The sequence below is a fragment of the Hypanus sabinus genome, chromosome 2 (assembly GCF_030144855.1).
Source record: "Hypanus sabinus isolate sHypSab1 chromosome 2, sHypSab1.hap1, whole genome shotgun sequence".
NCBI lineage: Eukaryota > Metazoa > Chordata > Chondrichthyes > Myliobatiformes > Dasyatidae > Hypanus > Hypanus sabinus.
The window spans coordinates 159,662,740-159,784,635 of record NC_082707.1 but is presented as its reverse complement, the minus strand read 5'-3'; the positions used below and the strand labels follow the sequence as shown (position 1 = coordinate 159,784,635).

Below are 121,896 nucleotides of genomic sequence, written 5' to 3'. Positions count from 1 at the left end.
AAATATCATATAAACAGGACAAAATAGATATATCATATATAAAAAAAACAGAAAAGAGAAAAAGAAAAAAAGAAAAAAAATTAACCCTAAGAAAAACTAATCTAACAATCTAACAACCTAACACTAATAAAGAGAAAAAGAGAATGTAACGTTCTCCTTCGGGTGTACTAATAACGCCGAATTCAACGTCGAGATAAACCACAGTCAATGAAACCAGATCGCAGTAAGATTAACCATTTACTGTTCACTCTTCACATTAACATATGGTGAAAACTGTTGATAAAACAATACAAGATTGATACAGTATTTGTTCCTTCCTTAATATCACATTTCAATTGTAAATACTTGTAAAGGTGACTATAACTACATTACACTAAGGTGCAGTATACAGGCAGAGTTTACCTGCGCCATTGACTACTTTAAATACACTTCAATGCAAACTATCCGCAACTCTTTAACTAACGAAAACAAACACTATCGACCGTCGTTACTTTTAACAGGATCGGCGTTAACATCTTAGTTCAATATATCGATTATCTATTAACTTACAGCGTTGCTCTCACTGTGATTTCTAATGCCTGCAAAACAACTTCTGCTCAGGTGTGCCTCGTGGTGAGCCCCCACCCTCGCGTTAATTTCAAACCGGTGTTTTCCCACAAGACGCGGCGAAACCGGATGTGACGTCATCGCATGCCGATATATTTTACATGCAATGAATATACTTTAAACACTTCTAATTCTAACTAGAAAATACTAACAAATGAATTACTAAGCAAAAATATTATAAACTAAATAACTGTCGTAAAGACAGCACAGAGAAAAAAAAGAAAAGGAAAAATCATCGGTGTCGCCAACTCCGATCCTCTCAACACATGTATAATCAAAACCGAAAAAACGAATAGGATTGGAACAGGGTCAAATTATATCATATGAAAGCTAACTTTTTAAGCTTAAGCTCCAACCTACACCTGTTCTTGTTTAAGCCTGTTGAGCCCAAAGCTTGGCCACTCCAACACTGTCCACTCAAATAATAGCCACTCCTCTTACACCACTTCTTTTTATTGGCCACTGCCAAATCCCTAAGAGGTCATTAGAATTGCAGCCTGCCAAAAAGCAAAAGGCCCGAGCTTTTTTTAAACCTCATGCTGACTCAACAACAAATGACTTCTTGTGATGATCACAGCCCACAGAAAAGAAGATCAGTATCATCCCAATACTTAAAGAAAAAAAAAATCATCTTTGGAGCATCTGTACAGTAAAAACACCCATGTAGAACTATTGCTTATTGATCATAGCTTTGCCTTCAATACTATAATTCCAAGCAAATTCATTACCAAAATCCAGACCCTGGGAGACAATGCCTCCCTCTAGGGTTGGATCCTTGACTTCCTGACCAACAGACTGCACTAACGATAGGCAAAGCACCTCCATCACTATTATTCTAAACACTGAGGCTTCACAAGGTTGCATCCTCAGCCCCTACTCTACTACCTAAAGACTCATTAATATTTGACCAGGTTTTGCTCTAACTCCATTGCAAGTTTGCAGATGATACGAATGTAGTGGGCTGTATCTCAAATAATGACGTGTCTGATGCACCATCAATAACTCACACTGAGACGTAAGGCGAGATATCGGCTTTTATTGACTGGAAGAAGGAACCAGGAGTGAGTGTCCATCATACTATGTCCTAGAGACTGAGGCCGAGCGTCAGGCCTCAGATCGCCTTTATACAGGGGTCTGTGGGAGGAGCCACAGGAGCAGTCAGCAGGGGGCGTGTCCAGACAGGCACATAGTTCACCACAGTGTCAGAGTACAGAAAGGAGATAGGGAGTGTGGTGCCATGACAACCCTCAATCTTTGCAAAACAAAAGAGCTGCTCATTCACCTCAAGAGGGGGTGGTGCACTTGCTCCTGCCTTCATCAATGATGCTGGGGTCGGAAGGGCTGAGAGTTCCAAATGAGTGAACATTACCAATAGCCTGTCTTGGTCCAACCACATAGATGCCACAGTTAAAGAAGTTACTAGTACTTCTACTTCCTCTCTAGGTGAAAGAATTTTGGCATATACACTTTGACCTTCACCATAATTTTTGATGCACTATAGAAAGCAGCATATCTGGATGCATAATAGTTTGGTATGGCAACTGCTCTGCAGAGAGTTGTGGACACAACCTAGCACATGATGCGAAACAGCCTCCCCTCCATGGACTCTGTCTACATTTCTTAATGCCTCAGCAAAGCAGCCAGCACAATCAACGACCCATACACCTTGGACATTCCCCCTTCACCTCTTGTCCATTGAGCGGCTTATACAAACAGGCTCAAGGATAGTTTCTACCCACTGTTTTAAGACTATTGAATGTTTCCCTGGCATGATAAGATGGACAATTGACCTCATCATCTTCCTCATTATGATCTTGCACCTTTTTTTAAACCTGCATTGCACTCTCTCTGTATTTGTTACACTTTATTCTGAATTTGTTATTGCTTAACCTCATTCTACCTTATAAATTTTATGCATGACAGGCTTTTGAATGCATCCTGAAACATGTGAAAATAATAAACCAATTGAAATATCCTTTACAAATCATACAAATGGCATTGAAATGCAATGCTAGCCAATCATTAGCTTTCATGAGGTGAAGATATAGAAAACAAACTAGGATTTTTAAAAATATTTCTTCCATAGGAAAATCTTAAAGAGCAAATAACCAAATTTCAGAAAATATTTATTTTTGAAAACAAAAAGCGTCTTGTTTCCTTGATGACTTCTGATGAACGGAATCCAAGATTTTTTTTTGTTTTCATTATTGGATCTTGTTTACAGAGATGCAAGCCATCATTGGCTTTAGTTATACATGTACATTTGGTATTGAAAGGAACTTGTTTCTACACAAGACTTTTGCCAGATACAAGTCTTCATTTTCTGCTGGAGATGGTCCAAAATTTCTTTGCGTCGTCATGAAAATTGGTAGTTTTCCTGTGAGTATACTGGCAATCTTGAAAATGCCTTATGAAGCATATTGAATGTCGAAGCCAAATTGGAACAGGTCAAAAAGTAGAATATTTAGAATATTTTCACTCTAATTTAAAACAATTCTGTTTGATTTTAAATAAATTTTTCAAAGTGACAAAACATAATAGACCTTTTGACTTCCTTAACATTCTTCTGTTTTTGAAGCTAACAAACTCCTAATGCAAACCTTAAAGAAACAAAACCTATGGTTTCTATGAAGAGATATTGTTTTGCTGAGTCCTACTTATCTTGTGCAGAAAAACATGCTGAACTGTGGAACAAGTATGTGCCATATCCAGCTGTTTAAACAGTGATTAATTAAAGCGATTCAGTTTGGAAAGTAATATCCCCTGACAGACTGCAACTATTTCTTCTGCACATCCAAGAACAGATACAGCAATTTTGTGGTATACTGTGCCCAAGAGGTAAGGAAATGGCATGCTGCTGGGATACCTGGGATTTTGCACAAAACCACTTGCTGCACCATTTGTGAATGGGGAAATGATTGTGGAGAGAACGAGAATTTAAAATGGTCAGATTTCAAGTCCAAGCATCAGAGCAGAACTGCACTCAGTTCATCCTTCATTATGCAAGGAGCAATTCATAGAAAGGTTTAAATTCACCCAGGGACAGAGAAATTCCTGGAGATTTTAATATGTAACAGAATCAGAGTTTTTTTTAGTACAAAGGAAGACATTCAGCCCTTTTTTCTGCTGGTTCTCTGAAAGTTTTCTGATATCAAAGTTCAAAGTAAATTCATTTTCAAAGTATATACGGCACATGTCATCAAATTTGTGTTCTATTGTGAATGCCTGCAAGAAAAAAGAATTATATTGAAGTCAATGAAAAACTACACACAAAGCCTGACAAATTGTAACTGCAAAAGAACTAAATAACAAGTAATTAATTAAACCAATAACATGAGTTGTAGAGTTCACTGATCAGTTCAGTGTTGTGGTGACTTGCTCAGGAGACTGATGGTTGAATGGCAATAATAGATCCTGAACCTGATGGTACGTGACCTGCACCTTCTTCCTGATGGTAGTGAGCATGGCCAGGAGGGTGGGTGTCCTTGATTTATTTCTACAATCCGTTCATTTCATTGAACTGAGAGACGGCATGGTATAGGCCATTCTGACCCTTTCAGCCACACTGAGACTAATCACAGGACAATTTACAATAAGCAAATAGCCTACTAACCGGTATGTCTTTGGACTGTAGTTTGACTGGAGGAAACCCAGTTGGTCACGGGGAGAATGTACAAACTCCTTACAGGCAGCAGCAGGAATCAAACCCAGGTCACCTGTACTGCAAAGTGTTGTGCTAACCTCTACACTACCATACCACCCAGTTTTCCCCCACAATCCTGCAAGCTAATGATATTCAAGTAGATGTCCAAATTCCTTTTGAAAGTTCCAATGGAATCTGCTGCCTCTACTAAAAATATTATTTAAATCCATACTGACCATTCCATTTGTACGTTATTTTGAGGTTTTATGAAATGATAAAAATTAATTTCATTAATACAACATCTGTTCATAAATCACTAACCCTACTAGAAATTAGAAATGTATTGAGACAAAGTCAGTTCCAGTGGGAATGTTTTCAAAGGATTTAAATAGTAGCTAAGGCAGGCAGTCAAGTTATTACAATTTTTATATGACCCAGAACTATTTTAAATAGAGGAAAAACCTAATTTAATAACTTTTAATAAATAATAGGAAGAGGTGCAGACAGGTACGATTTAAATTTTATAGCATGAGCATGACACATTTCAGCAAATTTTTGAAAATACAGTAATGACATTTTTCTTTTAACAATAAAGAGTCTCAAAATCACTCAGGCGGAACTGACCATCGTAACATCCATACATTGATAGCAGGGTCAGTCAGTAACACCCAGGGATAATATTATTGGAGTTATAAAGTTATGCAGCAAGAATGAACATTAAAAAGTGATTTTAGAAATAACCAAATATACAATTATCACTAAGAGTTGTGACTTAGGAGCTGTTGAAGAATTCAGAAGAATGCTGGATGTGTAAATTTCTTCAAAATGGGTGTAGATCTTTAACTTCCCAAAGTTACCAATCAAGTCTTCGCTGAAAATTGGAGGTTAAACTATATATCATTTTAATCATCTTTGGTACATTAGTATCTATGAGGATAGTGTGACACAGGGAAAAGCATGCAATTACAGGATTTTGATGATAGATAGCAAATAAATATGCCAGAATGACTTAGGATTGATTATTCTACTGCAAGTAAGTTTTTAATTGTGATAATTTTAACTACTATACAAACAATTATTCTAGTTTTCACCATTAACATTTTCAGAAGTATCATCCTTCAGAATTTAGAAATTGCAGATTGTTATATTAAACATGGATTGCTTTTAATGCATATTTGCTGCATTGAAAAGTATCTGGTATGGAGGGGCCGCTACACAGGATCAGAATAAGCTGTGGAGAGCTGCAACCTCAGCCACTCAATCATGGAATCTTGCCTCCCCAGCATAGAGGATATCTTCACATCCAACATTAAGGATCCCCACCACACAGGATACACCCACTTCTCATTGCGACCATCAGGGAGGAGGTACAGGAGCTTGAAGACACACACTCAATGTTTTAGGAATGGCTTCTTCCCCTCCACTATCAGAATTCTGAATGGGCATTGAACCCATGAACACCATCTCACTATTATTCCCCTCTGTTGTTTGCTCTACTTATTTAAAAAATATACATATTGATTGTAATTTATACTTTGTTATGTATTGCATGTACAGTTGCCACAAACCATATTTCATGACATATGCCAATGATATTAAACCCGATTCTGAAAATTAAAAGGGAAGAAGTTAAATATATAATTATATATTCAATTAGCATTTCCTGTATGACTCTTTAAACTCTCCCTGCTGGTAATGCAGTCTTGCTGGTGGTAGTAGCCCTTGGATCTTGGTCTGTACAGAGCTATACTGTACTTTCTACATGCTTGTTCCAGATGGGAAGTTTATTGTGAACATTTAAATGAGGCCCCAATGGTTAAAATTGCCATTGACTCCGGCTGTGCCTAGCAAAAGAAAAATTAACTCGCAAGTGTGGTTTTCTATTGGAAACTTGATCCAAGTTAAAATCTGCTTCATTATCTACACCAATGTAGATTAATTACAACAAGCTTGGATTTGTTCAGATATCAGGGGTTAAACCACACCCAGAGATTCATTGGCCCATTTAAAACAAGAGCAACAAGTTGCATTAATGTACCTGTAACTTTAAATAAATCAAGGTATTACATCCACAGAAGTATGACCAAATAAACTTAAAAACTGAGAAGCAACAAGAAATACGTTGTAATTTTCATAATATATGCAATTAAACATACAATCTCCCCTGAAATGACTTCTGACTTTAAATACCTGTTCAAACTCTTTCTAATAAGAATATAGTCTAGGTTTCACTACATTCTCTTATTGAACATCTTCACCTTTTAAGGGAAAAGAGAAAATACTAGAAGTATTCAACAGGTTTGACAGTAGAAAGATAAATAGAGTTAAGGTTTCAGGTCAAAGAACCTTTATTGTTTCTGGCTTAACTTTGTTTCTCCTTTTGCGGATGCTGTTAGACCTACTGTGTGTTCCCAGCATTTTCTCTTTCTATTTTACATTTCCAGCATTTGCAATTTTTTTTGTAATGTCCATATTTTAGGAAATTTGCTCTGCCTGGAAAATTAAAACTTCCATTTTACCATACCATCGCCAAGAACATAGTGATGGAACTATGGGATATGGCCAACAGGTTTAGTCTACTAGAGGTCAGCATTTGACAAATGGCCTTCTTTGTATTATTGTAAATGATATTCAATGAAAGGATAGAACAAGAAAACAAAAAAAAAGAGGAACAGGAGTAGGTGACTAAGGTCACTCAGACCTACCTTAATATGATTGCAAATAGCCTGTGCTGGATTCAACTCCTCTTCTGTGCCAGCTGCCCATAATTGTTAACCTTATAAAATCTTATTTATCTCTACCTCTAACAATCTGGCTTCCACCACCCTCGGGGCAAAGCATTCCAGAGATTAACTAGCCAGAGAAAAGACATTCCTAATCAGCTCAGTTTTAAAAGAGCAGCCCCTCATTTTATGCCCTTGCTTCAATTCTCCCACCAGTGGAACATCTCACCATCTACCCTTTCAAGCCCCATTAGGAGCTTATACGCATTTGAATAAGGTTACCTGTCATTCATCTAAACTCCAAGGAGTACCAAACAAATGATTTAGTGAAACTTGGAAAGACAATCCTCTCATCACAGGAATTAGCTTCATGAATCTCTCTTGGACTCCCTCCAAAGCTCCTAGATCCCTAAATCCTTTTTTTCTTTGTAGGTCAATAATAACAATGGATCCTCAATCCTTTGAGTTTACCTGAATAAAGAATAAATGTAGCATCCCTACTCACCAAAAATAATTTGGAAAGGTAAGCATTACAGTTACCAATCCCTCATTTTTTTCCTCAAGAATCTCCCAATGGCCATTAAAGGAGTTCAGGAGAAATTGGCTGTTGGTGGTTTGCTCACACACATAATCAGCCAATTAGTGGGCCATTTGTCCCACACATCAGGGTATGGTGTGTGCAGAAGTCCAGCAAAAGGATTGGTCAAAGAGGATGCACACCTGGATGTATTAACAACTCATTTAAAGAGAGAAAAGGGTATTGGCCTTTACATATGCTGATGATAGATACAATTATGATGTGATTATTTATCACTGGGAAAAGATTTCTTATAAAAACTAAGAAATTAATAATTAAGGTTATAATATTAAGATTTTAATTTGTTTGTTCCAAAGTGCTAATATTCTGTGTTAATACCTACCGCAGAAAACCAGTAAGAGAGAACTACAAAATTATTTTTGTCAAGGAAACAAGGTATTTTGTGAAGAATATTTGGAAGACATTCGACAATTGAACCATCATACAATAGGAATTAAAAAGGAGTGGGCAATCACAAACAGTTGCAGCAAAGAAACCTAATTAAGCTTAAAATGAGGCTAGGACTTACATACAAGAAAAAGTCAAGAAGGACAGATGAATGACCAGAGGCTTATGACAACCTAAAACAATGAGTGAAATGGAGAAATATAAATGACAATGAAATGGGAAGAATGTATGAATTATTCACCCAACATTGCTGAATTACAACTCTGGGCATCGTTTTCTTTTAAGTATCTAATTAATACAACAACCCATTCTCTTGTTCTTCTGTACTTGCTATTTCTATTCTCACCATTCTCTCCTCCAGCTGTTTATGGAGAAGCCTTCATGAAAAAAGAGTTAATCTATGTGAAATAATGCTTTTATGAATGGGTTGAATAATATTTGTAAACTGTATTATTGGGTATCAGGAGATTTTGAGTTAGATGATTTGATGTTTTGTGACCTCCAGCTCAGGTTTATAGTCCTACTTGTAGTAGAACTGCCAAAATTTAATGTTATTTTAATTTTACATTTTAAGCTGCAATTGCAATTTGCTGAGCTTTGGTTGAGGTTATTTTGTGTGAATGTTTAAGATAAGTTTTGGGTGCCCTATTGTAAAAAACGTTGAGAGATCTGAACAAAAAAATACCTTTGCGCTATAATAGTGATACTGAAAACTCATGGCTCAGTGCTAACATTGCCTCGTCCAATAGTGAATGGATAGAACTACCAGTTATTCTGGATGAAAACTAACACAGAAATAGCGCATTTCTTGTGTAAATTGAAGTGTGAAACAGATTCTTATTGATCAAAAGGGTGAAGGTGTTGACAGGACCACACTGAAGCAAAGCATGAGCAATTAGAGTATTGTTATCCCTTAACTCCAATGTCTTTGGATTCATCCATAGATAGCCATTGTTATTCCAAAGAAAAAAAATTAAATATTGTACAACTAAAAAAATTACTATCACATTTTATTTCTATTACTTAACTTGAATTTTTTTGGAGTGAAGCCCGTTTTAAGATGAATTGAACTGCTGAATGAATGCAGCTGCATTCAGAACTTTTAATAACTTTAGGCAACAGGCCTGCATGTGTATTGCTGGGATTAAGTGTCCGTTTTGACTAACATGACATGTTTAAAATTTTTTGCAGCTTTACTTAATGGAATTTTAATTTGCAGGGAGGTCAATGACAATGCCATCTGAAGCATCTATATGTCTGGCAGACCGAACCCAGGTTGACCTCAGTTCATCTTCTTCATGCATTTATAAGACAAAAACAGACGTGTCTGAAAGAAGAAAAGAATGGCATTATGTCCGTATACTAATTTTTCCCGAATTTTCTTCTGGGGTTTCCCAAGTCCCAGCGTCTTACACCAGCACACCTGCTACACAGCCACTAGAGGTACTGCGAAACATCCTTCTAACTGTAAGGGGCCAAACTTCCAACTTATTGTACTGTCCCCCGGGCTGCTCACATTCCACATTTTGGTTCTAGCATGAAGGATGTTGTTTTAAATCATAATAGTAACCAGGCTGTAATCACATTATAGCACACATGGAGAACTTGCAAAGATCATGTGTTTCAGATTTGACATTCTGATTTATGGTTGTGTGCTGCAGTTACACAGCTGCAATCTCATTTCTGAACAAAGATGGTTTTTATTTTTCTATTACTTTTTTTCTAACCCATTCCATCCAGTGGTGGGGGTGGGGGGGGGACTGCTCACCACCAGTTAAAGTCACAACACAGGCACAATCATGCTTATTCTTTCCACTTGGCAATAACGTTGTGTACCCTGTAGAACCGTGATAGTACCTCTTAATAGGCAGATACTTACCAATAATCATTCAAATCTTTCCAAAAGAAAATTTTACACAAGTTAATCTTTCACAGTTGTTTATAACTGTGACTGATCGCAACAAAAATAAAACCTTTCTATTTTTACAGTTTTCATTAAATTTACTTTACCTCAGTAATAATTAGAAGATTGGCCTAGGCTAAGCAAACTTAACTTGATTTAATATTGAACTAATCCTAAAAGGTGCTGGCTTTTAATTAAACCGACAGGAATATTAACTACAACATTTTTCAGGGACTGTTCCAAAAGCAAGAAGGAAGGATCAGAGCCAAAATCAGTTGCTTAAAAATGGTTCATTTGCATTCAATAAATGAAAACACTTAGAGAACAGGGAGAGTATGACAATTTCTGGACCTTATACACTTTGGGGCATGCTGTAACACCTGTGGCAAAGCACTTTTACTTAAGAACGATTTCCTAGTCCTCAGACATCCTTTGATGGCAGCTGGAAATTTTATTTGGGCCAACAATAATCAGCCAACTCACCAGCAGCTTGGAGAGATAGCAGCCTCTGACAGCACGCATTACAGGAGGCAATATTTGTATTTGCCCCTGGGGTTAATTTGGTTCAGTCAATACAGGAAAGAAATAGTTTCAGAGATGGATGTCCATAGTACACTGCTGGCCTTGGAGTGGGTTGCCCCTGGTAGGTTGCAATTAGAAGCAAGGCATAATGTGTCCGCCAGTTTATGATTCCATATATTTCATTCTGATTGAGAATTCTATACACCCATGCCAATTCCTCTCCTTAACTCAATATGCATGGTCAAGTGACCTGATCTGTGAACAACTAATAGGATGAATCCCATCCATCGTATGTCCATAGAACAAGGCATCCAAGAGCTACTGTATGTGTGGATATTGAGTTAGGGCTGGGGAAAATGTAAAGCCAAACAGTGGGTGAACATCGTGAGAAGCTGCTATGCTAAATTGACTGAGGTTAACTGAGCCCATTGAAACACTTCGAAGCACAAATTGTGGAATACGGTTAGACATGCAATGCTAAATTTAGTCTATCAAGGAACTCACTTGTCTCACTGGACTTTGCTGGTGCACGGTTACAGAAGCAACCTGTGGGGAAGGAGGAGTTGTTTGTATGAGGAATGGGTATCACTACCCCCTAGGGAACGAAGGTGCTCTGCAGTAGACTCAGGGCCCGCGGTCATTTCTTTAGATAAATATTGTATTGCTTGGGTTCCCTCGACTACTGACCAAACTGGCTACTGCTTTAAAGTTATTGTGCACCTTCCCCAGATCCTGAATTAAACACAACAGGAATTGCTATTTTTCTGCATAAATTGCCCTCATGCTTTAGGGAAGAGACGATTAGATATCACTGACAACTATATATCTTATTTAATCCTCAGATATTGTACATCAAATAAAACACAGTAGAATGGCCACCTGGTACCATCTAAAGCAGGGGAAGGAGGATATGCTCTCCAGAAGGTGGATGGTGTGAGAATTATGTACAGTATTACCATTTTCTTCAGCAGTATCAACAAATCAATAACTAAGAAGTTCTGCCATGATGTTACGAGATAGATTTAAAACTACAAAGCTATTGACAAATCTGTTTTCCCATAAAGTTCCTTGGGAAATTGTTTATTTCAATGTCTCACGTTTCGATATGGAAACCTCTGCCTGCACTGCACTGATGTCAAGTGATGTTAAATGCATGATTAACAACACTGTCAAAATTTTCCAGTGTATACAAAATACACCTTTCAGGCAGCATTGATAGAGTGGTGCAGTCAGCAGAGGTGCTGTCTCACAGTGCCAGAGAACTGAGTTCAATCGGGTGCTCTATGTGAGAGAAGATCGCATAATCACCCCATTTGTTTGGAGTTTGGCAGTAAGAAAAAGTCTACCAGCAGAGAAAGCTGAGTTGAAGTCAATCATCTCCCCTCCCAGTCTTTCATTCTTGGTGAGTGACGCACCATCAATAACTCACACTGAGACGTAAGGCGAGATATCGGCTTTTATTGACTGGAAGAAGGAACCAGGAGTGAGTGTCCATCATACTATGTCCTGGAGACTGAGGCCGAGCGTCAGGCCTCAGATCGCCTTTATACAGGGGCATGTGGGAGGAGCCACAGGAGCAGTCAGCAGGGGGCGTGTCCAGACAGGCACGTAGTTCACCACAGTGAGCGCTTTGACCACCATGATTTGACAATGGCAAAGCTGCCCCAAAGTGAGTTCCTGTTTTGTATGCAGCTCTAGAAACAATATTCTCTACAGAATCACAGAGACTCTTTGGATTTCTGTGTCATGTGACACATTGCACGCTGTGTACGTTAGAATATCACTTTCTTCCATAAATACCTTCACAAAGGGCATGCCAAAGACCCTCCAAATGCCACAGTTAGTTACTGGTAGAATCATTAAACACGTTTCAGCATTCATATTGTACAAAACAATGATTCTCTGCTTAGGACAAAAGTAAATGGTAATGTCAAATATAAATTCTCTGGAATCAGAATACTAGCAGCAAATTGGAGACCAGTTATACAAAATTATGAGAGGAAATAGGGCAAATGCCAGCAGGCTTTTTTTCATTGAGGTTCGGTGAGCCTACAACTAGGGGTCATGGGTTCAGGGTGAAAGGTGAAACATTTAAGAGAAACATGAAGGGAAACTTATTCAGTCAGAGGGTCATGCTGATTTGGAGAGTTTGAGAATGGCTTTTTTGGCAGAAGAATCCAGGTCCGAAGTGAATCGGCTGGAGCAATGTGCCACAGCAAGGCCTAAATACCTATTGTGAGGTACATTACGCTCTTTGGACAATCTAAACACTGGCCCAGATAGACCGGAAAGGCAGTGTGTCGAGGGCCGGGTAAGGTTGGATCACTCTAAGTGCTAAGCTGATTTGGAAAGGTTTAGAATGGCTTCTCCAGTAGGCCCAGAATGATTTGTTGTGGTTCCTAGTGCAAGGTTCAGACTATTTAAACGCCAGCCCAGTTGGTTTGGGGGCTCCTCTCTCCGCAATGCTAAGGCTGTGAGACCCATGCTAAGGCCCCAGCTACTGTGCTTTGTGTCTGTGAACTTTACAGTGACTTGCCCTGCTAAAGTGATGAACTGAATATCGAGGCTTCGGGCCTACTCCGAACTGTCTGGGGATTTGGACCTAAGGACTCAAATTGGTTTGTAATGCTGTTGTTGCTCATTTCTATTGTTTGCATGATTTCTCTGTGGGCTCTGGGGGGTTGGTTTTATTAACTTTGCAACTGCCTGTTAAGTAAAGGAGACTTAAGGCTGTGTAATTTATACATGCTTTGATAATAAATGCACATTGAATCTTTAAATCTTTGAATGAGAGTGTGGAGCAAGCTGCCAGCACAACTGGTGCATGTGAGTTCGATTTCAATATTTAAGAGAAGTTTGGATAGGAACATGGATGGTAGGGGTATGGAGGGGGATGGCGTAGATCGATGGAACTAGGGAGTTTAAATGTTTTGGCATGGACTAAATGGGCCAAACAGCCTGTTTCTGTGATTTCTTTTCTATGACTCTAAATATGGAGTGGCATTGTAATGCAACTGTTAGAGAATCAGTGTACAGTGCCAGCTCTCACTAATCAGGGTTCTCTTTCGTCTGCTGCCTGTAAGGAGTTTGCACATTCTCCCCGTGAACAGATGGGTTTCCTCTGGGTGCTCCGGTTTCCAAAGACAGTTAGGGTTAAAGAGTTGTGGGCAGTTTAAGTTGGCACTGGAAGCATGGTGATTCTTGCAGGATGCCCCACACAATCCTTGCTGATTTGATCTAACGTAAACGATGCATTTACATGAGACAAATAAAGCTAATCTTTTAATGTAGCTGCAGGACCTCACACACCAACGGTTCTAAAAGGGTGTTTATGTCAGATTTCTATGGAAGCTGCCTGCCTGCGAGGAGTTAATAAGTACCTTGGGCCATTCAGCATTGCCCCAGATCAAAATTATGATGTGATGCCTTCAATGCTCATTCCTGATCAGAATCAGGTTTATTATCACCGGCATGTGTCGTGGAATTTGTTAACTTAGCAGCAGCAGTTCAATGCAATACATAATCTAGCAGAGAAAAAAGATTAATAATAAATAAAATAAAACTAATAATAATAATGATAAATAAACAAGTAAATCAAATACGTATATTGAATAGATTTTAAAAAATGCAAAAACAGAAATATTGTATATTGAAAAAATAATAAGGTAGTGTCCAAAGATTCAATGTCCATTTAGGAATCGGATGGCAGAGAGGAAGAAGCTGTTCCTGAATCGCTGAGTGTGTGCTTTCAGGCTTTTGTATATCCTACCTGATGGTAACAGTGAGAAAAGGGCATGCCCTGGGTGCTGGAGGTCTTTAATAATGGACGCTGCCTTTCTGAGACACCACTCCCTAAAGATGTCCTGGGTACTTTGTAGGCTCATACCCAAGATGGAGCTGACTAGATTTACAACCTTCTGCAGCTTCTTTTGGTCATGTGCAGTAGCCCCACCCCATACCAGACAGTGATGCAGCCTGTCAGAATGTTCTCCACGGTACAACTATAGAAGTTTTTGAGTGTATTTGTTAACATGCCAAATCTTTTCAAACTCCTAATAAAGTATAGCCGCTGTCTTGCCTTCTTTATAACTACATCGATATGTTGGGACCAGATTAGATCCTCAGAGATCTTGACACTGAGGAACTTGAAGCTGCTCACTCTCTCCACTTCTGATCCCTCTATGGTGATTGGTATGGGTTCCTTCGTCTTATTCTTCCTGGTCCACAATCATCTCTTTCATCTTACTGACATTGAGTGCCAGGTTGTTGCTGTGGCACCATTCCACTAGTTGGCATATCTCACTCCTGTACCCCCTCTTATCGCCACCTGAAATTCTACCAACAATGGTTGTATCATCAGCCAATTTATAGATGGCACTTGACCTATGCCTAGTCACACAGTTGTGTATATAGAGAGTAGAGCGGTGGGCTAAGCACACACCCCTGAGGTGCGCCAATTTTGATCGTCAGCAAGGAGGATATGTAATCACCAGTTCACACAAATTGTGGTCTTCTGGTTAAGACATCGAGGATCTAATTGCAGAGGGAGGTACAGAGGCCCAGGTTTTGCAACTTCTCAATCAGGACTGTGAGAACGATGGTATTAAATACTGAGCTATAGTCGATGAACAGCCTCCTGACATAGGTGTTTGTGTTGTCCAGGTGGTCTAAAGCCATGTGGAGAGCTGTTGAGATTGCGCCTGCTGTTGACCTATTATGGCACTAGGCAAATTGCAGTGGGTCCAGGTCCTTGCTGAGGCAAGAGTTCAGTCCTAGTACAGGCCTAGGTTGTCAGACTTGAATGCCCACCGATCAGGCCTTCAGCAGACAATATATCTCCTGGTTCATCCATGGCTTTTGGTTTGGAAATATGGGCACACACTCATCTACACACATTTTAATGAAGTTGGCAACAACTGCAGATACTCATGCAGGTTCGACGATGAATCCCTGAATACAGTCCAGTCCACCAATTCAAAGCAGTCCTGTAGGCGCTCCTGTGCTTCCCTTGTCCAAACCTTCTTGTCCTCACTGTTGGTGCTGCAGTCTTCAGTCTCTGCCTATACTCAGGGAGTAGAAGTACAGCCAGGTGATCAGACAGAGTGAGGGCATGGAATAGCATGGTAGGCAGTCTTGATGGTGGTGTAGCAATGGTCCAATATGTCCATAGCATAGACTTGTTCAACATTTCAGAGATTGGGCCAGTCCTAAAAACTGTCTCAAATTTGGCAGGGCTCAAATCCTTAATGAAAGTGTTGTTCACGACTGAGCTGGTTGAGAGCCACTGAAATGGGCAACACACAACACACCTGTGCATACTAGTTAATCTAAAAAATGACAATTATCAGAACTAGGGAACGCTCGAAGAATTTGGCCAACATATTGTGAGATTTCAAATGGCTAAAATATTATGTTGAACTTGGATAGCTGAATAAGTAAAAACAACTGCCTTACAAAATAGATTCAAATGAAAAGCTTGTTTGAGGGTAGCATTCTTACTTCAGTCATTTTTCTGACAACTTCTCTAAACCTGCAGTTACAATGTTTAAGGTGTCACCTTATGACAAAACCAGAAACTCAAAATCAATTCTGGAGCATCATACACTACTCCCATTGCAACATCCCATCACTTTTCTATAGTTTTAGGATTTTTTTGCCACCAGCACTACAGTTGGACTCTCACTCTGCCAGTGACCCATCGGGAGATCAGAAGCTGGAGAGGAGGGAAATTCACTCAAGTCCGTCGACCGAGTGTAAAAGGCAGCAACTCGCAGCCTCTAACTCCTTTAACTCCAGCTCCAGTTTGGAGCTCTCACCAGCAACCGATCAGCATTAGCAAGAACAAATTAAAAGAAGGCAGGGGCAAGTGCAATGGCCATCATTAGAGTGTGCAGAGCTAGAGTGGCCATTTTGAGGGTCTAGCTCGTGGAGGCTTCATTTCTGAGAAAGCAAAAAAGAAAAGCTCTAAGTAAAGTATTTTTCTCAGTTCGGACATTAGAGATGCCAGGGAGGATAGTTGAACGCTCCTCTCACGGATTCGCGGGAAGGCAGGGAGACCTCCCATGTCCCTGATGACTACAACTGTGGGAAGCGCATTCAGTTGCAGCTTCTAACAATCCGTGTTAAGGAATTGGAGCTGGAGCTGGATGAACTCGGATCATTCGGGAGGCTGAAGATGGATAGGGCATATGGAGAGGTAATTACACCCAAGGTGCAGGACACAGGAAATAGGTGACAGTTAGGAAGGGGACAGGGATTAAAGAGCCAGTGCAGAGTACCCTAATGGCTATCCTCCTTAACAACAGATTATATCACTTTTGATACTGTTGGGGGAATTGAACTAGCAAAGGAAAGTCACAGCAGGTCAGGTCCCTGGCACTGAGTCTAGCTTTGTGTCTCCGATGGGAAGCAGGGAGAAGAGATGTGCTGTGGTGATAGTAGGGGTCCAGGACATTTCAGACCAAGTCCTCAGCATTCTCAAGTGGGAGGGCGAAGAGCTAGAGGTCAAGGTCTACATAGGTACCAATGACGTGAAAAGGACGAGAGACGAGTGAGTTCAGGGAGTTAGGTGTTAAGTTAAATGGCAGGACCTCTAGGGTTGCGATCTCAGGATTGCTACCCATGTTGTGTGCTAATGAGGCCTGAGGTAGGAAGATTATACAGTTTAACATGTAGCTAAGGAATTGGTGTAGGAGAGAGGGCATAAGATTTTTGGACCATTGGGCTCTCTTCCAGGGAAGGTGGGACCTGTACAGAAGGAATGGTTTGCACCTGAACTGGAGGGAAACTAATATTCTAACAGGAAGGTTTTCTAATGCTGCATGGTGTGGTTTAAACTAGAGTTACAGAACAATTAGTGGAGAGCTTGTGAAGACAGATGTTGATAAGACACCAAACAAAGTCAGGAATCAAAAGGTTGAGCATGGTTTGACTAGTGTCCTGAGCTGTGTATATTTCAATACGAAGAATTGTAAGAAAGGCAGATGAGCTCAGGTCATGGATCAACACCTGGAATTATGACTTTGCAGCCATTAGTGATGCATGGTTGTAGGAGGGGCAGAACTGGCAGCTCAGCATTCCGAGGCTCTGTTATTTTTGGATGTGGCAGAATAGGAGGGATGGAAGGAGGAGGGGTGGCATTACTAGTCAGGAAAAATATCATGACCGTCTCTATCAGGACAGACTGGAGAACTTCTCTAGTGAGGTGTTATGGGTGGGAATGAGAAAGACGAAGGGTATGATCACATTAATGGGGCTATATTACAGACTACCCAACAGTCCAAGGGATTTAGAGAAACAAATCTGTAAAGAGATTGCAGACTGTTTCAGTAGGTGATTTTAACTTTCACATATTGACTGGGTCCTGCATGGAACGTTGGTCAAGAAGGTTCAGTCGCTCGGCGTTCAAGATGAGGTGATAAATTGGATTAGATGTTGGCTTTGTGGTAGAAGCCTGAGAGTGGTAGTAGATGGTTGTCTCTCTAACTGTAAGACTGTGACTATTGGTGTGCCGCAGGGATTGATGCTGGGTCCTTCATTGCTTGTCATCTATAGCAATGATCTGGATGATAATGTGGTTAACTGGATCAACAAATTTGCAGATGACACCAAGATTGGGGGTGTAGTGGACAGTGAGGAAGGCTATCATGTCTTGCAGAGGGATCTGCATCAACTGGAAAAATGGCTGAAAAATGGCAGATGGAATTTAATGCAGAGCAGTGTGAGGTTTTGCACTTTGAGAGAACTAGCCAGGGTAGATCTCAGACAGTGAACAGGAGTCTAATAGAGCTAAGGATTTGGGAATACAGGTCCATAATTCATTGAATTTGGTATCACATGTTGAAAGAGTCGTAAAGAAAGCTTTTGGCACATTGGCCTTCATAGATCAATGTATTGAGTACAGGACATGTGAAGTTATGTTATATAAGTTGTATAAAACTCTGACAAAGGCCTAATTTGGAGTATTGTATGCAGTTTTGGCCACTAACCTACAAGAAATATGTAAATAAGTTTGAAATAGTACAGAGAAACTTTGCAAGGATGTTGCCAGGTCTGGAGGACCTGAGTTATAAGGAAAAATTGAATAGGTTAGAACTGTATTCTTTAAGATGTAGAAGATTGAGATAAGGTTTGATAGAGGTGTACAAAATTATGAGGAGTATAGGTAGGGTAAATGCAAGCAGGCTTTTTCCACTGAGGTTGGGTGGGAATACAAACAGAGGTCATAGGTTAAGGGTGAAAGGTGAAAAGTTTAAGGGTAACATGAGGGGAGACTTCTTCACACAGAGGGTGAATATGGAATGAGCTGCCAGCGCAAGTGGTGCATGTGGGCTTGATTTCAACATCTAAGAGAAAGTTGGATAGGTGCATGGATGGTAGGGGTATAGAGCTTATGGTCCCAATGTAGTTCGATGTGAGTTGGCATTTAAGTAGTTTTGGCATGAACTAGATGGGCCAAAAGGACTGTTTCCTGCTGTACTTCTCCAATTGTTAGTCATTGAGTGTGAGGAAAAATATATTGTTAATTAATTAAAATCACTGATCCTTTGGTACTAATTATTTGCTTGTAGTAGCAACTTTTCCTTTGCTCTTTTATTTATGAAAGATGTACCATAGTTGCCTTGGCTTAGAATTCTAAGTCTGTGTGTCTAATATTCCATAAGAATTTCAATAACAACAGCTTTTTAAAGCAACTTCAACATAGTTATATTTTTTCCAGTTTTTCACTCTCTTTATTTCTTTGCAACTGATCTAATCCATTCATCTTGTCTCTCTTTTATCCTCCATAAGAGCATCAGTTTGCCTATTTCTGGACTTCATGTAATTTGCCATGTCATTGATCACTTAATCTATATTCCACTTCACTCTGATGATTGGTATTATCCTCCTCAGTATTTACTTTATTTCCAGCTTATCTCACCTTTGCAAACTTTGTGATAATGTCCTGCATATCCGAGTCAATGATCAATATTCAAGACTCAAATTTATTTATGGCAGACAGTGAAATGCATCATTTGTGTCAACAACCAACACACCAAAGGATGTGTTGGGGCAGCCTGCAAGTGACGCCACACATTCCAGTGCCAAAAGTCAAAGCGTTATAAAACCTCAAAAGAGTTCTTGTTCCAGGAACAACACTTGGGAGACACAAATCCATATTCCCTCCAATTCAAAAAGTGGCTTTCTGATTTCCAATTCTTGACCAGATTTGCATCCATGCTGTTACTGAGCCTTCAATCAATTTCATTTTGTTAAAAGATTTTGATGAAGGATTATCAACTTGAAACATTACATTGGTTTTTTTCATAGATACTGTTTGACTTGCTAAGTCTTTTCAGCATTTTCCATATTTTTTAATTTGTGGCCTGATGCAGTACCTGACAGGTGTAGTGGACAGCAGTAGAATTAGATTGAAGAATAAGACAGCATGTAATGATTCTATGCTGCATCATATTAATATTGAGTCCTGCAGTCATGTTCCAGCAGAGGGGTGATGGATAAGTTCATGCCATCTGTTCAAATCAATAAGCCCCAAACCCTGGGCTTCTGCACCTCTCTATGCATCTGGATCTTGGACTTCCTCTTCTGGAGACTACAGTCTGTACAGATTGGAAATAACATCTCCTCATCTCTGACAATCAAACTAACGCACTTTCCCTACATTCACGTTTGTGTAGCTAGGCATAGCTCAAATGCCATCTATAAATTTTCTGGTGACACAACTATTGTTGGCAGAATTTCGGATGGTGACGAAGAGTGAACTAGATCAGCTTGGTGAGCTGTGTCGCAGCAACAACTTTGCACTCAACAGCAGTAAGACCAAGGAATTGGCTGTGGACTTCAGGAAGGGGAGGTCAAGGAAACACACACCAGTCCTCACTGAGGGATCACCAGTGGAAAAGGTGAGCACTTTCAAGTTCCTGGGTGTCAACATCTCTGAGGATCTAGCCTAGGCGCAACGTATCGATGCAATTACAAAGAAGGCATGACTGTGGCTATATTTTATTAGGAGTTTGAGGAACTCGCAAAGACACTCACAAATTTCTGTGGAGAGCATTCTAACTGGTCGCATCACTGGCTGGTATGGAGGGACCACTGCACAGGGTCAGAAAAAGCTACAGAAAGTTATAAACTCAGTCAGCTTCATCATGGGCATTAGCAACACCCCCCCCCCCCCCCAACCCAGCATCAAGGGCACCTTCAAAAGATGATGTTTCAAAAAGGTGGCATAGTTATTAAGGACCCCCATCACCCAAGACATACCCTCTTCTCATTTCTATCATCAGGTAGGAGATACAGGAGCTTGAAGACACACACTCAATGTTTTCAGGTACAGCTTCTTCCTTGACAATATTGTACTGCCACAAAACAACCTACTTCATGACATAGCTCAGTGATATTAAACTTAATTTTGATTCTGAAATACTCTGCTCATCCCAAGCAAGGAGCTACAATTGAATTGTAAAAAAATACCTTCACCAGGACATCAGATCAGCATGCCTCTAAATTCCTTGAAAGAAAGATACATTTTTCAATAAATTACATTTCAACAGCTTGTCATATAAAAATTTTCTGGGGAAAACTAGTAAACAAAATCACCTGTAACCTTGATTCTTAGAAACTATAAACTTATGTTAAACAATTTCTACTTCAATGTTATACATAATCTACAATGTGAAAAAGATAGTCTTTCAACCTTCAATTCTTTCAATTGAATACATTAGTTTTGATAGCATCCAGCTCTAATTAAACTGGAAAACACAGAACTCCTTGCCACATAGATTATTTGAAAGGAATAGAAGAGAGATCGCTATGAGAGAGAGAGAGAGAGAGAGAAGAATATTACACAAAAATGGAGTGTGATGAAACAAGATAGGAGATGCCTTGGAGTGAGCATGAATATCATGTTGACGTGAGTGACCTTTTCTATTCTGAAATTCTATAAGTTGTGCAACTTTTTAAAATACTTTTCCATATTGTATTTATTTTAATCTGCCATGGTACTATCTAATAACATAATTTATCAAATTTACTATGCTTTTGTCAACTATTCCTTCACAGTCTACCGTACCTCCTGGTAGAGACATAACAGAAGCAATTTAACTTTGCACTCCGGGTGATATATAGTACACAGCTGATCCCAGTTTACTCTTCCGTGAAAACTTCCCCCACATGTAATAAGGTGAATAACATTTACAGTTTGAAAGAAAACTACTGTGGATGCTGGGGCATCAAACAAAATCAAACGCCAAGGTAAACTTGGTGAGTCAGGCAGTGTCAGTAGAAGGAGGGAAACAAAGTTAACATTTCTAGTTCATAATCTTTCAGCCGATAGCCCAGTTGCCTATCATTTTCCCATTTAATAGTTCAACAAGGTTTCTTTCAAATTCCTACTTTACAAGAATTATCTTACACAGAATACATACAGAACATATTATATAGTTTCAATAAGCAATGGTACAGAATTGGCTAAATATACCATGCATATATTCTTAACAAGCTTCCAGATCATGTGTAGTGCACATCACTTTCTGCATAGCCTATAGCCTGCAAAGAGAGCTGAAATTAGGTCTGGCTCCTCATTTGCCCTGATTTATTTGCGTACTTAGTGGTTAAGCCTTGTGAGTGTCATTGCCTTGCTACTTGCTATTTACTTCAGATACCTGCTGTACTAAAATAGGATGCATGGAAGGACTTCTGCCCATTCAACGTTCCTGACTAGGAGTACCAATCGGCCACCTGTTAATGTCATCTGGATTGCAAACTGTACGGTCTACTGTGCACTAATAACATGTAGACTGCGTTTAAAAATCTGCCTAAGTGACTTCCTCTGTCAGCTCCTCAGAAAACCTAAGCTATCAGTCAGGCATGAAAAGTTGATTTGGCTGGTATGTAATTGATATCTTGATTCAAATGTTAATAGTCATTTAAGATGTTAATCATTCCCAATGAATTTTCGTATATTTGCAGGTTATTTTTAAGCATTGCTTACTATTTATTTTTGGCACTCAGCAGACTGCAGGAGCTAAGGTCCCCACCTGATGCATTTTCCCTGCTAGTTGGACAAGTAAAACAGGTCAAGAGTGCAATCACGTGAGAAGTTATTTCACATATTGCTCCTTTTCATTCTCAGATAGGCACTAGCACCTCCTCATGTTATATTGACCTGTCCACGTCACAGGACAGAGCACAGCACCAAATTCCTTCTGAAGCCGTTTGTGAGGAAGGAAATGAATCAGGAAAAATAGAGCCACAGCTAAGTTCTGTTTCCGACACAAAGGTGGAGGCCAGATATTATAAACCTCTGCCCCTTTTCATTTTCTTTGGTGATTCTCTGGGAATTTCAAAGGTAAATTACTTCTTTTATCTGCTTCAGAATATTTTTGCTCCTTCTGCAAGCATAGTAATTTTTTACTTAATCATGGTGAATGGATCAAGAGGGTTGTGGCACTGAATGAATTTAGGGTAAGATTCTTTAGGAAGGTTCTGCTTTTAATAACATCTGCGGCAACCTCATCTTCATCTCTTTTTTCCCTTTTAGCTCTTTCCTGATCAACTTTATGACATAAGGAACGCTAGAAACAAGTTCAGTGAATGTTAGCTTTAGGCCAGAAACCTAACAGAAGTATGTCTCGTTTCAGATTCCAGACTCATATTTGGTAGCACATTGATTTACGATGGAAACACATAAAAAGAATGGTAAGTACATTTGAGGCTAGCATCTTAAGCAATAAAACTGTTTGCAATTGGTCTATTGCCTTTAAAGTTTTACTGCCTGTTAAAATGGACCTTTGCATTTACACGTCATCACTATGCTCTGATGATGTGTAATTATTAAAATAAAGCAGAAACATTAACATCAATTGAATGCAAATGTTTCCTGTTTGACCATGTGGTTCCTTGTTGTACACCAAACTTTCTTTACGATTTGAACATTTTTGTTTTACTTTTATTTGTAGATGAAATTTCTGTTGGACCGAAGTGCAAGTTTTGTAAAAAGTCTTTAAATTCATTTTATATCAATACTGAACTCATCACAGAAGAGTAATCAAAGAGTTAAATAATTCTGTTGATTCATAGGTAATAATTTGTAAAGTACCAACTTTAATAGGTGTTTTCTCTATTTTACACTCCATCCTCCCTGCTCCCTTTAAGTGCCAATTCATTTTAATAAAGGCATCGAAGCCTGTGTTTTTGAACGGAAGCATTAACTTGAAATGCCAAAGGCGGTTAGTTTGAGAAAAGGCAATATTGTTTAGCTTAAACAGCATAGAATTTTTTTTATGGCACAAAGACTACCCTTATTATATACAGATGCCAGTTGAACGCCATTGTCATTGACGGGGTTTGCAATTCTTCTGCAGTAATGAGCTCCAGAATGGCCCATTATGTGGGTCAAACACAAGCCTGCAGCAGGATAGTTTTCAAGGTCTGGATAGAGGTTAATGCATAATGTTCCTATTAAATTATTTTCCCTTCTTCTAACTCTCCCTGTGCTAATTTCTATGAAAGATTCATTCCTTACTTCATAATTTTATAATAAAAGGTTGAATTTTTTTCTGCGGGCTGCAAATACGCATGACAGTGAGACAATTCAGATGAATATTTAATAAAGCTACGTTGGAACTGCTGTCAGTGAAATTTAGTTTTGAAGTGATTTCACTTTGGCGAAGGTAACTGGAGTAGAAATAAAGAGCAGTCCAGTATGGTCATCATTCATTTACCCTCAATTTTTCACAGCTGCCAGATCAAAATCATGGAATTTCCTATGCCACAGTACCTTTGGAGTATCTTTCATAAACTGCAGCAGTTCTAGGAAGCTCTCTCCATCCTTCTCAAACTCAAGAATAAAACATTATACTTAATGCTATGGAGCCATTCACACTGAGACATGGATTTCCGCAGGTGAATCCCTTCATTACAACTGGAATTTGAATTGCTTTATTGTTGTCAATTCATTATACAGTGCATTGTGGTAGAACAAGGTAACATAATAACAATATAAACTAAAGTGTAATGACTCCAGAGAAAGTGCAGTGCAGGTAAGCAAGAAAGTACAAGTCCATATTGAGGTAGATTGTGAGGTCAAGAATCCATCTTATCATACCAGGGAACTGTCAATAGTCCTTTTACAGTGGGCAGAAGCTGTGGTAGCTCCTTTCAGGCTTTTGTATCTTCTGCCCAATGGAAGAGGGGAAAAAAGAGAATGTTTGAGATGGGAGGAACCTTGATTTTGTTGGCTGCTTTACTGACGCAGCAAGAAGTTCAGAAGAGTACATAGAGGGGAGGCTGGTTTGCATGATGTGCTGAGCTGTGCCCACAATCCTTTGCAGTTTCCTGCAGAGCAATTGCCATACCAAGCTATTATTCATCCTGATATCATGCTGCATCAATAAAAATAGGTTAGGGTAATGGGGACATGCTGTATTTATTTAGCCTCTTGAGGAAGTAGAGGTCTTGGTGAGCTTTCCTGGTCTTGGTTTTTATGTGGTTGGTGAACTTCATTTCTAGCAACTTGAAGCTCTCAACCCCCTCAACTTCCACACTGTTTGTTGTAGACACGAGCATGTGCATCACTCCCCTTCCTGAAGTCAATGGTTGTTGTCATAACTCCATGTTACTAAGCTCTTTATCTCCTCCTGTACAATGCATAAAGGAGAAGTGAATAAGCAGCTGCAAGATGCTAGTATAAGTGCTGTTCATATGTTAGACATACAATAAACATCTCAGATTGAAGTCATAGCTTCGAATGCTTGTGTTCTCTCTCTGCCACAAACAATTAAGTAGCCATATGAACTTTGCGTGTTCCCAAAGAGCAATACCAGCAAGTTCACTCGAGTCTGAAGTTTCTTTGCTGGTATGTCATTCCATGAAGTATCAGTGAATCTTTGTCTACTTAACCTCTAGCAGAACACCATTATCTAAGTACTGGTTTTACATGCTGGAACTCCACATTTCTCTCTCAGGGAACCAGATAACAAGAGAGATATCCAATTCAAAACATCAGTAAGTACATTGGATATGAGAAGCAATTAGTGCACATGACACTCACAGCCTTGTACCAGACTACACATTTCATGACACAGAAAGGAATAATTCATTTAATATCAGAAGATTCTTGAAATGTAATGGCAATCATTTTGCCCTATATATGAATCTCCATTATCTAGTAAGATTCATAGCTTTTCATAGTGTAAAACCCAAGTTGTACATCTTGTGTTTCTATATGATTCTTTCAAAGCAAAAGAATAGGGCCCAAGACTGTTTTACCATTAAGCAAGATCTTGGTAGATCTGTGAACTAACTCTATATATCTTCCTTTTTCCTCTATACTGTATCTTAATGAAATATTCCTGTTATCATTAACTGATTTATCTTCAACAATTCTCTGCACATCCACCATTTTAAATTCTAACTTTTCTTGTCGAAATATTTAACTTAATTTCTGGTCTTGTTCTTGTTCCCAATTATCTGATTTTCAAACACGTTGATGACACAGTGCCTAAAACATCATTGGTACAGCCTTACAGTGTACCCAATGTTGAACCTGATCTTCACAATTGTCCCAAGCCTAACTGTCCAATCAGCAGTCTCTAGAGTCCTTGTTCGCACCCTTGTCCACCAGCCCACAGCTGACTCAGTCCCATGATTTTTGACCAACCTTTTCATGAAAATGACTTCTCATCCCAGTCCATTTCCCCATCCAGTTTGGTCCAGGATGGGGACTGTTGCTTGGCACTCAGCAACATATTGTGGAAGAAATGCAATGTTGGGTTATTTGAACACCTCAGTCTACCTACATTTGTGACAGTTAATACAGAACTGAAGGCGTTGTCAATTCAACATGAAATGACCACAAAGCAGCCTACAAAGATACAATGACTTCTAGGCCTCAGTTTGTATTTAAAAATTCCCTTTAATATTTCACTAAACAAGCTTATTCTGATACATTTCTGATATATAATCTTTTCTCATAATTAATTGTTAGGTATTTTTATGTATTTTAACTTTAGGATCTGTGGATCATTGTGAAAATCAGCATAACTGCCTACCACTAATTGCCCTAAGTATATGGTGGTGTGCCACCTTCACAAACTGCTGCAGTCTTTCTGGTGAAGGTAGTCCAGCAATGCCTTCAATTATGCAGTCCAAGGCTTCTGACCAAGTGACCGTGAAGGATCAGCAGCATTTTTCTAAGATGTTATTTGATTTGGAGGGGGAATCTGCAGTTGATGTATTCCCATGTGCCCCCATCCTTGTCCTCTTTTAGTTGTAGAGATTTGATTTGGTTCGACACTGCATTCCTTTCAAAACCAATAACACCACCATTTGTTACGATTTCCATTACTGAACACAATACACCAGGTATAATTTTATTAATGGACTAATCAAATTTCATATAAGCTAGCATTAATTAAAACGTTTTGATTATTTTCTGTAGCTGTCCAGTCATATTATTATTTTCTGTACATGGACCCCAAACTCCTTTGGCATATGTTTTGCCTGTCTTTTTAATATTTGGAAAGTACTTTGATTCCAAGCTGGAATTAATTGCAAACTTTAGGGCTAAAAGTGCAGGTGATAATGGTGGAGAAGCCAAATGGGTGGGGCAAGATTATCAAAGGGTTTTCAGATGGGATAAGGAAATGTGAGGTATAAAGTTATGAATATATTGAATAATAATACGAGGCTGCGAGGAATTAAGTTTAAAGACGAGCATCCGATCATCTACCTGGACAAAATGCTACAAGCAGTTCTACCTTTCCTAAAAAGGAATCTTCTTTATGCAACAATTAGACATTTAAATCTCCTTACGACACTTTCCCTAGATGCACTGAATCTTTCTGAGAAAGTTCAGACCCAAGATGTGCACATTCCTCCAAGTGTGGTCTGATCAAGGTTTTATATGTTCAGCATAACTTCCCTATTTCTAAGTTCCCTCTCTTTAGAAAGAAGGTGTGCACTGTTTATGTTTTTAACATTTTATATAGCTTTATTAACTAAGCAATATATATGAATGTAAACTCAGCGGCCACTTTATTAGGTACCTTCTCAACTGAATAAAGTGGCCACTCTGTGTACGTCCATCGTTTGCTGCAGCTGTAGCTCATCCACCTCTGAATTTTATGTGTTGTGCCTTTGTAGATGCTCTTCTGCACATCACTGTTATAACATGGCTGTCTGAGTTGCGGTCAGCTTGAAGCAGTTTGGCCATTCTCCCCTTTAACAAGGCACTTTCGCCTACAGAACTGTCACTCGCTGAATGTTCTTTGCACCACTCTCTGTAAACTCTGGAGACTGTTGTGCATGAAATCCCCAGGAGATCAGCATTTTCTGAGACACTCAAACCACCCCATCTGGCAAGAACAATCATTCTATGGTCAAAATCACTTAGATCTCATTTCTGCCCCATTCTGATTTTTGGTCTGAAAACTTACTAAACCTTTTGTCATGTCTGCATGTTTTTTTATACAATGTGTTGTTGTCACATGTTTGGCTGATGAGATATTTGCATTAATGAGCAAGTGTACCCAATGGAGTGGCCAACAAATGTACATTCAGATACTGCATTCCTCTACCCACTTAGCTATTTTTCTCCTAAAGACCTTTCAACTAATTCTGCCAACCTGTGTGCACTGCCTTACATGGAAGCCTATTTGGTTAACATGGCGGAAGAATAAATACATTATAAAAAGTTAAAATTATCCTGGATTTTGCATTGATAACATTCTGGAAATAAGTTTCTATGAAGCCAAAGTAAACACTAAGTAGACTATTGCAGGAAGTGCTGATTTTGTTCAGTCGGCAAATAAGGAATCCATGTCAAGGTTTATTCAAATGTTTATGTGTTCTAAATAATTGCATTTATTGGGTCCATTCCAAAATAATCATGGGATGGGTGTTCTTATGTCCAGTCGGGTTGAGTGTGCTGCCATATGCACAAGTACCTTGAGGTGTAAGTACAATGGAAGTCTGGCTTGTAGCAGCATCATAGACATGTAGATTCAGAAAACACACACACTGTAAGTTGTACATAAATTATACAAGAAAGTGAAGAAAATCTATAGTGCATACATAGTATAGTCCAGCCAAAATAAAGAATAAGCAGTTATTTCTGGTAATGTTGACAGAATTGCAATACAGTAATTGTTGGATTTTTTACCTGACCCAACAACTTCACTTTTCTTGAGATTTGTGTAATGTCGTAATTGATATCTGGCATCACACATTCTTCATTCTTCCCCCAATAACCTATCAAACAGTTCTCAACCAGTTTTGTTCCGGTGACTGGAACCTGCTTGAAATTTTAAAGCAAATAAGACCACGAACAGTCAATTTTAAAATGGAAGTTTGTGAAGAGGATATGGAGCGAGTAAGGTTATGAAAGTGAACTTCAGCATACTCTTCTATAAAATATCTTCTCTATGAACAGAATCCAGAGAATAGTTCAAATAGTGGGGCAGCACAATAGCATAATGGTTAGCCCAGTGCTTTAAAGTACAGGTGATTCAAGTTCAATTCCCACCGCTGCTTGTAAAGGAGTTTGCACTTTCTCTCTGCAACCACATAGGTTTCCTCCTGGTGCTCCAGCTTCCTCCCACAGTCCAAAAACATACTGCTTGGTAGGTTAATTGGTCATTGTAAATTGTTCTGTGCTTAGGTTAAGAATAAATTGGGGGATTGCTGGGTGGCACAGTTTGAAGGGCCAGAAAGGCTTATGCCGCATTGTATCTCAATAAATAAATAAATAAACAAACAAACAAACAAGCAAACAAACAAACAAATAAATAAATAAGATGTGAAAGCAGGCTTAATAGAATCCTACCATTGATAACTTTCAAAATGGAGTTATATCCTGCTGCAGCTATATTATCACAATTTATTACATTCATTTTATACATCAACATAAAAAAGTTGAGTTAGACCTTTAACTTTGCAGGCTCAGGAAGATTACTTTTGATGACATTACTAATACAGTAATTTTACTGCCAGGCCTATCTACCCTGTTTATTCACTTCACAACCTGGTTCATTTCTGGTTGCTACTTTGCTGGTGACATAATGTAATTAAAGAATGAGTTTACAATATATTTATTTACCCCTAGTGCTAATCCCCAATGTTTTAAACTTGGAAGGCTGGCTTCAATAGGAAAGTCCACAATAATTAAAATGTACCTGTTTTAATCAGTGGTTATTAGACAATTGGTGTATTGGGAGGTAGTAGTGGGGGTGGGGTTTCATGATTGGGGTGGTGTTGAAGAACATCAAATCTCTCTGAATAACTACAAATACAAGATGGCAATTGCAGACATTTTCAACTACCCAGGACAGGAAGTGACAAGTGAAGAAAGCAAAATACATGATATATGTTCAAGAGAACATTCAAACTGGTACATGGCAAACTCAACAAAATCAGAAACAGTAGTAGAATTAGCTTTGAGGAATATATCTGGGCACTTAGCCAGGGTGGTTAGCAGAGAGCATTTTGGAGGCAGAGATTATAAATCTGTTAGATTTAGCATAACTAGACGTTAAGCTATTGCAACAATGAACAGAGACCTATATTATCAATCCTGGGTGTACCATTTGTTTTAATTTCTTCCCATCACTCATGAGTGCACTATATTAGATGTAAAAAAGACAGCAGCAAATGGCCTGTAGCTTGAAAACAAACACTTTGTATGCCATAGATTAAGTGCGCCTTAAGAAACTAAACTGTGGGAATAACAAGTGGTAAAATAATGTCAACAGTCCAGTGAGTTATATTCCAACCCACATAAACAACATGAATGTTAAAGTTGACTCAAAAAGAGACGCAATTAAAAAAAACATCCTTTAGCTACATTGAATAAATAGTGTAGATAGGTTTGGCGGTAAAAATACTGAATTAGTAGTGACCTTAAAAGTAACCTCCCAGGGTGATCAAATAATCTGAGTGTGTGAAATGTGGATGTGATGATATCACAGACTCCACTAGAGTGAACTGGTATGTCAATGACGTTTAAACATACAAAAAAAACTAATGAGAAAAGTAAACTAACGTTCAACAGTTTACTGGAAGACCGAGTGATGATGGGAAGGTCAAGCATACATTTTTGTGAATGAGAGAGAAAAACATTGCATCTTTTTGGCTGTCATGTCAGAACCTTGATAAAGTATTAAGAAAAGTCATCATACACTTCAACAGACCCACAGATGTCTGTTGCCAGAGATAGGAACTAGGCAACCCTGTTGGCATTTTCCTTAAAAGACTAGAAGCTCATTTGGTAAATGGAACTTTAAGGAAACAAGAGGAAGGTTAAAGAACCAAAATATTTTGGTGCACAGCATACCCAAGTATCAGGGAAGCTTTGATGGTAAGGAGGAATTTACTATGTCACAGACTATAGAACAGCAACAGCATAAGAAGCTCCAAGAAGACAGACAAATCTGCTGCCTGCTCATACAGCTAACTTCCAGATTGGTCTTGGGACAGGGAGCAGAGAGTCAACAAATGTAATAGGAAGCAGATATTATGGGTATGTAACGTCGACAGTTTATTCCTCTCCGAAGATGCTGCCTGACCCGGCTGTGTTCCACCAGCATCTCGTCTGTGTTGTTCTGGATATCCAGCATCTGCAGAGTCTTTTGTGTCAATGTAGAAGTCGGACCTACTGAGTATTCCCAGCGTTTTATTTTTATTTTCAGCTTCCAGCATCTACAGCTTTTTTTAATTCACTAGACTGGAAAAGTGCACTGGAAACAGCTGTTTGCAGGTAAATCAATGTCAGAGTGGTGAAAAGCATTAAAGGAGGAGGTAGTAAGAGCTCAGACCAGTGATGTTCTCTTGAAAGAGAAAGGGGAACTTCCAATTCTATACCTCAAGAGCACCAAGCAACAACCTTGGCCCTAAAGAGGAAAACTTGGCAAATACCACAAGTTCAGCATTGCAGAAAGCCTGGAGAGTGTAGAAAGTGCCAGGTCAGATCCAGAGAAGCCCTTACATGTTTCATAAATATGTTAAGGGAATCGCAAAACACTAAAGAGAGATGGTCTCATCATGCCTGTAATGCTGCTGCTAGCAAGTTTCTCATTGTATCTGAACCTCACTGTAATTCTGCTTGAGGCAATCTTCTCAACTTAACATTCGAGACCAAATCTATGCAGAGATCAAACGTCTTCACAGAAGATAAGGTGTGCATTCATGTGAAGGAGAGAGTATTGGAAATGATAATCAAGCAGAGGGAGAACACATTAAGGGCTCTAGCATCTTTATATATGACTAAATATCCAAGCTGGATAAAAGATGTGCCAGGTACTTATGATGAGCAAGGAAGGAAACGGTGCAGGCTCTGACAGTCATTTTCCAATCGCCTTTAGGTACAGGCATGGTGCCAAAGAGCTGGAAGATTGATGATGCAGTACTGTTGTTCAAAAAGCAAGAAAGGGATTGAAAGAGTTATCACAGCCAGCAGTGGGTAAACTGTAGGAAAGTATTCTGAGGTTTAAACCAGCTTTCAGAGAGGTGCCAATTAATCAGGGACAGTCAGCTTGAATTTGTTAAGTAAGAGATTGCCCAACAAACTTAATTGAATTATGAGGAGGTAGGAAAAGAAATTGTGTGGATTGTCAAGGTGGAGCTCAATGAAGTCTTTGTGAAATTTTATCAAGGTATCGGACAAGGTCTCATGAAGAAAATGAAAGCCCATGGCAAAACTAAGGGAAAGTAACAAGTTGAATTAAAAATTAACTCAGTAGGTGCATGGAAAGAATAAGAAAGCACGGCAATGCCTCTACTTCAGAGGTTGCAAAGATTGGACATGACATCTAAACCTTTGACAACCTCTATAGAGGTGTGGCGAAAAGTATATTGACTGGTTGTATCTCAGCCTCGTATGGAAACGCCAATACCCTGGAATGGAAAATCTTACAAAAGTAGTGGATATGGCCCAGTCCATCACGGGTAAAGCCCTCCCCACCATTGAGCACATCTACACGAAACACTGTCACAGGAAGGCAACAACCATAATCAGGGACCTCCACCACCCCGGGCATGCTCCTTTAACACTGCTACTATTAGGAAGAGGGTACAGAAGCCTCAGGACTTACACCACCAGATTCAGGAACAGGGAATCAGCCATCAACCATCAGGGATAACTTTACTCAACTTCACCTGCCCCATCATTGAAATTTTCCCACATACTGTGGACTCACTTTCAAGGATTATTCATCTCACGTTCTTGATATTTATTGCTTATTTATTTATTTATTATTATTATTATTTCTTTCTTTTTGTATTTGCACAGTTTGTTGTCTTTTGCACATTGGTTGAACACCCAAGTTGATTCTGTTATGGTTATTATTCTATGGATTTACTGAGTATGCCCACAAGGAAATTAATCTCAGGGTTGCATTTGGTGACTTACTGTATATGCACTTTGATAATAAATTTACTTTGAACATTGAATTGTTAATGAGAGTTTTACTGATCGGAGAACAGTGGAAATAAGTTTCTTCAGGGCTCATTCCTATGCCTGGATTTAAATTTAGGCCAGGAACAAGGAGATATAGGGATCTTGGAATGAGTGTCCACAGATTCTGAGTGGTAGGACATTTAAATAACGAGATCAAGAATTGTTCAGGGCAGAGAATATGTAAGTAAAGTTCATCCTAGAATTATATACAACACTAGATAAGTTACTTTGAGAGTACAGTGCCCAGAACTTTTCACCAGGGGACAGGAAGGATGTGGCATAGCAGAATGATGCAGAGGAGATTTACAAAAATGTTGCCAAATTTGGAAATTTATGTGAAGAGGCCTTCTGGACTGGGCATGTTTTTGTTGGAACAGGGGAGACTGTGTTGAGCTTTGATTCATATGTATAAAATGATAAGAGGCTTAGTACAGAAAGAACATATTTCCTTTAGCAGAGAGAACAATATCCAGAGGAAAGTGGTTAAAGAGTAGGGGAGAGTTGGGGATTTTTCTAGAATTCATCAGCTGAAAGGATGGAGGAGGCAGAAACCCATGGCATATTTGACAAATGCCTGGATGACTACTGAAATTATTGTGACTTCAGGGCTATTGACCAAAAAAGGAGAATCACGATTACCAAAGGCCCATATCAAGCTGGAGTATGCTATCATTTGCTCATTTTATCAAATAATAGAACATCCACCCCACCTAACATACTGTGGTACTCCTTCTCCATATGCACTTCAGGATGTTGCTTCTCAACATCTTCTGAGGGGCAATTAGGGATGGCTAGTAAATGCTAGTTGTAGCAGTCATGCCATGGCCCTTGAAAAAACAAGTTCAGTTCTTTTGCCTGTAAGTACTTTGTGGTTGGTTCAGTTCAGTTTCTGATCTAAGTGAACCACTGGGTTGTTGGCAGAAAAAAACTTCAGCACTGACACAGCCATTGAATATAATGCTAGACAGATACTTGCTGTTTTATTGGCGATGGTCATCACTTGGAATCTGACACAAAAATATGACTTGCTATTTATCAGCCCCAAGTATGAATATTACTCAAGGCTCTCTGTGCTTGGGCAGAGGTCCCCTGCGTTATTGACATTTCTGATTAATCATGGACGCACAACAGAAAATACTACTGCATTACTGCAAGATTGCAATAAATTTGCAAATATATTTCCAGGTTGGAGATATCATAGTGCACAGTTTACTTGTCCTGAGCTCTCACTGACCTGTGTCATCCCCATCTTGGAAAGGGTAATTAAAATATTATAATTACCATAATGTATGAACAAACATAAAACACAAATAAATGTTTTAATATTTCTACTACTATTATGTAGGCTGTTCATTTATCATTTCACTCTACCTAATTTCTGGGTTAAAAAAATCAAGGAGATTTGTGGTTTGATAATAACAGAAATACATTCTTGTGCAAGACAGTTCATGATATCACACAGGTGCAGATGACAAAAATGCAACCATGCTGGAAATGCAGATCTGTGAGGAACTATCATTAAAAAAGGAGTCAAATAACCACTGTGCTAAGAAAATAGTGTGAGTATACATTTACATTATCTTACTGTGGGTAGATACATATTTTCTCTAAGTTTCTATTATAACACACTTGAGTTTATTCCCTATAAAACTGGCTTGGGCCTTGCTAACCTGGGTGCTGAAAAAAACAACACCGCAGCCAAATTAAATCCGTGTGGCCATGCAACTTTAAAGATTCAGCCATTCTCATTGCCTTGCTTGTCGCAACGGGCAGAGAGGGCCATCATTAATAACTAGGCTGCAGTCATTAGAAAGAAAGCCCCTACAAATGGGGCACTCTGTCAGCTCATATTATAAAAGAACCTAAAAAAAATTAGAGTGATACACACAAAATTTATGTAAATTTAAATAATCAAGATGCAGTGAAAAAATGAAAAGTGAACAAAAAAACTTCCCTTTTTAATGAAGGTTGGAAACACTGTTCAAGAAAATGGGTCTTCTTTTTATGGCACTATCACAAACAATCACAACAAGAGAAAATCTGCAGATGCTGGAAATCCCAGCAACACACACAAAATCCTGGAGGAACTCAGCAGGCCAGCAGCAGCTATGGGAAAGAGTACAGTCAACGTTTCTGGCCGAGACCCTTTAGCAGGACTGGAGAAAAAATGATGAGGAGTAGATTTAAAAGTGGAGGGGGAGGGGAGGGAGAAACACCAGGAGGAGTGAAAGAGCTGGGAAGTTGATTGGTGAAGGGATACGGGTCGGGAGAAAGAGGAATCTAATAGAAGAGAGAAGGCACCATGGAAGAAAGAAGTGGGGTGAGGAGCACCAGAAGGAGGTGATGGGCAGGCAAGGAGATAGGTGAGAGAGGGAAAAGGGGATGTGGAATGGTGAAGGGAGGGGCCATTACTGGAAGTTTGAGAAATTGATGTTCATGTCATCAGGTTGGAGGCTACCCAGACGGTTTATAAGGTGTTGTTCCTCCACCCTGAGTGTGGCCTCATCACAAGAGTGGAGGAGGCCATGGAAAGACATATCAGAATGAGAAGTGGAATTAAAATGGGTGGCCACTGGGAGATCCTGCTTTTTCTGGCGGACAGAGCGTAGGTGCTCGGCAAAGTGGTCTCCCAATCTATGAAGGGTCCCACCGATATACAGGAGAGCATGGGACACTGTATATGACTCCAACAGACTCACAGGTGAAGTGTCGCCTCACCTGGAAGGACTGTTGGGGGCCCAGAATGGCAGTGAGGGAGGAAGTGTAGCGCTTGTTCTACACGTAAGGATAAGTACTGGGAGGGAGATCAGTGGTGATGGATGAGGGAGTCGCGTAGGAAGCGATCCCTGTAGAAAGCAGAAATTGTGGGGGGGAGGGAAAGATGTGCTTGGTAGTAGGATCCCATTGAAGATGGTGGAAGTTATGGAGAATTATGTCAGGCTGGTAGTGCGGTAGGTGAGGACAAGAGGAACCTTATCCCTAGTATGGTGGAGGGAGGATAGGGTAAGAGAAGACATGAAATGTAAGAGATGCAGTTGTGGGCAGTGCTGATGGTGGAGGAAAGGAGAACATCTCCTTCATTCTAGAATGAAAAGCCTTATCCTGAGAGCAGATGCCATGGAGACAGAGGAACTGAGAGAAGGGGATAGCTTTTTAACAAGTAACAGGGTGGGAAGAGGTATAGTCCAGGTAGCTGTGAGAGTCTGTGGTTTATATATAGACATCAGTAGATAAGCTGTCTCCAGCAATAGAGACAAGGAGATTGAGAAAGGGGAGGAAGCTGTCAGAAATGGGTCAGGTAAATGTGAGGGTAGGGTGGAAGATGGAGGCAACATTGATGAAGTTGACGAGCTCTGCATGGGTGCAGGAAGCAGCACCAATGCAGTCGTTGATGTAATGTAGGAAAAGTGGGGGTGGACACCAGTGTAGGCTTGGAACATAGACTGTTCCATGTAGCCAACGAAAAGGCAGGCATAGCTGTGACCCCCTGTGAGTACCCATGGCTACATCTTTTGTTTGAAGGAAGTGGGAGGATCCAAAGGAGTAATTATTAAGATAAGGATCAGTTCCGCCAGAGGAGTGGTGGTGGAGGGGAACTGGTTAGGTCTTTTGTCCAGAAAGAAACAGAGACTTTCCTGGTGGGGGGAGGAGGTGTATAGGTACTGGACATCCATGGTGAAAATAAGATGATGGGGGCCAGAGAACTTGAAGTCCTTGAAAAGATCCAGAGCATGTGAATTGTCACAGGTGTAGGAAGGGACCAAACTAGGGGGATAAAACAGAGTTAAGATTGCAGATATGTTCAGTGGGGCAGGAGCAAGCTGAAACAATGGGTCTACCTGGACAAGCAGGTTTGTGGATCTTGGGTAGGAGGTAGAAATGGGAGGTGCAGGGCATGGGAACTATGAGGTTGGTGGCAGTGAATGGGAGATCCACTGTTGTAAAGTTGAGAAGGTGGATCTAATATTCATCTAACCCTTTGGTTCTGGAATACTGGTCATAAGATAGATCTGGGTGTGTTTGATCCCAGCACATTCCTAACTTATGTACTGTGTTCTCCACAGACTCTCCAGTTAATTGTTGGTGTAAAATGCAGGTGTTCTCCTGCAGACAATTTGTAAGTCTTAAAAGTAATTGCAAGAAAACTTTGATGGAAATTATAATTATATTCTAATTAGACTGTCATAAACTATTTTATCATTTCCTGTCAGAGTCACCCTATGTTTAGACACCCTTCTGCTCAGCATCACCTTATGGACATACAATTAATGTGTGTATATAATCTGACATGTATTTTTGTTGATTGTGTTTTTTTTATTTTGTGTTCTCAATTTTATTGTGTTTTTTGTGCTGCATCAGATCCAGAGTAATAATTATTTTGATCTCCTTTACACTTGTGTACTGGAAATGACATTAAACTATCTTGAGTAAAAAAATAATGCCACAAATTCTCTGGGGATTTAGGAAAATCTAGATAATGTTTTCCTTAATATCTTCTGAAAAATGAAAATATTATATAAGATATTTTATTGTCATCTCTTTAGAGTTAAATTTCCTGTTCACAAATTAACATCTCCTTTTCCCCACTTGTGATTCTCTAAGAATACCTGTTATTTGATCAGCCATTTTTTATCAGTTTTGCCCAGCTTCTTGTCTAATGTTCCTTTGCCTTCAAGAGATCTCTGATCATTAAATGCAAACATGATAAATGTTCCACAATGATAATCTGATGACCTGATAGGGTTGTACATTCTTTGAAAGAATGATTTCGCAGTCAGATCACACACAGTTGCTATCTACTGCTCCTAAAAGTCTAAATGATCCTTGACTATCAGTAACTCAGTAACTCATTAAAACACAGAACAGTTACAGCTATTGTTGGGCTATAGTAGCCACCTGTTGATTTCAGCCTTCCACAGGAAAATAAGGATTTATCTCACAGACCAGTTAATATGATCAATGCTTACACAGAGTAACTGTTGTTACGTATCCCGTAACTGGAGAACTTACCAGCAAAGATAGAGAGGTCTGTTGAAGTCTGATGCCACTATTTTCAAACATTTTTATTGATAAAGGGACACAAAAGTAAGGTTAGTACAAACATTCAGATAATGCACATCGTCAACACTCAATCTAAAGCGCGGGTATATTAATAATCATCATTAAGAAGTGAGCTCTGCTGGTGTCTAGGGGTTAATAGATTGTCCGTTGGAAATATAAAAGTCACTCAAAGTCTGCAGGCCTCAGCCCGTTGGAAATCGCTGGGTTTTCCGTGGGGCGACCGAGAGAGAGAGATTGGGGGAGAAGAGAAAATACTTGCCGAGTCTCGATGAACCTTCCGTGAAATCGGGGGAGCATTGGTTTCCTCTCCCCGATGTTAGTTAAAAGCGGTTTTCTGTGATTCCAGCCAGCTTCCAATCCCGGAATCTGACGCACGTGGCTTCCTTCAGAATGGCTTCCCGCTGCTGCGGGATCACTCTCTCGTGTCTTCTTGGTGCGTCTCAGGGGCTGTCCCCCTGAGACTCTCCTTTATACTTCCTCACGGGGTCGCAGGTGTCAATCAGGTTGGGATGATGCAATCTCTCTCTCAACCAGCCCACCTTGCCCAAGGGCTTTTCACGTGGTCTCCATGAGACAATAGTCGTTGTTGTCTTTATTCTGTATCCCTGGTGGGACCTGCAATTTGGCACGTTTCTCTCTCTCTCTCTCCTACTGGGTCTACTGACCCCTCCCCTTTCGACGGGTGCTCTTGCGATTCTCACAAAGGAGGGGGCTGGGATCATAACATCTCCCCTCTTAAAAAAAACGTTTTTACCAGTGGTTAAAATGGAGTCGTCCACAGTCTTACAGGAGTTTTGAATCTAACACAATACACAAGTTTTTCTTTTCACAAAATACTACCGTTATACATTCGTCAGTATCTAAATAGTTAACGATTACAGTGTCCCTTTCTTCAATATCTTAACATGGCGAATTGTACATCAGACTTCAATTCAATAACCACCTATTTATTTTTTCCCTAAGCAACAAAACTAAGGAGGTGTGACCTTAGCTTAGGTGCATTTACAAAAGTTTATGTGAATACTAATTGTTTCAGTCATTTAACTTAACCGGCAGGTCTCCAAAGGGCTGCCTTTAGTATTCACAGGCTTTGGCGCAAACCCGTTCAACCTGCCTGGCTGTCTAACAATGGCATCCCCATTAACCGTCGCCTCTTTTTCGGCGAGCCCCCCCCGTGGGGAACTTGAGTAATTTTTTGTGGTGAACTCCCGTCAGCCTCGTTCATCGGGGTTATTTTTGCATCACCATGCCCCAAACTTAGACCCTTTTCACCCAATTCTTCGATTTTACCCAGGTGGCTGGCCCTTTTATCAGTCCCCTTCAGGCTATTGGTGTTTGATTCGAACTCTTCGCTCAAGTAGCCTGTCGAAGGCGGCCTCATCACCCCCCATCCTGGCATAACAATAGAGTGGGGGGCCCCGCTATTCCCCGGCTCACTCTGTGAGCGATCTGCCAGGTTTAAGATTTCTTCCTTCGATTTGGAAACTACAGGCTTTTCGTTTCCTTCGCCAACAATCCTCATCCCCCCATTCTTAAATTCTGCATTAACCTTGAACACTCCTTCGAGTACAGACGCCGGGGAGCTCACACTTTCCCCTTTTCCCACTGAATCGAGTCCATCTGACCCACAAGGATGGCCGCCCCGTTCCACTGGGTCAGATACCTCAGACTTCTTCTGAGCTCCGTTACCAGGTTCAGCACCTCGGGCATCCCCATCTCGGACACACTCAAACGGGACATTGGCCTCTTCCAGGCTTTCAACACCCGTACCTTTTTCAAATTCTAACTTCCCCCGATCCTCCCAGTTACTCTCTGGGCAGCTCCCACCCAGGGAAGGCGCAACCCTGCGAGCTGAAACAACCTCCTCGGCCCTTTCAGCAGACCCCTTCGAGGCAAGGGTATCCTTTCCATCTAGGACTGCCCTCCTCTCATTATCGGGAACACCTTTTGAACTCTCAAGTTCTTCAAACAATTCTGCCAAACCAGACAGATCATCCATGTCCAACTCTGGACCTTTTAACAGCTTTATCTGTTTCTCATCTTTAAATCCTACCTTTAGGACCTTTCTCTTCGCTAAAGGCAGATCTATCTCCTCTCCCTTACCCCCTTTCACTTTACTACTCTTCGTCTGACCACCCTCAAAACACTCATGGCACAGGGTCATCAAAGATGTCTCGGCCAAATCAAAACTGGCCAGATTTAAACTGCTCTCGTTCACAGCTCTCTCTCTCTCGACCGGCTGCGAGTGACCGCGACGGCGAGATGGTCCTTGGGCGCTAGGGACGGGGCCACCGTACTCGCCGGTCCCCAGGTCGGCAGCATGGCTGACCAAACCTCACCCCCTGCTAAGTCATTTCCCAGCAGGATGTCCACGTCAGCTCTCAGGAACTCTGAGGGCACCCCTATTTCAACTGATCCATACACCAGCTTACAATCCAGAATGACCTTATATAAGGGCACCATTTCTATCCGTTTATTTATTCCTTCCACCTTTACCATGCCCGTTTCCTGACCAAATTCTAGTACCTTACGGCTAACCAGGGATAATTCAGAGCCCGTATCCCTCCAGATTCATACGGAAACTGGTGTGTCTCCCTCCGTCACAGACAAGGTTCCGTGTGACAGACAACTCCCAGAGCCTTCTCGTACTCTGTCTACCCTCGGCTCTCTGGTTGATTTACTGATTACCACGGCACACCCGATAGGGACTGCGGCTTTCCCTCTTCCTATCTCCTTCCTCGGAACAAAGCATCGAGATGCAATGTGCCCCTCCTTTCCACAATTAAAACAGGTCAAACCCGGAGCCCTCTGGCCATCTTGCCTTTCCCCCTCAACCTTACCGCTAGCTCCCGGTGGGACCTCTGCCTCACTCATCGGACTTTCTCGATCGTTCCCACGGTCTCTCTGGGGACCGTTATTCGAGGGAGTCTTTGTCTTGTGGGTTAGGGCATATTCGTCCGCCAACCTGGCAAATTCTGAAATGGACTTATCCGGCTTCTCATTCAAATACACCCGGATCTCCTCCGGAACAAAACTTTTAAATTCCTCGATCAAAAACAACTCCCTGAGACGCCCATAATCCTCGTCCACTCTTTCCGCGGTGCACCAATGGTCCAAGAGCACCCCCTTCTCATGGGCTAGCTCCGTATACGTTTGATTCCACCTTTTCCTTAAATTTCTAAACTTTTGTCTATAGGCCTCAGGTACCAATTCGTAAGTCCGGAGAATGACCTTTTTTACCTCATCATAATTCTCCGCTTCTCCCTCCTCCAGGGACAACGCTGCATATGCTCATTGGGCTTTCCCCTTTAACACACTTTGTAACAACGCCACCCATTCTTTTGGCCGCTTCTGATTTACTGCCACCTTTTCAAAAAGCAAGAAATAGCTATCGACATCTGTCTCCTCGAACGGGGGCACCAATCTCAACTCCCTACTAACATTAAACCGCTCTGCTTGGTCTAACCCTTGATCTCTTCACTCGTTCTTCATCTTCTCAATTTCCCGGTCATGTTGCCTCTGTTTCTCTTTCTCAGCCCGTTTCTTCTCTTTCTTGGCCCGTTCCCTCTCTTTCTCTTCTGCTTCTAGCTTCTTTAGGTTAACTTCATGCTGCCTTTGCCTTTCCCTCTCTCTCTCTCTCTCTCTCTCTCTCTCTCTCTCTCTCAGCCACTTCCAGCTCTTTTAACTTAATTTCACGTTCCAACTTCAATTTCTCCACCTCTAACTGAACCGTCCCACTTGATGGTACCTCTTCAGGGATATCTCCCAATACCTCAGCTTCAAAAACCTTCTTCCCAATGTAATACTGAGTTATGGCCCTTCGTACCTCCCGCTTTTTCATGGACGACCTCACTTCTGTGAGGTTCAACCCCTTCGCTAAATTTAACAAGTCTGATTTTGTGGCCGCCTCTAGCGCTCCCACCGTTGGATTTTCCATAAATTCCCCCACGTCCATCTTTGCTGGTTTCCCGTCTGGCTACCCGCGTAACCAGATTCAAGTTTTTCGATTTACAAGCCCGATTCACTGGCCTCCCAACTTGGTGTCATATCCCGGATGAGCCCCCAACTGTTACGTATCCCGTAACTGGAGAACTTACCAGCAAAGATAGAGAGGTCTGTTGAAGTCTGATGCCACTATTTTCAAACATTTTTATTGATAAAGGGACACAAAAGTAGGGTTAATACAAACATTCAGATAGTGCACATCGTCAACACTCAATCTAAAGCGCGGGTATAGTAATACTCATCATTAAGAAGTGAGCTCTGCTGGTGTCTAGGGGTTAATAGATTGTCCGTTGGAAATATAAAAGTCACTCAAAGTCTGCAGGCCTCAGCCCGTTGGAAATCGCTGGGTTTTCCGTGGGGCGACCGAGAGAGAGAGATTGGGGGTGAAGAGAAAAAACTTGCCGAGTCTCGATGAACCTTCCGTGAAATCGGGGGAGCATTGGTTTCCTCTCCCCGATGTTAGTTAAAAGCGGTTTTCTGTGATTCCAGCCACAGATTCCAATCCCGGAATCTGACGCACGTGGCTTCCTTCAGAATGGCTTCCCGCTGCTGCGGGATCACTCTCTCGTGTCTTCTTGGTGCGTCTCAGGGGCTGTCCCCCTGAGACTCTCCTTTATACTTCCTCACGGGGTCGCAGGTGTCAATCAGGTTGGGATGATGCAATCTCTCTCTCAACCAGCCCACCTTGCCCAAGGGCTTTTCACGTGATCTCCATGAGACAATAGTCGTTGTTGTCTTTATTCTGTATCCCTGGCGGGACCTGCAATTTGGCACGTTTCTCTCTCTCTCTCTCCTACTGGGTCTACTGACCCCTCCCCTTTCGACGGGTGCTCTTGCGATTCTCACAAAGGAGGGGGCTGGGATCATAACACTGTGAACAGTGATTGGGGTAAGGTAGAGGGGTAAAGGTTGTGGAGTCCTTTACAACCACATAGTAGCTAAGCGCAGCTTTTGCTTTACGAAGATTCTACTTGCAAAATAAATTCTTGATCTGCTAGGCAACATTTACCACAGACAAAGCAATTTGGAAGAGTTGGTTTCTGTTAAAAATCACATTAGAACTGTTGTTGCATCAATGAAGTTGGTTTCAGGTAAATAAGGTAAAACAAAATCTTCAAACAAAAGTGTAATTATAAAAGGATTTCTGTAATGAGCCATAATCTGTTTCCAGTGGAAATTTTCAGAAATCATTTTTAGACAGTTCTCTTTGATTGTTTGAGATTGATATCTTCAAACTCTCCAATGGTTTCTTTAAGGCAGCAGACAAAACAGATGTAATCTTATAAAATTTCAAGCTTTGAACCCCAAGTTGCAGTAAACATTGTATATAATCATAAACTTACCAGTGATTAAAGTTTCTACTTTGTAGTACCTTCTCTCTCCGTTATTGATTTTATTTCCTAACCCGATTTGATGTTTCAGAGTCATTAAAAATACCAGAAAGCTGTATTCCCTTTATGTTTAATTAATTAATCAATCTATTTTTCTTTATTTTAAGTTTACATTTAAATGTAAACTTCTCGTGCGGTGTCCCTCTCTTTCAATGAATGTTGGTGACATTGTAGGATGGTATCATGGTTCTGTGTTTATGGTCTGCGGACTTTTTCCAGACTTAATGTTTTCATATTCTATGTTTTGTTTTAAATCACCTGTTCCTTTTCCGTTTTGTTGTGTGAGGAGAGGGGGTTTGGGGGTTAATGTTCTGTTAGTCTTTTGTGTGGAGAGTGTTTCCTTTTTGGGTGGGTATGACAGTCCAGTTCTGTTTTGTGTTGGGGGAGCAGGTTTTGGGGAGTTGATGATTGAAATGCTGTACTTTTTTGTACAGTGGGGAGGTTGATGTTTCTCTCTGGATGACTTTCATGTTCTTTCTTTGTTTCATGGCTATCTGGAGAAGACAAATCTCAGAGTTGCATACATATGGATACATGCATTGATAATATATGAACCTTTAACCTTTGAACATTAAGCCACCTTTAACTTTATGACAACATACATTGTTTCAAAAGATTGAATTGGCTTTCTGTTTTTTTCAAGATACATCATACATTTAAGCAGGCTAAAATAACCGGATAAGTAACATTCTGAGTTACCATAAGTTGGTCAGTTGTGATGAAAGGGCACTAATCTATAATAATAATGTTTCTCTGTCATCACAAATGTTGCCTGAATTCCTGAGTATTTCAGGTTTTTTGTACTTTAAATTGGATCTTCTGCTGTTGCTGTGTTTTATATCTCATAGCTTGTTTTGTTTCCCTTTCCTTCCTTTCTTATTCACCTCCTCATATTTGCCTCTCCTCTGGCTAACTCTGCTGTGGCTAATAAACCCTTAGCACCCTGCTGCAGCAAACCTCACCACTGCTTATTTCAGTCAGTCTCGAGCTCCCTACTCCATTTCAGGCATTTCCTTTATTCTCTCCACCTCTCCCCTTTCTCTGCAGCTTAGAATGTTTTAAATTTCTATCTTTTCCAGTAAAAGACCATCAACCAGAGACATTTACTGTGCAACCTGGCCACAGGTGCCGCCCAAACCATCAGTGTGGCGGCTTGGAGCATATTGGTTAGCACAACGCTTTACAGTGCCAGCGTCCCGGGCTCATTTCCTGCTGTTGGCTGTAAGGAGTTTGTAGGTTCTCCCCACAACCGCATGGGTTTCCTTCGGCGGTTCAGGTTTCTTTCCACAGTCCAAAGATCTACCGATTGGTAGGTTAATTGATAGTTGTAAATTGTCCTGGAATTAGGCTAGGGATTGCTGGGTGGTACGGTTCAAAGCGTTGGTAGGGCCTGTTCTGCATTGTATCTTAATAAATAAATAAACCAGCATTCCAATCACAAACAAGAGAAAATGTGCAGATGCTGGAAATCCAAGCAACACTCACAAAATGCTGGAGGAACTCAGCAGGCCAGGCAGCATCTATGGAAAAGAGTATCATCAACATTTTGGGTCGAAACCAAGGGTGGACTGTTTACTCTTTTCCATAGATGCTGCCTGGCCCGATGTGTTCCTCCATTATTTTGTGAGTGTTGAATAAATTGGTATTTCCAGCATTCACTATTCTCATCTGTCTTAAAATGCTCAGCTATTACGTCAATACAAAAGTGACCAATATTATTTATAAACCAAAGCATGAACTTTGACTTTTTGCATGTTTATCTTTCTGAAATTGTTCTTATGAATAATACATAAAGTTTAAACACTATGATTCAGATCCCTGCATGAAGATCAGCACAACTATTTAGCAATGAGTTAGTGCTGTGTTGTATTCAGGCTGAAACATTAACCCTATATCTATTTTGCTTTCCCAGGTGAATGTAAGGGATCTTATAGTGCTCAGTAGAACAGGGTGCCCATCATGATATTCTGGCCAATATGTATTCGTTATTCAACAATTAAATAACAGCTAAAGAAAGTAGCCGATCATTATCACATTGTTGCTTGTGAAGAGTTAATTTTTACAAATTGGCTACTGTTTTATTTATATTACAATAGTGACTAAACTTCAAAGATCATCATGACTAGTCAAGAATGTAAAGTCCAGAAATTTTGAAAGGTACATGCTCTTTACAATTGGAAACATTTCTTTCTGTTTTTTTTGTAGATAATCCATGACTATTGTAATACTTCCACTTGTTTTTATTTGTCAATCGCTGAACATTGTTATCTTCCATTTGCCTGGCTACCCTGCAGTCCTTCTAATCCTTTCAGTAATGTTGACACCAATTATATTTGACAGCAAGATCAACTAACACTGAAAGAGATAATCTGTTGATTTGGTAACTCACAATTACTCTCTCTTGCATCAGTCTGTGAATCGAATTTCCCTGGCATGACAGTTCATTTAGGTCAGCAGACTTCGTATTTCACATTCAAGTTACTTGGAGATGGGTATCATATCTGATAACGTAACTGGTTAATATCCTGCCTGATGAACAAGAAAGCAAAGAGAAGTGAGTGGGTGAAATTCAGTGTATCCACTTTACATTATTTCACAAGGTCAAAACCCACCTTATTGTTTTTAATACTTGATTCATAAAGCTAGAAACATGTGGTTGGCACTTGGGAAACTAATGCCAATGCAAGCCATTCCGCCTCATCATGATGGTCAGAATCATAGAAACAGTCCCCTTTAGTCCATCGAGTCTGCCCAGACCGTCAGCTACCCACGTACACCAAACCTACACAGATGCCCATTTATCATTGCCCCTGAGAAACATTCAGCAGCTTTGGGGAAATATCAAGTCAGCAAAGAGATTACATGGATTCATTGGGTTAAGGGACTTGCTTCAGTGCTATATCTCTCTATGGCTCCTACTTTCTCATCTTTCAGACAAATCAGAGTAAATATGGACCTCAATTTCATTCTTTTCCCTATCCTTTGATACCTTCATCTTGCAAATGCTCTCTATTGCCTTAATTATTTCAATTCTTCCATTATATCTATCTTTTATGGAGCTTGTTTTAAATATTATTTTCTAATTTCACTCTTAAATCATTGGGCATTAATTTTAAGATCTATCTTGGTTTCCCCCTCTACAGCTTATTCTTTATTTATCTCATTGGGTCCCTTTATTGCTTTATCCACCATCAGATTATTAAGCAGAGAAAAGATATAATGTGAAGATAAGATAGAGGATGCAAAAAGTCTTTTCAGATATAGAAACAGTGAAAGTGAGGTGAGGGTGGATATCAAAATGTTGGAAAATGATGCTGTAGAGGTAGTAAGAGATGGCGGATGAACTGAATACATATTTTGTGTCAGTCCTCACTGTGAAAGACACCAGCAGTAGGCCAGAAATTCAAGTACCAAGCAACAGAAGTGAGTGTCGTTGCTATTAATAAGGGGCCTGGGAAGCTAAAAGATCTGCAGGTAGGTTAATCACCTGGACCAGATGTACTATGCCCCAATATTCTGAAAGAGGTAGCTGAAGAGATTGTGGAGGCACTAGAAATAATTGTTCATGAATCACTAGATTCTAGAATGGTTTCAGAGGATTAGAAAACTGCAAACATCACTCCACTCTTCAAGAAGGGAGGGAAGCAGAGTAAAGGAAATTATAGGCTGACTTCAGTAGTTGGGGAGATGTTGGGGTCCATTATTAAGGATGAGTTTGCAAGGTACTTGGAAGCACAAGATAAAACAGGCCAAAGTCAGCATGGTTTCCTTAAGGGGAAATCTTGCCTGACAAATCCTTTGGAGTTATTTTCAGAAACAACAGTGAAGACAGACAAAGGAGGGTCAGTAGCTGTTGTTTACAGACAGACATACTTTATTGATCCCGAAGGAAATTGCTTGGAGTTTCAGAAGGCCTTTGACAAGGTACCACACATGAGGCTGCTTAACAAGAGCCCGTGGTATTACAAGAAAGATACTAGTATGGATAGAAGAATGGCTGACAGACAGGAGATAAAGAGTGGGAATAAAAGGTTTTTTTCTGTTTGTCTGCCGGTGTCTGCTGATGTTCCTCAGGGGTCGGTGTTGGGACCGCTTCATTTTATGTTATATGTCAGTGATTTGGGTGACAGAATTGACAGCTATATGGACAAGTTTGCAGACAATACGAAGTTAAGTGGAGAGGAAAGGTAGCGTTGAGGAAGCAGGGGGTCTGCAGAATGACTTAGACAGAATGGGAGGATGGGGAAAAAGTGGCAGATGGAATAGAGTGCAGGGAAGTATATGTTCACGCACTTTGGTAGAAGGAATAAAGGCAGAGAAAATTCAGAAAGCATAAGTGCAAAGTGACCTGGGAGTCTTCAGGTAGTATTTCCTAAAGGATAACTTGCAGGTGGAGTCAGTGGTAAGAAATGTGAATGCAATGTTAGCATTTGTTTCAAGAGGACTGGAATACAAAAGCAAGGGTGTAATGCTGAGTCTTCATAAAGCATTGGTCAGACCACACTTGGAGTATTGTGAGCATGGAGAGGGTCCAGAGGAGGTTCATATGAATGGATTATGTTTCCTCTAGTAGATGAGTCTCAAAATAGAGGGACATCCATTTAGAACAGAGATGAAAAGGAATTTCTTTAGTCAGAGGGTGGTGAATCTGTGGAATTTATTGCCACAGACAGCTGTGGAGGTCGAGTCATTGTGTACCTTTAAAATGAAGGTTAATTAGTCTGGGCTATGGGGAGAAGGCAGGAAAATGGATAGAGAGGGATAATTAATCATCCATGGTGGAATGAGAAAGCAGACATCGATGGTCCAAATAGTTCAATTGTATTCCTATGTCTTACTTATGGTCTTTTGGTCTTATATCTTAAATGTCAATGTACAAACAAAGATTGTGTACTTCATTTAGTCTTTAATCCTGGTATAATGTTGATGAAACTGCAGAGTACACCTAAGGTACTGATCTTGTGAAACTGAAGGCAGCACAGTATGTGGATCTGAAGAATTTATTTTTCATATTTCTGTACAACAAAGAAAGAGACCATTCAGCCTATCAACAGGCTTTCAGAATAAACCCATTAACTGCATTTCCCTACTTTTCTTCCTTTCATACAAACTCCTCTCTGATTCCGTTAGCACCCACCTGCATAAGAGGCAATTTACAACAACCAATCAACCCTCCAACCAGCAGGCCTTGGGTCTGTGGGAGGAAAATATAGCATCTGAAGGAAACCCATGCAGTCAAAAAGAGAACAGGCAACTCCCACACTGGACGCATCAGGAGTCAGATCTAATCCAGAGAGCTGGTGTTGTCCATCAGTCGATAATCTGCTGCATCAACTTACCACCCTGAAGAACTGAAGCATTTTTGAATTCCAACCCTGTAATATAAAAACCATGTTATATTGTCCTTTTAGTTAACTTTCAGTATCTATGCACAAGTCTGCAAGATCCAAAATCCTTTAACTTCTCTGTACCAAATAATCTCTCATGATTAATATTCTGATTGACTTGAGTTCAGAATCGATAAACCAGCCCTTACCCACTTTCAATGTCTCCTGCTAAAGATTTGCTTTTTTTTATTCAATAACATGTTTCTTTATAACTTGCTGTTCCTATTCACACAGCTCAATAAATAACCCGTAAATGTGGGTATAGAAGCCTATTCTTTCCTTCGAGTAATTACCATATAGTGAGAAGTTGGGGCCCAGTTTAGACCCCTGGTGAACAATACTTGTTACATCTCCCTTTATCCCTACCCTCTGTCTCCTACTTCCCAACTAATTACTGACCCATGTCACAAGGTTACCTCCAATTCTATGCATGCTTGTTTTTTTCTAATGATCTCTTTTGCAGACCCTTTTCAAATGCCTTCCGGAAGTTAATATAGATAGCAACCAGAATCACTCCCTTATCAACTATGCTAGTGACCTCCACAAAAAATACAATTAGATTAGTCAGACATGGCATACACTTCACAAATCCATGCTGGCTTTCTTTGATCAACTAGTACTTGTCCAAGTGTTCAGTCACTCTGTCTCTTGCAATAGATTCCAATTACTTTTTACAACTGATTTTAAACTACAGAAAAGTGTTTCTTTTTCATTTTCTTAAGATATGGAATATACCAGTCCAAATACAAATTCCTGTCCAGGTGACATGGGCAAATTGCAGCTATTGCATCTGCAATAATCTTACCTTTTTGTGTATTTGTCAGTGGTCAGTTTACTGGCTGGCCTCACTAATATCATTAAGTCCGACTGTAATATTAACTGTTGCCTTAGTGGGGAAGCCATTGGCTTAGACCCCCAGTGAATTCTATGGATGCAAGATTATTTTTAACTCACATTTTGGAGTTGGTAGCTGCTCAAGGAGCTACCAATATTCCTGCCTTCCCTTTCTGGGTTTAGCCCAAAACATCTGTTCATTCATAACTCTCCTTACCCTGTTCCATCCTGTTGAAAATGATTATTACCCTGCTGGCTGGTTGGTGGGTGGGGGGGGGGGGGTTTGGTGAGGTCACATGTGATCCTTATCAACCACTGACCAGTACCCATTCTAGCTTTTTCAGGCAGATTCGTAACTGGTCTCGTATACATAAAGCCAGGAGTTAAGATAGTTTTGAAACTATTTTGCCAAGGTCATAAAGGATTACCCTTCTCCTTTCATCACAGGAAGCCCAGTTAAAGTAAATGCTGTAAATGCTCTGGATTATGCTGCCTCCTTCACATACAATGAAACAAAACACTGAAGGAACTCAGAGGTTGAGCAGCATCCGTGGAATCGATATTTCAGATCAGAACTCAGTCATACAATGTAAGGCCCAACTCATAATTTGAACCATTCCTCCACAGAAGCTGCTTGACTCATTTCGTCCAACAGTTTATTTTTTTGCTCCCTATTGCAGCATCTGCAGCCTCTTGGGCCTCCATTCTCCTCACATACTTAGTGCAGCAGACATCATGCGTGTATCAGACCACCAAACTAATGGGAATTTTGAGGAACCTACCGTCAAAAGTGGCATTGGCTGATACTGCTGATCTTATGGCCCATTTGATAAACAGGTGCTAACATTTTGGCCACAGGATTTAGCAGAAACCAATGTCAGGAGGACAGAGATGGACAATACTCTAGGCCTTGTTTAGCATGAACAGTCATCAGCAAATTTCTAATCTTATTTAGCTGACATTCGAGTCAGATTTTGGAACAATATTACTCAGCATAGAATCTTATGGTTCAGGTGAAAGCATTCAATCCATCATGAAGGCATTAAATCTCTTTTAAAAAATCTATCAACTTCATATACTTACGCAATCCATCTTCAAATTTACATCTGAACCTACTACCTTTACAAGAGGTATACAGTGCCTATAAAGAGTATTCACCACCCCCACCCCCCAGAAGTTTTCATGTTTTATTGTTTCACAACATTGAATCTAGAAACATAGAAACATAGGAAATAGGTGCAGGAGTAGGCCATTCAGCCCTTTGAGCCTGCACTGCCATTCAGTATGATCATGGCTGATCATCCAACTCAGAACCTTGTACCTGCTTTCTCTCCATACCCCCTGATCCCTTTAGCCACAAGGGCCATATCTAACTTCCTCTTAAACATAGCCAATGAACCGGCCTCAACTGTTTCCTATGGCAGAGAATTCCACAGATTCACCACTCACTGTGTGAAGAAGTTTTTCCTCATCTCGGTCCTAAAAGGCTACCCCTTTATCCTTAAACTGTGACCCCTCGGAAACATCCCTAACATCGGAAACAATCTTCCTGCATCTAGCCTGTCCAATCCCTTTAGAATTTTATACGTTTCAATAAGATCCCCCCTCAATCTTCTAAATTCCAGTGAGTATAAGCCTAGTCAATACAGTCTTTCTTCATATAAAAGTCCTGCCATCCCAGGAATCAATCTGGTGAACCTTCTCTGTACTCCCTCTATGGCAAGAATGTCTTTCCTCAGATTAGGGGACCAAAACTGCACGCAATATTCTAGGTGCGGTCTCACCAAGGCCTTGTACAACTGCAGTAGAACCTCGCTGCTCTTATACTTGAATCCTTTTGCTATGAATGCCAACATAACGTTTGCCTTCTTCACCTCCTGCTGTACCTGCATGCCCACCTTCAATGACTGGTGTACAATGACACCCAGGTCTCATTGCACCTCCCCTTTTCCTAATCGGCCACCATTCAGATAATAATCTGTTTTCCTGTTCTTGCTACCAAAGTGGATAACCTCACATTTATCCACATTAAATTGTATCTGCCATGAATTTGCCCACTCACCTAACCTATCCAAGTTACCCTGCATCCTCTTAGCATCCTCCTCTCAGCTAACACCGCAGCCCAGCTTCGTGTCATCCGCAAACTTGGAGATGCTGCATTTAATTCCCTCGTCTAAATCATTAATATATATTGTAAACAACTGGGGTCCCAGCACTGAGCCTTGCGGTACCCCACTAGTCACTGCCTGCCATTCTGAAAAGGTCCCGTTTATTCCCACTCTTTGCTTCCTGTCTGCCAACCAATTCTCTATCCACATCAATACCATACCCCCAATACTGTGTGCTTTAAGTTTGCACACTAATGTCCTGTGTGGGACCTTGTCAAAAGCCTTTTGAAAATCCAAATATATCACATCCACTGGCTCTCCCCTTTCCACTCTACTATTTACATCTTCAAAAAATTCTATAAAATTCGTCAGACATGATTTTCCTTTCACAAATCCATGCTGACTTTATCCGATGATTTCACCTCTTTCCAAATGTGCTGTTATCACATCTTTGATAACCGACTCCAGCATTTTCCCCACCACCGATGTTAGGCTAACTGGTCTATAATTCCCCGGTTTTTCTCTCCCTCCTTTTTTAAAAAGTGGGGTTACATTAGCCTCCCTCCAATCCTCAGGAACTAATCCAGAATCTAAGGAGTTTTGAAAAATTATCACTAATGCATCCACTATTTCTTGGGCTACTTCCTTAAGCACTCTGGGATGCAGACCATCTGGCCCTGGGGATTTATCTACCTTTAATCCCTTCAAATTACCTAACACCACTTTCCTACTAACATGTATTTCCCTCAGTTCCTCCATCTCACTAGACCCTCGGTCCCCTACTATTTCCGGAAGACCTCAGTGGGTTTAATTTGTATTTTTTGACATTGATCAATAGAATAAGACTCGTTCATGTCAAAGTGAGAACAGATCTCTACAAAGTGATCTAAATTAATTACAAATATAAAACACAAAATAATTGAATACGTAAGTATTCACCCACTTTAATATGACACACCAAATCATCACTGGTGCAGCCAATTGGTTTCAGAAGTCGCACAATCAGTTAAATGGAGAACACCTGTGTGCAGTTAAGTGTTTCAGTTGATTGTAGTAAAAATACACCTGTATCTGGAAGGTCCAGCTGCTGGTGAGTCAGTCTCCTGGCAGAAACCACATCATGAAGACAAAAGAACCTCCAAGCAACTCTGCAGAAAGGTTATTGAAAAGCATAAGTCAGGAGATAGATAAAAGAAAATTTCCAAGTCGCTGACTATCCCTTGAAGTACAATTAAGTCAATCATCAAGAAATGCAAAGAAAATGGCACAGTTGAAAAGATTGTTGACCTACTGTCAGCAATCCCGACTCTCATTTTGCTAGTCTCTCCTTCCCAATTATATCAGTTATATTCTTTGGTTATCAGCCCCAGAGCCAGTTGAAATAAAACATGGTACTTCAAAGAAGTGCAATTTCTAACAATTTTTATAATCCTTATTATTTAAAGAAAATATAACAACAAATTATATCCCTGTTCTTAACTTCCACCCCACCAGTATGCATATTTAATGCTTTGCCATTTCTGGCACTTCTGTTGAGGTGACACTAATAAACTTATCTTTCCCTTTCTTTCTTAACATTTTAATCAAAGTTCAAAAAGTTCTAAGTTCAAAGTAAATTTATTTTCAAAGTGCATATACAGCATATCACCATATACTGCCCTGAGATTCATTTTCCTGCAGGAATATGCGGTAGAAAAAAGAAGTACAATAGAATCGATGAAAAACTGCACACAAAGCAACCAATATGCAAAAGAAGATGAACAGTGCCAGTACAAAAAACAAATAATAATCATAATAACAAACAAATAAATAAATAAATAGTACTGATAACATGAGTTGTAGAGTTCTTGAAAGTGAGTGCATAGATTGTGGAATCAGTTCAGTATGGAGCTGAGTGGATGATCCACATTGGCTCAGCTGACTGATGGTTGAAGGGCAATAACTGTTTCTGAATCTGAACTATGCTAGCCAAGTTCTGGAGGGAACAGCTGTCAGATCAGGACTACAGTAGAAGATGAGCTAACATTAGGGAATTTAGTTACTCGACTGCTTTTTCATCTACTTAGTTATTCTATTTGTAGGGTGATAAACGTGCAGTTGTTTTGGGTCATCATCAGTGCTTATTATGATGGATTTTCTGTCCTTCACTTTACTATAGCAAGCCAGAGGGTCAAACTGTGGTTCTAAAAGAAATAAGGAAGACCATTCCAAGGTCATTACTGGTGGTTTCTGAAAACAAACTGTCAATCTGGTGAAACTATTATACAATCTAGGCAGCGGTCTTTATAGAGGCTACGCAGTCCCAAAACTCAAAGTTCTGCATTCTTATAAAATATGGTTATGAATGACATTAGGTAGTTAAGGAAACAGTGGTGATGTGGCAGGGGAGTGGGGGAGGAAAGGTCACAATAAATATATCCCTCCTGACGTGATAGCTAAGACAAGGCTGAAGATACAACTATCTTCTGCAAAGTGCCAAGCAGATGATGTAGTTTAGTGGTTGCCAACCAATCGATCGCGATCGACCGGTCGATCTTTGAGACTTTCCCGGTAGATCCCAAAAAAAAAGAAAAATAAATACATAAATAGATTATACCTGATAAACCTTTTGATGCAAATATATAGCAACTTCTACTTTGAAAAGGGACCACTTGACAACTTCATGCCCAAAAGGAACAACTTTAAGACGGTAAAACGATATTCGCCTACAGAGGTTTTCACTAATGCGCACCGGGCAGAACAGACCAGAAGGAGAACCCTGCAACCCCGGAAACAATTCACAAAGTTTCCGTACTGGGAGTATTGCTATATTACCATAATCCTAATTGGCATTAATTTATATTTATAATGCTCACATTACAACACTTGTCCCCTTTAAATTCCAACGTTCCCCAAATGTAAAAGAAATGGGAAATAAAAACAGTGGTGTCATTAGCTTGTGTACCCCTGAAACTCATACTAGTGTCTCAGTAACAGTTCACCAATACCAGGAAAGCTGAGGAGCTGAAATCGGGGTCGAAGGCCCAGCAAACATGCTGCTCAGAGGACGTGGATCGACAAGTGCTAAAGGACTTGTCACTGTGAATATTTTTCACAACAGTTCGATGAATCCCTGAATGTAATGCAAACAGCTTACTTTGTTGTATTTGTCAGGATGGCTTTCCAGGATTTTACAACAAAGGAGGACTTCCTCTCTCTTTTGCACTTAAAGGAGAGAATGAGAGGTGAGGATATATATAATGAGTTAAAAAAAATGTCAGTGAAAATGACATCCCCATTTGTAAACCGGTGGCAATTACTACTGATGGGGTCCCAGCAATGCGCGGTGTGCGCGTTGCTTTTATAGCACCGTGCTGTAATGACCCTGATTTTCCCGACTTCCTGGATATTAGATAGAGCTCTTAAAGATAGCAGAGTCAAGGGATATGGGGAAAAGGCAGGAATGAGGAATCATCCACAATCACATTGAATGGCGGTTCTGGCTCGAAGGGCCGAATGGCCTATTCCTGCACCTATTGTCTATTGTCTATTATCACTGTGTGATTCATCAGCAAGCCTTGGCTGGGAAGGTCGTGGACTTTTCTCACGTAATGACACTCGAGGTCAAACTGATAGACTTAATTCGAGCAAAAGCGCTTCAGCACTGCTTATTCAAGGCGTTATTGGATAAGCTCAATGCCGCTATGGCCTGTTTGATACGCTAGTTACAGTGTTTTCTTGGTTGAATTAATTTGAAAGTTTGACAAAAGCATTTTATGTAATAAAAATACAATTAGCCCAAATAAAGGGTCTCAAGCTGGAAGTACAATCTGAGCTGTTTTTTCTCTAAACGATTTAGTAAGTCAATCTTGCCTTTCACTAAGGCCGAGGTAGGGGATCTTGGGCTTAAAAAGGTTGGTGACCACTAATGTAGATGATTCCTCTTGACTTTCTCATCCTCCCATAGTTTAGAAGCCAATTTTGCTCAGTGTAACATCAAAACACACATTAACAATATGGGTCCGAACAATAGGCTTGCATTCCAGGACTAGCTGCACCTCTAGCAATGCTATTACAGCTTCAGCACAGGTCTCTTCCCAAAAGTGGAAAATTGACCATGTGTGTCCCATTCACAAAAAGCAAGAGAAATCTAGGCTGAAAAATTGTCACAGATTATCAAGTTTTTAGAACTTGCTGCCTAAAAGGATAGTGAAATTGGAGCCAGTAAGTTATTTCAAAAGGAAAGTGGGTAGGCACTTGAGTGAAAGAAATTTGCAGGGCTTTGTGTATAGAACAGTGAATTAAGGGTTGTTTGGATTGCTTTGCAGAAAGCTGGCAAGGACTTTTCCAACCGAAGCACAATGATTGAGAAAGAAATAGCTTCTTCCTTAGCGATGAATGCGATGTGTAGAATGTGCGTGATTTGCAATGTGCTATGATACAATACTGTGGCAGCTGAAAAATGAAGACTTACACCACTCATCGTTGAGACTAATTGCTTTAGGGGCATTTTGTTTGAGCAATTGAAACAAAGCAGAGATGACAGAAGATAATCTCTATCCGTAATTACTTGCAGTGGGTCACAGATTCTGTGGAAAGCTGGGAATGATATTAAAGATTTTAATCTACAATGGCAACATAAAAGTAATTGCATCGTGCATTGTGTATTTATACTTGAGAGATTATTACACTTATTGTTCAGTATTTTCAACCAAGAGAAATTAAAATTCCATCAGCTATGAAGCTTTTTAACCTCTAAAGGAGGAAAATAGTTTCTTCTTGACTTTACAAAACCCTGCAATATGTTTACATTAAATATACCAAGATCTAAAATGTGTTCTTGCATTTTTTTCAGTTAATGGCTTCTAAATCTTTCAGCATTTAATTTCTTACCACTGCTATACAGTGACCTAAAATATGAATGGTCAGAAATGTAAAGTCAGAGTCATCTAGCCATCTTCTTAGTTGCAAAATGGGAGCAGCATGGTAGCACAACGATTAATGCAATACTTTATAGAGTCAGCAATCACCAATTCGGGATCAATTTCCACCGTTGTCTCTAAGAAGTTTGTAACTTCTCCCCATGACTAAGAGGGTTTCTTCTGGGTAGTCTGGTTTCCTCCCACCTTCCAAAGGTGTACAGGTAGGGTTAGTGGGCATTCTATGCTGGTGCCAGAAGCATGGTGGCACTTGCGGGCTCCCGGCAACGTGGCCCTCAGGCTCTGCTGGCCATTGCCGCATACGATGCACTTCACTGTGTTTCAATGTGAACGTGGCAAGTAATAAAGCTTAACTTTAGAACGAAAGGCATTGTGAAGGACTACCTAGATACAGGGACAAGAAGAGCAACTGAGACAGAAACTGCTGCAAGAGAGATGGGACCACAGGAGTGGACCCAGGAGAGGAAACATTCACAGTGGCATCCTGCTCCACTAGCTTACCATTCCCAGAAGCAGCAATCCATGTTACAACCATCACTAAGTACAGGAGTTGGGACGTCATGTTACAGATTGGTGAGATAGTACTTGGAGTAATTGTGTGTGCAGTGTGGTCGCCGTGCTACAGGAAGGATGTGATTAAACTAAAGAGGGTGCAGCAAAGATTCATAAGGATGTTACTGGGACTGGAGGGCTTGAGTTATAACAAGAGTCTGGATAGGCTGGGGCAGTTTTCCCTGAAGCAAAGCAAGATGAGGCATGACCTGTAGAAGTTTATAAAATTATGATAGGGTGGATAGTCACGGTCTTTGTCCCAGGGTAAGTGAGTGCAAAGCTAGTGGGCATAGATTTACAGTTAGGGGGATGGGGAGTTTAAAGGATATTCAAGGGGTAGATTTTTCAAACAGAGGATGGTGAGTAAATGGAATGAGCTACCAGAGGAAGTCAGAGTGTAACTATAATATGAAAAAGGCATTTGGACTGCTACATGGGTAGAGGTCTGAGCCATATGAGGTAGGAACCTGGGTTGGCATGCATGTGTTGGGTCAAAGAGCCTGTTTCTATGCTGTATACATCGGTGACTAAACTAATCTGATACTCCATTCCTCAGTAAACCGTAAGATCAACAAACTTTCAAAAAAAATCTTTTGCTTACTTTCAAAAAAATTTCTGATCGCCATAGAATTACTGAAAATTGGCCTGACTAAATGACCTACTCACCATATTGGGTATGTTTGTGCCTTTACAGAACACCAAGCTTACTCTGCGCCAATTTTGAGCACAAGTACAAACTCAATTCCAGATGAAGTTCTTGAGCAGGGTACAATTCCAATCTTGAATAGACATTTGAACAGCTACACGGATAAGATGACAGAAATGGGAATATTTCCGTAACTCAAAATTTCTGACAACCTGAAATTCCAAAATTTGTAATTTAGCTAAAATATACTGTACTCTTACATCAGTCACATTTTCACTAATGTATGCGGTTTTCTAGATCAGGGTCACTGTAATCTGATTTTAAAGGTTATTTGATTATGCATTCATACACAGATGCAATATAAAAGGATATTGCATGTCAAAGTTATATTCAGCATTGAGGGAAATTAATAGGAAATGGCACTAGAGGTGGTTTAGAGCCTTGGCCAAGTCTGGAATCAATAGGATAGTTTAAGTGCCAAGTTGAAAAAATCAAGATGGCGGTGTATGCAACATCTCCTCACAACTGGCTAACATAACTCCCAAACAAAACAAACAACAGTGATGGTTGGTATGTCACATAAGTCTGAATTTGTGAGACTCCCTCACTATAATGGGTCTGAAAACCTTATGGACTAAAGTAAACTAATATATCAACACAAAACTGAAACATCAGCTCCAGTGGTATTAAGAGCATTTAGTAGCAATAAACCTTTGTTCAAAGTATATGATAAGGATAAAACAGGATTAAATTAGGACTTTAACAATGACTTAATGTTTTATAACAAAATGTGATCAAGGTCCAATGTCAAAGAATCATTTCCTTCAGATTGTTGTCACTTATCTCTTGATGATTTATGTTTAAATCTATTGCAATTATAATAAATAATTAGGGTATGTCATCAAAAGCATTGTTACTAGGAAACCAGATAAGATCGTATCTCTACGACAGCGTGAATTGTCATTAGCAGTACTGATAATTTCTTGTGGTATGTAATTTATTATTAATTTGATCCACTCATAAACAGGCATTTCCCATGCCTCTGTGGCATTTCTTGCAAAGAGACCAAAACACGTTAAGTACAGGGATCTCAGATTATGAAAAACATTGACTATGGAAATACTACTTTACACACATTCTCCCGAATATTTTTGAAACTAGTAATAAGAATAATAAAATTGTATTTATTAATGACTGAATACAGTCTATATTCATTTGTTTAATAATGTGAGAAATAGGGTGATTAGTCAGTGAAATGTAATAATTATAGAAGGTTTACGTGGACTGATATGTTATGGGTTATTATGGAAAATGGACGTTTCTGACTTACAGAGAAATTGGCATAAGACAGTTCTCAGGAACAGAACCCTTATATACCCCAGGGGACTGCTTGTACATTAATTTGTAACTAATTGGTATACTTGCTGAAGCAGCTAATGGAGTGGGTAAGGTGGTCAAGGTACAATTTTATCAGCTACCTGCATTGGTAACTAATGGGTCAAATTTCACTGGCTAGGTGCCTTTGGTTCCTGTCCACCCGCTGTGTTTGTGCTTATCAGACTGGGATGAAGCAAGCATCCAGAATTCACCTAACTACACAGTATGTCCCTGCCATAACAAGTGAATTTTACTTTGGCCTTAATGTACTAAAAAAACTAGTTTTGCTTAGCTTTAACATCTCTTTGGATCCCTAACAAAAATAACCATGGAATTAGCCAAAACTTTTTTGAAAGTGACCTGAGTGGGTTACAATTAAAATGTGCCATGTGGGGACCTGTTTGGTTCCAGAGGGGACCACAGGAAACGGAACACAGCTACTGATGATTTCTGAGAAGGGAATGAGTTCCTCAAGGTACATTCCCCACAGCTGCAGCATGCAGTAGCATGGTGCATACTTGATGCCAAAGAGGAGAAAGAAACTGAAGAAGAAAGGGAGAGTGTCACTTAAATAGTAAAATAAATTATTCCCTCTAAGGAGATCAATACCAGTAGGGAGCTTCTGTGTGTCAGAGGTCACTGGTATCAGTCAGTGTTGGGCCCTTGAGCCTCTAGATCCAATAAGAGAAGAGTCTGACAGAACATGCCTCCTCCATGTTGAAGAATCTACACTCACAATAAACTTGGAGAAATAAAAGTAAGGGTAGGCCATTAGTCTCCTTGTGCCTGCTCTGCCATTCATTAAGTTAAAGGCTGATTTTTTACCTCAATATCGCTTTCCTCAATTAACCATGTACCTTTAACATCTAAAAATCTTTGGTATTGAATAAACTCAATGACTGAACTTCCACATCCATCCTGGATATGAATTCCAAAGATGTACCTTCCGAGTGAATAAACATTTTCTCTCTTTAATCCCAAAGGCCTTACTCCTTACCTTGAGTTTATGATGACTGATCCAAAGTGTCCTTGACACACCAACATTGTGTCTGTCTTGCAGTGGTTGTTATTTATCCAAATGTTTATAAGGTAAATGATTAAAACTTAATTCATAATTCACCACATCTTCAACAGCCTTCAAGGGCTCTCCATTACCTATTGCAGTACTTTTTACAAACTCCCCCTGGCCATGTGCTTCTCTGCTCCAATCCTCCGGCAGGTCACTCTCCCAGCTCATGCCATGCTCCCTTTTACACCTTTTCTTGTTCAGTTCCATCATTTATTGTAAAGATAATACCTACATTTTAAAATATTCTTTCAATGTGCACTTTAGATTTCTTCCCCTTATTTCAAAATGAAAAGGAATAAAGATGTAGGTCTATCAAAGTTGTATGGCGAAGTTTGAAAGCCAGATTAGGAACAAACATTACAAGTATGTTTTGTTGGAGTGCCTCATCACATGCACATACTGTGGCTTGATCTGACTCTGTGTAAATGTTGGGGCCACAGCTGTCTTTTGCCTTATCATATTATTAGGGAATATTCTGGAGTTATATGAATATGGCAGATGTTACTTCAGGTGAGAACTACACTTCAGTTCTTAAAGTTGGTTGTAAATTGCAAGCAGTAAATTGAAGTTAAAATCTTTCCTTTACACGTTGGTGGAGCACAGGTTACCCACAGACTGAGAGATACAGTTTGTAAAATGGCAACGATGAGGCATTCAAATATATCTCAGCCAGACTTTCAGACAATGGGGTTGTGTTAATTGACTTGCATCAAACCAGGCAACATGACTAAGTTACGTGACTGAGTTCAAGCTGGCAGACCTGGCTGCTGTTGTCACTTAGCATATCAAAATGGTCACAGGTCTAGCTGCAATCAATAGCTGATCTGCTGTGTACTCTGACATCTGTCTCTGTCTTCAGAAGTTTTTAAGACCATCTGTGTCAATTAGTGTGTCTCAGCAGAGACGTTTGAACATTCCGAAGTGTCTCCCCGTGTAGATATGAAATTCAAAGGAAGCATTGTCAACCCAAAACATTGAACTAAATAATGTTATTGTAACAACTGAGATTGTATTGAATCACCTGCTGTTACCTTTGATTTTCAGTGTATAAAAACGTGACATACTTTTGGGTTTGTGAGCCTCTACCGTGAATGCCTCCACAAGTATGTCTGTTCGTCGTGATGAATATAGACTTCCATATCCACAACTCCAGCATCTCTCCAGTGACTTAATTCACAGTCACTAATACCTTAACTTTTATGAACAAGAAGATGTAGTCAAAATTCTCTGTAAAAACAAACGCATATATTTATCAGAAATTAGAATACTTTAATAAATTACTGAGAGGGTATAACTCTGACTTGATAATATTCTTAATAGAAGAATACTGTCTAAGCCAAGTAGATCAAAAATGTGAAATACTGTTTATAATTTTAACAGTGCATGTTATCCATACAGAACTTACACACATCAATAGAAAGCTTTGTCATAACAGAATCATTGAAAAATGAACATAAATACAACACAATTTTAAAAAATCATAAATGTAATTCATTTTGTAAATATTTTATTGAGATATATTAATTGGATAAATCAAAAATTAATTCCATTGGGAATCAAATGTAATGAAAAGAATACCTTCTGTGTATCTCATTGAAACAATGAGTCTATTTAATGTAGGTCTCCAGTAGACTTTTAATAATATACTAAATGCACTTCCGGAGCAGTTACTATCCTCGTTATGCTGCCATATGGATACATCTGAAGACACTGAAGGAATAAGTGTGTACTGCAGCTTACAACATTCCTGTAGCCAATCAAAAATTTCAATGAGAAGAGTTTTGTAACTTCTATGCACCTCTTTAGACTCCTGTATGTACAATAAATCCATTCTAATACACAGGTAAAATAATGAAGAGATGAATTGAGCCGGAATTTCCAGCCCCAAGTACTTCCTCTTCAAAGCAATGTTACTAGTTTATAAAGCTTTATGGTCTACAATGATCAGTGGATGAGAGTACTTATGCCATGGCAAAGTGTGTCAGGATAAGTTTCATCAATAAGGTATAATAATGAATTTTCAGTTTTCAAAATTCAATGCAAAGTAAAGCCTGTCTTTTCTAAAGCCAGTAGCATCCATTTAGGAAGAACATTTATCAGGTCATGAAAAAGCAAGCTCTGCACACTATCCAGTTTTCAGGATAGTGCTGATGTCAGTGTCGTATGACCTGCGTATGCTTTCAGAATCTTTTTCAAAGTAACCTATGTAGAAAATCTTTCTTTCCATGGGATCAGTGCAACTGCCAGTTGGAAGTCTGATATCTCTGTGAGGCATATAAACCCACATTCTGCAGACTTCTGTTCCATAGGCCATATGATGCTCTATTTAGGGGACGATCACGCTTAGGAAAGCTTCTTAACTGAAGTCAAAGTAGAGGTGATTCACATTTGTGATTTGTAGACTTTATATAAATAGATAAAATCCCACCTGGTCCAGATTCGCAGCTTTCCTCGGAATTATTAAATTATAAAATGCGACCTAATTTTCATCAAGAATAAAAAACTCCAATTAATTAAACTAGTATAACTTGTATAGATAATCTGGATCAGCATGGATATATATTTTCATACCTGACAGACTTTAGTTTTAACCTCAAATTACTTATACCATATCAACTATGTATAATTAAATCTTTCTTAACTTCCTGTGCTTCTTCTGAGAAAAGTCACTTTAATATCTGAGATACCAGGTCAGGTATTAAATTAACGCTGATATATCAAACATCACTGGCTTGAATTTGCAAATATTCTTGATTTCACAATCCAACAGAAAGAGGAGAAATATTGGCACTTCTTTTCAATGCTACTGTGTGCAGTGGAACAAGCCAAATCTCACCCAGAAAGGAACAGGTTGCATCTTGCTGCACTAAATGGACAGGTTAATCGGCACTAATGAACACTTATCGTGTTACAAAACCATTGCAAAGTTTTGTAACTGTCACATTACTTCCTCCTTGACTGTCAGAGCAGAGCTGAAGGGCCAGCATGAGGGAATTAAGTAGACCATTTACAATGAGAAGTTGCTATCTGGAATGAGCTGCCAGTTGTGGAGGCAGAAATAGTAATTATATTGAAGAGATGGCTTGAGATGTACTTGAATAAGTAGGGAAAGGAAGGATATGGGATAAATGTAGTTAAGTGTGGTTAGTATAGCTAGGCATCGACTTGGAGGACCAAGCAGCCTGTTTCTATGTGGCACAATTTTATGAAGGGGTTTTATATCTATTGAAAGATATTTTGTAGAAAAACCGACAATAGTCTATGCTCCCCTAATACACAGAAAGTCCGTATTTCATCATGCTAATAATCAATTCCTGGTTGATTAATAACCACTGGGAAATTGCCCCAGCCACATGTGGGGTGACTTATCTTGGTGCAGCTGGCACTTACCCAACAGCAGTCATACAGTAAATGATGTCACGGTTTGCAGAACTACTGCCAGGAGAAATAGGAATTTTTGGGGAAAACCGTCTTTGCCGTTCACTGACAAAAATCACACATCTTGGTCAAATTTTTCAAGAGATGGCAATTAAAAAGCCTGTGTTGTCGCATCAATGTTTTTTGTATAAAGCACCTCCCAGCCTAACTTTTCAATCACCAGCATTATCATAAATAGCTCCCTGGTTTTACCTGCACTGATCTCAGTCCTTTTTAACAATTCATGCTGAATTGTACACTGACTACCCCCTTGATGGTATTTCACCTTTGCTGTGACATGTAGCCACTCATGGAACAGGAATTGATCGGGCTAATTACTCCAAGGAACACAGACATGAGAGAGAGAGCCACTTAGAGTCCTTGTCTTGCATTTTCCCTCACTTCCATGAGGGTCAGCTGCTCTGTGGTTGCTGTGTCTTCAACCACATTAAGATGCAAGATTGAAACTTTTACATCCAGGTTGAGAGGGAACTGCAGAGATGCTGCTTAATGTATGAGTCTTTGTAGTAAGTGCCCCAAAACTATTTTCAAGGTATTTTTGCTCAATTTAGCAGGTATTTTCGAGAGATCAGAGTGAGTGTTTCAATATGTATTGCACTGACTTAGCACACTAAGGAAGGGCTAACACCAAACTTCTAAACAGGTTTAAGCTCAGTTATCTTTCAATATTCTTTAATTGGGTACAATTTTACAAACTTCTAAACAACAAGAATTATTTAATATTGATAATATTGATGGAGTTAATTCCTAATTAAGAACCTTTTCATTCTTGCCTCCTTAAAAAGAGAAACAGTTTAACTTTTCTTAACTGACGAAATTCATGGGATACTGCAACAGCATTTTTCAGTGGATGGGGAAACTTGAAAAATTCTGGGAAATTGTACCAATGGTTGTAAATAAGTGTACATAAAATATTTTCAGAATGCTGTCATTTGCAGGTGCTAGAGGGATTTGTTCAGACGATGTTTGGAATATTTTTGTAAGTAAGGAAAGATTATTAACTGCTGGTGTGAGCCCTTTGTACTGCTACCAGCTATTAGTTGTTGGCTCAAGCCCAAGATCGTCCACTTTGCAGTGGATTCTGCCACCAAGGGAAAGGTCATTAAGGGCTACTCTTTATTCCTGTTAGTACGTTCCAGTATAATTAGCAGAAGTTGTTCTCCAGATGGTTTCCTTCCTGTCAGCAAGTACCTATGGTTTAATGATCTGTCTTGGATTCCTTCTTTCATTGGGTGAGGTTCAGACCAAAATTATATACTTTGATCCACCCTTTGCTAATTCTTTCTTAAGAATTCATGAGATTGTGGGAATTAATGTAGGAAGAGAAGTAGACTGTACAGCTCACTTTGCAACCCGCACTTCTGGCATAAAATAATTCCATGAATTTTTTTTTGCATCTTCTGATCAAGTACTGATTACAAGTTTTAATCATGATGGCAGGAAAGATTTTTCAAATCTACTTTTTTTTCTTGCACTCATTACTTCTCTTAAGTAAAATGTTAACCCTTAATGATCAAAGTGTTTATAAAATCAGTAAACATCTGTGCATTTATGATCCATTTTAAATTTTACGAACTTCTTTTAACACAGCTTTTCATTTTGAGCTAACAATACCACAACTATGTTAATATATTGGTCTAATTTAAGAAGAATTATTTCTGCATTTATCATTTTCAAACAGGAGGGAGAAGGTAAAGTAGTTCTTAATAGTAGTAAAAGAACACTGGTAATTTAAAAGAAGGTATTATCTATTTTTATGAAAGGCTAATATTAAATGGATAAACTTTTCAAAAGGAAGAGCAGGAAATTACATTAAATTAGATGACTCCAGTAGAAAAGCAAGTAGCCAATTTTGTGCCGAACATTCTTATTCTGGGAAAATGTTATTTTCTCTTGGAATACAGATGTTTACAGCTTTTAGAAGTATTCCTTTATTTATTTTGGGTCCAATAATATCCTGGTTTTTACCCAGTTCCAAATAAATGCCCAAAGCCCCCATCCTTCATTGTGGCCAAGGCACAGAGTAAGTCCCAAATGCAAATGGTGAGTGCACATGTGGAGCCAGGATTCTGTGTGCGAGCCATACACTTGCATCGTTAAGCACTCTTATGCTAATTGACTAGCTGATCCATAATATAACCAGATTGTTGAAGCATGTTGTCCATTTGGAATTGGTCCTCAAAAGAAAGCCAGTATTAAAGTGGAAAGTAAAAATGGTAACATTTTCTCTTTGTCCTCTTGCCTCTGAGCACTTCCCATCTGATTTACACTCAGTAGCTACTTTATTGAGTAGCTGTACCTAATAATGTGGCCATAAAGTGCACGTCTGTGGTCTTCTGCTGCTGTAGCCCATCTTCCCCAAGGTTCAATGTGATCTTCAGCACACTACTGTTGTAACATTCAGTTATTTGAGTTACTGTTGTCTTCCTAACAGCTTGAACCAATCTGACCATTCTCCACTCTCAGGGTCTCACGACTGGCCGTTTATCAATATGACAAGGAAGTGACCTAGAAGCCTAGCACACCTTCGGGGTTCCAGGATTTCTTGTCTCTGGAGATGGGCGGACTCGAGGTCGGTGCCGCCGTAGGAAGCTGGTGCATCGTGGGAGATAGAAGAAAGCAGCAAGCTGGCTGTTGGCTGTGTGCCCAGAGACCCGAGTTCTTTGGGCACTGAGCTCAGAAGAAGCAATGCCACAGACTTTTAATACCATAAATCAGTGAGTTGCTTTGTTATGTCTCCCCACTCGCTGTGAAACAGGGACACCTCTTTTTCCCTTATTCAGAAGAGAGAGAGCCTGTGGTACATCAGATTACCAAGTGAACGAGGAGTCTTTGGGGTACTGCAAGTCTGTGTTGTTATTGATACTTTGCTGCACACTTGAGTGCTTGGTATGAGGTGCTGATGTTCTGGGGGGAGGTGGCGGGTGAAGCTTTGCTGCTGCTTATGCGTGGGGTGAGCTGGGGTAGGACTTTGGGGTTGTAACATTTAACTGTCATTCATTCTTTGGGGTTCTCCTCTGTTTTCATGGATGCTTGTGAAGAAAAAGAATTTCAGGATGTATATGTATACATTTCTCTGACATTAAATGTACCTTTGAAACTTTGAACAAGGTGCTTTCGCCCACAGTACTACACTCAATTGGGTTTTTTGCATCATTCTCTATAAACTCTAGACACAGTTCTTTTCCAATATTTCTAATTACATATAATAGAGTATAAGAAAAAAATATATATCTCAATACATTATATTAAACTGCATATAAAGACTCCTTACCCTATATTCATACAGATTAATTCATAACATTGAAATATAGCAATTTTATTATATAGAAAAATCTAACCCACTACCAAGACCAAAGCTGATTAGTAAAGAAAAAAAGGAAAAAAATAGTCATCATCAGTGCTTTAACAGCAAATCAAAGGTTTTGAAAATAATTCAAAAAAGATCGCCACAATGTTTGAAAGTCTTGACCAGATTCAGAGATTGAACATCGAATCTTCTCTAAATTTAAACATGACATCACATAGCCATTGGGCATGAGTAGGAGGGGCCACATCTTTCCATTTAAGCAAGAACATCCTTCTGGCCATGAGAAATAAAAGCCAAACTGTGCAAGTCAGATGACTCCAAAATAATATCCTTTCCTCCAAAAATACCAATTAAAGCAGACAAAGGATTAGGCTTAAAGTTTATTTTGAGAAGTATCAAGAAAGTTTGAAATACTTCTTTCCAATATTTTCCAAGACTCGGACATGTCCAAAACATATGAATGACTGAAGTGTCTCCATTATTACATTTATCACAGTACAGAGATGTATCTAAATAAAAATGAGACAACTTATCCTTGGTCATATGGGCCCTATGGACCACTTTAAATTGTAGGAGAGAGAGTGTTGTTTATGAAAATCCCAGGAAATCAGCAGTTTCTGAGATACTCAAATCATCTTATCTGGCACCAACAATCACACAACAGTCAAAGTCACTCAGAGCATATTTCTTCCCTCATTCTGATGTTTGGTCTGAGCAACACCGTCTGCATGCTTTGTGCATTGAGTTTCCACCACATGATTGATTAATAGAATCAAGTGGGTGTGCAGGTGCACTTAATAAAGTGGTCATTGAATGTTTATCTCATTCTCATTACTGAGTGCTGTCCCATAAGAATGTTGAAAATCCTGGTGAAGAGCCAACAACCAAATGTTTTGTTATAAGTCACAGTGGAATTGTACACCTCAATGATTATTCCTCTTGACTTTGCAATGACATGTAGTCACTCATGGAACAGGAGCTGATAGGGCCAATTAACCAAGGACAGCAAGGTACTGGTGCTCAATTATGGTGAATGCCAGTAAATAATGCAGGTGCATGATCTCAAGCCTAAATGTCAACCCCCATAGAAAGTCACTTCCTGTAATTTTGTATTTTGCCTAAATGCTTAACTGCAGAACCTTAAACAGTTTAAAATAATCTGAACCTCTAGAATATGTCATTCAGCCCATTAAATCTGTGGTGCCATTTTGTTGAGCATTTAGCTGTATTTTCTTAAACAAAACTTTCTCTCCTTTATTCTCTTCTCCTGATTTCTAATGTACCTATCACCTTCTTATGAAATTCATATTAAGGCAGCAGCCAAAGCTCATCTAGGGAGATATATTTAATGTTTCACCTGTACCTTTTTCTAAAGTAATTTTTTTTAACATTTAGACCACATTTTCTTTAATCAGAGACAGGTTTCCTATAACTGGTTAATTTCTGATCATATATTTGTGGCCTATTACCTAGACCACAAGCTGCTTGTTCGCAATGTCATCCGGATTGGAAGATGTACAGCCATTGCCCACAGAATGCCTGAAAGACATCCAATCCAATATAGAGTTAGGACATTTCTCAAATATCAGTAATGATCAAATGAAACAGGTGTTAGGCCCTTTTACTGTGCCACGCCCCACAGGTCTGCTGGTATAAATCAGTGCCAAAAAACTGCAGGATTTTCTCTTTAAAGAAAGGCAGCAAGGACAAAAGTATTATTCCACATCGGTACTGGTTACTATAAAAGCTGTGATCACCCTATCCCTTCCTCTCAGCCTCAGTAAACTATGTGAATACAAGTAGATCGAATGGAGTGTACTATTTTTCCCCTGATTTCACTAATACCTGGGTATAATGTGGCTAAAACACCTGGGCCTTACTGAGTACATCCTTAGACTTTGTGGAAGGCTAGAGAAGAAATTATTGAGTCCCTTGCAGAGATATTTGCTTCTTCATTTGCTTCATCACTGAGGAAGTTCTTGAAAAGCAGGAAGTGGCTAATGAAGTTCTGTTTTTTTAACAAAGGTAGAAAGAATAAACTAGGAAACTACAGGTTAGTCAGCCTGGAATCAGCAAAGGGGAAGTTATGGGAGGGAATTCTGAGGGATAGGACCTACCAGCATTTAGATCGTTAGAGCTTGATTAGGAAGAGTCAGCACGGCTTTGTGCGTTGAAAGTCATGACAAGTAAAGTTAGGGCAGTAGATGTTGTCTATTTGGACTTTAGCAAGGCCTTCAACAAGGGTCCCACAATGGTAGGTTGGTATAGAAGGTTAGATCCCATGGAATCCAGGGTGTGCTAAAAAAGGTGGATTGGAGGTAGAAAACAGGGGATGGTTGTTGACGGTTCTTCCTCAGAATAGAGATGAGTAACAAATGGTTTGCTGCTGGGATTGGTGTTGGGACCCTTGTTATTCACAATGTATGCATGGAGTTGAAAGGGATGAGGTAGATCTTAAATGAATTGTTTGCATCTGTATATACTCAGCAGCCAAGACTCAGAGTCTGTAGAAGTGAGGCAAAACAGCAGTGAGTTCTCAGATCACAGAGGAGGGGGTGCTTGCCGTCTTGAGGCTAATTAGGGTGGATAAATTTCCAGGGGCTGGCAAAATGTTCCTTTGGACATCGTGGGAGGCTAGTGTAGTAATTGCAGCGGCCCTAGCAGAGGTATTTAAAACGTCCTTAGCCACAGGTGGGGTGCCAGAGGATAGGAAGATTACTAATACTGTTCCTTTGTTTAAAAAAGACCCTAAAAGTAAGCTAGGAAATTATATCCTGGTGAGCCTGATATCATTAGTGGGTAATTTATTGTAAATATTTCTAACGGACAAGATATATGAGTATTTAAATAGATAGGGAATAATTATGGATAATCATCATGATTTTGAGCATGCTAGGTCATCTCTAGCTAATCCTATAAAGTTTTTCGAGGAATTTTATGAGGAAAGCTGATGAAGGAAAGGCAGTGGATGATGTTTATGTGGACATTAGAAAGACCTACGTGGAAGGTCAGTCAAGAAGGTTCGGTCACTTGGCATTCAGGAGAGGTAGCAAATTGGATTAGACATTAGCTTCACAGTAGAAGATAGAGTGTGGTAGTAATAGTTGCTTTGTTGACTGGAGGCTTGTGACTAGTGGAGTGCCACAGGGAACAGTGCTGAGTCTGTTATTATTTGTCATCTATATCAATGATCTGGATATAATGGTGCAAACTGGATGAGCAAATTTGCAGATGGCGGCATGGTGGACAGCAAGGAAGGCTATCAAAGCCTGCAGCATGATCTAGACGAGCTCGAAAAATGGCAAATGGAATTTAATGCAGATAAGTGTGAAGTGTGCACTTTGGGGGACAAACCAGGGTAGGACTTACACAACAGCTAATAGGATAATGTGAAGTGTGGTAGAACAAAAGGATTTTCCATAATTTCATTATTTCCTGAAAGTGGCATCACAGGTAGATAGGGCTGTAAAGAGAGCTTTTAGCACATTGGTCTTCATAAATCAAATTATTGAGTACAGGAGTTAGGATGTTGTGTTGAAGTTGTACAGTGTAAGACATTGATGAGGCCTAATTTAGTGTGTACAATAGTTGTCACCTACATACTGTTCATGAAAGGGAGTAGAGATAGACCAGGAAATTATAGATCAGTGAATCTTACTTCAGTGGTTGGTAAGTTGATGGAGAAGATCCTGAGAGGCAGGATTTATGAACATTTGGAGAGGTATAATATGATTAGGAATAGTCAGCATTGCCTTGTCAAAGGGAGGTCATGCCTTACAGGCCTGACTGAATTTTTTGAGGATGTGACTAAACACATTGATGAAGGTAGAGCAGTGGATGTAGTGTATATGGATTTCAGCAAGGCAATTGATAAGGAACTCCATGCAAGGCTTATTGAGAAAGTAAGGAGGTATGGGATCCAAGTGGACATTGCTTTGTGTATCCAGAACTGGCTTTCCCACAGAAGGCAAAGAGTGGTTGTAGACGGGTCATATTCTGCATGGATGTCGGTGACCAGTGGAGTGTCTCAGGGATCTGTTCTGAGACCCCTTCTGTTCATGATTTTTATAAATGACTTGGATGAGGAAGTGGAGGGATGGGTTATTAATTTTGCTGATGATACAAAGGTTGGGGGTGTTGTGGATAGTGTGGTGCCAGAGATTACAGAGGGGCATTGATAGGATGCAAAACTGGGTTGAGATGTGGCAGATGTAGTTCAACCCAGATAACTGTGAGGTGGTTCATTTTGGTAGGTCAAATAGGATGGCAGAATATAGCATTAATGGCAAGACTCTTGGCAGTGCGGAGGATCAGAGGGATATTGGGGTCCGAATCCATAAGACACTCAAAGCTGCTGCGTAAGTTGACCATGTGATTAAGAAGGCATACAGTGTATTGGCCTTCATCAACTGTGGGATTGAGTTCAAGAGGCCGAGAGGTAATGTTACAGCTATATAGGACCCTGGTCAGACTCCACTTGGAGTATTGAGCTCAGTTCTGGTCACCTCACTATAGGAAGGATGTGGAAACAATAGAAAGGGTACAAAGGAGATTTACAAGGATTTTGCCTGGATTGGCGAGCATCCCTAATGAGAATAGGTTGAGTGAACTTGGCCCTTTCTTGGAGCGAACGGAGGATGAGAGGTGACCTGATAGAGGTGTATCAGATGATGAGAGGCATTGATCGTGTGGATAGTTGGAGGCTTCTTCCCAGGGCTGAAATGACTAACATGAGAGGGCACAGTTTTAAGGTGCTTGGAAGCAGGTACAGAGGAGATGTCAGGGGTAAGTTTTTTACGCAGAGCTGGCTACAGTGGTGGAGGTGTATTCTATAGGATCTTTTAAGAGGCTCCTGGACAGGTACATGGAGCTCAGAAAAATAGAGGTCTATCGGTAACACTAGGTAATTTCTAAAGTAAGTACGTGTTCTGCACAGCATTGTGGCTGAAAGGGCCTGTATTGTGCTGTAGGTTTTCTATGTTTCTATGTAAGATATCAATAAGTTTGAAAGAGCGTAGCAAAAATTTACAAGGATTTTGCTGGGACTTGAGGACCTGAGTGATAGTGAATGGTTGAAATAGGTTAGGACTTTATTTCCTGAGGCATAGCAGAATGAGGGGAGGCTTGGTAGAGGTATATAAAGTTAGGAGGAGTATAGGTAGGCTAAATGCCTACATTTTCTACTGAGGTTGGGTGAGACTAGAACTAGAGGTCATGGGTTAAGGGTGAAAGTGAAATGTTTAAAGGGAACATGAGGGGGAGCTTCTCCACTCAGAAGGTAATGAGAGTGTAGAATCAGCTGCCAGTGGAAATGGTAGATACAGGTTTGATCACAACATTTAAGAGAAATTTGGATACGTACATGGTTGGGAGGATGTGGAGGGTTAATGTCTGGGTGCAGGTTGACAGGATTAGGCAGATAATAGTTTGACATGATCTAGATGGGCTAAAGGGCCTGTTTTGTGACATTGATACAAATGCAGAAAGGTTTATCAGTAAGTTAGAGGATGACACAAATTTAGGAGGTTTTGTTGATAGTGGAGAAAGTTATTATAGATCCTGGGGAATTACACCTTCAGAAAATGATGCTGTTAAGTGGCGATTCTTTGCATGCAGTTCCAATGGGAATTGTGCTTCAATACTTCAATGATATTTGAGTGATTTTGTCAATATATTGCTTGATTAAGCATTTTTGTTTGTTTAAGTGATTAATTACGGGTTATATGTAAAGATATATGAATTGCATATGTCATCACCCTACACTGTGATACGTGTGCACCTTGCTTAAAGTAAACTCATGGATAGACCTCCATTTCAGACTCCTGTGTCTTCCTTTGAACTGGTTTAATATTTTGAAGTTACAAAACGTAACAGGATTCATCAAATATTCCCGTTTAGGACTACCACAGCTGAAACCAAGTTGGAGCTATGTGTACTTCAGTAAGCAATGTTTTAAGAAGATTAAAAATTCTATTGCTCCTCAGAATCTATGGACCTGGGAAGGCAGAGTCAGGTCCAAGTGCAGCTCCCCTTTAGGAAAAAGGAAGCATGGAAGGCAAGCTGGTCTGCAGGTACATTTGAACAGCAGAGACCTTAGACTCCCCACTCCCAACTATTCTACAGGTAAATTTGCAACCTCTGCTAAACAAAATTGAAGCCTTTGGAGCAAGATTGCAGTACCAGAGGGACATCAAGGTCTGTTGGGTACTTTGCTTCACGGACCATACGCTCACTCCCGCAATTTTGGATGCAGCGCTTCAGCCCAAGGGCTTCACCATCCACTAAAAAGACGGGATAGCCGAGTCTTTCAAAGCTGGAGAAGGTGGAGTATGCCTCGTAATTAACTTCATCATGGTGCACAGGTATGGTGGCTCTGTCTCCATTACCCAATCTGGATCTCCTAGCAGTCAAATGTCATCCGTTTTATCTGTCGAGGAAGTTTTCCACCGTCAGCCTGGTAGTGGTGTACATTCCACCTCTGGCAGGCACTGATGGAGCCGAGCACCATGATCAGTAGTTACAAAGTCACAAAGTACCGCACCCTTTCATTGTGGGCAATTTCAAACAGGCCAGCTTGAAGAAGTCTCTGAAGAACTACCAACAGCATATCTCTTGTGGAACCAGAGGAATGATTTAACCACTGTTATACCACCATCGGGAACACTTACCATGCCAATCCATGGCCACAAGTTGAAAAATCCAATCACCTGGCTGCACTTCTACGCCAGCTATACAGGCAGAGACTAGAGGTTGGAGCAACAGTAGCAAGAACCAAGAAGGTATGGTCAAGGGAGCTGCAGGAGCACTTACAATTGAAATTAGAGATAGAATTGGATGCACATCAGCTCTGGCAGGGTTTACAGGCCATTACTTCCTACAAGGTGAAACCCAACATCATGAATGGCTGTGATGCTTCAATCCTAGATGAGCTGAATGTCTTTTATGAATACTTTGGAAGAGAGAATAAAAGTGCACCTGTGTGAATCTCTGCAGCATCTGGAAACCCTGTGATCTCTGTCTTGGAGGCTGATGTCACAACATCTTTCAAGTGGATGAACCATCAAATGGTGGAAGGCCTTGAGAGAGCGGAGAGGATGTTTCCTATGGTGGGAGAGTCTAAGATCAAAGGACACAGCCTCAGAGCAGAGGGGTGTCCTGTTAGAAAGGAAATGAGGAGGAATTTATTTAGCCAAAGGTTCTTTGCCACACATAGTTATGCAGGCCAAGTCTTTATGTATATTTAAGGCAGAGGTTGATACATTCTTGATTGGTCAGGACTTGAGGGGATATAGGGAGAAGGCAGGAGATTGGGTCTGAGAGGAAAATCGGATCAGCCATGAAGAAATGGTGGAGCCGACTCAATAGGCCAAATGACCTAATTCTGCTCCTATACTTTATGGTCTTGTGGCCTTCCATCTCCTAGGGTCTCAGCCATACAATAAATGTGCCCAGAACTTTTCATTGTGTAATAGTTTGGTTTCAGCTGCACATTTCCTCGACAGTAAATTGCCAAAGAAGCACTGCTATGGTGTAAAATTAATTGAAGCAGAGGAATATTAGGTGCCTTAGCATGAGTGAAAAATTCAACCAATGATGTAGTTTCAGACTTCTTGAAATGACAATGGCAATAGCATACTTTCCAAAAATTCATCCCATTATTCTTCTCTATCTCAGTGGCCTGAAAAATAGCATTTAATTCACAACACAACTAAATTTTACAAACCCTGTTTCCTTTACAGTTGTGTAGCTTAAAGGAGACAACATGCAGATTGAGTTTTCTGTCATCACAAAAAGCTGTGAACTGCAGAATCTCAAGCAAGGGCTCTCGAATACTAGGAATGGTTTGCACATGGAGACAAAGGTCATGATCACTCCCAGATTTTGGGTTTCGAAATCATTCCAACCTGCTGTTGCTGCTGCACTCTGCCATGTTTTCAATGCATAGCTCCCTGTTCTACTATGGAGAGCATTGATATACCATACTGAGAGAGAAGAAACATAATCTGCTTTTCTCATCCCACAATCATTTTCTTGAATTGCATTGGTCTTTAGTTTGCAGGCATTCAAAGACTGCACTTGTGTCATATAACTTTTTACTGAGATCTCCTTGGTAATCTCAATGCGTACTGATGACACAAATTCCAGCATTGAATGGCTGTTGCTCTTTCCTGAGGCAACAGATATTCTATTTGAGCATGGGGCTTGGTTGAGGGCAGAGAGAGAGAGAGAGAGAGAGAGAGAGAGAGAGAGAGAGAGAGAGCGGCCTAATTCATTTGAGGTAGGATGTTTCAGGACATTAATATACTGGAAATGTTATGTTACACATTGTGAATGTTACTTAAAACTTTAAAATGAATCACAATATCTGCCATTTCTCTGTCCATCATACATTCAGCAGCCACTTTATTAGATACCAGAGGTATCCACTGTTGTAACACTTGGTTGCCTTCCTGTCTGCTTGAACATGTCTGGCTGTTCTCCTCAGACCCCTCTCATTAACAAGGTCTCGCTCATAGAACTGGCACTCACTGGATGTTTTTTTTTGGTTTTTCACACCATTCTCTGCAAACTCTAGAGACTGCTGTGTGTGAAAATCCCAGATGATCAGCAGTTCCTGAGACTCAAACCACCCCGTCTGAAACCAGCAATCATTTCATGGTCAATTTCACTTGGATCACATTTCTTTCCCATTCTGACGTTTGGTCTGAGCAACAACTGAACCGCCTGATCATGTCTGCATGTTTTATGCATGGAGCTGCAGCCAAATGATTGGCTGATTAGACATTTACATTAACAAGTAGGTGTGCAGATGTACCTGATAAAATGGCCACTGACTGCATGTTCCCCAGTGACATACCTATTCTCAATTCTCTTCACTGTTGATTAATTTGGGCACTGGGAGGTGCCCAAGAGCTGTATGGGTTCAAGCTACTCTTGGATTTCCCCTGTCTGATAAAGCACCTCCTACTGCTGATGCCCATCTTATAACATGGACATTTAAAATGATGCTGAACCCTACTGCTCCATTGCATTCTCTCCTAATAATTCTGTCTGCTTTAATGTAATTTCATTTCCTCTAGGAACTTCACCCAAATTGGGTGGGGTGGGGCACTGTTTAAAACTCGATGTGAGCACGTCTAAAATTGATAGATTACTTAAGGTTGTTATAGCCAAGGGTGGTAGTGGGGGTAAGCTCTGACTATCTATTAAATGCTCCCAATGGTGTGCATTTCAAATAGCCTCTGACAAGCAAATAGCTCCTGGCCTTCAGATATAGGTTAGCTACTAAGCCCAGCGGAACTGTTTCTACTGACAGAAGTAGAGACAAATGTGGGTTACGGGCACCTTAGGACCAGTCACTTTGGGCAGGTGGGGCTCATCAGCCATGGTTGGCAGCTCACCTAGGAGAAGGAAAACTGAGATGTCAAATCTCCACTGCCTGGTGTCTATACCCATTCATGAGGAAAACTTCGGGAGTAAACCCCAAGGATAAATCTGCAGCTGGAATCCATAAGACATTCCTACATTGAGTTTGACACTGACTGACAACTCCTGAAACACTACTGGTGCCAAACTATATTGGCCTCTGCCTTACCTCTGGATTCATCAGCTGCATGGAGAGGGGAAGCCTGCTACAGGAGCAACAGCATTCTCTCCATATCGTACTGCACTGGCTTACATAGACAGCTGAGACACAGCATCCATGGTCGACCACAACCAACAGAGGGTCTCAAATTGTGAGCATACCTGGAAATTAGCTCTTATTCCATTATCCAAATCCATGAAGTGGTCGACTTACTTTCGTGGACAAAATGTCATCAACAAGAGCTTCATTTATTTGCAAATAAGTATTCATTAATAATTCTGATATTACACATGATGCAATAAAAAATGGCAAATTGGCCTGATCTCTTAAGTATCTTAGTTGTCCCAAAGTGCGCTTTAGTTCAAACCAGAGAATAAAATATAATTTCTATGGCCTTTCCTTTATCTGAACAAGATACAGAAAAGATACTGAAAATTAATCATAATCATGACAATTCTAGCAATACACACCATCACACTTTACTGAAGTCAAAATAGATAATGAAGGATTTTGCATTATTTGTGAAAAAGTGAATTACGGCAGAATAGGATTCAGCTCTAGACAATGATCCAGGATGAATGCTACTTGAAGTAAAGCAAGTAGGCGCGATTAAAAAAAACTTCTCAGAATCAGAATTAGAATCAGTTTTAATATCACCAGCACATGTCATGAAATGTGTTAACTTTACAGCAGCAGTACAATGAAATACATGATAAATAAAGAGAAAAAATTGAGTTACATTAATAATATGTCTATTAAATAGTTAAGTTAAAATAAGTAGTGCAAAGAAACAAATAAAAAAGTAGTGAGGTAGTATTGATGGTTTCAATGTCTATTTAGAAATTGAATGACAGAGGAGAAGAAGCTGTTCCTGAATCTCAGAGTGTGTGCCTTTAGGCTTCTGTACCTCTTTCCCAACAGTAACAGTGTGAAAAGGGCATGTCCTGGGTGGTTTGTTGGATTATCATTTTAATATTTCGCCAATTGGCAATGCACATTGACATGAATAGGAATTTCAATGAAATTCGCATGGTCTTCCCTGTAGAGGATGCCGCTGCCAATTTCTTTGTCCAAATACAGAAAATTCACCGACAAACATCATCCAATTACATTAACACCAATAAGACATTCCTTCCCTTCTGCCCCATTTTTTTCCTGTCACTCACGTCTGATCTTTTTAATGACTTCTTCATTCCAGCACAGTTAAGAGCATTTTTTTCCGTGGCCAAGATTCCAGGCATGTTTCAGCAGAAATTCAGGGAAAAGGTCAAATTATTATTATTTTCCTTTAATTGGCTGATACTTGAATGAAGTATACTATTGGGAAGGGGCTGTATGAATAGCAAACACTTCATTCAACAAGATCTGTGTAGATTTGCTGTACCACTTGTCTTGTATGAAACTCACGATAAATTGTATTGGAATGCTAAGTTTATCATTGCTTTCTTTGGAAATAACAAAACAAGAAAAAAAGGTCACCAGACCATGAGATAAATTGTGTGGAAAGTTCTCAACCTCCTGTAATTCGGTTTTGAAGAACCATGGGTGCATGCATGGGTACATGTTTGTGTATGTATGTGTATGTGTGTGTTGGGCCATATGTACAAATATATCAACATCTTCATAATTGTTTACCTGGAAATTTCTTAAGTATAAACTAGTCCAGATTTGCAGTTTTTTCTCAATTGTCATAGTATACTTTACTCAACTGTCCATTGTAGTTAACATAATGACAACATGTAATCCTCCTACATTGCAAACGTATAGAAGGTAAGATTGAGCATGGTTTGAATAAGCTGAAACAATTTAGATGTTTGTTTTGTATTTTCATTTTCTGTGGTAATTGCTAGCTAATAATACCTCATGCATTCTGATGTCTGGATCTGTGCATTTTCGAAGATATGCCAAGTCTTAGCAATGCTTAAATTTATTCTGAATACGATGCCCTTCTTGCAAACAATGAAGTTGTTTGGGTAAACATTACTGCTTGAGATATAAAGAAATAATGAATATTAGTTTTTATGGAAAACATTTTAGGCTGAAAATATCTTTCCTCACTCAATCATTATCATTCTCTATCTATTTTAATTGATTACAGATTGAACAGACCATAAGACCTTCAGACCATAACATACAGGAGCAGAATTAGGCCATTTGGCCCATCAAGTCTGCTCTGCCATTTCATCATCTCTGATCTATTTTTTTCTCTCAGACCCAATCTCCTGCCTTCTCCCCGTATCCCTTCATACCCCGACCAATAAAGAATCTAAAAACTTCTGCCTTAAATATACATAAAGATTTAACCTCCACAATGGCAATGAATTCCACAGATTCACCACTTGCTGGCTAAAGAAGTTCCTTCTCACCTCAAATCTAAAAGAATGGTCCTCTGTTCTGCGGCTGTATGCTTTGGTCCTAGACTCTCCCACCACAGGAAACATCCTCTCTGTATCCACTCTATCAAAGCTTTCAATATCTGATAGGTTTCAATGAGGTCTCTTGTCATTCTGCTGAATTCTAGTGAATACAGGCTCATACAAATGCTTTTCAGATAACAAGCCATTCAAACCTGGAACTATTTTCATGAACTTCTTTTCAACCTTCTCTAGTGGCAGCTCATCCTTTCCTAGGCAAGGGGCCGAAAACTGCTCCCAATACTCTAAGTGAGAGCTCACCAGAGCTTTATCAAGCCTCAACATTATACCCTTGACTCTATATTCTAGTCCTCTTGAAATGAATGCCAACATCACATTTTCCCTCCTCACCACTGACAAAACTTGCAAATTAACTTTTGAAAACATAGCTCAAGGACACCCAAGTCCCTTTATGCCTCAGAGTTTGAATTTTCTCTACATTTAGAAAATAGACTACCCTTTTATTTCTTCTACCAAAGTGCATAAAATACACTGTATTTCATCTGCCACTTCTTTGCCTATTCTCCTAATCTTTATCCACACTAGTATCTTCCTGTAATACCATGAGCTCTTAACTTGTTAAGCAGCCTCATGTTTGACACCTTGTTAAAAGGCCTTCTGAAAATCCAAGTGCGCAACATCAACCAATTCTCCTTTGTCTAAACTGTTTGCTATTTCTTCAAAGAATTCCAACAGATGCGTCAGGCATGATTTTCCCTTGAGAAAACCATGCTGACTATGGCCTATTTTATCATGTGCCTTCAAGTACCCAAAACCACATCCTTAACGATCAATTCTAACATCTTCCCAACCACTGAGGTCAGACTAACTGGCCTATAGTTTCCATCATTCTTGAAGAGTGGAGTGACATTTGCAATTTTACAGTCTTCCAGAACCATTCCAGAATCAAGTGATTCTTGAAAGATCATTACTAATGCCTCCACAATCTCTTCAGCCTCCTCTCTCAGAATTCTGGGGTGTACACCATCTGGTCCAGGTGTCTTATTTACCTTCAGATCTTTCAGTTTCCCAAGGAACCTTCCCCCTAGTAATGGCAACTTTGTATACTTCTGACGCCTGACATTCTTGAACTTCCACCAAACTGTTCATATCTTCCACAGTGATGACTGGTGCAAAATACTTATTCAGTCCATCTGACATTTTCCTGTGCACCATTACTACCTCTCCAGCATCTTTTTCCAGTGGTCCAAAATCCATTCTCACCTCTCTTTTACACTTCATTTATCTGAAGAAACTTTTGGTATCCTCTTTAATATTATTGGCTAGTCTACTTTTATATTCCATCTTTTCCCTCTTAATAACTTTTTTGGTTGCCTTCTGTTGGTACTTTAAAACTCCCCAATCCTCTAACTTCCCATTGAATTTTGCTCTATTATATGCCCTCTCTTTCGCTTTTGTGTTGGGTTTGATTTCCCTTGTTGGCCATGGTTGTGTCATCTTACCTTTGGAATATTTCTTTCTCTTTGGGATGGATATATCCTATGCCCTACAATTGCTTCCAGAAATTCCAGCCATTGCTGCTCTGCCATCATCCCTGCAAATCTTCTGTTCCAATCACCTTTGGCCAACTCCTCTCTCATGCCTAAATTCCCTTTACTCCACTGTTAAACTGATGCATCTGACTTTAGCCTCGCCTTCTCAACTTTCAGGATGAATTGATAATATTATGATCACTTGCCCTTAAGTGTATTTTTACCTTAGGCTTTCTAATCGATTTCAGCTCATTGCACATCACCCAATCCAGAACAACTGATTCCCTAAAGGGCTCTAAAGAGCTGTCTCATCGGTATTCTGGAAACTCCCGCTCTTGGGATCCAGCACCAATCTAACTTTCCCAATCTATCCGCATATTGAAATTCCCAATGACATTGCCTTTTCAGCCTCCATTTTCTAACTTCTGTTGTAATTTGTAGACCACATCCTTACTATTGTTTGGGGTTCAATGTATAACTCCCATCAGGGTCTATTTACTCTTGCAGTTCCTTAGCTCTACAAACAATGATTGAACATTTTCCAACCCTATATCACGTCTTTCTAATGATTCGTTATAATTTTTTACCAACAGAGCCATGCCAACCTGCCGGTCCTTTCGACTCAATGTGTATCCTTGGATGTTAAGCTCCCAGCTAAAATCTTCTTTCAGCCATTATTCAGTGATGCCCACAACATCATACATGCCCACGTATACTGCACACATTCAAATATAACTCCTCCAGTCCTGTATTCACCCTTTTCGATTTTGTCCTTCTTTTACATTGCAATTCATCACATTGCTTGCAATTTTTCCCTATCATCATTCTCTCCTTGCTACACATTGCTTTGTTTTTAAACCAATTATCTATCACTCTGTTTCCCATCCCCCTGCCAAATTAGTTTAACACCCCCTTCCCCCAAACTACTCCAGCAAACATGCCGGTATGTATATTGGACTCCCCTCGGGTTCGGGTATAACCCATTCCTTTTGTACGGGTCGTACCTTCCCCAGAAGAGATCCCAATGATCCTGCACCAGTTCCTCAACTACTCATCTGCCATCTGCCAAATCATCCTATTCTTACCCTCGCTGGCACAGGGCCACAAGCAGCAATCCAGGGATTACCATCCTGGAGGTCCTATTTATCAGCTTTCAGCCATTGGGCTTTGCTGGCTCTTTGAAAGGACACTCACCCTTCATCCATCTTTCTTGCTTCTTATCTATAGTTCTAGAAATGCATCATTAGATTCCAGTTAAGATAAATCATAAGATCAGTCTTCACTGCTTTTTAAGGAAGAACATTCAAATTCCAGCAACTCAAGAGAAAAAATATTTCTCCTCTAAAAGATGACCAATAACGTCATTGTATAATCTCTGAGGAAGCATTTCACAGATGTTTATGCCTATCTATTGTAATGAAGGAGTTGATCAACTGTTCAACTGAATTCTGCAGAAGATGTGTTAACAAGACTGCAAATTGATAAAACATTTATGAATGGGTGACAAAATGAAGTTCACCAAAATAATTACTTAGAATTAGCTATAACATTTTTGACCTTTCACATTGCTATAGGAAAGTTTAACGGTGATGTTTAGGATCTGTGTAAAATGATTGTTAACGTGTGGAAGGAATTATGCTCAAAAAATCAAAGTCACAAAACTCATCTGCATGCCCTTCAGTTCAATTACATATTTCCTATAAAGTGGTGACCAGATCTGTGGGCCAAACTCAAGCTTTGGCCTAATATGCATTGCAGAAAATACAAGGAAAACCTACATGCCCTTATATTCTATATCTCAGCAAATAAAGAGTGTATGTTTAACCATCTAACTGCCCTGTCCTGCTATCTGTGAGTAATATTTTTACATGTAGATTCCAAGGTCTCTCTTCTTTTCCACACTTTCAATGTTGTTGTAGATGCAACAGATGCGTTTCCATGCAGGTTTGCGGAAGAGTTTTAAAAACCCAGTCTCTATAAAAGAGAAGCACTGCCCACTGGAGCATCATCATGGGAGCAGTTGTTGTGGGAATGGTCTGAGTCAGGTTAGTAAGGCTTTGGCTCAACAGTGTTCTGTTCTGGGTGTCAGATGTGGGATTTCCGGGAGACTTCCAGCCTCCCCAGTAGCCATACCTGATGCAGGTGCCTTGAGATGCAGCTCCTTAGAGACCATGTTAGGAAACTGGAACTGCTGCACGATGACCTTCAGCTTGTTAGGGAAGGTGAAGCAGTGATAGACAGGAGCTACAGGGAGGTAGACAGCCCAAGGCTACAGGTGACAGATAAATGGGTGACTGTCAGGAGAGGGAAGGGAGAACGTCAGATAGTGGAGAGCACTTCTGTGGCCATCACCTTCAACAATAAGTACTCCATTTTGAGTGCTGTTGGGGGAGACAGCCTAACTGGGGGAAACAACAGTGGCCGTGCCTCTGGCACTGTGCCTGGCCCTGTGGCTCAGAAGGGTAGGGAACTGAAGAGGATGGCAACAGTAATAGGGGGACTCTATAGTCAGTGGGACAGGTAGGTGATACTGCGGATGCGAAAAAAAAAACATAGAGGATAGTTTGCCTCCCAGGTGCCAGGGTCCATGATGTTTCTGAATGCTTCCACAATATCCTGAGAAGGGAGGGTGAGCAGCCAGAAGTCGTGGCACATATTGGTACCAATGACATATGTAGAAAAAGGGAGGAGGCCCTGAAAACAGAATACAGGGAGTCACAAACGAAGCTGAGAAGCAGGACCTCAAGAGTAGTAATCTTGAGTAGTAATGAGGTGGTGGATAAATGCATGGCTAAAGAAGCAGGGGGAAGGGGGCAGGGATTCTAATTGCTGGATCATTGGGACCTCTTCAGGGGCCAATGTGACCTGTACAAATGGGATGGGTTGCACTTGAATCCAAGGGGGACCAATATCCTTGCAGGCAGGTTTTCTAGAGCTGTTGGGAATGGTTTAAACTAATATAGCAGGGGGATGGGAACCAGTATGATAGAGCTGAGGATGAGCCAGCAGGTTTACGAGTAAATAATGTAATATGATATATGAATGTAAGGAAGGACAAGCCAATGATTGGGTACAACTGCAGACAGGGCAAAGAGTTAAGTTGCACTACAGAGGCTAAGTTCATAAGGGTGAAGAACGCAAGACATAAAGCGCTGTATTTAGATGTATGTGGCATTTGGAATAAGGTGGATGAACTTGTGGCGTAATTAGAGATTATGGAGATCATATATAGGCCTCCAAATAGTAGCCAAGATGTGGGGTTGAGATTGCAAAGGGAGCTGGAAAAGGCATGTAATAAGGGTAACGTCACAATTGTTAAGGTGGATTTCAATATGCAAGGGGATTGGTAAAACCATATTAGTATCAGATCGCAAGAGAGGGGATTTGTTGAATGCCTACAAGGTGGCTTTTTAGAACAGTTTATGCTCGAGCCTACAAGGGCAAAGACCATCATACTGCAATTTGAGAGGGAGAAGCACAAGTCACATGTATCAGTATCGCAATGGAATAAAGGGAATTACAGAGACATGAGAGAGGAGCTTGCCCAGGTGGATCGGAGGAGGATACTGGCGGGGATGACAGCAGAGCAGAAACAGCTGAAGTTTCTGGGAATAGTTCACAAGGTGCAGGATAGATATGTCCCACAGAAGAAGAGTTTCTCAAATGGCAGGGGTAGGCAACTGTGGCTGACAAGGAAAGTTAAGGACTGCATAACAGTCAAGGAAAAGACAAATAAGGTAGCAGAAGTGGGTGAGAAGTTGTATGATTGGGAAGATTTAAAATCCAACAAAAGGCAACCAAAAAAGCTATAAGAAGAGAGAAGATGAAATATGAAGGCAAACCAGATAATAAATAAAGTAGGATATTAAAAGTTTTTTTGGTTATACAAAGAATAAAAGGGAGGTGAGAGTTGATATTGGACCATTGGAAAATGATACTGGTGAGGTAGTAATGGGGGACAAAGAAAAGGCAGATGAACTTAATAAGTACTTTGTTTCAGTCTTTACTGTGGAAAGCACTAGCTGTATGCCAGAAGTTCATGAGTGTCAGGGAGCAGAAGTAAGTGCCATTGCAAAAGGAAAAAAGTGCTAGGTAAACTCAAATGTCTTTACGTGGAGAAGTCACCTGGGGAGAGGACTACATCCCAGAGACCTGAACGAGGTTGCTGAAGAGATAACGGATGCACTGGTCATGATTTTTCAAGAATCACTTGATTCTGGCATAGTCCTGGAGGACTGGAAGATTACAAATGTCACTTCATTCTTAAAGAGAGGAAATTACAGGCCAGTTAGCCTAACTCAGTGGTTGGGAAAATGTCAGAGTCCATTATTAAGGAGGAGGTTTCAGGGTACTTGGAGACTAATGATAAAAATAAGTCAAGGTCAACATGGTTTTGGTAAAGGAAAATCTTGTCTGACAAAACTGTTAGATTCTTTGAGGAAGTCACAAGTCGGATGGACAAAGGAGAGGCAATGGATGTCATTTACTTAGATTTTCAGCAGGCATTTGAAAAGGTGCCACACATGAGGCTGCTTAACAAGATAAAATCCTATACTGTTACAAGAAAGATACTGGCATGGATAGAGGAATGGCTGCCAGACAGGATGCAGCGAGTGGGAATAAAGGGGGCCTTTTCTGGTTGGCAGCCAGTGACTAGTGGTGTTCCTCAGGGGTCAGTACTGGACCACTACTTTTCACATTGTTTGTCAATTATTTAGATAGTGGAATTGATGGCTTTGTGGCAAAGTTTGTGGATTATACAAAGAAAGGTGGAGGAGTAGGTAGTGTTGAGGAAGCAATGCGATTGCAGCAGGACTTAGACAAATTGGAAGAATGGGCAATAAAGTGGCAGATGAAATACAGTGTTGGGAAATGTACGATGATGTATTTTGGTAAAAGGAACAATAGAGTTGACAATAATCAAAATGGGCAGGAAATTCAATCATCAAGAGGTACAAAGAGGCTTAGGAGTCCTTGAACAAGACTCCCACAAGGTTAATTCATAGGTTGAGTCTGTGGTAAAGAAGGCAATTGCAATGTTGGCATTTATTTCAAGAGGAATAGAATATAAAAACAAGGAGATAATGCTGAAGCTTTATAAGACTCTTGTAAGGCCGCACTTGGAGTATTGTCAACAGCTTTGGGCCCCCTATCTGAGAGAGGATGTATTGTCATTGGAGAGAGTCCAGAAGAGGTTCACGAGAATGATTTCAGGAATGAAGGGTTTAACATATGACGAGCATTTGGCGGTTTTACGTCTATACTTACTGGAATTTAGAAGAATGTGAGGGGGTATCTCATTGAAACCTATCAAATGTTGAAAGTACTAGATAAGGTGAACATGGAGAGAATGTTTCCTTTGGTGGGGTATCCAGAACTAGAGGGCACAGCCTCAAAATTGAGGGGTGACCTTTTAGAACAGAAGTAAGGGGGAGTTTTTTTTAGCCAAAGGTGTGGTAAATCTGTGGACTGCTCTGAAACGGACTGCAGTGAAGGCAAAATCTGTGGGTGTATTCAAAGCAGTTTGATAGATTCCTGACTGGTCAGGGCATCAAGGGATATGTTGAGAAGGCAGGTGTATGTGGTTGAATGGGATCCGGGATCGGTCAAGTTGAAATGGCGGAGTGGACTTGACAGGCTAAATCTGCTCCTATATCTTATGGTCCATTGGTTTTATGTCTTGCCATTTATTGTCTCATGTTACGCTACCAATTGCTTTGCCTCACAATTCTCCAACTTCTTATAACTGGCAGGATCATCTATTTGTACCAGATTGTCTTGAGTGAATGGAGCAGTTCCATACTGAGCAAGCACTCAGCACTGGATTATCACAGAAGAACAACGATTTTGCCCACCCCAATTTATATTTGTAAATTTCCAAATAATGTTGTTTCAGACACTAAATTTACTTTTCATCCTGGTTCCTGCAAGTGGGTTACCTGGGATATCTTGGGGCTGTATCATGAGTGAGTTTGACATTGCTCCAATTAATGTTTAGAGAAAGAATGTTAATGAATTGGATACAATATGTATAGACTTTTAGAAAGTTGTCAGAATATAATTATCTTGTGGCTTTTAATGAGACAACTGGTGCAGGAACCCTTGGCTATTGCACTTCGCGAAGCTAAAGATATTCATGGAATTTTCATAAATGGGACTATTCATAAGATCTCCCTTTATGCTGATGATCTTTTAGTTTATATTTCAAATCCTGAAGAATCTATTCCGTTGATTGAAACTATTAAACAATTTTGGAAAGTTTTCGGGATATAAACTAAACCTTCATAAAAATGAATTATTTCCCCTAAACGATTCTGCTTCTATATATGATGACATTCCTTTTAGAGTTATGGACTCATTAAAATATTTAGGTATTATTATCACTAAAAATCATAAAGACCTTTGTAAAGTTAATTTGGTTCCTTTAGGATTTTATGAAGCAATTATTTTGTAGATGGAATCCACTTACACTTTCGTTAGTCGGCCGAATTCATGCAGTTAAATGATGATTTTACCAAAATTTTTATATGTATTTCAAAATATCCCTACTTTTTAACTAAGAAGTTTTTTTGATCAGGTTGACTATTATTTCATCTTTTGGTTGGAATAATAAAAGACCAAGAATTGGTAAATACCATTTACAAAAATTTTAAAAAGATGGAGGTCTTGCTTTGCCTAATTTAAGAATGTATTATTAGGCTGTCAATATATGTTATATGTGTTTTTGGTTATATTGGGCTGATAGAGATGAACGACCGCCTTGGGCTGATTTGGAATTGAATGCTGTGAAACAGTTTCACTTAACCTCATTATTTGCAGCTTCTTTACCTGTACAATTAGCCAAAATTACTGATTTAAATTTATATCCTGTGATTAAGCAGTCATTATGAATTTGGTTCCAGTTTTGTAACTTATTGAATCTTAAAAAATTTAAACTTTTTAGTTTAATTTATCAAAATTATTTATTTAAATCTTCATTAATTGATCCTTTCTTTTTTGGAGGAATAAAAGGGTTTATTCCTTCATGGATTTGTTCCAAGATGGCCGATTGGTGTCTTTTGAGAAATTAGTAACTAAATACTCTCTCTCATATTCACATTTCCTGCAAAATCTTCAGGTCAGACACTTCTTACAAAAATACTTAAGTAATTTTCCATATATACAAGATTCTGACCTGTTAGATATTACTTTAAAAATGAATCCTTTAGTGAAGGGTTTGATTGGGAAAATTTATAATTTATTGTTACAACAGTACAATTACCCTTCACTTAAGATTAAGCAAGATTGGAAGAGAGAGCTTAACATGACCCTGATAACAGAAGATTGGTTGCGGATTTTGAAGTTGGTTAACTCTTCTTCGATCTGTGCCAATCACTCTTTAATTCAATTTAAAGTTGTACATTGTTACTATTTGATGAAGGAGAGACCGTCTAAAACATTTCCTAATGTTGATAGTTAGTGTGACAGATGTAAAACCGAGACAGCCACATTGATACATATGTTTTGGTCCTGTTCTGTACAGAAACATTTTTGGAAGTCTATGGTCTCTACAATGTCTAAAGTTTTAAAAATTAATTTACAACCTAATAAATTGACAGTTTTATTTGGTATAATTCCTCAATACATTCATGGTATTTCTCCATCAGACCAGCATGTAACTGCATTTGTTGCATTACTGGCCAGAAGGGCTATTTTGTTGAAATGGAAAGATGTTTCTGCTCCTACTTTGATACAATGGTTTTCTCAGGTGATGTTATGACTTAGTTTGGAGAAAATCTGAAGTCGAACTTTTAATCCTCGATTTGATTTTGAGAAAAGGTGGAGTTCATTCGCCCGCTTCTATCATCTGATTTGAGTTAATTAATATGGTTTCCTTCCGATTTTTCTTTAAGTGGATTTGAGTTGGCGGACTGATGTTTTTACTTGGAAGCTTGTATGATGTATAGCTCCGGGGTTGTGCTCCCAATGGGTTTTTTTTCAGTTAGTAGGGCTTTTTTTTAGTTAGTAGGGGTTCTTCTTTTTCCTTCTTTTTCTTTCAAAAAAGATATTCTTAACACTTTATTTTCTCTTATTATTATTGATATATTGCTTAGCTTTGTTAATCAGTTATTTGCTAATTTAATTCCTTATTGTATATAATGACATATTGACTTAATGTATTTTTTGTTAATCTTCAATAGTAATTAATAAAAAGATTTTAAAATGAAAATGAAATCAGACAACTGTCTTTTTTCTTCTTGGGCAGACCCATGACATCAGAAAAACTTGCTTGCAGCCCAGTTCTGTAGGCCTGAGATGGCCGAGGAGCACTGTGTGAGATATATAGAACCACTTCAGTGAGGTTGATGAGGTAGGTTCACTAAGGTGTTAGATATCCCTTTTGTTGTTTTCCATGTACTCTCACGCTAAAGACTCAACGTTCCCAGTGCCATCCCACATGCTCATTTTGTTTAGAGGGTATTTTGCAAGATCATTATTCATGGCACTTATCCAATACTTTGAGATACCTACTACAGTTGTCCATAGGTCTAAGGCATATGGGGAGGCAGGGATCACTATTGGCTGTTTTGCATTGGGCTAAGTTGGCACAAAACCTTTGTTCTGTGGATATTTAGTGTAAGCCCTTATCTTCCTGTCTGCTACAAAGAAAAATGAATTCTGAGATTAGATTGATCCTGGTTCTGGACTGGGAATGAAAGCCGAGTAGCTTGTCAGTGCCCTGCTGCAATCTTGTTGGTAATGAAGTGCAGTATTTCAGCAAGACGAACTGAAAGAGTGTTGGTGCAATGACGTAGGTTTGCTTGACTCACTAATCCCAAAAGAAAAAGTGATTCATCCATGGATGATGAGAAAAAAAAAGATTAAAGATAATATTACATCCAGAAGACTGGGGACATTTTAAAACTCAGCAGAAATGGACCAAAACTTGTATAAAACAATGATAGAATTTGAAAAGAATTTGATGAGATACTTGAAAACAAAAGGCAAAAACATTTGTAGTTACATAAAAAGAAGAAAGGAAGTGCAAATATGGGTGCCTTGCTGGCAGAGTTCTTTGAGGAGTTGAGTAATAGAAAATTGAAGGGGAACTGGTGGTTGTGATGTATTTGAGTTTTCAAAAGGTCTTCCATAAGCTCTTGTGAAGGAGGTTAATCTACAAGGTCAGATGACATCAAAATAAGGATTGGTTATTGGAATGGGAATTAAATTGAATGAGACAACAAAGGTTTTACTTCCTGAATACTTTTAGGTGTATCTTGAGAATTTTGGGCTGCTTTTCATGAAAATTGTCATGAGCTCTCCCTATCACACACCATTTTTAAAAATTATTTGATTCATATTTCAAGTCAGAATAACTGATGCCAAGATTAAGGATGGCATTTTTGTTGATCCACAAATCAAACAGGTCATCAGTGACTGGTGGAACAGGAGAAAATTGCATGGAAGGCTTTCAAGGACGTTGTGGGAAAATTGCTTGGCAACTACAGCACACCAAACTACATGCAGCTGGCTGACAACATTTTTTTATTTAAACAAAATATACTTTATTCAAAAATAAAATTATGTATGATAAACCATTCAATGACTCTCAGTCCTTTACAAATGTTTCCATTACAGTCTTTACATTCCCACACTTTTGCCACCCAGGTGACACTCTGTTACTTCATATTTACATACACTTGTTCAGAGGTATACACCCGCCTCCCCCCCCACCCCTCAATTCCCGCGGGAGAAGAACCCTAGACTGTGGTCCTTCCCCACCGGGCCCTTGCAGTGGCTGCACTGAGTTTGAGTGCGTCCCTCAGCACATACTCCTGCAGCCAAGAATGTGCCAGTCGGCAGCATTCCTCCACGGACATCTCCATGTGCTGGTAGACCATCAAGATTCGGGCTGACCAAAGAGCGTCTTTCGCTGAGTTGATGATCTGCCAATTTCAGTTACAAAATCAAATGTCACATTTTGAAGTTTGCTGATGTTATTAAACTATGTGAGATTATGAGCATGGAGGAGACTTAAAGAGGCTTCAATGCTATGGGCAAACTGGCTGAATGATGAGAACATGGCAGTTGGACATCAGTGCCACAGCAACCTCTTACTCAATGTCAGCAAGACCAAGGAGCTGACTATTGAACCAGAGGTCCATGAGCCAGTCTTCATTGGAGGACCAGAGGTGGAGAGGGTCAGCAACTTTAAATTCCTCAGTGTTATTATTTTGGAGGACCTATCCTGGGCCCAGCATGTAAGTGCAATTAAGAAGAAAGCACAACAGTGCCTCTGCTTCCATAATAGTTAGCAGGGTTTCAGCGTGATGTCTAAATCCTTGACAAACTTCTATAGATGGGTAATGAGAATATATTGACTGGCTGCTTCACAGCCTGGTATGGAATCACCAAAAGCCTTGAATGAAAACTCCTATAAAAAGTAGTGGATATGGCCCAAACCATCATGGGTAAAGTCATGCCCACCATTGAGGACATCTACATGAAATGTTGTCGTAGGAAAGCAGCAACTGTTATCAAGGATAGCCCATCGCACAGGTCATGCTCTCTTCTCACTGCCATCATCAGGAGGAAGGTAAAGAGACTCACAACACTAGATTCAGGAACAGTTGTTACCCTTCAACCATCAGGATCTTGAATCAAAGAAGATCACTTCAATCAACTTCACTTGTCCCATCATTGAAATGTTCCCACAACCAATGGATTCACTTTCAAGGACTCTTCCTCACTTGTTCTTGATATTTATTGCTTATTTATTATTATCATTATTTATTTTTGTATTTGCACAGTTTGCTGTCATTTGCACACTGGTTGAATGTCCAAGTTGGTGTGGTCTTTCATTAATTCTTTTATGATTATTATTCATTAGACTTTTAAGTATGCTGACAAGAAAATGAATCACAGCATTCAACAAGGTGACAAATGCACTTTGATAATAAATTTACTTTGACCTTTGGAATATAATGTAGACAAATATGACATTAGTACACATAACAGATAAGTAGAGAGTTGTTAACTGATGGGAGTTCAGGTAGTGATGTTCAAATATATATAAGTGTATGTGTACACTAGTTGCCTAAAAGCAACACTCAAGTATAGCAGAATTAGGAGGATATCTGCTGTGGTAGACTTTATACTGAGAGGATTTGAATATGGGAGTAAGAAACTCTTATTGCAATTGAGCACCACGTCAATATTATTACTATGTGCTTGATCAATGATTAAAGGATAATGTATTTTCAATAGAGGGAATGGAGCAAAGTTACAGCAGAGTTGTTCCAGAGATTGTGGGTTGAGTAGATTGAGATCATGTGCTTGGAAGTTCAACAACCTGCTGCTATTTCTCAGATCAGCCATGATCTTATTGAATAACAGAGTGGGCTCAGTGGGCAGATGACCTCTCTTTCTCATATGAGTGGAGATCCCATTAAAACTTACAAAATATTGATGGGCTTCACATGATATAAAGATGTTTTCCTGACTGAGCAGTATACTTGTTCATTTAGAGGGTGATGAACTTTTGGATTTTTATGCAGTGAAGGTCGTGAAGGCTCAGTCACCCTACTCAATCAAAACTTAGTTTAAAGGTATCAGTTGATATAAAGATTATGCGTGAAATCGAAGCAGAAGATCAGTCATAATCTTTATGATAAGTGGACCATAACTAAAAGGTCAGATGACCTATTCTTGCTCCTGTATTTTATGATTTATGTCTGCTTTGAAATAAGAGCTGTGGTGTACCATAAGACCATAAGATATAGCAGCAGAATTACCCTATTTGGTCCATTGAGTGAGCTCAGCCATTTCAGCATGGCTGATGTAATTTTCCTCTGTGTACCTTTGGATTAAGATTACTTTGTATATCATTGTTTGGTTGATAGTGAATGGTAATAAATTTATGGAACATTTTTGATAATTCTTCTAATTTGACAGAATCAAACACTTTCATGGAGGTCAGAAAAGGCCACATACATTGGTGGGTGCTGCTTGCCACATTTCTCACAAAATTATTGTCATGAAGATCATGTCCGCTGTAGTTCTGATGTATAATGGGAAATGGCTTGGGCCTACTCAGATTGTGGATGTAAATATTTGGATGCTGAATAAGTGAGGAAGAAAGAAATTCTTCAGCAAAACCTCTGCTGGATAGCTCACTCTGCACAATCCTTGTTGGCATCTAGCAGAAACTCTGTATGTTATCAACATCTTGATATTTAGTCGGGTTTAGAGCAAATTGTAGATATCTATGAATTCTGTTCAGGTGGCATTTTAGAACAACTCCCACCCATCCAACTAATGTGATTACTACTTCACAGCACTAATGGACTGCTTTGGTGGAGTTCCTGACAGGATAAGTGAGCGATGTGTGTTGTGGTTACCCAATGTATCTGGTGGTCAGCCTGATACTATGAAAGAAAGTGGGTATTAAAGACAGTTCTTGGCGATGGACAGGGATGCTGCCAGAAAGCTATGTACAAATCTGAAGAGTGCACTACCAAAGCAAAATACTATGGCTGCTATAGAAACCTAAAATAGAAGACATGTCTAATCATATTATTGACATTGAATTGTTTAAGTTTTCTTTTCTAATGCTAACCTTTTGTCACAAGCACTACAAGTTTTATTTGGAAAGTCCAAGAACACGAATTTAAGCAGATTCTCCTTAAATGCATCACCAGTTTAGCAATTCTAGGAAAGGCAGGGTCCATAGCTTGGTTTCTTAAAATGCATCTTGGATATGTCGGATAAAATCTTATCATTGCTTACCTTAGGTATAGATATAAATCCCATGGTAGCAGCACTTCCTAGCTTTGATAAAATATGGAACATTATATAAAGAGGGCCATTTGCTTCACTATAATAACAACTCATTAATTTGCACACACAAACTATTTTGACTCTTGATTTGGAATTTAGTTGCCACACAGGAAATAGATGAAGATGTCACAGAATCATAACATATAGACACACCCCACTTCAGGAATGAACTGTCTGGCCATGCGGGTGGAGGAATGGATTGAAGCAGTGTAGAACAGGAAAACAGCAACAAAAGAATGACTTATGAGTGGAAGTTATGGCCAACTATAAGACAGAGGAGTTTGTTGAGCATATAGGGCTACTTTTGAAAAGCAAGCAAAGTCAGCAAAAATGAAGTGAGTGTGAGAAACAGGAAAGTCAAAGACTGAACCTTTGGGAAGAGTGACAATGAAGTGGTGGTTTACATAGAGGCTTGTGGGAGGTCAGACTAAATAGCAAGAACAAAGTAGTGGAACAGAGGGAAAGCCATGGTCAAGGGCCAGAAAGGAGCCCCTAGAATGAGCAACACATCGGAAGTCGAGAAAGGTTAGTGTGATTGTATGGAGCACAGATACTTACTATGATGTCAGAATTGAGTATGAAGAGGGACAATTGTATGAAGTACAGTTATACTGGAGAGAAGTAGGCAAAAATGCTAGTCACAATTTATCAACACAAGGGCACAGATTATGTAGGACCTCAGTATTTCAGAGGTTATCGGTGAGGTGGAAAGGATTCTGAGAGGCAAGAAGGCCTAGAATGTCTGGGACGTTAAGAATTTCTGTTTAAATAGATTAAGTATTTCAAAATAAATTGAATAAATATATTTTAACACTATACTAACAAGCAATTAAAGACTTAAAGTGAACTAATGCACTTAGCAATGATCCTTTCCCACATGTTTGGAGATGCTCATTCAAGAAAAGTGATTGAGCCTATACACGTCTACCAGGCCTTCCTGGTGTAAAGCAGAGATGTTTGTACCTGTTCTCCTCACAAGGTCAAAAATCTCTCACTGGGCTCAACAGTGGGGCAGAATGGAACCACCAAGTGTCAGTCAATTTGGTTGTATCATTAAACTTTTAGGGCAAGCTTTCAGTTTGGGACAGACAGCTGTCAGTACAGACTGGTGCTTTTCTTTCAAATGGCAAAAGAGGCCTGGATCATTCTGAGATTAGGCCTCATTCAATCGTCAGCAGTGAGCTGCCAGTCCTGGGCCAGCATCAGCTGCCTGGCTGAGGGGCATTGCAATAAAGTTTAATTCTCTGCATCTGGAACACTTTCTGCTTAGAATTTCCAAAATCCCCTTTACTTGTTTTTCTTTACATGTGTGAGGTGTGATTGTTTATTCTTTCAGTTCCCAACTCTAAACACTGATATGTAACAATAATATAAGTCACTACAGATGAAGAATTGGAGAGCATCAGCCTGCCCTGCCCATACTCACCCTATGAGCCAAAAGTAACAAACACAGAACCAAAATTTAAAGATTGTTAACATTTATTCAACATGATTCCTATTCAATGATTCATTCAAACTGCTGCTCCTCCGGGCCTACAGAGGACAATAAAAACTGACCCCTGAGTGGCCCATTTCCAGTAATCTTCTGATGGGTTACCCATGGATATGGGGAGGGAAGCCATAGTAGCTCTTAAGGCAAAATAACAATGACGTTACTGGCACTTGATCAGCATGTGTTAAAAAAGGACCCTTGTGAATTCAAATGGCCGTATCTGCCAACGCCTCTGCAAAGCAGACTTAAACTCGGCATGATCCGAAGAATTGCTCCAGATTTTCACTATGCTTCTGTAATAGTAAACATACTCCCATATTTTACTCTGGAATTGTTGCACTATAATAGGGCACATTCCCTCTCTCTTTCAATTGTCTCCGCAGCCAGGTTCGTCTTCCACTGATCGGGCAGGATTAACCTGTGGAAGGAAAGACCACAGTGGTGTTCGGGTTAATGAGTTACAATAAGGCACCTTAAGTAGCACAAACTTTAGACTGGCCGTAAGTTGTTGTTTTGGAATTACAGACGCTGATTAAGTACCAAATTGGCATCAATAAACATGCTTGGCCTGCGTAATATCAAGCACTGTATTAGCAAACAACAAACAACCTGCAATCAGGGGCTCAAACAGCATCTGTATGGGGGTGGGGAGAAGTTGCTGACTCTTGCTTTCCTGCCCTCACCTTCATATCTGCCTCCCCTGGAATGCACTCAGTCTTTCTCCAAGGTTTATGAAATTGAGTACTAAAGGGCATAGATTTAATCTGAGAGGGGGAAGGATTTAATAGAAACTCTAAAAAGGGGCCATTTTTATTTACACAGAGGGTAATACTTATGTGGAATGAGCAGCCAGAGAAAGTGTTTGAGGCAGGTATTTAAACTTGAACATTTAAAAGGTACATGGATGGGAGAGGTTTAGAAGGTAATGCTGACAAATGAGACTAGCTTGGATGGGATATCCTGGTTGGCATGGACCAGTTTGGCTATAAGGTCTGTTTCGCTTCTGCTTGTTTCCATGACGTTAAAGCCCTATTGATTTCATCCTTAATTCCAGACTCAACTTCATTCACCTGTGGGTTGAAGTTCAAAGAACAATGTTTAAATAAATAAAAGAGCAAGCAAGACCTGATTTGAAGACTCTTTGAAAGTGAGCCCATAAGTTCTGGGAACAGTTCAGTGATGGAGTGATTGAAGTTATTCCCTTTGGTACAAGAGCCCGATGGCTGAGGGGTAGTAACAGTTCCTGAACCTGGTAGCGTGAGTCCTGAGGCTCCTGTACCTTCTACCTGATGGCTACAGAGATAGGAGAGCATGACGTGGGTGGTGGGGGTCCCTGATGATGGATGCTGAACTCCTGCAAAAACGTTTCATGCAGGTATGCTCAATGGCAGGAAGGGCTTTACCCATGATGGACAGGGCTGTATCCACTACTTTTTGTAGCATTTTATGTTCAAGGGCACTTGTGTTTCTAAACCAGGCCCTGATGCAGTCAGTCAATATACTATCACTACACATTTATAGGAGTTTGCCAAAGTGTCAAATGTCATGCTAAATCCTCACAAGCTCCTGAGTAAAGGCGCCTCCATACTTTCTTCATAATTGCATTTATGTGCTGGGCCCAGGACTGGTCCTCTGAAATAATAACACCGAGGAATTTAAAGCTTCTGACCCTCTCCACCTTGAACCTCTGATGAGGACTGGATCATGGATCTTTGGTTTCCTCCTCCTGAGGTCAATAATCAGCTCCTTGGTCTTGCTGACATTGAGTAAGATTTAAGTGGCACCACTCAGCCAGGTTTTCAATCTCCCTCCTATATGTTGATATGTCACCACCTTTGATTCAGCCAACAACAGTGGTGTCATCAACAAACCTGACTATGGCTTTGTAGGTGTGCTACACACCTACACACAGTCATAAGTCATAAGTGTAAAATGAGTAGAGCAGGGGTCTCAGCACACAGCCTTGTGGTGCACCTGTGCTGATGGAGATGGTGGAGGAGATGTTGTTGCCAATCTGAACTGACTGGGCTCTGCAGGTGAGGAAACCAATGATCTAATTGCCCAAGGAGTTATTAAGGCCATGATCTAGAAGCTTATTGATTCGTTTTGTGACGATGATAGTACCGAATACTGAGTTGTAGTCAATAAGGAGCACCCTGGTGTATGCATCTTTGCTGTTCAGATGATCCACGTTGGAGTGAAGAGCCAATGAGAAGGCATCTGCTGTAGACCTGTTGCTCCAGTAGGCAAATTGGAGTGGATCTAAGTTGCTTCTCAGGAAGGAGTTAATATGTTTCATCACCAACCTCTCAAAACACCTAATCACAGTGGTTGTAAGTACCACTGGATGATAGTCTTTGAGTCAGATCACAATGTCCTTCTTGGGCAACAGTATTATTGAAACCTGCTTGAAGCTTGGATACCTCAGACTGCTGAAGCAAGAGGTTAAAGAGCTCAGTGAACACCCCAGCCAGTTGACCAGCACAGGTTTTTAATACTTGGCCAGGTAACCCATCTGGGCCAGATACTTTTCGAGGGTCACCCTCCTGAAGGCTGCTTGTATGTCGGACTCGAGGACTGAAATCATAGGATAGTCAGGGGTTGTGGGGGTTTGTGATGGTTCCTCCATATTTTGATGGTAAAAGTGAGCATAGCAGACATTGACCTCATCTGGAAGTGAAGCCCTGTAGTTTCCTATGTCGTTTGTCTTAACTTTATAAGAGGTGATAATACCTGAGCCCGGCCACAACTGGTGAGCATCTTTCACTGGCTCACGTTTAGTCACTTTGCCCATGTGATGGCTTTCTGTTTCTCTTGAAACTTTCTTGGTCACCAGGCTTGAAAGTCTCTGATCTGGTTCTCAGACTATTGCAAATCTCATGGTTCATCCATCATTGAAATGATCCCACAACCTATGGACTCACTTTCAAGGACTCTTCATCACATAGAAAGGTGCAAATAGAGCTAACAGAATACAGAACAGTGCAGTAGGATACAACAGAACTGATGGATGAATATAAAACATCCCATATATCTGGGATATCAACAAGCAAAGAAAATAGATCACAGTGTGATAAAGGGAAACTTTTGACAGAATTTACTTCAAAATCTGCGAAATAGAACTTAACAGTAAAGGTATAACAAAGTCATAAACACTTTCGCTATACCTATATTAATGTATTCTTTTGTCATAACATCTTGGTCCAAAATTGATCTGGAAAATTTACAAAGAACAATAAGAACTGAAATAACAAAATTTAGAAAGCACTACATGTGTACACTTAAAAATGGTTAGATTAACAATACTTGGGACAAAAGCAGAAAGAGGAATAACCTTCATAAAGAATTTACACAACAGTCAGATAAAACATCTCAGGATATATTTTCATTGGCGAAAACAGGATTCAGCACCTCGTGTGAGCAAATGCAATCCTGATAAGAAGTACACACCACTCAGCTTAAATAAAACACAATCTAGAAAAGTGAAGTAATTATCACTATTGAAGAGAAAGAGCGTGGCCATTCAAGGAAGACACCACCTTGATCTGAGCAGACAAGGAAACATCCAATGCCTGACACAGAGACCTCTTCCCAGAAATAGATAGGACAATCCATACAACAACACAGGATAAACAAGCAAGATCAACTTACTTAATAGATTTAGCCATTCCAAACACACATAATGTGAAGAGATCAATAAGAGAAAAACACCAGAAATATACTGAATTAAAAGAGGATATTGAAAGACTATGGAACATTCACGTATACATTGTTCCGATAGTAATATCTGCAACTGGCTTCATCCCAAATGCACTACACAATAGCATTAAATAAATAGGGCTACTCAGCAATATCTATGTAAATCTTCAGAAAATCGCAATATTAAACACCACTAGAGTAGTCCAAAAGTCCCCAGCAATTGACAAATGGGCCTTGTTTGGCTATACCTGTACCTCATGTTTTACCAGCTTGAGCTGAGAAAAAAAAGCAATAATAATAAACAAATGAATAGATAGATAGATAAGCAATAAATATCCAAAACGTGAAATGAAGATTGTTGGAACAGTTCAGTAATGAGGAGAGTGAAGTTGTCCCCTCTGATTCAAGAGCCTGATAGTTGAGGGGTGATAACTGTTCCTGAATCTGGTGGTATGGGACATGAGGTTCCTGTACCTTTTTACTGATGGCAGCAGCGAGAAGACAGCATGGCCTGGATGGTAATAATCGAGATGGGAAATAATTCAGAAAATTTGTGGTTTGGATGTTTGATAGTTGGGTTGAGTTGTTCTCCAGTCTTGGCATTTTACTTGTAAGTTTTTCGTCACCATATGAGGAGACATAATCAGTGTGCTGTTAATTACTACATGTCCTCTGAATGCTTGGCCCTTATGTATCAATCAGCAGATTAGTTGTCATTTTGGAATCTCAGTTGGGATGATTGGTTGCATGACAAACTTTGTGTGTTGTGGTCTGGAATTTTACCTGCAATGGCTCATAAGTAGAATCAAGGACTACACATTTGTTTACAGAATTGTTTGTGGAAAACCATGCTTCTAGGAATTCTCTCACATGCTGGTGCCTTGACTTTCACTGAAGCCCAGTCAACTTCGCGCCCCTCTCAGTCTTCATGGACAGAGATTGGGATGAGTTGGTCATCGCATTTAACAGCCAGTTGATGATCATAGATCCTTGTGGATAGTTTTCTCCCAGTTTGGCTGACGTAGTATTTGCTGCAGTCCCTGCAATGGATTTTGTAGTCCACATTGGTCCTGTCCAATAGCTTAATTCATTCTTTTGCTCTGCAAAATACTCTCCTTACCATTGTTGTTGGCTTGTGCGCGACTGAAATTCTATGTTCTTGGAGCAGTCAGACCATCATTTCCAAGGTATATCAAATGTATGGAAGGACAACCCATTCGATTACTTCTTTGTTGGGCGTTGTCAATCTCATAGGCATCTTAGTATGAAGTTCCGTGGGTATCAGTTTCATGCAAATACTTTTACAAGATGTTTCTCCTTTTTATCCTTCATTTCTATCATGCCGGAGTGTGTCTTTACTCTTCTGTGCATCTGGGTGGTCGCTGTGGTTATTTAGCATCAGACAGGTATGTGTTTCCTTATGATAAATGGAAGTTTCCAAGGTGCCGTCTGTGTTTCTACTGACAAGCACGTCTAAGAATGTTAGATTCTGTTTCCTTTGTGAACTTAATATTGTTAGAACTGAAAGAACTTATAAACTAATCAACAGAAGTTTACCGTAAGGGAACACACACAGATCAGATCTGAAATTATCACAGCAACCACCCAAATGCACACAAGGAGAGCACAAGGTGTCGTCAGCAAACTTGTAGACGGACTTGGAGCTGTGCTTATCCACACAGACTTAAGTGTAAATCGGGTAGAACAGCAGGCTAGGCCCACAGTTTGGGGTGCACGTGCTGATGGTGATTGTGGAGGAGGTGTTGTTGTCAGTCCACTGACTGGGGTCTGCAAGTGAGGACGCGAGGTGCTAGGAGTTGTACCACGGCATGCTGCTGCTGTAGGTCTCAGGGATACTTGGTGCACTGCCAGTTTATAAACAATAAATAATTGTTTCACTGACGGTGTTCAGTCCAGCTTTTAGCAGTTTATTTTTAGCAGGAGTCTTCGCCACTGATTGCTCAATGTGAAAAGTCAGCATCAAATGCTTATCTCTTGTCTTGGGTTTCTTTGACTTGGGAAAGACTTGCCCTCATTAATTCATGAGCAACATCAAAACAAGTTTGTCTCAACAGGCCTGGTCCCTGGGAAACAGCAGGTATGAAGTAGAATCAACTCCAAATGGCAGTCTGCCTCTACCTTCCCCAGATCTCTTGAAAAGCCAGTGGTGAAGAAGTAGAACGCCTAGATTACTGTTTTAAGTTATACAGTTCTTTTCACTTATCTTTTGTTTTGACAAAACGATCTAAATCTTTCAAGATGTGCTGACTGCCACTATTCAGCTCCAAAGACTGGTTTTAATGATTGTACTAAAGTACTTAAAACCAAGGGCTAGAACCAAATCTGTCAGACTGATATATGAATGATCTCCCTTTTGTGTACATAACGATGGCAGCTTTAGTACACTCGGATTTTCCAAAGCAAATGTTCATTGGACTTTTGGGAGTAATGCATTTTCAATTTTCAGATACCATATCAGTCACCTTTCACAGACTTACATAGTAGATGCACTGATTTTTGTGATTTCTAAATATTAAACAAATTACAGGTCTTTTGTTGTTAAGTGTGTTTCTTGCTCTGCCTTTCATTTTGGCTTAACTTTATATGATACAGCCCCAGTAATGCTGATCAGCCTGTGGATAATAATTCCAGAATTCAGATTGAGTTGAATTGGGTGTGTGTGTGAAGCATTTCACCATAGCAGCAGTGAAATACTGTTCTAGAAATATGTCAGTATGTAGAAGATTGAACTGGTGCAGAATTAGGATCCTGACCAGATTTATTCACATGTCACATGTCATATATGTTGTACTGACATAGGTTTAATTTAGCCAATAAATCTGGAGGCTTTCGTAGAGGGAGCCCTATTGGTACCTTTCTATTGCCTTGAGCTTCCTGCTGTAGATAATGCCAGTCTGAAAAGCACATGTAAGAGCTGGGATCACTGCTACCTGGCACACCACAGGTTTAAGGTCTTGAGCTTCAAATACCCTGAATCAACCAAGAGCTTTAGGCCATGGTGAATTCCGATGTTTGCTTTCACTGTGAGATGGGACCAAGGTATGGGAAGAGATCTGCTGAGAATCTTTATTATTAGATGAAGGAGGAGCTTTGTCTTGTGGGTGTGGAGAGCAAGACTCAGTTAATGAGTCTCCCAAGCAATTATCCCAGACTTGAGACTGCTGTTCCTCTCAGCTGTGCTGGGGAGCAACCTTATGGAAAACATAATCCTTCCAAAACAGACACTCTAGTCCAAGATTTATCATTAGAAGAGAGGATCAGGTGGACAAAGGAAAATATTCAAGCATGTGATTAAAACATTCTTGAAGTACAATACCCTCATTGACACCTGAAATCTCTGTCCAACAACCATTCAAAGTAGAGAAGAAACAAATAAGGTAGTATTATGAACATGGATGCATGGAGAAATCATATACAAGCAGAAGGAGAGTACAGCCCACCCACCTGCCATATCTAGGGAGGAGTCTGCAGTTCTTCCATCAGTCACCTCAGAACCTACAGAACAACAGTGAAAGCAAATCTTGCTCAATCCTCAAGGAAGACTGTGTCACAATTAGAAATTCTCAGCTTTCAATGCACAAATCACTTTGGATTCCCAAAGCTGCATGAGACTGCAGCGTTTAATACTAAGCTAAGTATTCCCTTGACTAGAAAAACAGACACCACCTGAAAAAATTGATGGAATATTGTGCCATTGGATGTTTACTCTAGATTTGCCAGTATAACTGTATAGCCTTCCAGAGGTAAAGCAATCTTAGGATGTTTCATAAAAACTACTGCAGAACCTTCAACAACAGCAATCCTGTTGGAGCAAACCTTTGCAATCAATGCTTGCACCCCTCCTGAACGTATTGGACACTAATTAAATTACTGTAAGTACCCAGAGCACAAGGACATCATGCACGTTGTGGATCATTTCACAATTTCTGGGTGCACAGTGTCCTCAGTTGTGTTTAACAACCCAGTAGCAACTTAATGCATAAAAGCACACTGACATGGTCAAGACTTTCAGTTGTTCAGACCAAACATCAGAATGAAGAAGAAATGTTATCTAAGTAACTTCGACCATGGAATGATCATTGCTGCCAGACAGGGTGGTTTGAGTATCTCAGAAACTGATGATCTTTTGGGATTTTCATGCATAACGGTCTCTAGAGTTTACAGAGAATGGTGAAAAAAAAGCAAACAAAAACATCTAGTAAGCAGCAGTTCTGTGGATAAAAATGTCTTGTTAAAGGGAGCAGTCAGGGGAGAATGGCCAGACTGGTTCAAGCTGACCAGATGGCTTCAGTAACTCAAATAACCATGTGTTACAATAGTGGTGTGCAGAGGAACATCTCTGAAAGCACAAAACATTGAACTGTGAAATGGATAGGCTACAGCAGCAGAAGACCATGAACATACGTTTAGTAACTGAGTGTTTAATTCTCATACCACTCATTTGAATTAGATGGGGATGGGTAAAATTCTATCATATATGTAATGAGCAGAATACTTCCTTGTAATATCACCAGCTTATATTGCAGAACTAAAATTCCCAGCTCGTTCCTTGATGGGCAGGGCACCACATGTGGTTTTGGGTGCACTTCATGATTTGAAACTTTTCACTCTGAATGATCTGTTGAGATTGAAAATATTCTTGGATTCATTTCTAATAGCATCTGCATTAAGATTTTCTATTTAATGCATTTCTTCTTTAAAGAATCCTTTGAAAAACTAAAGGGTGTTCACCTGACGAAAGGTCTTGGCCCGAAACATCGACAGCGCTTCTCCCTATAGATGCTGCCTAGCCTGCTGTGTTCCACCAGCATTTTGTGTGTGTTGTTGAGGGTATTCACCTTGGCTTGTGGGAAGAAGAGTCCTAAAGAGCACTATTTGTCATGATTACATGCAAAATACATATTGATGCACTTTGAAAACAGATTTGTGAAAGATCCTTCCATGTAGACCATTCAACTCACTCACTATCTTTGTCAGATCTATAAATGTTTTACAGATAGATTGTTGAGGCATAATGTCATCTATTCTCCCTTGTTTGTCGATAATACAAACAACATTAAGTAAATTTTGTGAATATGTTCAGAATGAAATCATATTATTTTAAAGTCAATACGAATTATATTGCACAATTTATATTGAATTCTGAATTTCAATGGAAAGCACTTGAATCTTCCTTCTGAATTTCTACCTCACTTGGATTTAAAATGCTCTTTTGAGATGTGGGTAAAAACGGAAGTTTGCAAATATTATGCGCTTGCCCGAAGTCTGAATTTAGCTGCCTTTCTGGGGCAGCTAATTGCTGATGACCATGACTCAAGCTTGCCTGGAGGTACTAAAGCACAGTTCTCCAACATCAGTTGTTTGCTGATGATGTGGATACTGACAGGTAGCAGCACGTTTTTAGATGGCAGAGGGCTCCCAGTTTCTCAGAGAGATGACATGGGAGGTGCAGACTTGGGAGTCCTATCAAAGGACATAAGAGAGAAGGAACCTCAGATCCAGTAATTTGGCTGGAGATCACTGAGGAAGTCAATACGAGCAATCATGTAACCTACAGTAACACAGAAATATTACTGACTTAACACAAGGGATCAAGGTAGGATCTCATCTCTCAAACATGTCTCTTATTGATGGCACCATTGATAGCACCCACACAATGTACTGCTATTCATACAAGCCACATCACTGAATTCTTTGAAGCATTGTTAACACTCCAGACTCACTTCACCTCTGTCAGTCATGTGACACATCACACTGTGGTGAACTACGTGTGCCTGTCTGGACACGCCCCCTGCTGACTGCTCCTGTGGCTCCTCCCACAGGCCCCGGTATAAAGGAGATCTGAGGCCTGACGCTCGGCCTCAGTCTCCAGGACATAGTATGATGGACACTCACTCCTGGTTCCTTCTTCCAGTCAATAAAAGCCGATATCTCGCCTTACACTCTCTCTCTTTTGATTCACACTTTGATTCTCACTCATACTTTTGATTCTGAATGCTGTTGTTCACTTCAATTATTTGCAGGATTTGTATTTTTTACTTTCTTTTGTGTATCAGGTGTAGCTCTTCTATTTTTTAAAAATTCTTTTTGTTCTTTTAATTGGGTTCTTTCAGGTTTCTTGCTTTGTGGCTACCTGTGAGCAAGCAAATCTCAAGTTTGTATAATTTATACATTCTTTGATAATAAATATACCGGAATCTTGAATCTTGGTTTCAACTGCATGCTCATTCTGTTGTAGGAAAGCCAGATGAGAACTTTGGAAAACTAAGTTGAAGTCTGAACGATAGATGAATTCACAAACAAGAGAAAATCTGCAGGTGCTGGAAATCCAAGCAACACACACACAAAATGCTGGAGGAACACAGCAGACAAGGCAGCATATGTGAAAAAGAGTAAACAGTCGACTCTTCAGGCTGAGACCCTTCAACATGACCGGAGAAGTCAGAGTAAGAAGGTGGGGCGAGGGGAGGAAGGCGGTAGGTGAAACCAGGACAGGGGAGGAGTGAATTAAAGAGCTGGGAAGTCGATTGGTGAGATAAAAGTCTGGAGAAGAGGGGATCTGATAGGAGAGGACAGAAAAAAAGACCATGGAAGAAAGGGAAGGGGAAGGACAACCAAAGGAAGGTGACAGGCAGGCAAGGTGAAAGAGAGAGAAACAGGAATGGGGAATGTTGAAGGGGACAATTACTGGAAGTTCGAGAAATGTTAATACCATCAGGTTGGAAGTTACCCAGGCAGAAAATAAGGTGTTGCTCCTCTAACCTGAGTGTGACCTCATTACAACAGTACAGGAGGCCATGGACTGATATGTCAGAATGGGAGTGGGAAGTGGAATTATAATGGGTGGTCACTGGGAGATCCCCCTTTCTCTGGCAGACGAAGCATAGGTGTTCGGTGAAGCGGTCTCCCAATCTATGTCAGGTCTCACCAATATACAGGAGGCCACACCGGGAGCACCGGACATAGCAGATGGCCCTAACAGACTCAAGGGTGAAGTGTCACCTTTCCTGGAGGGACTGTTTGGGGCCCCGAGTGGTAGTGAGGGAGGAGGTGCAGGGGCAGGTGTAGCACTTGCTCTGCTTGCAATGATAGTGCCAGGAGGGAGATCAGTGGGGAGGGGTGAATGGACAAGGGAGTTGTGTAGGGAGGGTTCCCTGTGGAAAGCAGGAAGCGGGGACGGGGAGGGAAGGAAACGTGCTCATTGGTGGGATCCTGTAGTGAGAATGGAGGAATTCTATTCTCACTACCTCACAAATTATAGTTCGGAGGAGGGATGTTTGTGGAAAATGTTGAGGTACAGATGGGGACATCAGTGGAGGGAGTTTTGTCGTGGCTTAGTAGAAAGGCTGGAATTAGCCCACTTTTCCATATTGTGGAGCTGGTTGCTTCTATTCAGCAGCCTGTGCTGTCCCCACTTACAGTATCTAATGAATGCTGCAGCATCACCAAGGTCAAACAGCTTTCTTGAATCCTCTGAAAATCCCTGACTAGAAAAAAATCCAAAATCATGGCAGGGAGGACCAGAGGCATCACTCTGCTCAGTCACCCAGTACTCCACCATCTACTATTAGCTAGATAGCCTCAGCCACTTAAATCTATTCTGAGGCAGGGCAGTCTGAAGCTAGGTAACCAGAGTGGGCAGCCTCTGGAGAAAAATCGGGACAATGTTGCAACAACCTTCCTCAGATCCTTGCTTCCACAGGGAACGTACTTCATCAAAATGGTACAATAACATTGGCCACCTCCCAAGAATAAGCATCTTAGTGAATCATTTAACATTGTTTGTCTCGCTTCAATGTTTTCAGCGGTACTGCTCTGCCTGGCTTTATCTCTTCACCTCCAGAACCTGAGCAAGACTCCCTCTAACTAACCACACCCTTTTGCCAGCTGCCCTCAGTAACATTCCCCAGTTTGTAAAGTACACTTGCACTCTTTAGGTGATCCTTACAGAATGTCAGGAATTAGTACTGATAGCCAATTAGAGGGTTTCCAAAATATATTAAATGCCCTCTTAAAATGTGCATTTAATTTATCCCAGTACACTAGTGAAGATGGATGATCGATAGCCAAAAACAAAACATTCAATTGCTTTAATGAGCATTAGTGCCAATTTCACCAAGGGTAAGAACCATTCTTGGACCATCTGGTCCAGGCAACAACATGAAGTTCCTTACGAAGATGGTGTCAGCACTAATTAGTTGCTGCATCTCTGAACTCCTCCTTGGCCATGCAGGAGATTCTAAAAGGAAAAACCTGCAAGTACCTGAGGAGAAATTTTTATTATAGATCGTGGTTTAACAGCTATGAAAAATAACATTGATCTCATTAAACCATGAGGCACGCCTATTTACATCAGCGATGGAGTGAGTTAAGTTCTACTCAGAACATAGTGAAGAGTTAACTAATCACAACAATAAATGAGAAATAAAAAAAGAACTATGGATTTGTCAGAATAAACTTTCACTTTTGGACCACCAGCTTAAACACAACTCAGACAAATGGGATAAAGGATTTCTCCATTCATAGCCAGATAAAGATCAAAAGTAAAATGTATTTGGACAGTCCCAGTGACATGGCTAGGAGTACACAGCTCAAAACTCCTTTCAAACTCATGATTAATTTGAACTAATTAATTTGGCAAGCTCATTCTGGGCCCAAGAGGAAGCAGAGTGTGAGAAGAAACAAATGTGCAATAGGAATTCTCTTTAGAGCTTGGGGTTCAGCGTGCTGTTTGCATGTTGGTGACTGGGGATCTCTGACAAGTTTACAAATGTTCATCCTGTCAACTGTCATCCTTCATCTTGCTGAGTACATATATCTCGGTTCACTGTTTCCACCCCTACCCCAGAAGAAGAGGAAATCCAGCTTGCTGCACTGCCAATGATTAAATTCTCAGCAATATCCAAATATAAACACTTTCATTACTGAAGTGAAGGAATCAATTAATGTTCAGCCACGGACAACGTAGTCATTGCACAACCTTCTACTATTTCCTGTGTGAAAAAACAGCTGCATTTCTTTGTCCAACATCTGTCACATACCAGCTGTGTACTAAAATTATAACTGTTTAAAGAAATAACATTGGATTAGTTAAACAACTACATGGAGCTGCAACTGCCTAGTAAATGATAGAAAGAAACATTTAAACAATACATAAACTAAGGTTTCTACGCTGAACGATTCTAAGATTTAAAAGTCAACTGGAAGAGGCACCAAGCTTCTTTATATTAAAAAAAACAAAGTTAAATTATCAAGAATACTTATACACAAAGACTCATTTTAAAAATGTCAGAAATATACCTTAGGTATAATTGGTATTTCAAACTTGCTGAAACATGGGCAGTTTGATAAAACTGAATTTAATCTAACCTTATTTGAGTTATTCTTATGTAGGAATTTTCCAAATGGACTAGGGAGGCAAATTATCATTTGCTATTAAACAATCCAAGAGTTTTGAACCCATCTATTTAGAATAGAAAACCATCCCAAATGCTTATTTATGGTTCACTATTTAGTGACTCTAGTACTATCTGCATGTTTCCTTTCTATGACTTTATCTATTTAAAAATTGTGTTGTAAATCGTGTGTTTCATCATTCTGTTCAGAATCAGCAGCAAGGAATTTAAAAGAACATGTCCACTACTCAAGTGTCATTTCCTCTCATAAAACATTGGAATTCTTTCATGTTTAAGAGGTTTTATTACCATGTAGTTGTTTATGTAGTTTGTTTCCTTCTTGGTTCAATAAAGCAATGTAGGATTCTAGAACAAATTCTGCAGTGAACAAAGAAAATCCTTAAATAAGTAACTTTCTCTATTTCTGCACGAATTATCTTGACATATCTGAGTCAAAAGAGTGCAAGAGTGTTGAGTAGTTCATGGTTAAGAGATGAATTATTGTTGAAGGTTTGGTACTTCCTTTAGGTCAACCACAATATGGTTAATCAAATACCAATCAATTACAGATTTGGCAGTTGAATATATGTCAAGCAAACCACAAGAAAACAAACCCCCAGATACTTCACACAATAACAATCAAGCGAATGGGGACGTAAGACAAAGAGAAATTATAAATTCATCTGCCCACTAGTTACTGAGTTATGACATATTGGTCTAATAATTCTACTCTCTGTGTGTTTAATAACAGATTTTGAGAACCACCACCAATTCTAGCTGTTATTTTCTGACATTTATAAATAGAAAACCATCATTTAGAATATCATAAATGTTTTCTATTATAAATGTTGTGGGAAATTTCCTGTGCTGAAGCAAATTGAAATATTTTTCCACGTGAAAATCAATGTATAAATACAAGTTGTTTTGACTTGATGCATTGCGTATAAGATGACGAGAGGCATTGATTGTGTGGATAGTCAGAGGCTTTTTCCCAGGGCTGAAATGGCTAGCACGAGAGGGCACAGTCCTAATGTGTTTGGAAGAAGGTAAAGAGGAGATGTCAGGGGTAAGTTTTTTATGCAGAGTAGTGAATGCATGGAATAGGCTGCCAGTGATGGTGATGGAGGTGGATACGATAAGGTCCTTTAAGAGACACCTGGATAGAAAAATAGAGGGCTATGGGTAACCCTGAGTAATTTCTAAAGTAAGTCCATGTTCAGCGCAGCATTGTGGGCCAAAGGGCCTGTATTGTGCTGTAGGTTTTCTATGTTCTGTGTTCTGTATTTTATCTTGATTTGATTTTGATTACCAGTGTGCATGAAAAGGGTCTGAATTTACCAAAAACCAGTTGACCAAGCGTAAACCCATAAGTGGACACGGTAGTAAAGTCATGTTTAATTTCTGAAACAAAATCCAAATACTGTTGTAGGCAAGTTGGATTAAAACAATTCAGAAATTTCCAGCACAGACTGACTAAAAATTGGACATAAGCAGTCAAAGAATCATGAAGCATATTTTAAGCTGATTGGAATGGTGGTACCGCAAAGTAGTTTTCTTAGTTTTAAAGTAATGTACATTCCTGGGGATATGGTAAAGACTAATCCCTTCTTTACCTGACCCAAATTAATTGACGCAGGAGGTTCAACAGAAGCAAGTTCTAGGGTATCATTTCTAAGTTCCTCCAGTTTAAAGATTGTTTCCTTACATTTCTTCATAATCTGAACCCAAGGATATTGGACAAAAATGAGAAGCAGAACCATGACACATTTTCCTCTCCTATTGCAGAGGATGAAATACAATTGTAGCTCCTTGCTGCTGTTCAACTGATGAACACAATATCCTACAGAATGACATATCTGCCAATATTAGCCTTTGGTACCTCAAGAACCGTCATTTCACGGCCCAACCAGAAGCCCCAGCAGGTCACAGAGGCGTGCTTCTTACTAAAAGCCCAGGATGCTGCCTTCACGTATGGTTACAGAACAGCTCTCAGAGCAGCCAGGAGAAACCTCATCTTAGGTATCGAGGGCAAAGACTGCCTATGCAAAAAAAAAATTCAGTAACATCTGTCTGATAACAAATATCAGTATATATGAGGCTGGGCATCAAGGGAGATAATTGACTACACAAAGAAAAACAGCATCAACTATGCCAGTGACACCGCCCTCCCTGACACTCGAAACAACACATGCATTCTTTGAGGTGTGCAATATACCACCACCCACGAAAGCTGAGTGATTATTGTCTGTAACACCATCAGATGTGAGAAAGACTCTGCAGAGAGTCAATCCCCTTCAGGCAGTCCGGCCAGACTACATCCCAGGCCAAGTACTCAGGGAGCGTGCACACCAGCTCACTTGGTGGCTTCATGGATAGCTTCAACACATCATTCATTCAGGCTGCTGTCCCAACATCCTTCAAATCAACCACCATAATCTCTGTACCAAGGAACTCTACACCTTCAGATCTAACAACTATCACCTGGTGGCACTGATGCCAATTATCATGAAGTGCTTTGAATGACCGGTAATGTCACATATCACATGTCACATATCATTCCTGCCACATTGGATGGACTCTCATCAATATGCTCACTCTACAACAGATGCCATTGAATCTATCATACATCTGGCCTTGACACACCGAGAAAACAAGGACATTTATGACAGAACACTGTTTCTGGATTTCAGTTTGGCATTCAACACTATTGTCCCACAGACCTTGATGAACAAATTCCTATTTCTCAGTCTAAATACACCACCGTGCAACTGGGTGTTGGACTTTCTAATCAACAGACCTCAGATAGTCGGGATGCAAAAATGCCCCTCCCTCCACCTCGTCCTCAACAAAGGTGCCCCCCAGTGTGTGCTGAGCCCACTGCTGTACAATCTGCTCACTCGTGACTGCAAACACCCGAGTGATCACGTTGCCAGGTTTGCCAACAGCGGTGAGGCTCATCACCAGCAACGATGAGTCGGCCTGCAAAGAGGATATTGAAGAGCTCAAGGCCTGCTGCCAGGCAAATAACTTTTTACTCAATGCCGACAAGACAAGGCAGATAGTTGTCAACTTCAGGAAAACTCGCACTACTCTTTGCATCTGCAGCACTGCAGTGGAAACTGCGAGCAGTTTCAAACTCTGGGGAGCTCTCATCTTGCACATCTCATGGACTGTTTGTTCTCCTCCCATCAGGAAAGAGGCTAAGTATCATCTCTCCTAGGACAACCAGACTCAAAAATGTCTACTTTCCCCAAGAAGTAAGGCTGATCTACACCTCCAGCCATTAATCTACCCCTCTACGCCCCCAAACACCACTACTTAATCAATTCCTGCCAGTCCCCTGTGCAGACACTCCTGTACCTAGCATCACTCTATGGACATAAAATCAATCTACATGTGTTATATAAGTTTCTTATGCATTTATATTTATTGTGTTTTTTATTATTTGATCTTTATCTTATTGGGTATTGTTTTGTGCTGTATCAGATCCAGAGTAACAATTATTTCATTCGCCTTTACTCTTGTGTACTTAGAGTTTCCTGCACCGTAACTTCTGTTTATCCTAGTTATTTTTCGTGTGATTTTATTCTCTTATATATTGCCTGAAATTTGATATTTGATTTTTGTATCTTGTTCCATGTGAAGCACTTGGAACTGTTTTGTATTTGAAAACTGTTATACAAATAAACTTGCTTGCTTGCTGGAAATAACATTAAACAATCCTGAATCTGAAGGTAGACCAGCTCATGTAAGTAAAGGATCAGGAGTTTGGTCTTTCCTGCATTTATCAATCAGTTATCTCACCCAGAATTTGCACCTCACTACTGTCCTTTTGCATACCATCGTCAGTCTAACAGAGTGCAGATGATCACAGTCTACTCTAGAAACAAGCCAGTCACTCATAGAGTCAAAGAGAAACAGAGCACAAACAAATTTGGCCACCTGAATATGCACAGAGCATTAATCATCCAGTTCTATATTATCCTGCCCAAATCCAGTTTATGCTCCACATATTCCTAATAAATTTTCCTGGATTCATCCACTTATGTAATCACCAAAGCAATTTGCAGTGACCAATTAACGTATCAATCCGCATGCTTTTTTTGGGATGAAGGAGGAAGCCAGAGAGAACCTGTGCAGTCACAGGGGGAACGTGCAAACTCCACGGTGACTTCACCAGAGGTCAGGATTGAACTCCGGTCATTGGAGCCAATTGGACTGGGTCGACTGTCTGTGCCTCTCTGCTCTGTATTGTGACATCCTCAGTGCATGTTTGATAATTATGATTTACACTTAAGGAAAACCAGGCTTGTGCAAAGCCGGCACTACATGACCAGGGTTCAGTTTCCTTGGGCACCACCAGGGCTTGTGGACAGAAAGGAAAGTTTCTCTATCTTAATCATCTAAGCTGATCACGAGTTGTCCACTACTCCTCAGCTCTCATTTTCCTGACAGGAGGTTCTCCAGAGATCCATGGCAGTTTGACCAAGCTGTAACTGGAGTCACCACAGTGTCTTGCTCTATCCTGCTGTCAGCTGCTTAAAATGCCATTGCTCTACACTGTCCCAGCTGCACTAAACTGTAGTAGATTCAGTTCCTTAGTCCTCTTTGTAATGAAGATTAAGGAAGGGACATGTTTATTAAAAGCTGTTTTTTTTTAATCAAAAACAGATGCCAGACTGACTTGTGAGAACAGCAGAGGCTGTAAAGCAGGACATTTGCAACAGGGTTATGAGGAAGATTTGTTTGTTCTTTGAACGCTGTTTGTGGGATGAGCATTACTCCCATTTAATTTCATTGAACCAACCAACCAATCTTTGCAATGTCATTTCTGTGATTCCTGATTTGTTAAGCTAATGCATGTATTAGATAACAATCAACCACACTTGCTGGATAAAGTTTGTACAAGCTATTATGTAGCAGAAAGAATTCAAACCTGAAGACGAGATTGTGTTTTATGAACAATTTATTGGGTGATCTTTTCCTTATTCCTAGCACATAATCTGCAGTCTTAAAGTATAACTTTTAAGATGAAATCTATCATGTAAGAATAGCATTATCCTCAAATAGCTAAAGGATTGCTAATTCATAGCCATCAATTACAAAATTAACAGTTTGATTTTTTTTCTGGTTTTTCATCAAGCAAGTAAAATATTAACTTCAACCCTTCTCCCTGGTAGATATTGGAATACTGCCTAAATTAATTTTATTTTCATTTGACATTTCAATTTTTTGGGAATAATAGTTTATAATATGAAAGAAAGTAACTGAAAAGAGCTTTGAGGATAAATAAATAAAGATGCTTTAATTATTTATTGAAGTACCAACTTACTTCCTGTCATTTTCTAATAGCTTTCATTTCCTTTTATATTTCATTAGTAGTATCAACATTTATAGATATCCTTTCAATTTGCCAATCTTCAATTTTTTACAAAATGGCAGAGAAATTTTTTTTTAAGTAGTCTGGAAAACCTGAACCAAAATTGCAAAAGTGGAAACTAATGCTGGTGTTACAGAATAGTACCTTAAACGATGACAAAACATTTAATTAAAAGCTTTCCTTTCTTGAAGTGTATGTTTAATTAAATGGAAATAGGATCGATTTTCAATTGCACATGGAACCCCGTTCTTTAATTTTTGAAGGCACAAAAAATGAGCAGAAAGGGTCATAGCAATCAGATGGAATTTTCAAGTTGAGGAGAGCTGTGGATGGTCGGTCCCTGATGTTAAAGGAGCAGAGCTTGTGAGTGGAATGTCAGAGGGTGGTGGCTGAAGTTGTGGATGTTCATTCCCTGGTGTTAAGGGCACAGTTTGGAAGTGGAATGCCAAAGGGTGGTGACTGAAAGATGGGAAAGTCACAGAGACGAGGGGGCTGAAGAGGAACCAAAACACCAGGATGGAATGATCACTGTGAAGCATCAATACACTGTGTGCTAAATATATCGGCGAGGATACAAGCAATCGCTGCAGGGACCTGTATTACTTTGTGTTTCTTCTTAAAATTTATACTATTTTGCCTAACATTCAAATGATCATTTTTACTTTCCCACACAATCATTGCATTCTTGTCCTGATTTTCTGACATATGAATAGCTGGAAGTAAGGAATTCTGTCTAAATTCTGTTAATTCTGTCTAAAACATTTGTAACCCTCAGGTTCAGTTGGCAGCATTAGTCTAGGGAAGACAGTCTCTGGCCCTGCCAAACGTGTGAAATCTGAGGTGCAAACACTCTTGTTTGTATGGCTGCTGTGTGATCTGATCCCCAATTACAGATCAGTACCACGAATAACAGTAAGTCCAGCATATGCAATTAAATGATTTAGCTCTTTAATTCTTAATTTGACTAAAGGGTTAGTAAAGAAAACAAAAAGAGGAGTGTGTAGCGGTGTGCTACACGCAGCGCTAAAATTACGACACGGAGTCGGTAACTGCAGTCGAAGGAAAAAACTTTGTTCGAAAACTTCAGCCTCACTTTTAAGCCTCTGTCAACCGGCCCCCCCATGGCGCAGAGGCTCCAAAGCTCTGTGCTCGCAAACCCCCGTAGGCTATCTAATTGTGAGTCGGTTCGGATACGCTAGGAAATGGGTCGCCACATAACCCCCCCCAGAACCGGCGATACACCCCCCAATGTCCACAGTCTGGGCCAGAACCTGCTTGGGAGGTCGGCCTCTGCGCCGAGGCGCCGGAAACTCGGCCGGTTGCGCCAGGCCCACATGGGCCGGCTTGAGGCGGTCCACCGTGAAAACCTCCTCCTTCCCCCCAACGTCCAGCACGAACGTGGACCTGTTGTTCCGGAGCACCATAAACGGCCCCTCGTATGGCCGCTGCAGCGGTGGCCGATGCCCACCCCTTCGTACAAACACAAACTTACAGTTCTGTAGGTCTTTGGGTACGCAGGTCGGGTGCCGCCCATGCTGTGAAGTGGGTATGGGGGCCAGGTTACTGAGCTTCTCGCGAAGTCTGCCCAGGACTGCTGCGGGTTCTTCCTCCTGCCCCCTTGGGGCTGGTAGGAACTCCCCGGGGACGACCAGGGGCGCGCCGTATACCAACTCGGCCGACGAGGCGTGCAGATCGTCCTTGGGCGCTGTGCGGATGCTGAGTAGGACCCAGGGAAGCTCGTCCGCCCAGTTGGCTCCTCGCAGGCGGGCCATGAGGGCCGACTTCAGGTGACGGTGGAAACGCTCCACTAGCCCGTTCGACTGTGGGTGGTAGGCAGTTGTGTGGTGCAGCTGAGTCCCCAAAAGGCTGGCCATAGCTGACCACAGGCTGGAGGTGAACTGGGCGCCTCTGTCGGAGGTAATGTGGGCTGGTACACCAAAGCGAGATATCCAGGTGACGATCAGGGCTCGGGCGCAAGATTCGGAGGTGGTGTCGGTGAGCGGGACCGCCTCTGGCCATCTTGTGAACCGGTCCACGATAGTCAGGAGGTAACGCGCTCCGCGCGACACTGGCAGGGGGCCCACGATATCCACATGAATGTGGTCGAAACGCCGGTGGGCGGGATGGAACTGCTGCGGTGGGGCTTTGGTGTGCCGCTGCACCTTGGCCGTCTGGCAGTGCATGCACGTTCTGGCCCATTCACTGACCTGTTTGCGGAATCCGTGCCAAACGAACCTGCTGGAAACCACCCGGACAGTTGTCCGGATGGAGGGATGCGCCAAGTTATGAATGGAGTCGAAAACGCGGCGCCGCCATGCTGTCGGGACGACCGGACGGGGCTGGCCGGTGACGACGTCACAGAGTAGGGTCCTCTCACCCGGGCCCACGGGGAGGTCCTGGAGCTGCAGACCGGAGACTGCGGTCCTGTAACTCGGAATCTCCTCATCCGCCTGCTGTGCCTCTGCCAGTGCCTCAAAGTCTACCCCTTGGGAAAGGGCATGAACGGTAGGGCGAGAGAGCGCATCCGCCACGACATTGTCCTTACCCGAGACGTGCCGGACATCCGTCGTGTATTCAGAGATGTAGGACAGGTGGCGTTGCTGGCGGGACGACCAGGGGTCGGATGCTTTCGTAAACGCAAAGGTAAGCGGTTTGTGGTCCGTGAACGCGGTGAAGGGCCGACCTTCTAGGAAGTACCTGAAATGCCGGATTGCCAGGTAGAGCGCCAACAGTTCCCGGTCGAAAGCACTGTACTTAAGCTCGGGTGGTCGCAGGTGTTTGCTGAAAAACGCCAGGGGTTGCCAGCGACCTGCAATGAGTTGCTCCAGCACCCCACCGACTGCCGTGTTGGATGCGTCCACTGTGAGGGCGGTAGGGGTGTCCATTCTGGGATGTACTAGCATTGCGGCGTCCGCCAAAGCTTCCTTCATTTGAACGAAAGCGGCGGCGGACTCCTCGTCCCAGGTAATGTCCTTGCTCGGACTCGACATCAGGGCGAACAGGGGGCGCATGATCCGGGCAGCTGAAGGGAGGAAGTGGCGGTAGAAATTGACCATACCTATGAATTCCTGAAGGCCTTTGATCGTGGTGGGTCGGGGGAAGTGGCGGACCGCATCTACCTTAGCGGGCAGAGGGGTTGCCCCGTCTTTAGTAATTCTGTGGCCCAGGAAGTCAATGGTATCGAGTCCGAACTGGCATTTGGCAGGGTTGATTGTAAGACCGTACTCACTCAGTCGGGCGCAGAGTTGACGGAGGTGGGACAGATGCTCCTGACGACTGCCGCTGGCTATGAGGATGTCATCCAAATAGATGAACACGAAGTCCAGGTCCCGTCCCACCGCGTCCATTAACCGCTGGAACGTCTGTGCGGCATTCTTCAGGCCGAACAGCATGCGGAGGAACTCGAAAAGGCCGAATGGGGTGATGAGAGCCGTTTTGGGGACGTCGTCAGGATGCATCGGGATCTGATGGTATCCCCGGACGAAATCTACCTTGGAGAAGATCCGTGCGCCGTGCAGGTTTGCCGCAAAGTCCTGAATGTGCGGCACAGGGTAGCGGTCCGGTGTGGTAGCCTCGTTCAGCCTGCAGTAGTCGCCGCACGGTCTCCAGCCCCCCGTCGCTTTGGGCACCATGTGCAGGGGGGAAGCCCATAGGCTGTCGGACCGCCTGATGATCCCCAATTCCTCCATCCTCTGGAACTCCTCCTTCGCCAGTCGGAGCTTGTCCGGGGGAAGCTGCCGAGCACGGGCATGGAGGGGTGGTCCCTGGGTCGGGATGTGGTGCTGTACGCCGTGCCTGGGCATGGCTGCTGTGAACTGCGGTGCCAGAACCGATGGGAACTCCGCCAGGACCCTGGTGAAGTCGTTGTCGGACAGCGTGATGGAGCCGAGGTGAGGGGCCGGCAACTGGGCTGCACCCAGGGAGAACGTCTGAAAGGTCTCGGCGTGTACCAGTCTCTTCCTGGGCAGGTCGACCAGCAGGCTGTGAGCCCGCAAAAAATCCGCACCCAGAAGCGGTTGGGCTAAGGCGGCCAGTGTGAAGTCCCACGTGAACTGGCTGGAGCCGAACAGTAGCTGCACCTGGCGGGTGCCATAGGTCCTTACGGTGCTGCCATTCACGGCCCTCAGGGAGGGACCCGGTGCCCTGCTGCGGGTGTCGTAACTCGTCGGAGGTAAAACGCTGATCTCAGCCCCAGTATCGACCAAAAACCGGCGTCCCGACCTTCTATCCCACACATACAGGAGGCTATCCCGATGGCCAGCCGCCGTAGCCATCAGCGGCGGCTGGCCCTGGCGTTTCCCGGGAACTCGCAGGGCGGGCGACAACGGCAGGCTTCTGCACCCCACCGCTGGTGGTAGAAGCACCAGTGTTCATTGGGCCGGGGGTTGGCGGGCTCTGCGGCCGGGCCTGGACTGGTTTGCTGCCGGGCGCGGGGCTGGGAGATCCGTGCGATGGACGCCCCGCTCACCTTTTTGGCGTTCCACAGCAAGTCCGCCCAGGCTGCCACCTTCCGGGGGTCACTGAAATCCGCGTCGGACAGCAGCAGGCGGATGTCCTCGGGCAGCTGCTCCAGGAATGCCTGCTCAAACATGAGGCAGGGTGTGTGTTCGTCGGCGAGAGACAACATCTCATTCATTAAAGCCGATGGAGGTCTGTCGCCCAAGCCATCCAGGTGCAGTAAACGGGCAGCCCGCTCGCGCCGTGAGAGTCCGAAAGTCCTGAGGAGCAGAGCTTTGAATTCCGTGTACTTGCCGTCTGCCGGGGGCGACTGTACGAACTCCGCGACCTGGGCCGCTGTGTCCTGGTCGAGGGAACTCACCACGTAGTAGTAGCGGGTGTCTTCTGAGGTGATCTGGCGAACGTGGAATTGGGCTTCGGCTTGCTGGAACCATAGGTCCGGGCGCTGTGTCCAGAAACCTGGCAGTTTCAACGAAACCGCATGAACAGAGGCGGCGTCGGTCATTTCTGGTCCAAAAATCGTTTGGACCGTCGGGGTCACCAATTGTAGCGGTGTGCTACACGCAGCGCTAAAATTATGACACGGAGTCGGTAACTGCAGTCGAAGGAAAAAACTTTATTCGAAAACTTCAGCCTCACTTTTAAGCCTCTGTCAACTGGCCCCCCATGGCGCAGAGGCTCCAAAGCTCTGTGCTCGCAAACCCCCGTAGGCTATCTAATTGTGAGTCGGTTCTGATACGCTAGGAAATGGGTCGCCACATAAAGAAAACAAAAAGAGGAGTGCCCATTTTAATGAAACAGTCTAATGCGGACGTTGGAGCACATAGTTTCCCTTCCGTTGGTCCTCCATCGATTCCCTGGGCTTCGTCGACTCCCGGCCCCACTCCAAATCCTCTCCATCTTGCTGTCTATGACCTCTCCCTTCTGGCATCTTCTCTCTTCATCTCTCGCCGAACAAAAGACCCAGATCACCTCGTTCTCAGGTAAACAACAAGAACAAAAACACTCCCTTCATTGGACGGCACACATTCCAAAGAATTCCATTATCTCTAGTCATAACCCAAACACTGCTGTTACAGAAAAACTATTACATTAGCAGTGAAACATTTCCCAGGATGATGCATGTTACTAAAACAAAATATAATATTTAAATAACAATTTAAACAAAGAATCCTACAATTAAAGAGGTTTTATGATATTATCAGTTGGAAAGAATGGAGTATGAGATAGTTGAGAAGCTGCAAATTTCTATTAATTACTATTTTATTTTTATGAATGACCAGACTTCTAGGAATGCGCTTTCACCTGGAGATCAGATTTTTAGAGAGTTACTCTCTTCTCCAAAAGAATGCATCCTGAAGAGCATGAACAAAATCCTAGAGCGAGTGAGCAGTTTCAAGTTCCTGGGTGTCAAGATCTCTGAGGACCTAACCTGGTCCCAACATATCGATGCAGCTATAAAGAAGGGAAGACAGCGACTATACTTCATTAGGAATTTGAAGAGATTTGGTATGTCAACAAAAGACACTCGAAAACTTCTATAGATGTACCGTGGAGAACATTCTGACAAGCTGCATCACTGTCTGGTATGGGGTGGGGGGGGGGGGGCTACTGCACAGGACCAAACGAAGCTGCAGATGGTCATAAATCTAGTCAGCTCCATCTTGGGCCTACAAAGCACCCAGGACATCTTCAAGGAGCACTGTCTCAGAAAGGTAGTGTCCATTATTAAGGACCCCCATCACCCAGGACATGCCTTTTGCTCATTCTTACCATCAGCTAGGAGGTACAGAAGCCTGAAGGCACACACTCAGTGATTCAGGAACAGCTTCTTCCCTTCTGCCATCCAATTCCTAAATGGATGTTGAATCCTTGGACACTACCTTACTTTTTTAACATATATATTATGTCTGTTTTTGCACAATTTTTAGTCTATTCAATATAAGTATTCTGTAATGAATTACTTTTTTTTTCTTTTTTTCTCTTCTTCTATATTATGTATTGCATTGAACCTCTACTGTTAAGTTAACAAATTTCACAACACATACTGGTGATAATAAACCTGATTCTGATTCTGAAACATAGGCAGCAGCAAACCGTGAATAAAAAATATGGATTGAAAGAGAACACAAATAGAAGAAATGAAAGGTAAGAAGATGGGCTCCCCACCAGCAATGGTAAAATTAGTGTTTTTACCATGAACACAGTGGTGGATGAATAAAAATGAAAATCTAGGTATCCAGTAATTGCTTACACTGAAGGAGGACTGGAGGATCAGCAGATGTAACTACATGAAAGATAAGCATTAAGACCATAGGACATAGGAGCAGAATTAGCCATTCGGCCCATTGTGTCTGCTGTGCTATTCCTTCATGACTGATTTATTATCCCTCTCATCCCCACTCTCCAACCTTCTCCCCATAACCTTTGACACCTCGACTAACCAAGAACCTATCATCATCTGCTTTAAATATACTCAATGACTTGGCCTCCATAGCTACCTGTGTCAAGGAATTCCACAGATTCACCACCCTCTGGCTAATGAAATTCCTTCTAATCTCTGTTCTAAATGGACATCCCTCTATTCTGAAATTGTGCCCTCTGGTCCTCGACTCACCTACTATAGGAAACCCTTTCTCCACATCCACTCTGTCAGCCTTTCAATAATCAATAGGCTTTAATGAGATCCTCTCTAATTCTTCTAAAGTCCGGTGAATGCAGGCCTAGAGCTATCAAATGCTCTTCATATGTTAACCGTTCATTCCAGGATAATACTTGTGAACCCCCTCTGGACCCTCTCCAATGCCAGCACACCTTCTCTTAGATAAGAGGCCTAAAACTGCTCATAATACTCCAGGAGTGGTCTGGCCAATGCCTTATAAAGCCTCAGATCACGTCATTGCTCTTACAGTATATTCTAGTCCCCTCAAAATGAATGCTAATGTTGCATTTGCCTTCCTCACCACTGACTCAACCTGCAAGTTAACCTTCAGGGAATTCCTCCCAAGGACACCCAAGTGCCTTTGCACCTCTGATTTTTGAATTTTCTCCCTGTTTAGAAAATAGACTGTCCCTTTATTCCTTTTACTATATACTTCCCATCACTATATACAATCTGCCACTTCTTTGCCTGTGGAACACCACCTGTCACTATATACAATCACTATATACAATCACTATATACCATCACTATATACAATCTGCCACTTCTTTGCCTGTGGAACACCACCTGTCATCGCCAACCAACAAAGATAGACTCCCATTATTCCAACTCCTTGCCTCATGATAATCAGCTTATCTTCTATCCATGCTAGTATCTTTCCTTTAATACCATGGGCTCTCATCTGGTTAAGCAGCTTCATATGCAACACATTATAAAAACCTTCTGAAAATCCAAGTGAACAGTATCTGCTGACTCTCCCTTGTCTAGCCTGTCTGTTATTTCCTCAAAGAATTCCAACAGATTTGTCAGGCAAGATCTCCCCTTGAGGAAACCATACTGACTTTGCCCTACTTTACCTTGCACCTCCAAGTACCCTGAAACCTCATCCTTAATAATGGACTCCAACATCTTCCCAACCAACTGGTCTATAACTTCCTATCTTCTGCCTTTGTAATTTTCCAGTCCTCTGGAATCATTCTGGAATCAATTGATTCTTGAAAGATCATTACTAATGCCTCCACAATCTCTTCAGCCACCTCCTTTAGATCACTGGGCTGTGGACCATCTGATCCAGGTAACTTATCTACCTTCAGACCTTTCAGCTTCCCAAGCACCTTCTCCTTTGTAATGGCAACTGCACACACTTCTGCCCCCCGACACTCTCAGATTTCTGGCATACTGCTGGTATCTTCCATAGTGAAGACTGATTCAAAACACGTATTCAGTTCTTCTACCATCTCTGTGTCCCCCATTACTACTTCTCCAGTGTATTTTTTCAACGGTCCCATATCCACTCTCACTTCTCTTTTATTCTTCATATAAATGAAAAATCTTGTAGTATTCTCTTTTATATTATTAGCTAGCTTACCTTCATATTTCATCTTTTCACTCTATGTATTTTTCAGTTGCCTACTGTTGGTTTTTAGGAACCTCCTAATCCTCTAACTTCCCATTAATTTTTGGTACATTTTAGGCTCCTTCTTTTATGCTGTCTTTGACTTCCCCTGTTGGCCACATTTCCCTTATCCTCCCTTTAGAATAACT

The 121,896-nt window shown here is 40.7% G+C and overlaps 1 long non-coding RNA gene across 1 annotated transcript; it reads left to right on the top strand.

Moving 5' to 3' along the window:
- Positions 1-22,565: 22,565 nt before the first annotated feature.
- Positions 22,566-72,744, top strand: LOC132385627 (uncharacterized). The gene is made up of 3 exons (XR_009509216.1): positions 22,566-22,731; positions 23,024-23,081; positions 66,089-72,744. It is a non-coding gene; the product is annotated as an uncharacterized LOC132385627 (long non-coding RNA).
- Positions 72,745-121,896: the final 49,152 nt, after the last annotated feature.